A 144,179-nucleotide genomic window follows, 5' to 3' on the forward strand; every position below is an offset into this window, starting at 1 on the left:
GCACAATAAGACGTTTGGAGCCATTATATATGTCACAGCTGCTAACCCCTTTCTTCAGACTACTTTATGTAAAGCAGATGTCTTCAGCTCCTGCAGACCTGTCCCTTATAGCACTAGTCATTTTCAGAAATCTGTGATCAATCTACTCGTACTGTCATAGCTGTGCAATAAACACACTCGCAGGAATTTGAGAAAAAGAAAACTGAAGTTTGTTAAATCCACTATTTAAATAGCCAGGTGGCTTTTATCAGGGTGATTAGGATAAAAGTCATATGCGAATAAAGCACTGGAATTAATAAGCATCAGTCTCGTTATTTTGCCAAACCCTCTAAGTACATTCAATGTTCTTTACTATATTATATAATAAAGTAAGGAACATACATAATTTACCTACTACATAATTTACCCACAGTTCCGGCTCCATCCACATGTCATCAGCCCTATCCTGGGGCAGGTAACTGTGTTTATGGTGCTGTTATCAGGGGGATTTCCTGAGTATGGGACTCAGACTAGCCAGCATGCCCACTGCCTGCTAATGGTCCCAGGCTCGGGCCTCCCATTTAAAAAGCAACTGAATTTGGTGCCAAGTTTCCCATGGGTGGTCCTGTGTGTGTGCGTGTGTGTGTGTGTGCGTGTGTGTGTGTGTATGTATGTATGTATGTATGTATGTATGTATATATATATATATATATATATATATATATATATATATATAGGCATCTTTATATGTGCTTACATTTTGAAAAGTGTACTGTAGAATGTATTACCACTAACAGAGACTGAGTATTTTCTCATCCTATCTGATGTATATACCGCATGCCATCATTTCCTCTAAAGAGCTGTGTCCTCTGATTCATTTCTTGGTGCAAAGAGCTTATCGGCAATTATTCGGCCATCGTATTTTGGTAAGTTTCCTCCAAAGTCTGCTGGCAGTATGTCCGCATCAATTTCCTTGTAGAAACTCTCCAGGTCATCCCCATGTACAAAAACCTAGAGACATGTCACATTACAAAATATTTATGGTTACCGACATTGGAGAATGGGATATAAGACGACCACACACAGACCAATTCTGACTCGCGTCCCATCCATAGCTGATCAGCAACATCAAGTCTGGAGTCACTAGGGCCCGTTAGACCTGTCTGAAGATGCTAAACGTACAACTGACAGCTGTTCTCTTCTGACCACATACATTAATGATACAATTGGTTATGAGGCTCTTATTGCAGTTACACTAATTGGGACAGATGCCATTGCCTTCATCTCATCAAGTTAAACCATTGATAGTTTAACTAGTATTAATATCGACAGCAAACAGGGAAATATATTTACCTTCTGACAAACATAAATGCCCTGTTTTACACCCAAAGCAGCATGTTTAATCTTGTAAGATCTGGAAAAAAACAACTTACCTTTACTAATGGGGGAGAGTTATCAAAGAGTGGATAAACATAAAGTACTAACCAATCAGCTTCTAAACATCATTTTATAGGCTGAATTTGTAAAAGACAGGAGCTGATTGGATGGTACTTTATATCTCTCCAAACTTTGATAAATATCCCCTAATGGGGGGGTATTCAATTATGTGCCCTTTTTTCAGCTAGCCAAAAAACCAGCACTAATTCGACCATGTGTATTCATTTGCGGGCGTTTTCACCCATTTTTGAATCTCTTTTCGCCCATGCCGTTTCATTTTTTTTTTTTGTCAAATCGGCATGGGCGAAAACAAAACACCCGCAAATTCGACATAATGCTTGGATCGGCTGCAAATTTGCCGATCCACGTGGTTTTCGCCAATGCTGTTATTTTTGACCAGTTGAAATGGCATGGGCATTGAATAGATCAAATTTATTTTGCCCTAAGAATGGCCAATAATTGCAGATTTTTCGACTGATCGAAAAATCCACCAATAACTGCATACCACCCAATAACTCTTAGGTGAATTGTAATGCTGCCAAGACTTATATATTATATACACAAATAATTGACTTATACAATCATCTAGTACAAAGAGAATCTATTGAACAGTACATAGCACAACATATGTGAAAAGTCTGCAAATTTCTTCATTTTCTTTTTATTTATTTACACAAACTTTTTAAATACACTGCTGTCACTACTGGCACCACAGGACAAGGCACACCTACCTGGAACCAGAGAGAACAGAGTGAATGTGTTTAACTCACCCTTTCAAGGAGTTTGCTCTTCAGAAAAGGTTTCACAACATTGTAGGTTGTAGTAAAGTACCAGGGTTGATGTATGAAGTGAACAGCTTTAAATCTTGCAGGGAAGGAATCCTGTAAGAGAAAGATTAGAAGTTATCCAAAACCAAATGAATCTGGTCTTATCCAACCAAGAGAATGTAGTCAGGCAAGGGAAGAGAGTGTAGAGTCAGGCAAGGGAAGAGAGTGTAGAGTCAGGCAAGGGAAGAGAGTGTAGAGTCAGGCAAGGGAAGAGAGTGTAGAGTCAGGCAAGGGAAGAGAATGTAGAGTCAGGCAAGGGAATACATTTTCTTTGTAATCTAAAATGATGTGTGCTGTGAGGAATGGCTATGTGTAGTTTATCTGACACAGCTTTTTAAAGGATTACATTACCATTTTTCATTGACAAGACTCAAGAGGCGATGTACTAAGCCTTGGAGAGTGATCAAGTGGAGAGAGATAAAGTACCAGCCAATCAGCTCCTAACTGCCATGTCACAGGCTGTTTTTTAAAAATGACAGATTGGTAGTTTATCTCTCTCCACTTTAGCACTCTTCAAGGCTTAGTACATCTGCCCCTCAGTCAGTACAGCAAGTGTCCATGATTCATTAATCAGGGCACGTTCACACTGGGTGTTGTATACATGACACCATGCTGATATTTTGAAGCTGTTGCACCATTACTTGGAGCGACTTTGTTCCTTTCATGCTTGATATTCTTTCTTTGACATGACGTGACAAAAAAATTTGTGAGACCAGCAACCTGTCATTTATATGTACTAAATGTTTTAAATGCCACTAAGGTGGGATGCGTATCAAACCATCAATGGTCTGCCAAAAGTGTCATATAGTTTTGCCATGGATGGATGTTCATCGATGGCATATAGCATCCATGATTTAAGCATGCACGACTGCAGAACATCGATAATTCCTCCATATGGTTAAAAACCATTGACACTTGATGACTGCACTGCTGGTTGACAACTCTACACTAAGGGCCTTATTCAGGTTAAATCGCAAATCGCGATCCAACTGGAATTTTTTCGTCCACCCAGAGGGTGCATGCGCAGGTCCCATCTTGTGAATGCGCCCACATTTGCTGCAGGTGACCCGCAGTAAATGCGAACCCCTCTGCCTGTCAATCAGCATTTAGCATGCTGGGTGGCCTTGCCCTACTAAAAAGCAGAATTTGTAATCCTTACTGAATAGGGTCCTAAGGCCATAATTACCTACTGTACTTTCAGGGAGGTCCAGGTGGAAAAGGTGGGCACTAATTACCACAACATCACAACACCTAAAGCATAAAGGCATTATGTTATGCAATTATGCGGTTATCGGGGCCAATTGCATAATCATGCCCCCTTTAAGGGAGTAGTAAGCGGTGTCTGGGAAGGTTATTTATTTATTATATACATTTACTTATATAGCGCCAGCATATTGTATTGCACGTTACAATTGAGTTCAAAACAGTGCAAGACAGTGGCTAATAACTGAAAGTCAAAGCTGTAAGGGGTCCTGTTTGCAAGCTTACAATATATAGAATGCGTGTTGACTGCTCTCCCACGAAAAATCGTGAGTCTCCCAGAAACTTTGAGAAGATAGGCACGTATACCTAAAGCATATAGGCCTGTACTTTATTAGTGGAATGGCACCAAATTGGTCAATAAGCACATTTTAAGGTGCACACCCAATACTTATTTTTAGAAACACCATCATAAAATAAATGTGAGCCTACATATACACTACTATGGATAGAATAATTTATCAGAGTGAGGGGACTTTGGGACTGTTTTATGACGTGTTCATTATTATGCAGTTTGATGTTATTATTACATTGGCCAAAGTGCAGCAAGAAATCTGTTCGCTTGTAAATTACCACTGGAAGCTGTAAAATACATCCCATTATAAAGATACAGATGAGGTTGGATTTTAGGCTCCTTTGATCAGCCAAAATAATTTTGAGGGAAGGAAGAGTTTGTGTGCTACTTGTATAATCGGAAGTTCTACCTAAATGTACCCTCTTCCCCCCCCCCTCCCCTGCCAGACCACTGGTTGTGCTGTGTTTACCTGTAGCATGTCCACCATTTTTTTAAGCTCATAAGGTTTAATGCCAGAAGCCTGTTGCATGGTGAATCCTTTGAAGTTCTCTATAATGCAGAAGCCATTTATCTGGGTCTCTTCATTTTCCAACAGGTTCTCCAAAATAATGCAGTATGCACGGAGGATCTAAAATAAAAGCCAACACAGGCTTTGATATATCCACAGGATAAGAAATCATTTAAGTTACACAGCTACCCAATACTGGAGCTAGTCTAACATACTGTAGATTTATATAGGCTGCAATATCAATGGCACCTGCAGGAAGTTAGGAAAGCAAAGGAAAAATGTTTCACCAAAGACGCACGTTACTTATGGGGAGATTTACCAAAGCTTTGGAGATACAGTACCAACCAACCAGCTCCTAACTAGGGGCATGTGAGCGTTCACGGAGGGTCTAGGGAGCTGCACCATAATTGCCCTACAGCCCCTGCTTCCGGCTAGCAAGGTGCCTGGAACGCCACCCTGCAACTAGTATACTGCTGCAATGCCGTCCAGAGCACCCTTTGGATGCTGCAGACACGTATCCTGAGGATGCTCCGGGCAGTGCTGCAATTCCTGGTGTAGGAGGCCCCACCCATCTGCGTGACATGTGCTCAAAGGGCAGGGCTGGCACAGGGAGCACTTTGGCCTGTTTACAGTGTTTTTAATGTTGCATATTTACTGTCACAATCCTGACTGTAGGTTTTATATTTGGTGACTTACCCCTGCCATCTGTCCTGGATCCTGTGTCTTTTCACTCACGGAGTTAAACAGCTTGTCAGCACTATGAGTTTTCCTGAGTTCTCTGCCTGAGAGGTAATGGTTAATTAGCTCCACCTGTGGTGATCTCCTGTGTGAGGCTGAATTCAGTAATCTGAACTTTAGGTCTAAAAGCAAGCATCCTGTGTTTTGCAGAAGTTCAGGCTTCAGTGTTCTCTCGGCCTGCTAGGCCTCATTCTACATCACAGCCTTGGCTAGAGTAGTCACATGACAGTGACTGTTCACCTGACCCAGAGTTGTTCAATCCTCTGCCAGCCTGAGACTCTCTGCATCACCTAATCCTGCTCACCAATCACCAAGGACCAGGAAGTATAAATCAGGAGGCTGAGTTAGAAACTGGGCCAGTTCCTTGTGTCACACACAGCTATGTATGAGCATTCAAGCTGAGCTCCCTAAAGTTGTGATCTCCAGAGCTCCCGTATCCCCGTGCCTCGGCGCCTCCGTGCCTCAGTACCTCCGTGCCTCAGTACCTCCGTGCTTCCAGTACCTCAGTGCTTCCAGTACCTCCGTGCTTCCAGTACCTCCGTGCTTCCAGCACCTCCGTGCCTCAGTACCTCCGTGCTTCTAGTACCTCCGTGCCTCAGTACCTCCGTGCTTCCAGTACTTCCATGCTTCCAGCACCTCCGTGCCTCAGTACCTCCGTGCCTCAGCACCTCCGTGCTTCCAGTACCTCCGTGCTTCCAGCACCTCCGTGCCTCAGTACCTCCGTGCCTCAGTACCTCCGTGCTTCCAGTACCTCCGTGCCTCGGCACCTCCGTGCCTCGGTACCTCCGTGCCTCAGTACCTCCGTGCTTCCAGTACTTCCGTGCTTCCAGCACCTCCGTGCCTCCGTGCCTCAGTACCTCCGTGCTTCCGGTACCTCCGTGCCTCAGTACCTCCGTGCTTCCAGCACCTCCGTGCCTCAGCATCTCCGTGCCTCAGCACCTCCGTGCTTCCAGCACCTCCGTGCCTCAGTACCTCCGTGCTTCCAGCACCTCCGTGCCTCAGCACCCCCGTGCCTCAGCACCTCCGTGCTTCCAGCACCTCCATGCCTCAGTAGCTCCGTGCTTCCAGTACCTCCGTGCCTCAGCACCTCCGTGCCTCAGCATCTCCGTGCTTCCAGCACCTCCGTGCCTCAGCACCCCAGTGCCTCTACGCACCCCAGTGCCTCTACGCACCCCAGTGCCTCTACGCACCCCAGTGCCTCTACGCACCTCAGTGCCTCTACGCACTTCAGTGCCTCTACGCACTTCAGTGTCTCTACGCACTTCAGTGCCTCTACGCACTTCAGTGCCTCTACGCACTTCAGTGCCTCCAAGCACCTCAGTGTCTCCAAGCACCTCAGTGTCTCCAAGCACCTCAGTGTCCCCAAGCATCTCAGTGTCTCCAAGCACCCCGTGCCCTTTAGCACAGTTGTACCTGGTATTCTTCACTGATTCATCAGTGCCTTTCCAGTTCTGTCTTTCAGGAGACCTTCAGCATCCACACGTGCCTCCTGTCTGCCGACCTAATCCTGCATGAGGAGAACCTAGATTCGGCCATCTCTGCTGCGGTTCCTCTTCCCAGTCGCCGGGGGAGGTCCCGAGTCCACAACACTCCCAAACCAGGTCAGTGGTAGTATTCGTATAATCCTCCAGTCGCCCGCACAGACTTCACTAACACCGGGTTCACAAAACCTCAGCCGTGACATTTACGTTTTGGCTATTATTTTACTTTCAATGCGTGTAATACAGTATTATCACAAACCTCATCAAATGTGATCTCCTCATAGTCCCAATTCTCAATATTAAAAAGGAGGATGACTCTGCCATTCTTGTCTCTGCTGGTCAGAATTCCAGGGTAGCCGGCCTCAATGGTGCTGCGCACAGCCTCCGCTGTCAGGTTCTCAAACAGCTCCGGGTATTGTTGTCGAAAATTGACATAGCCTGTTGGAAAAATTAAGAATACATTAAGGAATGTATACTTTGGATAGCAAAGTGTTAATGCTGAAAATGAATCTTTAAAGCAGGCATTCCCAACCTCGGTCCTCAAGGCACACTAACAGTCCTGCTTTTACTGATATCCATGCTTGAGCACAGGTTATTGAATTAGTACATCAGGTATTTTTTTTTAACCATCTTGAAGTTTGGATATAACTGTACCGTCAGTGTGACTTAAGGACTGAGGTTGGGAATGCCTGCTTTAAAGGAAAAATCATGTTGAGAATGGCAAGTTGAGTGGATATTGGGCCTAATTCAGCATGGATCGCTATTCTGAGAAATTGGTTGTCTGCGAGTAGAAAGGAGCCACCCCGACAGGAAGAAAAACATCCCTTGCAAGTTTGCGAATGCATTGCAGATCGCTATCCACTCGCAGATGCATACGCAATTTCCAGAACACTGAAGATTTTTTGCCGTCTGAGCAAATGTAAGTAGGTCTGAGGCTGCAACTAATCTGCGACTGAGACGGTTTGGAAGTGGTCTGCACTGACGTCCGAGACCCTCCCCAAAAACAGCAGCAGCAATGTTATGTACATAGGGGATGTGGTCGGGATCTCGGTGGTGGAAATCTCTTGCGGGCTGGTGGCAACCTGCGGTCGCCACAGGTTCTATTCCCACTCTATGGGTGTCGTGGATAGTCCCTGCTAGTCGGCATGCTGACTGTCTGGATTCTCAGCGGGCGGGGGATGTAGGGGAAGGTGTTGTGACCGGCGGTCACTTAACTACATCCCATCTCAGCATAGTACTCATCCCCATATACAATGCTGCACATTTATCTTGGCAGCAGCAATGCTATGTACATAGGGGATGTAGTCGGGATCCCGGCGCTCAACATCCCGATGCCGGAATCCTGACCGCCAGATTGGCGGCAGCGGCGCCACAGCTATTCCCTCTCCTGGGTGTCCACGACACCCATGGAGGGAAAATAGAACCTGCGGTGAGCGCAGCGAGCCCGTAAGGGTCTTCGTTGCAATCCCAGCTGTCAGCCAGGATTCCGGCATTGGGATTTTGACCGCCAGGATCCCGTACTCAACGCGTGCATACTGTAGGTTTGTACCATGTGACTGGTAACTTGGCTCTGCAATTTAAATACCAATGTAGCGTTTCTACCAATCTCCGTGGCATTATTCAGCGTGTATGGTGCCTAACATGGCTAGGCAACATTTTGTGTAAAACGAAAGTTGGCCATCAATATGGTAACAGTCAGTGGTTTTTAACTACCACGGGGGAAACCATTGGTGGCTAAACCATAAATGGTTTGTATCAGCGCATGCACCAGTTAACACAGCTGGCATGCTTGCTTAGTACTGAAAAGCCATGGTATTTTACCATTGGAACTCCCCCATCGATGACAAAACTATTTACTATCGGGAAGAAACCATCGATGGTTACCTATCAAATGTTGATGTCCATTCCTATATAAAACCGACCCAACCCTCAGTCTAGCTTCAGTTATGCTGCACATATAGCCGGTAATTCAGACCTGAGCGCAGCAGCAAAGTTGTTAGCAGTTGGGCAAAACCATGTGCACTGCACGGGGAGGGGGGGGGGGGGGCAGATATAACATGCTCAGAGATAGTTAGATTTGGGTGGGGTGTGTTCAAAGTGAAATCTAAATTGCAGTGTAAAAATAAAGCAGCCAGTATTTATCCTGCACAGAACCAAAATAACCCACCCAAATCTAACTCTCTCTGCAAATGTTACATTTGCAACATCTACAGTGCACATTGGGGGTAATTCCAAGTTGATCGCAGCAGGAATTCTGTTAGCAATTGGGCAAAACCATGTGCACTGCAGGGGGGGCAGGTATAACATGTGCAGAGAAAGTTAGATTTAGGTGTGGTGTGTTCAATCTGCAATCTAATTTGCAGTGTAAAAATAAAGCAGCCAGTATTTACCCTGCACAGAAACAAAATAACCCACCCAAATCTAACTCTCTCTGCACATGTTGTTTCTGCCTCCCCTGCAGTGCACATGGTTTTGCCCAACTGCTAAAAAATTTCCTGCTGCGATCAACTTGGAATTACCCCCCATGGTTTTGCCCAACTGCTAACAAATTTGCTGCAACGATCAGGTCTGAATTACCCCCATAGTCACCACGCATTCTGCATTACGAAGTCAAGTTATGCTTGTCTCCATAATGTGTTTTACATTTCGAAAGCATCTCTTTTTTGATGGTACAGTAGTCTGACCTGCCTATACCCTGTGTGCTATATTTCCTATGAGTTACAATACAGGTGGGTGGAGGGGTAATAATAAAATAGAAACAGAGAAAATTATTTCTGAATGAGGAAATCCTTGAGAAATCGGTCACAGGATGGTAAATGTCTCCTTTCTGCTGTGTGTTTGGTTAGTAAGGGAAACTTTCAGTTGGCTGGTCTCAGAAGGGGTGAACATACACCTCCCACAGGCACGCTTACTGCGATATGTATAGAGTGACTGTGTCCTGCTACTGCCACTTATATAGTGAGGTCTTTATATTCAGTCCTGCTTCTGTTTTATTATGTCTAGTGAACAATTTCTGCACATAATAATGGCCCCTTTGGGCACCGAACGTTAAGACCTAGTTTTCGGAAAAGTTCAACTTTTGAAAGAGGATCATTCAGAAAATCGTTATTTTTAATGGGACCATTAAACATTTCAAATACTTTGATGACTGAGTTTGATTTTGCAGACTAATTTACTTTTGGGGAATGTTTTCCCATAGGAAGTTTTCCAATGCCAAAGTCTCTGATCTGTTGTATAGACCAGTGCAACATTATGTCATAACTTGTATTATTCACGAATGAAAATGAGCATCAGTAGATGGAAAAGTAGTATCCTTGATACAGAAATGCAGGGCGTTGGGCTTCATGTTATGTGGAAATCAGAAGTAGAGGAACCAGGTGTACTCTTATTAAGATGGAGGAGTTCCAGGGTGGAAAGTTTGCATAATAAGATTAATAGGATATTCCAAAAATATTCAATGGTAATTGTTAATTTGAAAGTTTATGGCGTATTTAATGTAAAGTCAACATTTAGTATTGCATTAAACAACCCTGACTATTTTAGGATAAATGCTAGGAATGTAAGCTCATAGAGTTCTAGCTAATAAATAGTACTTCAAATAAAAACTTTTATTCTCATACAGTATATCCCAGTGATTCTCAAACTGTGTGCCTAGGCACCCTGGGGTGCCGGGTGACCTGGGTTGGTGGTCCAGGACCAATTCGAATTATTTATGGTCAATGTAATAGACAAAACCAGTGCTGGCGGCTACCAAATATAAAATATGTGGACAAACAGAAGTGAATCCTGTCCCTCACCACATGACTGAACGTAAGGTTAACATAGAAAGTCCAATTTAATATAAGTAAGAAACTGTTGGCTTAGGGGTGCCGTAAAAAAAATATTCTGATACTCCAGGGTGCTGTGACTCAAAAAAGTTTGGAAACTACTGATATATCCTAATTTGAAGTGAGTAATGTTTGTGGCGGAACATCACAGAAAAATGCTGTTCCATAGAAATATTACGGCTACTGTAACTGTAAGTTTGCATTTATCTGAACTTGTAGTCTACTAATAAAGATGAGATAGCAACATTCTGCTGTGTGCTGCAGCTGAAGTAAGACTGGAAAGACGCCCAATTTCTGCAGGCGCAATGAGGCGAATATTTAGTGGAACAGTTTTGAAAAGTTTTTGTATCTTTATCCTCCATGGGGGTAATTCCAAGTTGATCGCAGCAGGAATTTTTTTAGCAGTTGTGCAAAACCATGTGCACTGCAGGGGGGGGGGGGGGGGGGGGGGGCACAGATATAACATGTGCAGAGATAGATAGATTTGTGTGTGGTGAGTTCAATCTGCAATCTAAATTGCAGTGTAAAAATAAAGCAACCAGTATTTACCCTGCACAGAAACAAAATAACCCACCCAAATCTAACTCTCTCTGCAAATGTTATATCTGCCCCACCTGCAGAGCACATGGTTTTGCCCAACTGCTAAAAAATTTGCTGCTGCGATCAACTTGGAATTACCCCCCATGTACCTTTGTGCACCTATACTGTGTAACTCAACTGACAGGGACATACAGTAAAGTAAAATAGATTGTAAGCTTGTAAATACATGTTAATAAGGGATGAGGTTAAATTACCAGCTATCGGGATCCCGGCGGTCAGGATACCAACCCCGGAATCCCGACAGCCGGGGAAATGCTGGTGGTCGGAATCACGACCCAAGCCCGGTATTCCCACTTAGGAGAATATAATAGTGTGTCGCCACCGGGCCCGAAATGCGGCGAGCACACACTCTGTGCTGGCTGCCAGGATTCTTGCTGTCAGTTTCCCGGCGTCGGTCTCCTGACTGCCGGGATCCCTTACCCATAATAATGCAAACTTTCACCTAAGTTAACGTAAATACATAAAAAAGCACACAAAAAAATCAAGCCCCCACGTACACAGTAGAATAGTGGTTAGCATTGTTTCTCACAGCTGCGGTCATGCATTTGAATACATCCAGGGCCCTATCAGAGTGGAGCTTCCGCATGTTTGCTTGGACTAACTCCTAGTGCTCCAGTTTCCTCACATAATCCAAAGATATACTCAAAGGTTATTTGACTTCAGACAAAAAAGAATCCTACTGTGTGTATCTGTGTGTGAGCTCTACTGGGCCATGGACTGATGTGAATGAACATAGTCGCCAACTTTTGGTCAGAGGTCTCCGACATTTGTCAAGGGGAAGGTGCAGGTAGGAGGAATAGGGGAATGAACCTAGTATTCACGTCATTGTTGTCCTGCCCTCCACAATGTAATGCCACGGTTCATGGTATATCCAGGCCCACTTCACAGGCTACATAATTGGCCATTATTGGGAGCCAGAACTCTACCCAAATTCAGAAATCTACTGGAAATACCGGATAGCTATGAGTGGATAACTATGGATTAAAATATTCTCCAGAAATTGCTTCCCAATATTTAATCACTATATAAATATCTGTTCATAATCATTTTTTCTCTGACGTCCTAGTGGATGCTGGGAACTCCGTAAGGACCATGGGAGGGGGATAGCGGCTCCGCAGGAGACTGGGCACATCTAAAGAAAGCTTTAGGACTATCTGGTGTGCACTGGCTCCTCCCCCTATGACCCTCCTCCAAGCCTCAGTTAGATTTTTGTGCCCGAACGAGAAGGGTGCACACTAGGGGCTCTCCTGAGCTTCTTAGTGAAAGTTTTAGTTTAGGTTTTTTATTTTCAGTGAGACCTGCTGGCAACAGGCTCACTGCATCGAGGGACTAAGGGGAGAAGAAGCGAACTCACCTGCGCGCAGAGTGGATTGGGCTTCTTAGGCTACTGGACACCATTAGCTCCAGAGGGACCGATCACAGGCCCAGCCTCGGAGCTCGGTCCCAGAGCCGCGCCGCCGGCCCCCTTACAGAGCCAGAAGCGAGAAGAGGTCCGGAAAAATCGGCGGCAGAAGACATCCTGTCTTCACCAAGGTAGCGCACAGCACTGCAGCTGTGCGCCATTGCTCCTCAGCACACTTCACACTCCGGTCACTGAGGGTGCAGGGCGCTAGGGGGGGGCGCCCTGAGCAGCAATATAAACACCTTGGCTGGCGAAAATACATCACATATAGCCCCCAGGGCTATATGGATGAATTTTAACCCCTGCCAGATTCCACAGAAAAACGGGAGAAAAGGCCGCCGAAAAGGGGGCGGAGCCTATCTCCTCAGCACACTGGCGCCATTTTCTCTCACAGCTCCGTTGGAGGGAAGCTCCCTGGCTCTCCCCTGCAGTTACTACACTACAGAAAGGGGTTAAAAAAGAGAGGGGGGCACTAATTAGGCGCAGTATAACAATACAGCAGCTATAAAGGGAAAAACACTTATATAAGGTTATCCCTGTATATATATAGCGCTCTGGTGTGTGCTGGCATACTCTCCCTCTGTCTCCCCAAAGGGCTAGTGGGGTCCTGTCCTCTATCAGAGCATTCCCTGTGTGTGTGCTGTGTGTCGGTACGGCTGTGTCGACATGTTGGATACGTGGAGGCGGAGCGGAGGCCGATAAATGGGATGTCGCCCCCTGTGGGGCCGACACCAGAGTGGATGGATAGGTGGAAGATATTAACCGACAGTGTCAACTCCTTACATAAAAGGCTGGATGACGTAATAGCTGTGGGACAGCCGGCTGCTCAGTCCGCGCCTGCCCAGGCGTCTCAAAGGCCATCAGGGGCTCAAACAACGCCCGTTACCTCAGATGGCAGACACAGATGTCGACACGGAGTCTGACTCCAGTGTCGACGAGGTTGAGACATATACACAATCCACTAGGAACATCCGTTACATGATTTCGGCAATTAAAAATGTGTTACGCATTTTCTGACATGAACCCAAGTACCACATAAAAAGGGTTTTATTTTTGGGGAGAAAAAGCAGCCAGTGTTTTGTTCCCCCATCAGATGAATGAATGAAGTGTGTAAAGAAGCGTGGTTTCCCCCGATAAGAAACTGGTGATTTCTAAAAAGTTACTGATGACGTACCCTTTCCCGCCAGAGGATAGGTCACGTTGGGAGATATCCCTTGGGGTGGATAAGGCGCTCACACGTTTGTCAAAAGGTGGCACTGCCGTCTTAGGATACGGCCACCTTGAAGGAACCTGCTGATAAAAAGCAGGAGGCGATCCTGAAGTCTGTGATTACACACTCAGGTTATACACTGAAGCCTGCTATTACCTCAGCATAAATAGTGCTGCTGCAGCGTGGTCTGATACCCTGTCAGATAATATTAATACGCTAAGACAGGGATAATGTTTTGCTAACATTGAGCATATTTAAGACGTTGTCATATATATAAAGGATGCACAGAGGGATATTTGCCGGCTGGCATCCAGAATTAATGCAATGTCCATTCTGCCAGGAGGGTATTAGAAACCTGGCAGTGGACAGGTGATGCTGCATTTAAAAGGCACATGGAGATTCTGCCTTATAAGGGTGAGGAATTGTTTGGGGATGGTCTCTGGGACCTCGTATCCACAGCAACAGCTGGGACGAAAAATTTTTACCTCAGGTTTCCTCACAAAAACCTAAGAAAGCACCGTATTTTCAGGTACAGTCCTTTCGGCTTCAGAAAAGCAAGCGGGTCAAAGGCGCTTCCTTTCTACACAGAGACAAGGGAAGAAGGAAAAAGCTGCACCAGTCAGCCAGTTCCCAGGATCAAATCTCTTCCCTCGCTTCCTCTGAGTCCACCGCATGACGCTGGGGCTCCACAGGTGGAGACAGGTGCGGTGGGGGCGCGTCTCGGGAACTGCAGGGACCAGTGGGCTTGCCCACAGGTGGATCCCTAGGTTCTGCAAGTAGTATCACAGGGATACAGGCTGGAGTACGAGACGACTCCCCCTCGCCGTTGCCTTCACATCAGCCTTGCCTGCTGCCCTCGGAAAGGTAGTACTGGCGGATATTCACAAGCTGTACTTCCAGCAGGTGAAATCAAGGTACCCCTCCTTCAACAAGGCCGGGGTTACTATTCCAAAATGTTGTGGTACCGAAACCAGACGGTTCGGTGAGACCCATTCTAAAATTGAAATCCTTGAACACTTATATACGAAGGTTCAAGTTCAAAATGGAATCGCTCAGGGCGATTATTGCAAGCCTGGAAAATTTCAGGGTATCACTGGACATCAAGGATACTTACCTGCATGTCCCTATTTACCCTCTTCACCAGGTGTACCTCAAAATTGTGGTACAGGATTGTCATTACCAATTCCAGACGTTGCCGTTGGTCTGTCCCCGGCACTGAGGGTATTTACCAAGGTAATGGCCGAAGTACTTATCCCGTACTTGGACGATCTCCTTATAAAGGCGAGGTCCAGGGAGCAGTTGTTCGTCGGAGTAGCACTATCTCGGGAAGTGCTACAACAGCACGGCTGGATTCTGAATATTCCAAAGTCGCAGCTGGTTCCTACGACGCGTCTACTGTTCCTGGATATGGTTCTGGACACAGAACAGGTTAAAATGGGTTTCTCCCGGAGGAGAAGTCCAAGGAGTTGGCGTCTCTAGACGGAGACCTCCTAATACAAATACAGGTATCGGTGCATCAATGCACGCGAGCCTTGAAAAAGATGGTAGCTTCTTACGAAGAATTTCCATTCGTCAATTCCCATGCAAGGGATCTGTTGGACAAGTGGTCCGGGTCGCATCCTCAGATGCATCGGCGGATAACCCTGTCTCCAAGGGCCAGGGTATCGCTGTGGTGGTGACTGCAGAGTGCTCATAGGCTGGGGGGCAGTCACACAGGGAAGAAACTTCCAAGGCCTATGGAAAAGTCAGGAGACTTCCCTACACATAAATGTTCTGGAACTATGGGCCATTTACAATGCCCTAAGTCAGGCTAGACCCCATGCAAGGATTTTCCAGTGGGATCTGTTGGACAAGTGGTCCGAGTCGCATCTTCAGATGCATCGGTGGATAACCCTGTCTCCAAGGGTCAGGGTGTCGCTGTTGTGGTGGCTGCAGAGTGCTCATCTTCTAGGGGGCCGCAGATTCGGCATACAGGACTGGGTCCTGGTGACCACGGATGCCAGCCTTCGAGGCTGGGGGGCAGTCACACAGGGAAGGAACTTCCAAGGCTATGGAAAAGTCAGGAGACTTCCCTACACATAAATATTCTGGAACTGAGGGCCATTTACAATGCCCTAAGTCAGGCTAGACCCCTGCTTCAACACCGGCCGGTGCTGCTTCAAAACCGGCCGGTGCTGATCCAGTCAGACAACATCACGGCGGTCGCTCATGTAAACCGACAGGGCGGCACAAGAAGCAGGATGGCGATGGCAGAAGCCACAAGGATTCGCCGATGGGCGGAAAATCATGTGTTAGCACTGTCAGCAGTGTTCATTCCTGGAGTGGACAACTGAGAAGCAGACTTTCTCAGCAGATATAACCTCCACCCGGGAGAGTGGGGACTTCATCCAGAAGTTTTCCAAATGATTGTACACCGTGGGGAAAGGCCACAGGTGGACAGGAGGGCGTTCCGCCTCAACAAAAAGCTACAAAGATTGCGCCAGGTCAAGGGACCCTCAGGCGATAGCTGTGGACGCTCTGGTAACACCGTGGGTGTACCAGTCGGTGTATGTGTTCCCTTCTCTGCCTCTCATACCCAGGGTAATGAGAATAATAAGAAGGAGAGGAATAAGAACTATACTCATTGTTTTGGGGGGCCAAGAAGAGCTTGGTACCCAGAACTCCAAGAAATGATCTCAGAGGACCCATGGCCTCTGCAGCTCAGACAGGACCTGCTGCAGCAGGGGTCCTGTCTGTTCCAAGACTTACCGCGGCTGCATTTGACGGCATGGCGGTTGAACGCCGGATCCTGAAGGAAAAAGGCATTCCGGAGGAAGTTATCCCTACGCTATTTAAAGCTGGTAAAGAAGTGAACGCAAACCATTATCACCGCATATGGCGGAAATATGTTGCGTGCTGTGAGGCCAGTACGGCCCCAAAGGAGGAATTTCAGCTAGGTCAATTTCTGCATTTCCTACAAGTCAGAGGTGACTATGGGCCTAAAATTGGGTTCCATTAAGGTCCTGATTTCGGCTCTATCGATTTTCTTCCAAAATAGAACTGGCTTCACTGCCTGAAGTTCAGATTTTTGTTAAGGGAGTGCTGCATAGTCAGCCCCCGTTTGTGCCTCCAGTGGCACCGTGGGATCTCAACGTAGTGTTGGATTTCCTGAAGTCGCATTGAGTTGAGCCACTTAAATCCGTGGAGCTATAATACCTCACGTGGAAAGTGTTCATGCTGTGGGCCTTGGCGTCGGCCAGGCGTGTATCAGAATTGGCGGCTTTGTCAAAAGCTCTTATCTGTATTTTATATGGATAAGGCGGAATTGAGGACTCGTTCCCAATTCCTTCCTAAGGTGGTAGCAGTTTTTCATGTGAACCAACCTATTGTGGTACCTGCGGCTACTAGGGACTTGGAGGACTCCAAGTTGCTGGACGTAGTCAGGGCCCTGAAAATATATGTTTCCAGGACGGCTGGATTCAGAAAATCTGACTCGCTGTTTATCCTGTATGCACCCAACAAGCTGGGTGCTCCTGCTTTTAAGCAGACTATTGCTCGTTGGATTTGTAGTACAATTCAGCTTGCACATTCTGTGGCAGGCCTGCCACAACCAAAATCTGTAAAAGCCCATTCCACAAGGAAGGTGGGCTCATCTCGGGCGGCTGCCCGAGGGGTCTCGGCTTTACAACTTTGCCGAGCAGCTACTTGGTCAGGGGCAAACACGTTTGCTAATTTCTACAAATTTGATACCCTGGCTGAGGAGGACCTGGAGTTCTCTCATTCGGTGCTGCAGAGTCATCCGCACTCTCCCGCCCGTTTGGGAGCTTTGGTATAATCCCCATGGTCCTTACGGAGTTCCCAGCATCCACTAGGACGTCAGAGAAAAATAAGAATTTACTTACCGATAATTCTATTTCTCGTAGTCCGTAGTGGATGCTGGGCGCCCATCCCAAGTGCGGATTGTCTGCAATACTTGTACATAGTTATTGTTAACTAAATCGGGTTATTGTTGTAGTGAGCCATCTTTTCTAGAGGCTCATCTGTTATCATACTGTTAACTGGGTTCAGATCACAAGTTATACGGTGTGATTGGTGTGGCTGGTATGAGTCTTACCCGGGATTCAAAATCCTTCCTTATTGTGTACGCTCGTCCGGGCACAGTATCCTAACTGAGGCTTGGAGGAGGGTCATAGGGGGAGGAGCCAGTGCACACCAGATAGTCCTAAAGCTTTCTTTAGATGTGCCCAGTCTCCTGCGGAGCCGCTATCCCCCTCCCATGGTCCTTACGGAGTTCCCAGCATCCACTACGGACTACGAGAAATAGAATTATCGGTAAGTAAATTCTTATTTATATATTGTTTTCAAACTGTAGACCCCAATTAGTTTGCATTACTCGTTGAGCCGTACTACAACTCTGAGTGTGTGTAGCGCATAAATGACTAAGGGGTCTAATCATGAAGCAACACATGGCAACAAATCACCTGCTATGTATAATTTTATAGAATGCACTTAATAAATGTTACTTAAAAGCTTACTAAGGGGAAGATATATAAAATATCACAAATATTTTTGATTGCTGGTATGGTGAAACAGATTGTTGCCTGCAGGGCCGTAACTACGCGTGTGCCAGGTGTGCCTGGCACACAGCGCAGTTGCCCTGAGGGCGCAACGGCCAGCGGCATGTAATGAGTCAGTTTCGGCATGTAATGAGTCAAACTGACTCATTACATGCTGCCTCTGCTGTGTGCCGTGCGCCGCGCTGGAGAGGACAGAGCAGCAGCCGCGCCGGGCAGCGGAGAAGGAGGAGGAGGGAGGGGGACTGGAGCCGCAGCAGCGCTATGTCATTGGTAATAAGCGCCGCTGCAGCAGTCCTCTCTCCTTCCGTATAGGCTGCCCGGCGCTGCTGTGAATGCTGGGATGCGGTTCCTCCATCCCAGCATTCACAGCGGTGCCGGGCAGCCTATACGGAAGGAGAGGGGACTGCTGCAGCGGCACTTACTACCAATTACATAGCGCTGCTGCGGCTCCAGTCCCCCTCCCTCCTCCTCCTTGTACGATGCCTGCACCGAGGGAGCTGCCAGCACGAGGAGCCTGACTGTCAGCGGGGAGATGGTAAGTATCTCTCTCTCTTTCTCTCTCTCTCTCTTCCTCTCTCAGGGGGTCACCGTCTGCCGTAATGTGTAAAAAGGGGGACTGGCTGCCACAATGTGTAAAAAGGGGGACACCATCTGCCGTAATGTGTAAAAAGGGGGACAGGCTGCCGCAATGTGTAAAAAGGGGGACACCGTCTACTGTAATATGTAAAAAGGGGGACTGGCTGCCGCAATGTGTAAAAAGGGGGATGCTGGCTGCTGCAATGTGTATAAAGGGGGCCACCGTCTGCCGTAATGTGTAAAAAGGGGGGCGCTGGCTGCTGCAATGTGTATAAAGGGGGACACCATCTGCCGTAATGTGTAAAAAGGGGATGCTGTCTGCCGTACTGTGTAAAAACGGGGACGCTGTCTGCTGTAATGTGTAAAAAGGGGAAGCTGTCTGCCGTAATGTGTAAAAAGGGGACGCTGTCTGCTGTAATGTGTAAAAAAAAGGGGACGCTGTCTGCCGTAATGTGTAAAAAAGGGGACGCGGTCTGCCGTAATGTGTTAAAGGGTGACGCTGGCAGCTGCAATGTGTATAAAGGGGGACACCATCTGCCGAAATGTGTAAAAAGGGGGATGCTGGCTGCTGCAATGTGTATAAAGGGGGACACCGTCTGCCGTAATGTGTAAAAAGGGGACGCTGTCTGCGTACTGTGTAAAAAGGGGGACGCTGTCTGCCGTACTGTGTAAAAACGGGGACGCTGTCTGCCGTACTGTGTAAAAACTGGGACGCTGTCTGCCGTACTGTGTAAAAAGGGGGACGCTGTCTGCCGTACTGTGTAAAAACGGGGACGCTGTCCGCCGTAATGTGTAAAAATGGGACGCTGTCTGCCGTAATGTGTAAAAAGGAGACGCTGTCTGCCGTAATGTGTCAAAAAATAATGTGTAAAAAAGGGGTACGCTGTCTGCCGTAATGTGTAAAAAAGGGGACGCTGTCTGCCGTAATGTGTAAAAAAGGGTGACGCTGTCTGCCGTAATGTGTAAAAAAGGGGACGCTGTCTGCCGTGATGTGTAAAAAATGGGGACGCTGTCTGCCGTAATGTGTAAAAAAGGGGACGCTGTTTGCCGTAATGTGTAAAAAGGGGACGCTGTCTGCCGTAATGTGTAAAAAAGGGGGATGCTGTTTGCTGTAATGTGTAAAAAAGGGACGCTGTCTGCCGTAATGTGTAAAAATGGGGACGCTGTCTGCCGTAATGTGTAAAAAAGGGGACGCTGTCTGCCGTAATGTGTAAAAAGGGGCGGTGTCTGCTGTAATGTGTAAAAAGGGGGAAGCTGTCTGCCGTAATGTGTATAAAAGGGGACGCTGTCTGCCGTAATGTGTAAAAAAAAAGGGGACGCTGTCTGCCGTAATGTGTAAAAAGGGGATGCTGTCTGCCGTAATGTGTAAAAAGGGGGACTGTCTGCTGTAATGTATAAAAGGGGCTCTTACCTGTTGTAGTGGCGCTACTGTGCAGCGTAATTTGAATAATGGAGACTACTGTGCACCGTAGTATGAATTGCTATTATTTTGTGGCCACGCCCCTTCCCAATGAAGCCACGCCCCTATATATGTTTAGCCTACGGCGCGCAATGCCCCTAACTTGCATGGGGGGGTGGGGCGCCAATGCCGTTTCTTGCACACAGCGCTAAAATGCCTAGTTACGGCACTGGTTGCCTGGACAGGCCTTCCCATATAGAGCTGTCCTGTGATGTATAGACTTCCAGGTATATGACCTAGGAGTTCAAATGCACATGTGTGACCATTAGTGTAAGCTGCAAGCAACGGATAGGGAGTAGGTGGATTTTTGCATTAATAAGTCCATAAGAGCCGTTCGATAACGCCTTCTAATGATGGCACTAGCTTATGGCCACAAGCTCCAGAAAGTTATCTGGAGCTTGATGCATGCAGCCATATCTCAGAAACATGGCGCTGCTGTGCCATGGGAACGCAGCAGATATTGGACCTTTTTAATGCATATGGGGATTCATATGTATTGTGCTAAACTTTTGGAGGACTTACTGCATTCTTATCTTTCTCTAACGTCCTAAGTGGATGCTGGGGACTCCGTAAGGACCATGGGGAATAGCGGCTCCGCAGGAGACTGGGCACATCTAAAGAAAGCTTTAGGACTATCTGGTGTGCACTGGCTCCTCCCCCTATGACCCTCCTCCAAGCCTCAGTTAGATCTCTGTGCCCGAACGAGAAGGGTGCACACTAGGGGCTCTCCTGAGCTTCTTAGTGAAAGTTTTAGATTAGGTTTTTTATTTTCAGTGAGACCTGCTGGCAACAGGCTCACTGCATCGAGGGACTAAGGGAAGAAGAAGCGAACTCACCTGCGTGCAGAGTGGATTGGGCTTCTTAGGCTACTGGACATTAGCTCCAGAGGGACGATCACAGGCCCAGCTTGGATGGGTCCCAGAGCCGCGCCGCCGGCCCCCTTACAGAGCCAGAAGGCAGAAGAGGTCCGGAAAATCGGCGGCAGAAGACGTCCTGTCTTCAACAAGGTAGCGCACAGCACTGCAGCTGTGCGCCATTGCTCTCAGCACACTTCACACTTCGGTCACTGAGGGTGCAGGGCGCTGGGGGGGGCGCCCTGAGACGCAATAAAAACACCTTGGATGGCAAAAAAAATGCATCACATATAGCTCCTGGGCTATATGGATGCATTTAACCCCTGCCAGAATCCATAAAAAAGCAGGAGAAAAGTCCGCGAAAAAGGGGCGGAGCCTATCTCCTCAGCACACTGGCGCCATTTTCCCTCACAGCTCCGTTGGAGGGAAGCTCCCTGTCTCTCCCCTGCAGTCACTACACTACAGAAAGGGTTAAAAAAAGAGAGGGGGGCACTAATTAGGCGCAGTATTAACTATACAGCAGCTATAAGGGGAAAAACACTTATATAAGGTTATTCCTGTATATATATAGCGCTCTGGTGTGTGCTGGCAAACTCTCCCTCTGTCTCCCCAAAGGGCTAGTGGGGTCCTGTCCTCTATCAGAGCATTCCCTGTGTGTGTGCTGTATGTCGGTACTTTTGTGTCGACATGTATGAGGAGAAAAATTATGTGGAGACGGAGCAGATTGCCTGTAATAGTGATGTCACCCCCTAGGGGGTCGACACCTGAGTGGATGAACTGTTGGAAGGAATTACGTGACAGTGTCAGCTCTGTATAAAAGACAGTGGTTGACATGAGACAGCCGGCTACTCAGCTTGTGCCTGTCCAGACGTCTCATAGGTCGTCAGGGGCTCTAAAGCGCCCGTTACCTCAGATGGCAGATATAGACGCCGACACGGATACTGACTACAGTGTCGACGGTGAAGAGACGAATGTGACTTCCAGTAGGGCCACACGTTACATGATTGAGGCAATGAAAAATGTTTTACACATTTCTGATAATACGAGTACCACCAAAAAAAAAAGGGGTATTATGTTCGGTGAGGAAAAACTACCTGTAGTTTTCCTGAATCTGAGAAATTAAATAAGGTGTGTGATGATGCGTGGGTTTCCCCCGATAACAACGGATAATTTCTAAAATGTTATTGGCATTATATCCTTTCCCGCCAGAGGTTAGGGTGCGTTGGGAAACACCCCCTAGGGGGGATAAAGCGCTCACACGCTTGTAAGGGCTCTACCTTCGCCTGAGATGGCCGCCCTTAAGGATCCTGCTGATAGAAAGCAGGAGGGTATCCTAAAAGGTATTTACACACATACTGGTGTTATACTGCGACCAGCAATCGCCTCAGCCTGGATGTGCAGTGCTGGGTTGGCGTGGTCGGATTCCCTGACTGAAAATATTGATACCCTAGATAAGGACAGTATATTTTTGCCTATAGAGCATTTAAAAGATGCATTTCTATATATGCGTGATGCACAGCGGAATATTTGCCGACTGGCATCAAGTCTAAGCGCGTTGTCCATTTCTACCAGTAGAGGGTTATGGACACGTCAGTGGTCAGGTGATGCGTATTCCAAACGGCATTTGGAAGTATTGCTTTATTAAGGGAGGAGTTATTTGGGGTCGGTCTTTCAGACCTGGTGGCCACGGCAACAGCTGGGAATTCCACGTTTGTACCCCAGGTCGCCTCTCAACATGAGAAGACGCCGTATTATCAGGCGCAGTCTTTTCGTGGACAAGCGGGCAAAAGGTTCCTCATTTCTGCCCCGTGACAGAGGGAGAGGAAAAAGGCTGCAGAAATCAGCCAGTTCCCAGGAACAGAAACCCTCTCCCGCCTCTGCCAAGCCCTCAGTATACGCTGGGGCTTTACAAGCAGAATCAGGCACGGTGGGGGGCCCGTCTCAATGAATTTCAGCGCGCAGTGGGCTCACTCGCAAGTAGACCCCTGGATCCTTCAGGTGATATCTCAGGGGTACAAATTAGAATTCGAGACGTCTCCCCCTCGCCGTTTCCTAAAGTCGGCTTTACCGATGTCTCCTTCTGACAGGGAGACAGTTTTGGAAGCCATTCACAAGCTGTATTCCCAGCAGGTGATAATCAAGATTACCCTCCTGCAACAGGGAACGGGGTATTATTCCACACTGTTGTGGTACCGAAGCCGGACGGCTCGGTGAGACCGATTCTAAATCTAAAATCTTTGAACACTTACGTACAGAGGTTCAAATTCAAGATTGAGTCACTCAGAGTAGTGATTGCGAACCTGGAAGAAGGGGACTACATGATGTCTCGGGACATCAAGGATGCTTACCTTCATGTCAAAATTTACCCTTCTCACCAAGGGAACCTCAGGTTTAGGGTACAGAACTGTCACTATCAGTTCAGACGCTGCCGTATGGATGGTACACGGCACCCCGGGTCTTTACCAAGGTAATGGCCGAAATGATGATATTCCTTCGAAGGAAGTGAATTTTAGTTATCCCTTCCTTGGACAATTCCCTGATAAGGGTAAGATCCAGGGAACAGTTGGAGGTCGGTGTAGCACTATCTCAGGTAGTGTTGCGGCAGCACGATTGGATTCTCAATATTCCAAAATCGCACCTGGTACCGACGACGTGTCTTCTGTTCCTAGGGATGATCCTGGACACAGTCCAGAAAAAGGTGTTTCTCCTGGAGGAGAAAGCCAGGGAGTTATCCGAGCTAGTCAGGAACCTCCTAAAACCGAGCCAAGTCTCAGTGCATCAATGCACAAGGGTTCTGGGTAAAATGGTGGCTTCATACGAAGCAATCCCATTCGGCAGATTCCACGCAAGAACTTTCCAGTGGGACCTGCGGGACAAATGGTCCGGATCGCATCTTCAGATGCATCAGCGGATAACCCTGTCACCAAGGACAAGGGTGTCCCTCCTGTGGTGGTTGCAGAGTGCTCATCTTCTAGAGGGCCGCAGATTAGGCATTCAGGACTGGGTCCTGGTGACCACTGATGCCAGCCTGCGAGGCTGGGGAGCAGTCACACAGGGAAGGAATATCCAGGGCTTATGGTCAAGCCTGGAGACATCACTTCACATAAATATCCTGAAGCTAAGGGACATTTACAATGCTCTAAGCTTAGCAAGACCTCTGCTTCAAGGTCAGCCGGTGTTGATCCAGTCGGACAACATCACGGCAGTCACCCACGTAAACAGACAGGGTGGCACAAGAAGCAGGAGGGCAATGGCAGAAGCTGCAAGGATTCTTCGCTGGGCGGAAAATCATGTGATAGCACTGTCAGCAGTATTCATTCCGGGAGTGGACAACTGGGAAGCAGACTTCCTCAGCACGACCTCCACCCGGGAGAGTGGGGACTTCACCCAGAAGTTTTCCACATGATTAAAAACTCGACAGGTATTGCGCCAGGTCCAGGGACCCTCAGGCAATAAGCTGTAGACGCTCTGGTAACACCGTGGGTGTACCAGTCAGGGTATGTGTTCCCTCCTCTGCCTCTCATACCCAAGGTACTGAGATTGATAAGATGGAGAGGAGTAAGCACTATATTCGTGGTTCCGGATTGGCCAAGAAGGACTTGGTAACCGGAACTTCCAAGAGATGCTCACGGAGGATCCGTGGCCTCTACCTCTAAGAAGGGACCTGCTCCAGCAAGGACCCTGTCTGTTCCAAGACTTACCGCGGCTGCGTTTGACGGCATGGCGGTTAAACGCCGGATCCTGAAGGAAAAAAAGGCATTCCGGATGAAGTCATCCCTATCCTGATCAAAGCCAGGAAATTGATATCCTGGCTGAGGAGGACCTGGAGTTCTCTCATTTGGTGCTGCAGAGTCATCCGCACTCTCCCGCCCGTTTGGGAGCTTTGGTATAATCCCCATGGTCCTTACGGAGTCCCCAGCATCCACTTAGGACGTTAGAGAAAATAAGAATTTACTTACCGATAATTCTATTTCTCATAGTCCGTAGTGGATGCTGGGCGCCCATCCCAAGTGCGGATTGTCTGCAATACTTGTACATAGTTATTGTTACAAAAATTGGGTTATTATTGTTGTGAGCCATCTTTCAGAGGCTCCTCTGTTATCATGCTGTTAACTGGGTTCAGATCACAGGTTATACGGTGTGATTGGTGTGGCTGGTATGAGTCTTACCCGGGATTCAAAATCCTTCCTTATTGTGTACGCTCGTCCGGGCACAGTATCCTAACTGAGGCTTGGAGGAGGGTCATAGGGGGAGGAGCCAGTGCACACCAGATAGTCCTAAAGCTTTCTTTAGATGTGCCCAGTCTCCTGCGGAGCCGCTATTCCCCATGGTCCTTACGGAGTCCCCAGCATCCACTACGGACTATGAGAAATAGAATTATCGGTAAGTAAATTCTTATTTTTATACAGTACATCCCACATTAATATATATGTAAATAAATATCACACAACAGTTCAGTTCTGATAGGTAAATATGGGATGTAGTCATGTGACCGGCGGTCGGGAGACCGCTGGTCACTATACTGACGTCAGAATCCTGAGCGATGGACAGCCTGACAGTCGGCATGTCGACTAACAGGGACTATTCCCACTCGTGGGTGTCCATGAGCCCACAAGGGGCTTCGTTTCGCTTGCCCCCGCCGGCAATCTGGAGATTGGGATCCCGGGGTCGGTATGGTGACCTCTGGGATCCCAAACGCCAGTCTCCCATTACCAACCCGTAAATATCACTGTGCAGATTTGTTCAAATAAATCATATTTAAATGAAGATTAGCAATAAATACTAATACTAACAAAAATATATACAATTTCCATAAAGAAATGCCAATGTTATCTTCCAGCTTATAGCCAGCTCTGTTAAGTGCTACTGTATGTTGTGCAGCAACTGTTGTAACTCGTCATCCAATCCCTGTTGCACAATTACCTAAGCAGCCATCTCATTAATAGTTTAATGTGTTTAAAAACTGATCTGCAGTATCTCACCCCCATGCCAGTCTGGGCTGTGAATGAATGAGGCAGTGCACTGTAGGTGGCCAGAGCAGTAATTGATCGGCAGGTCAAGGGCAAGCAGAGGTCAGGTCAATTGTGAAATCCCAGAAGTAGAAGTCATAACAGTGACTGGCAAATCAATAACAGATCCTTACACATCATGACCAAGCAACACAAACTAATCAGTAACATGTCAGTCATGGGATATGGTTAGGAACTCCCAGGCAAAAATGAATGTCTAAAAATATATAAATGAATATTGTGTATTTATGAAACAACCATTCCCATATTTGTCAGGACAGTCACATATTTCAGAGGTCAAGTGGGTTCACTCTATATTTTAAGTGAGTTCCCTAATGCAGTCCTCAAGGTACCAGGTTTTAGGTATCATAATAATAATAATAAAAATAATTTTATTTGTATAGCGCTCTTTTCCCACAGGACTCAAGGAGCTTTACAGGCATCAAAAACAAGCACATAGGGCCTAAGTCAGACCTGATCACAGCAGCAAAGTCTTTCTCTAATGGACAAAACCATGTGCACTGCAGGTGGGGCAGATGTAACATGTGCAGAGAGAGTTAGATTTGAGTGGATTAGATTGTTTCTGTGCAGGGTAATTACTGGCGGCTTTATTTTTACACTGCAATTTAGATTTCAGGATGAACACACCCCACTCAAATCAAACTCTCTCTGCACATGTTATATCTGCCCCACCTGCAGTGCACATGGTTTTGCCCATTAGAGTAACATTTTGCTGCTGCGATCAGGTCTGAATTAGGCCCGTAATACAAAGATTAATACAGTAATACAGAAGTAAAAAGAAGACCTAGGGGTATAGTTACAAAGTACAGGCTTTTAGAAGTGAAGATGTTGCCCATAGCAACAAATCAGATTATAGCTGTTATCTTCTAGAAGGTGCTAGGTAAATGTTAAGTAGGATCTGATTGGTTGCTATGAGCAATATCTCCACTTTTACAACCCTGCACTTTAGTAAATATAGCCCCTAGGGCAGTGATGGGGAACCTTTGGCACTCCAGCTGTTGTTGAACTACACATCCCAGCATGCCCTGCTAAAGTTTTGCTATTTGGCCATGCTGTGATGTGTAGTTCAACAACAGCTGGAGTGCCAAAGGTTCTCCATCACTGCCATAGAGCGAACAGTAAGCGTAAAGCAGGGTTGGTGCAGACATTTTGGGTAATAAATTCCATGCGTTATATATCCATTCACAAAAGGTACCAGGTGAGGCAGCCATGTTGGGCGCACTACGTATGATTTTCCCTGGGTGGAAAAGTTTATGCCTAGAAGAGATGACACAAAATGGGTGATTGCAGCGACCTAACGCTAGGAGTATGGTTCTAACATAACCGTCAGGTACATGTATTTTTCATCCCATCCATGAGTGTACCAGGTGAGGCAGCTATCTTGGATCCCCTTACGAAGGGGACACTGTGGGGGATAAGCTATACAAGGACCAAAGGCATCATGGGAACAGCTAACACATGCAGAAGTATGATATACCCTGTATGGACAGAGCCACGTGAGGGAAAGCCTGTATTTCCATGCTTAAGCACAAATTACTTCATTAGTAACTCAGTCAATTTGGTTATACCATATGTGCTTAAGAAATTATGTTCCTAAACCCTGGACTGTTGAGGTGACTTGAGGATTGAGTTTGGCAAACAGTGTTTTAAGTCAATGCACACATCAAAAGGGTATATTTCATAAATTATATTTGTATATTGGCTTACATCCTGCCAACTAATAGAAAAGTATTGGTTACTCTGCTATGCTAAACAAAGGGTAAAATAACTTTCTTGAAACTCATTTTCCTAATAATAGAGTGACAGAGATACAACTTCAAAGAGTGATGTCATTCCCAGATATACTATAATCTCCCAGCATCCCTGCCAGGGGAAACTGACAGATTCAGCCAGTTGGATGGAAGCACAGTTCCAGACTCCCATCGTGATGGTCACACCCTTGTGTTGTTCTTCCACTTTTGCAACATCTGTTACTCATCTAATTCTCCAAGTACAATCTCCTCTCATTCTACCTCAGCTTACCTCCTGATCCACTTAAGTCTGTGTTCACACAGAAACCCCTTATTGGCCTTGACCCCATCCAGCTCCATACCTCCGTCAAACCTTTCTTCGCTCCCACCTCACGGTCTTGCCCTAATTGTGATGTCTTTCTGTCCAACGCCTCACTTTCCAAGGTCCTCTTACAGGGAAAACTCCTTTGACCTCCACTACTACCTCTATACAGATGACCATGAAATCTTCTCCTCTACTGGCCTCTCACCTTCCTTTTCATCCTACATGTTTAAATGCCATTTTGAATCTGTAACTGAATTTCCCAACACTACCTCCGACTTAATGCTGCTAATCCTGATTTGCAATGGACACGGATCTTGCAGAATTGAGCATACAGCACATGCGCCTCACAAAAATCAACTTCTGTCCGTGCGCTGGATCAGGTATCCACACACTGACACAGCACGCTAGTGCCTACAGACTGATCCATCAGTTGACATACTACACTATGGGGTTTATTTACTAAGCCTTGGATGAAGATAAAGTGGACAGAGATAAAGTACCAGCCAATCAGCTCCTAACTGCCATGCCACAGGCTGTGTTTGAAAAAATGACAGTTAGAAGCCGATTGGCTGGTACTTTATCTCCAGTGACTTTATCTCCATCCAAGGCTTAGTAAATAGACCCCTATCGGTGAAATGGGTGGTGGTAACCATGCAATCTCACAAAACTCTTCTGTCTTGTTGGGGTCACATGATGGGAGTGTTGTGGGTGTGTCATTCGCACCATACAGACATAAGAACAATGGACAGGATAGGCTAGGCTTCCACATGCAGTGACGTGGATTTTTATGACACAAATGTAGTTTCTCCAATATCTTAATGTAGTAAGCAGACTTTGTTAGGGGGAGTGATAATGAGCTCAGATTTAAACATACTGGGGTTATTTCTGAGTCAGAAACAACCGCAGACCCTTCTCTGTTTCTGTTGGATGGTTGGAAAGATAATCTTTAGTTATATGGCCAGCTTTACTGAGAGATAGAGAAAGCCACTGACGAGTCCCCCTTTTCAGGCCCAGACAGTGGGCTGAACCCAATTTCTCAGCAGGCAATTTCAGGAAATTGGTAAACAAGTATATGAGCTGGGCCCTATAGCGCTGGCTGTCCTTGCACGCATTTTAGCTACACCCTTATCTCTGATCCACCTCTGAAATATGACTCCTCCCCTTATCACTCCCTCCTCCAACACTTCTCCCATGCTGCTCTCAGCTTGCCTCATCTGACCAGTATTCCCCAGCCTACAAGTGTTCCCGCAAAGCCAACCTTTTCACTCTGGCCTAAGACCACTGACGATTACTCCATCTGCACTGTACACCTGCCATGGCCACCCTAGTCTCATTTCTCCTACTGTCTCCACCTGTGCCATCCTTCTAGACTGTAAACCCTCAAGAGCAGGACCCTTTCTACCTTGTGTCTCATGTCTGTCCCCTCCCTTTCTACCCTGTATTATATTTTATGCTGCAAATTTATATAAGTGTGTGTCATACTGCTACATTTATCTTACTCATACAGAATCTATACCTGTTTTGTGATACTTGTAATAGCACCTGCCCAACTCATAGTCATCTTACCATTATGATACATTTGTACTCATGTATGTTCTAGAGATGAGCGCTGGAAATTTTTCGGGTTTTGTGTTTTGGTTTTGGGTTCGGTTCCGCGGCCGTGTTTTGGGTTCGACCGCGTTTTGGCAAAACCTCACCGAATTTTTTTTGTCGGATTCGGGTGTGTTTTGGATTCGGGTGTTTTTTTCAAAAAACCCTAAAAAACAGCTTAAATCATAGAATTTGGGGGTCTTTTTGATCCCAAAGTATTATTAACCTCAAAAACCATAATTTACACTCATTTTCAGTCTATTCTGAATACCTCACACCTCACAATATTATTTTTAGTCCTAAAATTTGCACCGAGGTCGCTGTGTGAGTAAGATAAGCGACCCTAGTGGCCGACACAAACACCGGGCCCATCTAGGAGTGGCACTGCAGTGTCACGCAGGATGTCCCTTCCAAAAAACCCTCCCCAAACAGCACATGACGCAAAGAAAAATTAAAGAAAAAAGAGGTGCAAGATGGAATTGTCCTTGGGCCCTCCCACCCACCCTTATGTTGTATAAACAGGACATGCACACTTTAACCAACCCATCATTTCAGTGACAGGGTCTGCCACACGACTGTGACTGAAATGACGGGTTGGTTTGGACCCCCACCAAAAAAGAAGCAATTAATCTCTCCTTGCACAAACTGGCTCTACAGAGGCAAGATGTCCACCTCATCATCATCCTCCGATATATCACCGTGTACATCCCCCTCCTCACAGATTATCAATTCGTCCCCACTGGAATCCACCATCTCAGCTCCCTGTGTACTTTGTGGAGGCAATTGCTGCTGGTCAATGTCTCCACGGAGGAATTGATTATAATTCATTTTAATGAACATCATCTTCTCCACATTTTCTGGATGTAACCTCGTACGCCGATTGCTGACAAGGTGAGCGGCGGCACTAAACACTCTTTCGGAGTACACACTTGTGGGAGGGCAACTTAGGTAGAATAAAGCCAGTTTGTGCAAGGGCCTCCAAATTGCCTCTTTTTCCTGCCAGTATAAGTACGGACTGTGTGACGTGCCTACTTGGATGCGGTCACTCATATAATCCTCCACCATTCTTTCAATGGTGAGAGAATCATATGCAGTGACAGTAGACGACATGTCCGTAATCGTTGTCAGGTCCTTCAGTCCGGACCAGATGTCAGCATCAGCAGTCGCTCCAGACTGCCCTGCATCACCGCCAGCGGGTGGGCTCGGAATTCTGAGCCTTTTCCTCGCACCCCCAGTTGCGGGAGAATGTGAAGGAGGAGATGTTGACAGGTCGCGTTCCGCTTGACTTGACAATTTTCTCACCAGCAGGTCTTTCAACCCCAGCAGACTTGTGTCTGCCGGAAAGAGAGATCCAAGGTAGGCTTTAAATCTAGGATCGAGCACGGTGGCCAAAAAGTAGTGCTCTGATTTCAACAGATTGACCACCCGTGAATCCTTGTTAAGCGAATTAAGGGCTCCATCCACAAGTCCCACATGCCTAGCGGAATCGCTCCGTGTTAGCTCCTCCTTCAATGTCTCCAGCTTCTTCTGCAAAAGCCTGATGAGGGGAATGACCTGACTCAGGCTGGCAGTGTCTGAACTGACTTCACGTGTGGCAAGTTCAAAGGGCATCAGAACCTTGCACAACGTTGAAATCATTCTCCACTGCGCTTGAGACAGGTGCATTCCACCTCCTATATCGTGCTGAATTGTATAGGCTTGAATGGCCTTTTGCTGCTCCTCCAACCTCTGAAGCATATAGAGGGTTGAATTCCACCTCGTTACCACTTCTTGCTTCAGATGATGGCAGGGCAGGTTCAGTAGTTTTTGGTGGTGCTCCAGTCTTCTGTACGTGGTGCCTGTACGCCAAAAGTGTCCCGCAATTCTTCTGGCCACCGACAGCATCTCTTGCACGCCCCTGTCGTTTTTTAAAAAATTCTGCACCACCAAATTCAAGGTATGTGCAAAACATGGGACGTGCTGGAATTTGCCCATATTTAATGCACACACAATATTGCTGGCGTTGTCCGATGCCACAAATCCACAGGAGAGTCCAATTGGGGTAAGCCATTCCGCGATGATCTTCCTCAGTTGCCGTAAGAGGTTTTCAGCTGTGTGCGTATTCTGGAAAGCGGTGATACAAAGCGTAGCCTGCCTAGGAAAGAGTTGGCGTTTGCGAGATGCTGCTACTGGTGCCGCCGCTGCTGTTCTTGCGGCGGGAGTCCATACATCTACCCAGTGGGCTGTCACAGTCATATAGTCCTGACCCTGCCCTGCTCCACTTGTCCACATGTCCGTGGTTAAGTGGACATTGGGTACAACTGCATTTTTTAGGACACTGGTGAGTCTTTTTCTGACGTCCGTGTACATTCTCGGTATCGCCTGCCTAGAGAAGTGGAACCTAGATGGTATTTGGTAACGGGGGCACACTGCCTCAATAAATTGTCTAGTTCCCTGTGAACTAACGGCGGATACCGGACGCACGTCTAACACCAACATAGTTGTCAAGGCCTCAGTTATCCGCTTTGCAGCAGGATGACTGCTGTGATATTTCATCTTCCTCGCAAAGGACTGTTGGACAGTCAATTGCTTACTGGAAGTAGTACAAGTGGGCTTACGACTTCCCCTCTGGGATGACCATCGACTCCCAGCAGCAACAACAGCAGCGCCAGCAGCAGTAGGCGTTACACGCAAGGATGCATCGGAGGAATCCCAGGCAGGAGAGGACTCGTCAGAATTGCCAGTGACATGGCCTGCAGGACTATTGGCATTCATGGGGAAGGAGGAAATTGACACTGAGGGAGTTGGTGGGGTGGTTTGCGTGAGCTTGGTTACAAGAGGAAGGGATTTACTGGTCAGTGGACTGCTTCCGCTGTCGCCCAAAGTTTTTGAACTTGTCACTGACTTATTATGAATGCGCTGCAGGTGACGTATAAGGGAGGATGTTCCGAGGTGGTTAACGTCCTTACCCCTACTTATTACAGCTTGACAAAGGCAACACACGGCTTGACACCTGTTGTCCGCTTTTCTGTTGAAATACCTCCACACTGAAGAGCTGATTTTTTTGGTATTTTCACCAGGCATGTCAATGGCCATATTCCTCCCACGGACAACAGGTGTCTCCCCGGGTGCCTGACTTAAACAAACCACCTCACCATCAGAATCCTCCTGGTCAATTTCCTCCCCAGCGCCAGCAACACCCATATCCTCCTCATCCTGGTGTACTTCAACATCTTCATCTTCAATCTGACTATCAGGAACTGGACTGCGGGTGCTCCTTCCAGCACTTGCAGGGGGCGTGCAAATGGTGGAAGGCGCATGCTCTTCACGTCCAGTGTTGGGAAGGTCAGGCATCGCAACCGACACAATTGGACTCTCCTTGTGGATTTGGGATTTCGAAGAACGCACAGTTCTTTGCGGTGCTTTTGCCAGCTTGAGTCTTTTCAGTTTTCTAGCGAGAGGCTGAGTGCTTCCATCCTCATGTGAAGCTGAACCACTAGCCATGAACATAGGCCAGGGCCTCAGCCGTTCCTTGCCACTCCGTGTGGTAAATGGCATATTGGCAAGTTTACGCTTCTCCTCCGACAATTTTATTTTAGGTTTTGGAGTCCTTTTTTTACTGATATTTGGTGTTTTGGATTTGACATGCTCTGTACTATGACATTGGGCATCGGCCTTGGCAGACGACGTTGCTGGCATTTCATCGTCTCGGCCATGACTAGTGGCAGCAGCTTCAGCACGAGGTGGAAGTGGATCTTGATCTTTCCCTAATTTTGGAACCTCAACATTTTTGTTCTCCATATTTTAATAGGCACAACTAAAAGGCACCTCAGGTAAACAATGGAGATGGATGGATACTAGTATACAATTATGGATGGACTGCCGAGTGCCGACACAGAGGTAGCTACAGCCGTGGACTACCGTACTGTGTCTGCTGCTAATATAGACTGGTTGATAATGAGATGTAGTATGTATAAAGAAGAAAGAAAAAAAAAACCACGGGTAGGTGGTATACAATTATGGACGGACTGCCGAGTGCCGACACAGAGGTAGCTACAGCCGTGGACTACCGTACTGTACTGTGTCTGCTGCTAATATAGACTGGATGATAATGAGATGTAGTATGTATAAAGAAGAAAGAAAAAAAAACCACGGGTAGGTGATATACAATTATGGATGGACTGCCGAGTGCCGACACAGAGGTAGCTACAGCCGTGGACTACCGTACTGTACTGTGTCTGCTGCTAATATAGACTGGATGATAATGAGATGTAGTATGTATAAAGAAGAAAGAAAAAAAAAACCACGGGTAGGTGGTATACAATTATAGACGGACTGCCGAGTGCCGACACAGAGGTAGCTACAGCCGTGGACTACCGTACTGTACTGTGTCTGCTGCTAATATAGACTGGATGATAATGAGATGTAGTATGTATAAAGAAGAAAGAAAAAAAAACCACGGGTAGGTGGTATACAATTATGGATGGACTGCCGAGTGCCGACACAGAGGTAGCTACAGCCGTGGACTACCGTACTGTACTGTGTCTGCTGCTAATATAGACTGGATGATAATGAGATGTAGTATGTATAAAGAAGAAAGAAAAAAAAACCACGGGTAGGTGGTATACAATTATGGATGGACTGCCGAGTGCCGACACAGAGGTAGCTACAGCCGTGGACTACCGTACTGTACTGTGTCTGCTGCTAATATAGACTGGATGATAATGAGATGTAGTATGTATAAAGAAGAAAGAAAAAAAAAACCACGGGTAGGTGGTATACAATTATGGACGGACTGCCGAGTGCCGACACAGAGGTAGCTACAGCCATGGACTACCGTACTGTACTGTGTCTGCTGCTAATATAGACTGGATGATAATGAGATGTAGTATGTATAAAGAAGAAAGAAAGAAAAACCACGGGTAGGTGGTATACAATTATGGATGGACTGCCGAGTGCCGACACAGAGGTAGCTACAGCCGTGGACTACCGTACTGTGTCTGCTGCTAATATAGACTGGTTGATAATGAGATGTAGTATGTATAAAGAAGAAAGAAAAAAAAACCACGGGTAGGTGGTATACAATTATGGACGGACTGCCGAGTGCCGACACAGAGGTAGCTACAGCCGTGGAGTACCGTACTGTACTGTGTCTGCTGCTAATATAGACTGGATGATAATGAGATGTAGTATGTATAAAGAAGAAAGAAAAAAAAACCACGGGTAGGTGGTATACAATTATGGATGGACTGCCGAGTGCCGACACAGAGGTAGCTACAGCCGTGGACTACCGTACTGTGTCTGCTGCTAATATAGACTGGTTGATAATGAGATGTAGTATGTATAAAGAAGAAAGAAAAAAAAAACCACGGGTAGGTGGTATACAATTATGGACGGACTGCCGAGTGCCGACACAGAGGTAGCTACAGCCGTGGACTACCGTACTGTACTGTGTCTGCTGCTAATATAGACTGGATGATAATGAGATGTAGTATGTATAAAGAAGAAAGAAAAAAAAAACCACGGGTAGGTGGTATACAATTATGGACGGACTGCCGAGTGCCGACACAGAGGTAGCTACAGCCGTGGACTACCGTACTGTGTCTGCTGCTAATATAGACTGGTTGATAATGAGATGTAGTATGTATAAAGAAGAAAGAAAAAAAAAACCACGGGTAGGTGGTATACAATTATGGACGGACTGCCGAGTGCCGACACAGAGGTAGCTACAGCCGTGGACTACCGTACTGTACTGTGTCTGCTGCTAATATAGACTGGATGATAATGAGATGTAGTATGTATAAAGAAGAAAGAAAAAAAAAACCACGGGTAGGTGGTATACAATTCTGGATGGACTACCGAGTGCCGACACAGAGGTAGCTACAGCCGTGAACTACCGTACTGTGTCTGCTGCGACTGGATGATAAATAATGATATAAAAAATATATATATATCACTACTGCAGCCGGACAGGTATATATTATATAATGACGGACCTGCTGGACACTCTGTCAGCAGAATGAGTTTTTTATTTTATAGAATAAAAAAACACCACACAAGTCACACGACGTGTGTTTAACTTTTACAGGCAGACATTCACAATACAATATAGTATACTATATACTGGTGGTCAGGTCACTGGTCAGTCACACTGGCAGTGGCACTCCTGCAGAAAAAAAGTGTGCACTGTTTAATTTTTTAATATGTACTCCTGGCTCCTGCTATAACCTAACTGCTCCCCAGTCTCCCCCACAATTAAGCTGTGTGAGCACAGTCAGATATTATACATAGATGATGCAGCAGCACACTGGGCTGAGCACAGATATGGTATGTGACTGAGTCACTGTGTATCGTTTTTTCAGGCAGAGAACGGATTATATTAAATAATATAAAACTGCACTGGTGGTCACTGGTCAGTCACTAGTATAACTAACTAATACTATCAGCAAAATTCTGCACTCTCTGTCTGAGTACTCCTCCTAAGCTCCAGTAAATGAAGTGTCACTGTCTCACTCTGTCACTAGTATAACTAACTAATACTATCAGCAAAATTCTGCACTCTCTGTCTGAGTACTCCTCCTAAGCTCCAGTAAATGAAGTGTCACTGTCTCACTCTCACTCTCCTATCTATTTCTTCTCTAAACGGAGAGGACGCCAGCCACGTCCTCTCACTATCAATCTCAATGCACGTGTAAAATGGCGGCGACGCGCGGCTCCTTATATAGAATCCGAGTCTCGCGATAGAATCCGAGCCTCGCGAGAATCCGACAGCGTCATGATGACGTTCGGGCGCGCTCGGGTTAACCGAGCAAGGCGGGAAGATCCGAGTCGCTCGGATCCGTGTAAAAAAAGCTGAAGTTCGGGCGGGTTCGGATTCCGAGGAACCGAACCCGCTCATCTCTAGTATGTTCACTGTTCGACTCTGCTTAAATTGTGATGCCTTACAACTTAATGAAGACGTTCATGATAACATTCTTCTGCAAACAAATAAGGAGTTGAAAAGTGCTGGACCTCATATGAAGGAGGTCTTGACAAAGGAAATCCTTTATTTCATTAATAGATATAATGATCTGCTCTGATTTTTGTCACTTGGTTTCTAGCAATAACCTGGGTAGAATTACTTAACTGATATAAAATAGCACTGTAAATATAATCTGTTAAAAAAAAAAAAAAAACAACAACCCTAAATTGCATCAATCAATAACTTACCTACTCCTTAGTGATGTTTCAATATATTTGTATTGGTGACCCTAAGGAAACGTTAGACCTCTGATACAAGCAGTAATCCCCACTGTGTTCCTCCTGTCCAGCACCATGGTGAATACATGTGAATGATGATGTGTGTATTTAGAGCTGGCTCCTGTTCCTTGTATGTACAGTACATACCATCCATGCTGTTCTTTCACTTCAATCATATCCTCATCTGTCCTCCGCTCTCATGTTTATTGTTATAAATAGGAAAGATTCCTCTATGCCGTAGATCATTTAAGTGTGAATGTCTGCCTGGAATTAAAACCACTGTTTACTTAAACCACTGTTTTCTATACTTATACCCAGATGGGGGGTAGGGGAGCAGGTAGAATTTACCTGGGCCCAGGCCTGATGGAGGGGCACAAAGGGGGCCCGAGTCCCCGTCTACCCCCATACCCTCTGTCCCCATTACCTGGAAGCAGCACTTGCAGCTCTTCTCCCCAACCCAGTACACGCTGCTGTGTGCTGGACTGCAATGTGGCCAGGGAGGTACTTAAGGAGAGGTACTTTTTTCTAAGTGTGCAAGGACACGCCTCCTATGATTAGGCCACCCCCCCTGAAAAGTACCTGGGCACGGCCAGGCTCTCTACTGCCCTGCTTATACCCAGGGGCGTAGCCAATACTTTGTGGGCCCTATAGCAACATTTTAAGGGGAACCTACCCCCTTCTAGAGAGATGTGTTTCTCCACAGCAATGATTCATTTATTGCCCCAAAGTAGTGCCCTAGTTCATCTTATGACCTATAGTAGTGTCCTAGTTCATTTTATTCCTCAAAGTAATGCTCTAGTTCATTGCAAGCCCCATAGCAGTGCCCTAGTTAATTTTATGAATGATAGTGGTGTTCTGGTTAATTTTATGCCAGGATCTGCAATCCAAAAGCCATCATTAACAAAGGCAAATTATAATCACATGCCTGGAAATCTGGTCCAGTGCAAAGACTTAACATGCATATCTGTGCACTGACATGGGGAAATTCAATCGGCTCAGAAAAATGTTTGGACAATTTTTTTCTGATGTTTTACAATTTCTTTCATACAATTCCATTAACCCCCGTTTTTTATGTGCCCGAAAATTGCAAAAACACATAGGATCTGTGATAAGTTTACGGACCTATGTGTTTTCATGATTGTGGTCGCAAAAATGAGGCTGATATCAGGGATTTTCTTCGCCTGCCTCGGGCAGTTGAACAAAAATCCCAGAAGAGTGCCGGCTTTCGGGGCTAATTGGAAAGCCCCCGCGGGATCAATTAGCCATGGTAAATTACCGCGGCTGATTGAATTTTCCCCTTAATGTTCCAATGAATGCCATCATCACTTACAGAGATACAGTAAGTTTCTAAGTTACAATAGGTGAAACGATACTGGGGAAACATAATGAACAGTTAGGCTTAACATACTGTCCCAGTTTAAAGGGATAGTAATATATTACACAAGGTTCTGTGGCTGGCTGGCTTCATGCCTGCATTTCACCTGGTTTTAATCAGCTACAGAACCTGTGTAATCCATGAGCATCCTTGCTTAAAGGGGTGCGGATCATAGGGTCGACAGTCATTAGGTCGACACCTGAAATAGGTCGACGTGGTCATCAGGGTGAGATGAACAAGGTCGACATGGAAAAAGGTCGACATGAGGTTTATTTGTTGTTTTGTTTTTTGTTTTATGTCGTTTTCTTCTTAAAGTGACAGGGAACCCCAATTAGTGCACCGTGTCCAATTGCCTGTCTCACTACGCTCGCCATGCTTTGGGCAAGGTGCCACGCTGCGCTTGGCACAGGTTACTATTCCCAATCACAACCCACGTGGATCGTAAAATATGAAAACGTTCAAAATATTAAAAAAATGTGAAGAACTCATGACGACCTTTTTCCATGTCAATCTAGTGACAATGTCGACCTATAGACCATGTTGACCAATAGTGGTCAACCTAATGAGTGTCGACCTAAGTGCAGTCGACCTAAAGACCGGATCCCGTTTAAAGGGATGGTACGGTAAGCCTATGAATTTGTCAAATCAATGACTTCTGACGCTTTTGTCCTGAGATTTAAATTAGTAATTTTGTTAGAGGCAAAAACAGACCTGTTATGTCCATGCCAAAAAAATCTCCCCTCTAAATCCCACAGCAAAATATTGCCATCAATTGCTGCTCATCACATTTCTCCCTACAGCACAATACAATTTTATTTTACAAGTCATTCTTTAAAGAGTGTACACACTAAACTTTCTAGGAAACAGAGGAGAGAACAACTAGAATTATCCTCCAATGCAGTTCCAGAGACACACTGTGAAAAAGCATAACAGAAAAATAAGCACAACTAGAAACAAAGAGTATCAGATGTAATTTGTATGCAACATATAATCTCCTAGCATTTAGCTGCACCACATTACAAAATCCCAGAATAATACATGTTGTATAGTCAGCATGTTGGTTACCCTCTGAAGCACAGTTACAGAGAGGACACTGCATGGCTGCATACTGTGCTGGGTACCCACCCACTATACCCAGCACAGGGAGGACACCAATCACACTACATGTGCTGAGCTGGGAACCAGCTACATTTAGGATGACAGCAGTGACAGCGCATGCTGCAGGCTAGGTGACGACTCTCATGCCCCAGGACGGAGCACATACACTGGTGATTAGCAGGGTGACTGTGGCCGTGAACTCAGGCAGCAGCGCCCTGGGCAGAGCCGGCCCTAACCAATATGATGCCCTAGGCAAGATTTTGGCTGGTGCCCCCTAGCACCGCCGCTAGTTCTGCAGGAGATGCCTGGCATGAGTCAGCTGGCAGCTCTGCTAACGTCGGGCGTCTTTTAGTTCTGAAAATGCATCTTATTTGCATCACTATGTGGCTAGGATGCACAAGCAGCTTCTGCTGATTAAAATGATATGCAGCATGCCTATATTCTGTGTGTGACTATGGCTGTATCTGCATACGAAATGCTACATTACAGTGATATCCAGGAATACACTCCAACGTAGCATTTCGTATGCAGATACAGCCGCAGCCACACACAGAATATAGGCATGCCGCATATCATTTTAATCAGCAGAAGCTGCAGGTGCCCCTAAGCATAGCAAATGCCCTAGGCATTTGCCTAGTTTGCCTATGCCTAAGGCCGGCTCTGGCCCTGGGCAAACACCCTGCTTCCCTACCCCTAGAACTGACAGTGGTTTTAAGATTATACAGGTTTAATTAACCAGTGCCTTCCTAGCTATGGTTGAAGTGCAGCATGTTGCTCTATCCGTCAAATTACATAATATAGGAGAAAGCAGAGGCTTTTCAAATTGCCTCCGCTTTGTTCCAGTGAGCTCTGGAATCTAAAGTAATTGTAAAGTTTATCTTCCTGGGAAATATGTTGATAGAATAAAAATAAATACTCCCCACTTCAGTTTCAACTAAAGCATATGTCTGGTGCACTAGCTCCACCTACTGGTAAAAAAACAAAATAAAACTAGATGGAGCAAAATAAACTTTATTGTTATACTGTAGGTGTCAAAATGTAACGTTAGATTCAGACTTGGACTGGCAATAGATATTTTATGTGAAGCAGGTGACTATGGGGCATGCTATGATCACACTGAGGTTGTTTCACCAGCTCACTTTGTCTACCTCAAACTTCTTTCTTCGGTGCTGTGTGCAGAAATGCAGCTGCAATAGTTGTGCACACTAATGTTGGGGGGCCAGGACCGCTATTTACTTAGAATGCGCTATTTAGTGGGGGATGCAATAAAAATGCCTGCTGTCAGGATCCCAGCGGTAAGGATACTGACGCTGGAATCCCAACAGCTGACATTTTACCGGCAGTTGGAATACTGGCACCCCCCATAACTCCCACTCGGTTGGTGGATCCACACCACAACCTAGTGGGAATAGAACCTGTGGGCGAGCGCAGCGAGTTGCCCAGGGACTCGCTGCCTCGCAGACGGTATTTCGGCAGACGGGATGCCGCTGTTGGGATACTGACAGCTGGCATCCCGTTTGCTGGTATTACATCATCTCCTGCAATATTGTTATCTATCAAATATGATGGAAAAACAGACTGAGCATGCAAATCATGAATTTTACTCTCTGTGTATTTATCAAATAGAAATATTAAGGGATTCATTTTAAAATATTCTTGTTACAAAACTTTACCTGGCTCATATAATGGTGCAAGTAAGCAGGGCTCAAAGTGGTCCAGGAGAGGTGGGGGAACTCATCTCCCCCACCACCCGTGCTGCAAAAAGAGGTGTGGCCTCATAAGGGATGGGCGTGGCCACACAATAGTACCCACAATTCAAAATAATGCCTCACAACAGCACAATCTTATTCACATTGCCCCACATATTAGAGCCCTTTACACATACAATGCCCACAGTAGCAGTGCCGCTTACACACACAATGCCCACAGTAGCAGTGCCGCTTACACATACAATGCCCACAGTAGCAGTGCCGCTTACACATACAATGCCCACAGTAGCAGTGCTGCTTACACACACAATGCCCACAGTAGCAGTGCCGCTTACACATACAATGCCCACAGTAGCAGTGCCGCTTACACATACAATGTCCACAGTAGCAGTGCCGCTTACACATACAATGCCCACAGTAGCAGTGCCGCTTACACACACAATGCCCACAGTAGCAGTGCCGCTTACACATACAATGCCCACAGTAGCAGTGCCGCTTACACATACAATGCCCACAGTAGCAGTGCCGCTTACACATACAATGCCCACAGTAGCAGTGCCGCTTACACACACAATGCCCACAGTAACAGTGCTGCTTACACACACAATGCCCACAGTAGCAGTGCCGCTTATACACACAATGCCCACAGTAGCAGTGCCGCTTACACACACAATGCCCACAGTAGCAGTGCCGCTTACACATACAATGCCCACAGTAGCAGTGCCGCTTACACATACAATGCCCACAGTAGCAGTGCCGCTTACACATACAATGCCCACAGTAACAGTGCTGCTTACACACACAATGCCCACAGTAGCAGTGCCGCTTATACACACAATGCCCACAGTAGCAGTGCCGCTTACACACACAATGCCCACAGTAGCAGTGCCGCTTACACATACAATGCCCACAGTAACAGTGCCGCTTACACACACAATGCCCACAGTAGCAGTGCCGCTTACACATACAATGCCCACAGTAGCAGTGCCGCTTACACATACAATGCCCACAGTAGCAGTGCCGCTTACACATACAATGCCCACAGTAGCAGTGCCGCTTACACATACAATGCCCACAGTAACAGTGCTGCTTACACACACAATGCCCACAGTAGCAGTGCTGCTTATACACACAATGCCCACAGTAGCAGTGCCGCTTACACACACAATGCCCACAGTAGCAGTGCCGCTTATACACACAATGCCCACAGTAGCAGTGCCGCTTACACATACAATGCCCACAGTAGCAGTGCCGCTTACACATACAATGCCCACAGTAGCAGTGCCGCTTACACATACAATGCCCACAGTAACAGTGCTGCTTACACACACAATGCCCACAGTAGCAGTGCTGCTTATACACACAATGCCCACAGTAGCAGTGCCGCTTACACACACAATGCCCACAGTAGCAGTGCCGCTTATACACACAATGCCCACAGTAGCAGTGCCGCTTGCACATACAACACCCACAGTAGCAGTGCTGCTTACACATACAATGCCCACAGTAGCAGTGCCGCTTACACAGTAGCAGTGCCGCTTACACACACAATGCCCACAGTAGCAGTGCCGCTTACACACACAATGCCCACAGTAGCAGTGCCGCTTATACACACAATGCCCACAGTAGCAGTGCCGCTTGCACATACAACACCCACAGTAGCAGTGCTGCTTACACATACAATGCCCACAGTAGCAGTGCCGCTTACACATACAATGCCCACAGTAACAGTGCTGCTTACACACACAATGCCCACAGTAGCAGTGCCGCTTATACACACAATGCCCACAGTAGCAGTGCCGCTTACACACACAATGCCCACAGTAGCAGTGCCGCTTATACACACAATGCCCACAGTAGCAGTGCCGCTTACACACACAATGCCCACAGTAGCAGTGCCGCTTACACATACAATGCCCACAGTAGCAGTGCCGCTTACACATACAATGCCCACAGTAGCAGTGCCGCTTACACATACAATGCCCACAGTAGCAGTGCCGCTTACACATACAATGCCCACAGTAACAGTGCTGCTTACACACACAATGCCCACAGTAGCAGTGCCGCTTATACACACAATGCCCACAGTAGCAGTGCCGCTTACACACACAATGCCCACAGTAGCAGTGCCGCTTATACACACAATGCCCACAGTAGCAGTGCCGCTTGCACATACAACACCCACAGTAGCAGTGCTGCTTACACATACAATGCCCACAGTAGCAGTGCCGCTTACACAGTAGCAGTGCCGCTTACACACACAATGCCCACAGTAGCAGTGCCGCTTACACACACAATGCCCACAGTAGCAGTGCCGCTTATACACACAATGCCCACAGTAGCAGTGCCGCTTGCACATACAACACCCACAGTAGCAGTGCTGCTTACACATACAATGCCCACAGTAGCAGTGCCGCTTACACAGTAGCAGTGCCGCTTACACACACAATGCCCACAGTAGCAGTGCCGCTTACACACACAATGCCCACAGTAGCAGTGCCGCTTACACACACAATGCCCACAGTAGCAGTGCCGCTTATACACACAATGCCCACAGTAGCAGTGCCGCTTATACACACAATGCCCACAGTAGCAGTGCCGCTTATACACACAATGCCCACAGTAGTAGTGCCGCTTTCACATACAACCCCCACAGTAGCAGTGCTGCTTACACATACAATGCCCACAGTAGCAGTACCGCTTACACATTCAATGCCCACAGTAGCAGTGCCGCTTACACACACAACGCCCACAGTAGCAGTGCCGCTTACACATACAATGCCCACAGTAGCAGTGCCGCTTACACATTCAATGCCCACAGTAGCAGTGCCGCTTACACACACAATGCCCACAGTAGCAGTGCCGCTTACACACACACAATGCCCACAGTAGCAGTGCCACTTACAGATACAATGCCCACAGTAGCAGTGCTGCTTACACACACAATACCTACAGCAGCCCCCACCATTTTAGATGTGGTGCGCAATGTAGCAAGATATGTTGAACAACCATTGCTCACCTCTCTTTTGTCTTCCATGTGTCTTTTCTGTTTCCTTTGTTTGTCGCTTTCCTCATGTGTCCAAAGCTTCATATTAGGTAAGCCTCTTACTCCCTAAATACTCTCCTTTGTGTCTGATCACCTGTATCTTTCTCTCCTTTACTTACCCCCTACACCCCTCACTCCCTGCTACCCCTTCAGCCTCTGCTTCTATCTTAACCCCTGCACCCCTCACTCCCTGTGCTCCACTCCCCCATCTCACCCCCTGTACCTCTTACTCCCTGCTACCCCTTTAGCTGCTTTTTCTATCTCACCCCCTCCCCTCTCATTTTCCTATCTTGCCCCCTGTGCCTCGCTCCCCCATTTCACCCCCTGTACCTCATTCCCCTACCTCAGCCCTGTTCCTCTCACTCCCTGATACCCCTTCAGCCTCTGTTTCTATCTCACCCCTTGCACCTCTCATTCCCCTATCTCACCCCCTGTACCTCATTCCCCTATCTCAGCCCTGTTCCTCTCACTCCCTGATACCCCTTCAGCCTCTGTTTCTATCTCACCCCTTGCACCTCTCATTCCTCTATCTCACCCCCTGTACCTCATTCCCCTATCTCAGCCCTGTTCCTCTTACTCCCTGCTACCCCTTCAGCCTCTTTTTCTATTTTACCCCCTACACCTCTCATTTCCCTATCTTGCCCCCTGTGCCTCGCTCCCCCATTTCACCCCCTGTGCCTCATTCCCCTATCTCAGCCCTGTTCCTCTCACTCCCTGATACCCCTTCAGCCTCTGTTTCTATCTCACCCCTTGCACCTCTCATTCCCCTATCTCTCCCCCTGCGCCTCAGTCCCTTATCTCGCCCCCTACACCTCACTCCCCTATCTCACTCCCTGTGCCTCACTCCCGCATTTCACTCCCTGCTACCCCCTCAGCCTCTGCTTCTATCTCACCGCCTGCACCTCTCATTCCCCTATCTCATCCACTGTGCCTCACTCCCCCATCTCACCCCCTGTGCCTCACCCCCTGCTCCTGGCATTTCCCTGAGACATACCTTTGTCTGCGCAGGTAGTGGGACGGAGGAGGAGCAGGGAGCATCGGCTGGGTCCTGGCTGCAGTGCAGTTTTAAGTTGTCAGCTGACGCCTGCTGATCAAAAGAAGAGGCCGCTCTTTGAATCTGGCACCGATTGCGTGCCAATCACGGCTGGCAGTGCACCAGCCAATGAGAAGCTGCTGCTTGGCAGCTTCTCATTGGCTGGTGGTGCGCCAGCCATGATTGGCTCACGCCAGCTTTCTTTTAATTGTCAGGCGATCCGCCCACGAGCCAGGATTGGCTGGCGGCCGCTGCCACCTTTAAAGTGCAGTGCAGCCGTGACCCGATGCTAGTGGCCGGACGTAGGTGGAACTGGTTCCGCCTTCAATTAGAGGCGATGGAACTCAGTTCTGCCCTGTTCCGGCCCACTTTAACCTCTGCAAGTAACTTATTATTTATCTTTTATTTAAAATAATTCCTTTATTCCCTCTCAGCTCCCATGTCAACCTAATTTAGACTGATAATCCCACAAAATAGAATAGATTGATGGAATTTTTTGGTGGCACAATATGAGTAACTGAGGCAGGGACAACTTATTACACAGCAGGCTAAGAGGTAGCAGACTGTAAGCTCCTATATTTGCTCATTGCGTTTCCAAGGGGACAATATGCTATGTAGCATACACCTAACCTTGCGTCATACGTCCCAACATTTGAAATCCTGGAAACGTGTCAATGAGTGGCAAACTCTGACAAGTGGCATGGTCATGTGGCATATCCATACCATGTTGGAGTATTGTACAAGGCCTAGTGCTTCCAGAGCTTTAGGCTGCCGCCAACTCTCCTCTGTTAGAGGAATCCCAACATTGTTGAGTATACACCATACCTCCCAACTGTCCCGATTTTCGCGGGACAGTCCCATTTTTTGGGGACTGTCCCGCTGTCCCACCCGCGGGCCACAGTGTCCCGCGGTGGGGGGGGGGGGGGGGTCAGTTGGGAGGCTCTGTCAATCGCTGCTCTGCTTAGCAGAGAAGCGGTGAATAGACGCTGTGCGCATGTGCACAGCGTCTATTCAGTGGAGTTAGAGGGAGAGGGGGCATGCCAGCTGCTCACAGGGCGCTGGGCATGCCCCCTCAGTGATGAAAACGGGGGCGTGGCTCGCGATCGCGGGTCCTCCCGCGAAGCCACGCCCCTGTCCCGCTCCACAAGAACAGAAAGTTGGGAGGTATGATACACTCATAACAGTAAGTCAGGCTCCCTTCCCTAACAGTCTATTAGTCTGACAAAGGTCCTAGCATTAGGGATGGCGGGAAAGTCACCTGGAACTGTCCATCCTAAATTTCCGAGAGATATGTGGTATGCTGTGATAGGTAGCATAAAAAATAAAAGGTCTGAGGCAGCCGTGGCTTTTCTTTTCCACCCACCTCAATTATAATTTATACATTGGGGGTGATTCAGACCTGATCGTAGCTGTGATAAATTTAGAACAGCTACGATCATACACACTGACATGTGGGGGATGCCCAGCACAGGGCTAGTCCGCCCGCATGTCTGTCCGGCCCCCCCCCCCCGCACAAGTACAAAAGCATCGCACAGCGGCGATGCTTTTGTACTTGAAGAGTAACTCCCAGCCAGCACAGCTCTTGCGTGCTGGCCGAGAGTTACTCGTCGTTGTGATGGTCGCAGCGGCTGCGTGTGATGTCACGCAGCCGCTGCGGCCCGCCCCCCGCACGGTCCGGCCACGCCTGCGTTAGGCAGACCATGCCCCCTCCTGCCTGGCGACCACCTCTGCCTGTCAATCAGGCAGAGGTAATCACTGGGCTACGACAGCTGGCAGCTGTCTGGAATGCGCCGACGCACTGCAGCACCGGCACATGCGCACTTCTGACCTGATCACTGCGCTGCGAAGAACGGCAGCGTGCTATCAGGTCAGAATGACCCCCATTGTCCGCTGGCAACCTGCATTAAGACATTTTATATTATTTAGACGCAATAAGGAATATACAACAAATGGAGAGAAAGAAGACTCTTGTGTGGGCGCACTTTTGTTCTTAAGTAGATATTATAAAGATGTCATATAGATTGGGAATTATATAAAAGGTAAAAATGTATTAATATTTGCTAAATTTCAATAATATCCCACAGACAAAATTAAGAAATTTCTATTAGATAAAGATCATAGAATTCACAATTAAAAATTAGGAGAAGTTCTGGTCCATCTCTTTATGGAAAAGATAAAAAAGATGTAGACACAGTACTACATCTATTTCACATTGACCAATACAGATAAATCTCTATTACTGAGACCCCAATGGGTCATTCAACACTGGGAAAATCTGAACATCTGTTGTATATTCATAAGGACCTCAGTTTGTTGTATGTGTACTTCTGACTCTGGGCGCACCACCCAGTGGATATACTTGGAACCGATATTACGTTCCAATACATCGTCCAGTTTGGGTATTAATATATCTATTTCAAATTATATGACTTGTGCGGAACCATCTCCCTGCCTCTTTGAAGCTCAAGGAATATGCTATGTAAACAATTCAGCGGTATTACATAGTGGACAGATTTGAAATATTAGCATGCCATCTGTAAGGTTCCAGATTCTATTTATGTTATTTATCAAAACCAATTGTCTGCTGTAGTTTGATATGGAACTGCTTTGTTACGATTAAAGTAGCCATTTTAAACAGGTGATGGCATGCATGTAAGCAGGACAGATTTTAGGTATGTTCTTACTCAAAATTAGATTTATCACAGTTTGGCGAGAGATAAAGTAGGGAGAGAGAAAGTGCCAACCGATTAGCTTATGTCAGTTTGCAGGCTGTGTTTGAAAAATATCACTTAGGAGCTGACGAATCGGCCTATAGATGGGAAGTAGACCGGTTGGCCCAGTAGTATAGCCACAACCACCTTGAGCTCAACCCCCTCAAAACTGTCAAGATGATAGTGGACTTCAGGAAGAAGTCAGTTAGTGCACCTCCGCTAACGATTGCTGATAGTGTGGTATTGCTAGTGGACTCCTTCAAGTTCCTAGGGAACACAATCTCCCAGGACCTTAAATGGGAGTCCAACGCTGACGCCACTGTCGGAAAAGTGCAGCAGAGGTTGTTCTTCCTCAGGCAACTAAGGAAGTTCAACATCTCACAGAAGCTTCTGCTCCTCTTCTACTCCGCAATTGTGGAGTCGGTACTGTGCTCCTCGATACTGGTATGGTACGGTTCCACCAGCGCGAGGGACAGATGCAAGCTCCAAAAGGTGGTCAGAACTGCAGAGAAGATCATCGGGGTCGACCTTCCCTCAGTCCAGGACCTGTACCTGTCCAAAGCTAAAAAGCAGGCAGTGAAGATAGTAAAGGACCAGCTACACCCCAGCCACAGTATGTTTAACTTGCTTCCTTCAGGCAGGCATTACAGGGCCATCCCCGCCAGGTCCACCAGAAGCCTCAAAAGTTTCTTTCCCCAAGCGGTCCGCCTGCTGAACTCCTGAACATTGACTGACTAGACGTACATGTAACTCATTTGTGTCCCTACGGTATACCTATCTGTCTGCCTTTACTTGCCCCCGCCCCCTGCTTATCTGTTACCTACTTGGCTGTTGTATAGCAAACCAAAGACATATTCCTACTAGTATATACACGTATACTTGGCCAATAATCCTGATTCTGATTAGTTGGTATGTTATCTCTCCAAGCTTTAATAAATCTACCGCTCAATCACAAACCTATTTCTGACATGCCCTAAAACAGAGACATGCTTAAAGCCTGGCTGAATGAGTCCACAACTAAAAGCCATAGTTCATTATATGGAAAGCATGCTTCAAATAATACTGTAACCGAACTGAAATTCAGAGTTACCAATTATATTTAATATTTAAGGCTACTACCCTGAATTTTGTGGGGTCGTTGAAAATGTGCTTGTTTTTATTTGTTATATATTACGGAAAGGCAGTGTCACATTTCCTCTTATTCTAGATGATGATGGGAATTCTCTGTATATATTCACCAAACAAACTTGGTGGCGGTTGTAATTGTAGTGTCCTAAGATTCTTTAAAATTTACATATGGAAATGTGGAAAATAAACAAGATGAGTAGTGATAATTTCCTAACACTATTTTACGATATCTGTCAACCAGAAGAATGCACAGTGGGCCTGATTCAGATGTGGACGCTAATGCAATTGTAGCTGCAATTCTGTACGCAGTTTAATGTAAAAAAATATGCTAATGATGCTGCCATCTGGAAGTGTATTGAGGCGCCCACCGGCGATCTCGCTAATATCAGTGTGGCACTCTGGAACGTTGTGTGTGTGTGTGTGTGCCCCTTTACAAAGTGAATTACAGTATTATGCTAGTACAGCAGGGGTTAAGGTCGGACCAGCATCCGGTCACATGTTCTAGCTGGTGAGCCCTTAATGGACAAGGGAATCTGGGAGCAGAGAAGCCGGGTGCTCATGCTGGGTGGTGGAGAGCAGCACTGCAAAGCAGGCGTGAGATTTCGGAGTGCATACACAGAGACTGTTGGTGTGGTTACCCCTTGGTTACACACACTGCGCATTATTGTAAGGAGAGAAGGGTTGTCACCAGGCCCTAAAGCAGCAACTTACAAACTAGTCCCTTATTTGAATGCAGTTATCAGGACAGAAACACACTGTCTAAGAAGAGCTTGAGAGACATTTAGCCACTTTAAGGAGTAAAAGGACTGAGTTGTTCATCCAAGAAATATTGAGTTACTTGAGTAGGAAAGACTGAATCAATTTATCCAAGGAACCCTTACTACAGAGTAAGCTGCTTTTGTTAGAGACACTAAGATACCTTTGTTATCTACATCCTTTTTGTATAACTAACAGTGACATTTCTATTAAAAACCAAGGACTAATCTGCCGTTACCACTCCATTGCAAAACTGTGGCACTTCAGGATCAAAAGAGAGTTCCAACGTAATTTGCTGGTGAAGATTGAAACATCATTATTGGGGAAAGTTAGGAATATAGAAACTGTCATTGAGAGTTGTATTTTTCATCACTCTCCTTATCACCCTCATTGTTGTGTTGTTGGACTATGCATATATCTGTGATTAGATTGATTGTCCTATTGAATTACTAAATGTTCCAGCGTATTGTAAGCTATGGTCAACTGTGATTTGCTAAGCTTCTTTAATGCTATCTTATTCTTGTGATTGTCTTATTTTTGCCAAATAATGAATCATCCCCTTTAATCTAGAGTTCATTGCGGCTCAATAAAAAGACATCCTGTTGGAATTGCTGTCTATACATTCCTGTTGCGTATCAATCTATCCTTCCTCTCTGAGCAAGGTACTACGGACAAGGTATGGGGGAGAACACTTTAGGGAAATGGTCTGTCACATAGCCACCGAACATCTGTGATACCTCTTCCAACATCTTAGACATACTGTACCTACCAACCCCGGGGTGTTACATCAGCAACTTAGTACATACACATAGCGGTGGTCACAGATCCTTCCATAATGGACCATCTGAGTGACTCTATGATCATGCAGAACGGTCGCAGGAACTGAGATGTCTGCCCTAAGTTTTCTGTATATTAGATTACAGATGTAGGCAGAGACACGCAGCCGTGGCATGCCTGCATTTTTGCCACCACTCCAACAAAATACCCATCTCCTGTCAATCATTTGCGGTTGATTCCTCACTGCAAGAATTCCTTCAAAAGTACCTTGGTGCGTACACAGTGTGATTGCAACACATGCCCAGTAGGACAATAATCGCTCCACTGCGTTAATATCAGCATTGCGTCCACATCTGTTTCAGGCCCAGTGTGGATTTTATGGTCTGACAAAACTTTATTTTTTTAAATGATACAAATCTTTGGTTAGATGCACGTGCCTAATGGTATCCCTGGAAACTATATGTAAATGATGGCAATTATATGACAACATAACCGAGAATGTCGCTGTCTGGATCGCCTTACCTTTTAGAAGCTCATAAGAACGGTTTACGTCAAATTTCCGGGCCCTTATAAATCGCAGAAAGAAGCAATTTTCCTTCCCGATCACCTTCTCTGCAACAGCTCTGCAGAGGTCGTCTCCATTGTTAGCCTTGTCCTGCACCAGCTCTCGCAGTTCTTTTACAGCTAAATCTCGACTTTCATCAGTCTCGTTTAGTTCATCTTTAGCCTTAACATGGAGAAGAAAAGCAAAATATCATTAATCTTATAAAATATAATCAATAGACATTTTGTTATGAATAGTGTACCTACAAGTCTATGTTTTTATGAATAAACTTAAAATGAACTATGATATTGAGGATTGTTTTTTAAATCTTCTGTTGAATGGTATTGCTCCAAATTAATTTCTAGTGGACAACATTCACATGCAGGTAGTGGACAAAATTTGGAAACACCAGTGAAAAGTCACTCAATGGAATGTTGAGCCACCTTGTGCAGCCAGTATAGTATGTGTGTGTGGTGACATCAAATCTACCAACTTCAGAAACTGCAGGAGGGATTCTTCACCATAATTGTACCATTAAGTCAATCAATGGCGCTTAGTTCATAGTGGCGGAAAATGATGTTTCATAACTGTTTAGTTGGCTCCAGGTATGACATTGACCATAAATTCTTGCACCTGGGCTCAGTAGTCCATTGCCTGTCTTCTTTGCACCACTGAGCTCATAAATGTGCATCTACAGTAGGTGTGATGAGTGATTTATGCAATATTCACCTCTATGGAGTTAGTATAGGAGTGTTTTTTTTGTTTTGTTTTTATAAATGTGGCTGCCGACTCTACAGATGAATCTTGAGAGCTTGTACTTCAAATGAATGGACTTAAATGGCGTTTGCTGTCAATTTTTTTTCCCTCTGGGTTCCACACTGACATCACCTTAGACACTGTACAGTATGCTAATCATTGGCAAGTTGAGCTGTTTTAGTCATTGAGGCTCTTGCAAAACATGCTTTAACAATCACCACTCTTTCAAAGTCACTGAGGTCCCCTCTTGCAGCCAGGATCTGATTCAGGGAGGGGTGATCATCCTGGGGCCCCCACATAGTATGGTGTTAAGCAGAGTAGTCCCCTCTGGCAGCTCAGCTGTTCATTAACATTGGCCGCCAAAGAGCTCCTCCATCTACAGTCAGTCTCGTAGGATAGGAATGTAAAATCCTGTGAAACAGTGACCCTGAGCCGGGCACGTCTATTGCTGGTGCGGTGTCCCTGAAAGCTGCAGCATCTAGGTAAGATGCAGGTCTGTGTGTCCCCCTGTAAGACGCTGCATTGGTGTACGGGGAGGAAAGGGGGGGGTGCTTAGGATCTGACCAGTAATGGCCTCCACAACGTCAATGCCCCTGGGCCTAAAACAGCCTTAATCCAGCCCTGCTTGCAGCCACGCTGTCCATAATTATAAGAACCTTTAGCAGTCCATCATACAGTATTTATACATAACCTGTCCATGCTGAATGTAATTGGCTTCATTAATGAAGGAACCGCACATGTGTTCTTTCAATATGCTTGTCCCTCATTTATCCAAGTGTTTCAATTTTGTATCCATACAGCATCTTCGTCATGGCACTCGGAATTTTTTGATTCAGGTACGGGCCCCTTGGGGTAGCTGTATATACAGGATTGTTAGTGAAGCTGGATGGCCTAATAATGCTATTCCTCATGTAGACCACTAGAAGTACTTTCAGAAGACTGATACTGCTGAGTGGATAAAACAAATATTGTGAACAGGTAGCAGTAAGTAGGATATTAGGACAGACTGCAGGAAACACAGGAATTGGGTGCCAGAAGCACAACTGAAGCAGGCTACAGGAAACACTGGGGATGAGCCCAGGAGCACAATTGAAGCAGACTGCAGGAAACGATGGAACTGGTTGCTGGAGCACTAATGAAACAGGATGCAGTGATATATGATGTGAAGCAATATTGTAGCTGCTTTGCAGGATTACACTGGAGTGAAATGCTGTGAAGAAAATGCTGAAGCAAGTTTGCTGGATTACACTTCAGAAAAATGCCATGAAACAAATACTGAAGCAGGTGTGCTGGGATACACTGAGGCAGAATGTTGTGAAGCAAATACTGAAGCAGGTATGCTAGAACACACAGAGGCAGAATGATATGAGCTAAACCGGAGCAGGTTCTGAACCAGTACCAGTGTACTGATCCTCCGAGATAGAGGTACTGGCAATGTGCTGTCAGGAGTTCCTGATTTAAATAAGTCGTTGTAGTCTCTGTGACTTAATTTTCTAGAAGCTGGTTGGCAGAGTAGTTCATGTGATCCATTCCAAAATGGCAGTGCCCATATTTCAGAATGGTGAAAATGGCTGGGAGGAGAACACCAGCAGCAATGCTTAAACACTTTGGGCGGGCTGCAGATATCCAACTGGCAGGGCTGCCATTAGAAATTGCGGAGCCCAGGACTTACTGAATAGGCAGGCCCCCTCAGGGCAAATTATTTGTCTCCTACCTATTATGATTGTGAATGATGCATTGTTTCCACTATACGCCTATGTACAGTACTTGACATACAGTATTCAATGAATAGTGACTAGCATACTGTATAGTGAGTATTATAGCCGAATAAATGTATTTAAAATAAATAAATTATATACTCTCTCTAATTCTAAGGGTTTATGATATAAAGTGTCATATAAGAAGGCTTATATTCATTGGTAAGTCAGATAAGCAGATGAGCTTGAAGGCTGGTTGCCAGTTACAATTAAATAAACAACATCTCCAAAGTGCAGAGAAAGTTGTGGGCCCACTTTCTGTCTGGGCCTGGGACTGGAGTCCCAACAGTCCGTCCCCCTGCTGATGGTGGTCCTGCCAACTGGGACACAGAGGGACATAAAAATGACAGTATCAATCTGATACGGTAACAAGATCCTGAATTCTGGCATGGGACACTTAGCATTTCTGTCATTGTCTAAGGGGGTGATTCAGACCTGATCGTAAATGTGGTAAATTTAGCACATCTATGATCAGCTCCCCTGACATGCCGGGGGACGCCCAGCACAGGGCTAGTCCGCCCCACATGTCAGTCCCTGCCCCGTCGCACAAGTACAAAAGCATCGCACAGCGGCGATGCTTTTGTTCTGTAGGAGTAGCTCCCAGCCAGCCCAGCTCCTACGCACTGTTTGGGAGCTACAAATCGCTGTGAGGGTTGCATCGGCTGTATGTGATGTCACGCAGCCGATGCGGCCCGCCCCCCCCAACGGTGCGGCCACGCCTGTGTTGCCCTGACCACGCCCCCTAAACGGCGGCCAAAAGCTGGTGGCCCGCCCCCTCCCGCCCAGCGACCGCCTCTGTCTGTCAGTCAGGCAGAGGTGATCGCTAGCCTAAGACAGCCGTCGGCTGTCTGGCATGTGCCTGTGCACTGCAGCGCCGCGAATGCACAGTTCAGACCCGATCGCTGCTGTGCGAAAATGCACAGCAGCGATTGGGTCTGAATGACCACCTAAATAAATACCTCAATAGCTGTGAGCATGCATGGTCACATAATGGGCGGTATTCAATTGTTTGAAAAGTCAGTTGGGTGTCTGTTGTTTCCTATCTAATAGACAGGAAAATACAGACACCCAACCAACTTTTCAAACAATTAAATATCCCCCAATGTGTGTTCTGTGTGGCTTGAGATTTCCAGTTCAGCAGTTTATTTAAGTTAATCAGTTACATCCACTGAGACATAAAATAAATGTCCCATCTAAAAACAGCATAATAACTGGTGGTTATCAGGGAGGAGGCATATCAGAAACCTCATATCTGTTTCTAAGGGGTTCACTACGGCTGGCCGGCGGTCGGGCTCCCGGCGACCAGCATACCGGCGCCGGGAGGCCGACCGCCGGCTTACCGACAGTGTGGCAAGCGCAAATGAGCCCCTTGCGGGCACGGTGGCGCGCTACGCGCGCCACACTATTTTATTCTCCCTCTATGGGGGTCGTGGACCCCCACGAGGGAAAATAAGTGTTGGTATGCCGGCTGCCGGCTCCCGGCGCCGGTATACTGAGCGCCGGGAGCCCGACCGCCGGCATACAGAAGACCACCCGTTTCTGAGCAATAGGCATCATAATACTAAGGGGTCTATTTACTAAGCCTTGGATGGAGATAAAATGGACGGAGATAAATGACCAGCCAATCAGCTCCTAACTGCCATGTCACAGGCTGGGTTTGAAAAATGACAGGAGCTGATTGGCTGGTACTTTATCTCCAGCAACTTTATCTCCATCCAAGGCTTAGTAAATAGACCTCTAAGTCATGTTTATTCAATTAATTGTAAAGTGAACAAAGAACAGAGGCTAAATGATTGTGTAAATAAATGCAGGTATGTATGCAGAGAAACCAACACAAACCTCAGCACTTAAACTCTATTCAGTGGCATCTACACCTACAGAATATATCCTATACAACTGTCCCTTATTTTTCACAACTTACCTTCTGCACAGTATGTTCTGGAAGCTTTTCACATTTGCCAAATACTGGTCCATGGTCTTTGGTAGTCAACCGCTCTAGCTTGGCACGGAGAGACTGCTCTTCCTCAGAGACAATACGATATGTTCCGGTCTGAAAACAAGGAAGACACACTAGTACTGCTTGTAGCCAATGGCAGCACACGCCTCACATGTAAGATTACCATATAGAGATGCCACAGGCCCACACGCATTCTACTACATCCTAACTGTATAGTATTGCACAGTCTGATTCTTTCTTAAAGTTACACCATCATAATTCTATAGTGCATATTATTATTATTATCTTGTTTATAGTATATAGTTTATGATATCATGTTAAATACTTATTGACATCTTGTTGATGTAAACATAGGATAAAAGGAGTTTTTGCACCCAATCTATTATCTTCCACTAAGTTTAATGAAGATATACACTATGGGTAATGCAGTGGCGTAAGTTCGCCCCAGTCGCCCGGAGGCATGATAAATGTTGGTGCCCCCCCTACATATCGCCGGCATAACGACAGCATGGTGAGCGCAAATGAGCCCCTTGCGGGCTCGCTACGCGCGCCACGCTATTTATTCTCCCTCCAGGGGGGGTCGTGGACCCCCACGAAGGAGAAAAACTGTCGGTATGCCGGCTGTCGGGATTCCGGCGACGGTATACTGTGCGCCGGGATCCCGACAGTTGGCAACCTGAAGACCACCTATAATGCCCCTGTACAGTGCCACATACATATAAAAATGTCAAAAAATGGGTGCCTCCACACTGCCAGAAACATATGTCCCCACAGTGCCAGATACATATATGCCTCACAGTGCCAGATACACATGACCCCCAGTGCCAGATATACTTGTCCCCCCAGTGCCAGATATGCCCCCAATGCCAGTGTCCCCACAGTGCCAGCTATGCCCCTAGTGCCAGATATATATGTCCCCAAAGTGCCAGCTATGCCCCCAATGCAGTGTCCCCACAGTGCCAGATATACATGTCCCCACATAGTGCCAGCTCTGCACCCAGTGTCAGATATACGTGTCCCCCCAGTGCCAGCTATGCTCCTGTGCCAGATATGCCTCCGGTGCCAGCTATGCCCCTAGTACCAGATATATATGTCCCCAAAGTGCCAGCTATGCCCCCAATGCAGTGTCCCCACAGTGCCATATATGCCCCCCAGTGCCAGATATACATGTCCCCACACAGTGCCAGCTCTGCCCCAGTGCCAGATATATATGTCCCCACAGTGCAAGCTATGCCCCTAATGCCAGTGTCCCCACAGTGCCAGATATGCCCCAGTGCCAGATATACATGTCCCCACACAGTGCCAGCTTTGCCCCCAGTGCCAGATATACGTGTCCCCCCAGTGCCAGCTATGCCCCTGTGCCAGATATATATGTCCCCAAAGTGCCAGCCATGCCCCCAGTGCCAGATATGCCCCCAGTGCCAGATATATATGTACCCAGAGTGCCAGCTATGCCCCCAATGTCAGTGTTCCCAGTGTCAGATATGCCCCCCTGTGCCAGATATATATGTCCCCACAGTGCAAGCTATGCCCCTATTGCCAGTGTCCCCACCGTGCCAGATATGACCCCAGTGCCAGATATATATGTCCCCACAGTGCCAGCTATGCCCCCAATGCCAGTGTCCCCACAGTGCCAGATATGATCCCCAGTGCCAAGTATACAGGTCCCCACAGTGCCAGCTATGCCCCCAATGCCAGTGTCCCCACAGTGCCAGATATGACCCCCAGTGCCAGGTATACAGGTCCCCACAGTGTCAGCTATGCCCCCAATGCCAGTGTCCCCACAGTGCCAGATATGACCCCCAGTGCCAGGTATACAGGTCCCCACAGTGCCAGCTATGCCCCCAATGCCAGTGTCCCCACAGTGCCAGATATGACCCCCAGTGCCAGGTATACAGGTCCCCACAGTGCCAGCTATGCCCCCAATGCCAGTGTCCCCACAGTGCCAGATATGACCCCCAGTGCCAGGTATACAGGTCCCCACAGTGTCAGCTATGCCCCCAATGCCAGTGTCCCCACAGTGCCAGATATGACCCCCAGTGCCAGGTATACAGGTCCCCACAGTGCCAGCTATGCCCCCAATGCCAGTGTCCCCACAGTGCCAGATATGACCCCCAGTGCCAGGTATACAGGTCCCCACAGTGCCAGCTATGCCCCCAATGCCAGTGTCCCCACAGTGCCAGATATGACCCCCAGTGCCAGGTATACAGGTCCCCACAGTGCCAGCTATGCCCCCAATGCCAGTGTCCCCACAGTGCCAGATATGACCCCCAGTGCCAGGTATACAGGTCCCCACAGTGCCAGCAATGCCCCCAGTGCCACATATAGATGACCCTCCCCCCCATCCCTTGTGCTGCTCACCGCGCTGCTGCTGCTGTCTGTGAGGGGAGGAGAGTGCAGCGTGCGCCTCTCCTGCCCCTCACTCTCCGGCGGCTGTGTCCCTCTTCAATTATGCACCGGTCCATGAGCCAATCAAAGCTCGTGGACCGGCAGCCTTAGCTGCCGGTCCGCGAGCTCTGATTGGCTCACGGACCGGCGCTGAATTGAAGCGCGCCGCCGCCGGAGAGTGAGGGGCAGGGGAGGCGCACGCTGCGATCCCCTCCCCTCACAGACAGCAGCAGCAGCGCGGTGAGCGGCACTGGGGACAGTGGAGGAGATGCGCCCCCTTGAGGCCAGGAGCCCGGCGGCAGCCGACTCCACTGCCTCCCAGAGTTCCGCCCCTGGGGTAATGCCATGTCAGGTGTGTGAGGATAATACTCTGTTGCTGTTTCCTTCTACATGTTATGCTTAGAACATTCCACAGCTTGGATTAAGAAAATTTTTCCAGTCTTCAGAACAGGGACGTACCTCTCTGTATCGTTATTCACAGCTTGTATAGCCTCCAGCCTTTTTCTCTTACTGTATATCATTTTCTATATTGATGACCCCTAAATCTGCCTCTTTTCCCCTTATCTCTTCTGTTTTATCCTGATCTCTTAAAACGCACGATGGGCAAATTGCCTCTTTTCAACCTTAATTACTATGTTACTATATTACTTTTTTGTTTTAGTTTCCTCTTTCTATCAACTCTGTAAAGTTGTGAAATGATTTGTATCAGTCTTTTATTTTGTAACTTGTTTGTTGTCTTTCCTTGTACTGTGCTATGGAATACTTGTAGCGCCTTAAAAAAAAAAGGAAAGAAAAAATAATCCTGTGTGTCCAACTGTCTCTCCACCATCCACACCTGGATGTCCCAATGCTACCTAAAGCTCCCTCACCATTGACAGCATCACATACTTGCAAGTCCGCATAGCCACTGCTTGATTTAATATGCTGCCCTCAAGTTCCCTCCATACATCCGGGTGTGGTATAACAGATAGACAGTAAATAGATAGACACCACATGTTAGACAGTCAACAGGTCGACAGGGTCAAAAGGTCGACATGGTCATTATCTCACTCCTTACCTACTGTAACCTTTTCTTATCCAGACTTTCCCTCACCCATCTACCGCCACTACTAACCATCCTAACTCCAGTACAAGACTGATCTTCTTCCCATGAAAAAATACACAGTACAAAAGGTCAACAGTCAAAAGGTCAACATGAAAATGGTCGACATAAAAAAGTAGACACCATTTTTTTAAATTTGTGGGGTATGTGTGTATAGTTTTGTCATATGGGACCCACAATTGTAAAAATACATCCCCTCGCGGGGCTCGCTTCACTCGCCACGCTTCGGGCCCGGTGGCTCGCTACTCTCGCCACAGGTTTATAACCACATGGATAAAGAAGGTATGAAAAAGTCCAAAAACATGTAAAAAAAACCAACTATCTACCTTTTCTATGTCAACCACTTTTATGGCGACCTTTTGACCCTGTCTACCTTTTGACCCTGTCGACTTTTTGTATGGTCTATCCTTTTCATGTCGACCTTTTGACCATGTCGACCTAATGTCTGTCTAATATATGGGGGGAATTCAAATGTTTGAAAAGTCGGTTGGGTGTCTGTTTGTTCCTGTCTATTAGATAGGAAAAAAACAGACACCCAACTGACTTTTCAAACAATTGAATATCCCCCATGGTGTCTATCTATTGACTGTCTTAGTAGACACTGTCTGTCTGTCTGTCCATCTATCTATCGTCCGGATACCCATACATCCAGCCCCTCACACTGTCATGTTGCCTCCTCCACTTTTATAACACAGTGCTAGCCTAGAATATGTCCATTCTTAATCTGGATGTGTGGCCAAAATCATTATCCATACTCTCATTATCTCACTCCTTACCTACTGTAACCTTTTCTTATCCAGACTTTCCCTCACCCATCTACCGCCACTACTAACCATCCTAACTCCAGTACAAGACTGATCTTCTTCCCATGCTGCATCACTCTGCGCTCTATACTGGCTCCATATAAAGTAGCTCCAGACACTTTTTAATGTTACTAACCTTGTGAATTGTTGCAAAACTATCTAAAGACATTATCGTTTATGTAACAGTAAATTAGAGACATACAAAATAATATGATTCATACTGGAATAATAACTGCAACGCTAGTTTATTAGTTGACAGATCACAGAGACATTCTTGTCTTATTTTATACTGAATGTTTTGGGGGCTGAGGCTTTTGTCAGGACACTTAACTCTTCTGTTTGTACAACACAACCCCCTTACTGCAGCACCATTCTATACCTAGCAGGGAAATGCATTTACCATATGAGCTCATGGCTACAAAGAGCAGCTTCCTTCGAGACTTGGAAAGGTATTGGTGCCACATAGTGAATATGTGTTTAGAAAACAAATAAAAAGTTACCGATGAGAAAAGCACAGCACCAACTGAGCGTTTACAGAGATGCTCAGCACAGTAAAATACTTACAATGTCTGACATTTCGCTTCTTCTTTGTCCACGCAAGATGCTGTGGAAATAATTAAAGCAGAGGAAATACCATAAAACTAGTTAAATAGTAACAATTTTTTTTATGACAAATAAATCAGTCAATCTCAACTTGCTATAATATTAAAAGCAAAATAAATATTTCTACTAACCAATTCCCAGCTGCTCACATCACCATATATTACGGTAACCAAACATTGCAATTTTTCTGGTATACCACTAGTGGGTGTAAGTATATAAATGATGTTATTAGTTGTGAAGCGCCTTCATCTACCAATTCAGCGGGCAGAGGTTGGAAAACTGTGTCGGTAACTATTTTGGGGCTACAGGTCACAACTTTAAGTTGTGTATCTTTTTGTGCACAGACAGGGGCCCCATTACAACATATTGAAGGGGCCCTGTCCCAATGCTTCTAGAGAGAGACACCTCTCTGCAGCAGTTATTCATTTTATGCCCCATAATTCGCCCTAGTTCATTTTCTGAGCCACAGTAGTGCCTTAGGTCACATTATGTCACATTGTAGGGCTGCCAGTATATATTATGCACCACACTACCCCCAATTCACATTATCACATACAGTGCCCTAGTTCATATTATGCCACATTACAGTGCCCCCATTTTTACTGTGCCCTTCAATTCAAATTATGCCACGTTATAGTGCCTCCACTTCATATTATAACACACTATAGTGCCTCCATTTCATATTGTGCCACATTAAAGTGCCCCAGTTCTTATTGTGTAATATTATAATGCCCTACACATTACACTGAGCAGATCATATTATGACAGATTACAGTGCCCTCCAGTTCAAATTATGCCACATTACAGTGGCCCCTTACATCCACTACACACTCTCACTGAAAATGTAATGTTACACAATTCAGGCTGGGCAATAGGTTAGACCCCAGCCAGGCCCCCCTTAGCCTCTGGGCCCCATACCAGTGGCACTACTGCACCCACTATAGTTACACCCAAGTGTACAGGTACACTGCAGCAGTGTAGCAAAGGGGCATCAAAGGTGACACCTGTTCTTCCAGTGAGACCCATAGGTAACTGTAAATATACAGTCTGGCAGGCAGGGGTGTAACTTTGTGGGTCCCATAGCAAAACTTTAAGGGGCCTCCCATCTCAGGTCTTCACCAGAGTGGCTATGGCTAGTGCCACACAAGAAGCTGCATCGAAGTGACAAGTGGCAGGGAAACTTTGCTGAGCAGACTGCCAGTGAAAGCGTGGGGTGAACACATATATACCCATCACCCCCCACAACACTGTGAAACTGCAAAAAAAAAAAAAAAATCTGCACAGTATAGTGGGTTGATTGTGGCCCCCTAAGACCCATAGAATTGTACCTCTAGCACCCACTATAGGTCCGCATCTGCTGGCATGGTATTCTGATATTTGTAGTTCCACAGCATGTACTGTAGACAGTCACAAATTTGCAGCTCTGTCTAGCTAACCAACTAGGTGTCGGGATAAGGATGTCTGTATTCTGACTGCCGGCATCCCAAGCACTGGGATCTGATACTGTCCCCTTGTGTTTAATAGCAATAAATATGGGTAGAAAGAATGCTTGCTTGGCACGATATGCTGAAACTTGTAGTTCCATAGTAGCTGAAGTAAAATGGGTTGCCTAGGCCTCATATCAACTATAATGGGCCAAAATCCGAGTTGAAATGAAAGTCTGACATACTGGTTCTTGCATTGGGTGCATAAACCTAAATACATATATTTGCCCATCTTTGCAACCGCACCACCCCTTACCATCTCCAAGATGTCACAGTACGGTGGCGCCACCTACCATTACTTTTACATGCTGCTATCCCATGACTTTGGCACTTCAGTGTATATACAGTAAGTATATGTAGAATGTGTCATGGCAGCTTTAACACTGTATGCTTGACCTAGAGCAGTGATGGGGAACCTTTGGCACTGCAGCTGTTGTTGAACTACACATACCAGCATACCCTGCTACAGTTTTGCTCCTTGGCTATGCTAAAACTGTTGAAGGGCATGCTGGGATGTGTAGTTCAGCAACAGCTTGAGTGCCAAAGGTTCCCCATCACTGACCTAGAGTATTCTTTAAGTTTGCGATCCAACCTCACACAACTAGTTAAAAGACATTAATCAGCAACTATCTTTTGCAGTCTTTAAATGGAAACATAGGGCCTAATTCAAAGTTGATCGCAGCAGCAAATTTGTTAGCAGTTGGGTAAAACCATGTGCACTGCAGGGGGGGCAGATACAGTGGCGGAACTAGCGCAGGTGCAACCAGTGCATTGCATCGGGGCCCGACGTAGTGAAGGGGCCAATATCTGCAAGCATAACATTGAGTCACACTGACACATATGCTGCCACCAGCGCTGAGCCGCCGCCCACCTGCCTCCTGTCTCCTCCCAATAATATACCACCGAACTTGCTCTGCGTCTGAGCCCGGCTGGAGGGAAAGGGAGGTGCCACCCTCCCCTCCCCACACCTCCCCCTTCCCCTTCCTCTGCCTATGCTCACTGCATTGCTTGGGCGCCGGGGATCATATGATCCAAACTTGCTCTGCGGTGCAGTCTGCGCCGGGCCGGAGGGAGGAGGAGGTGCCTCTCCGCTCCTCCACCCTTCCCTTCCTCTGCCTATGCTCACTGCCTGGGTGCCAGGGATCCAGGCCTGGCGACATGGGGGGGGGGGGGGTCAAAAGGGACATCCCTCCCGGGCCCTGAGCTTCAACTGGGCCCCATCATTTGCTATTGTCCGGTTGGTCTCTGCTTTGTTGTCGTCATTACGCATGCGGCGCACACCACCCTGCCATCCCGTTACTGTCTGACCCATCTGCTGCTGCCGGGCAGCAGAGCAGCAAATACCGGCTACACTGACTGTGTGAGTCAGGGCTCATTATAGCAGCTGCCTGCAGCACTACTTCTGTCCATCCCTACTCTCTATGTGCCTGGATGACACCCTCACAGCCTCACTGTCATATACTATGTCAAGGTACTGACATATCTTCCTATATAAATGTGTGTGTGGTGAGCTCTATGTGTGTGTGTGTGTGTGTGTATATATATATATATATATATATATATATATAGTAGCGTAGGGCCGGCACTCCTCGGTAAGGTAATTGCTGCGCTGGTGCCCTCACATGTACAGCTGTACAATCATATAGAGTCCAACGTGCAACACTCAGCTATCAAGAAAAAACACTGGAAACCAGTAGCGTATAACAACGTTTCAGTGCCCGTAAGCACTATCGTCAGGTTTATAAAGCATAAACAAACCAGTTACATACCTTTTATACATAACCACCCGTGAACACTGCCATGCCGGGAGTCCCAACGGCTCCTCCTCCTTTCCGGCTGCGGCTGATGACATCATCAAAAAGTGACTCCCATCACCATAGAAACACATAAACAAGTAGCAGCCGTTCTAAAAGGTATAATAGTTGTAATAGTACACATCACCGGTCTTTTATAGCCATAGTTACTACAAATGCCTTATAATTAAACATAATAATCATACCATCAAAAACAGCTATAGCTCAAATATTCATTTAATCCCCGTGGAGATAGTACATCTAGCCGATGTATCCACTCAACCTCCCTCTGAATCAATAACCGATTACGATCTCCCCCTCTCATAGGTTTTTTGACCCAGTCAATCATACGATATCTGAGGCTAGACACGCTATGCTTGAATTCTGCAAAATGACGAGCAACTGGTTGCTCTGATTTTTTATCACTATTTAATGCGGCCCTAATCGCCGACCGATGCATCGCCATACGGTCCTTAAATCTCCCCTGGGTCTTACCTATATAGGAAAGCCCACAAGGGCAGATTATTTGATAAACAACATAGCTGGAATTACATGTTAGATGATGATGAATTAGGAATTTTTTTCCGGTATGAGGATGGTAAAAAGAATCCCCTGAAATTAAAAAGCTGCAGGTGGTACACCCACATCTGAAGCAATCCAAACCTTTCTTCGAAAGAAAGTGTGAGGGTCCTGCGTTTTCACACTTGCTGATGTCTGCACGTACTAGAAGGTCCCTAAGGTTTTGTCCCCGTGTATAACACGGCATAGGATTTACATTCTGAAATGGCAGTTGTTGGTCTGATTTTATTACATGCCAATGTTTTTTAATTACTGTGCTTACCTCACTAGATTGTGTATTAAACTGAGTAATTATGGGCATGCGTTCACTCTCTGCCTTCACCTCAACTTTTTTTAACAGTGTGTTGCGATTTATTTGCAACACTCGCTCTTTAGTATGAGCAAGTAGATTCTTGGAATATCCTCTAGCACATAACTTCTCAATTAACAAATCAATCTGTTTAATAGCCATACCTCTATCAGAATTGATCCTCCAAATTCGTAGCATTTTCAGTAAACCCTATTCCTGAACAACTAAGAAAAATTATCCCAAAGTCGACATTTGATCCAAATACTAACAACCCCAGTCTTAAGACATTTATACGTCTAGTAGATAAAGAAATTCAAAGTGTGACAGTACGGCCAAAAGAGATACACCCTAATTTTACTCCGGATGAAAGGAGAGCCATACAAACTCTCTCTAAGAACTCTAATTTAATTATACGACCGGCAGACAAAGGCGGGGCGATCGTCCTACAGGACCTTCAAGATTACCGCAAGGAAATTTTACTTCAGCTAAATGATGGGGAGACCTATAAAGAATTACCTGGAGACCCAGTTGATATGTTCCAAAAAGAATTGGGGTTAATTTTGTCAACAGCGGTACAAGAGGGCGTTATAGAGCAAAAATTGGATGATGCGCTATTACCAAAGTACCCCATAGCCCCACTTTTATACACACTCCCCAAGATACACAAGGGGATAACCCCTCCACCGGGACGCCCTATTGTCTCGGCAAGAGGATCTTTGTCACAGTCGATATCCACTTATTTGGATTCGATTCTTCAGCCGTTGGTGCAACAGCATAAGAATTTCCTTCTGGACACAACTATGTTTCTGAACAAACTGACCACACTGCACGAGATTCCGTAGGGTTTGTGGATGATTAGTGCAGATGTGGTCAGCTTGTACACAGTTATACCTCATAATATCTGTTTACAGGCTGTAAAATGTTTCTTAATAGATAGTGGGATTTATAATCTGTCATTTGTGGAATTTTATTTGACTCTTTTAGAGTTTACTCTCAAAAATAATTATTTTTTGTTTGACAAGAAATATTATATACAATTGAGCGGTTGCTCTATGGGCTCTGCCGTACCCCGGCAATAGCGAACATTTTTATGTTCAGTGTTGAACAAAAATTATTCTTTTCTGATGAAGATGTGTCGTCAAAGATTGTCTTATATACTCGTTTTATAGACGATTTATTTATTGTTTGGTCAGGATCTAAGGATAGCTTCTGCAATTTAATTGAAGGTAATAATGTAGGTGAAGGTCCAATTAAATTCACTTTTCGCATGAGCTAGGAATTTATAGATTATCTTGATGTAGATATCAAATTGATCGGCAATCAATTTGAAACCTCGGTACATGTGAAGATGACAGATAGGAATACATTATTACAATATAATAGCTGTCACCCGGTAAAATTAAAAAATTCCCTTCCGTACTCACAAATGCTACGAATTTGGAGGATCAATTCTGATAGAGGTATGGCTATTAAACAGATTGATTTGTTAATTGAGAAGTTATGTGCTAGAGGATATTCCAAGAATTTACTTGCTATTACTAAAGAGCGAGTGTTGCAAATAAATCGCAACACACTGTTAAAAAAAGTTGAGGTGAAGGCAGAGAGTGAACGCATGCCCATAATTACTCAGTTTAATACACAATCTAGTGAGGTAAGCACAGTAATTAAAAAACATTGGCATGTAATAAAATCAGACCAACAACTGCCATTTCAGAATGTAAATCCTATGCCGTGTTATACACAGGGACAAAACCTTAGGGACCTTCTAGTACGTGCAGACATCAGCAAGTGTGAAAACGCAGGACCCTCACACTTTCTTTCGAAGAAAGGTTTGGGGTGCTTCAGATGTGGGTGTACCACCTGCAGCTTTTTAATTTCAGGGGATTCTTTTTACCATCCTCATACCGGAAAAAAATTCCTAATTCATCATCATCTAACATGTAATTCCAGCTATGTTGTTTATCAAATAATCTGCCCTTGTGGGCTTTCCTATATAGGTAAGACCCAGGGGAGATTTAAGGACCGTATGGCGATGCATCGGTCGGCGATTAGGGCCGCATTAAATAGTGATAAAAAATCAGAGCAACCAGTTGCTCGTCATTTTGCAGAATTCAAGCATAGTGTGTCTAGCCTCAGATATCGTATGATTGACTGGGTCAAAAAACCTATGAGAGGGGGAGATCGTAATCGGTTATTAATTCAGAGGGAGGTTGAGTGGATACATCGGCTAGATGTACTATCTCCACGGGGATTAAATGAATATTTGAGCTATAGCTGTTTTTGATGGTATGATTATTATGTTTAATTATAAGGCATTAGTAGTAACTATGGCTATAAAAGACCGGTGATGTGTACTATTACAACTATTATACCTTTTAGAACGGCTGCTACTTGTTTATGTGTTTCTATGGTGATGGGAGTCACTTTTTGATGATGTCATCAGCCGCAGCCGGAAAGGAGAGGAGCCGTTGGGACTCCCGGCGTGGCAGTGTTCACGGGTGGTTATGTATAAAAGGTATGTAACTGGTTTGTTTATGCTTTATAAACCTGACGATAGTGCTTACGGGCACTGAAACGTTGTTATACGCTACTGGTTTCCAGTGTTTTTTCTTGATAGCTGAGTGCCGCACGTTGGACTCTATATATATATATATATATATATATATATATATATATAGTTTATACTGTATGTATAGTATATATATATATATATATATAGTATGTGTGTGTATATATATATCTACACACACACTATTTGTGTGTGTGTATATATATATATATATATATATACACACACACAATTTTTTTTAAAGCCACTCTATACTTTATTAGGAGTGGTCAAGGCAGGGTGGGGGCCCCCGGAGATATTGGTGTACCGGGCCCCAAGATTTCTCTTGCCGGCCATGCAGGGGTCATCTGATGTTATGCCACGGTCTAGTGACCATACAAAATATCTATGGGAGGGAGGTGAGGACGAGCAGAGGCACACACAGCCGTTTCCCTAAGCTGCAGAAGCAGCCCCTGAATAGCCATGCATACCACTGAGGCAAGTAATTTCCTGCAGCCCATGTGTGGATATAAAACGTGTAAGGGGCGCTGTTACTGTGTGGGCATGCAATATGTCAATGGCGCTGTTACTGTGTGAATTAACCTGATCGCAGCGCTGTAAAGAGTTGCTAGCAAGCGATCAACTCGGAATGACCCCCATGGTTTTGCCCAACTGCTAACAAATTTTCTGCTCTGATCAGGTCTGAATTAGGCCCACAATACAGCCATCCACTGCTTCTACTGTATATGCAGGTCTAAACAGGTTACTTATAAATGAAGCCCACAAACAATCATTGCTATTTGTATAATCCCTTTCTAGTTAAAAAAAAAAAAAGCAAAAGCTGAACATGTGGAAAGACAGTGAAATATAGCAACAGAAATGGCATTTGTCACTTGGGGTTCTTTCTCCGCTATCTGCCTAACATGTCAGCAGGAAAGGGCATAGCTGCACACAATCCTGTAACACATAATATAAATTGTACAAGGATGTTAGGAAGGATTTGTACATGTATAAGTAGCATTCATTTCTTCCACACACTCCAGAGATATTTAAAGCACTGTTGGCATTTAAGGAAATTAAAATGATGTCCTGTAAATCTATCAGTGTTCTGCATATATGCCAATGTCAACTGAAACAGATCTACGCATATTAAATATAACCAGATGACCACAGGAAAGCAAGATAATACAATTATATAATAATACACATGACACTTACCCATGGCTACTAGACATAAGCATAGTACAAATCAATTACACTGTATGTTTTATACAGATGCAGGGCACTACACTTACCCAATATCACATGTCTACTGGACACACTGTATAAAGAAGCATGGCACTACACTTACAGAATGTAACATGGCAACTGGACATGATCATAATTCAGTTTTCTTACATTCTACACAAAAATACTGTACAACAGTGTGGTAACCGGCATGACCAGACCTGATCATGTAATGCTGCTGCACCCTATACAGGCACCTGCCAACACAGCCTGCGCACTAGATATAATCATAATACAACCAACATGACTACTCCACTTTTGGCTGAAAAGTTTTCCATGTTTCACCAGCAGAATTTGGACTTCTAGTTTTCCAGTCCTATCCCTCCCTCAGCATACTGCAGAAAGAATTGTCCATTGTACCAGCTCATAGACCATAAATTCATGCAATGCAAATTTACATATGCATAAATACCACGTCATGGCAAAACCAAAGCATAACCGGAAGATTGTATTGCTAGGAATTTGCACAAGGCCCTTTCTGCCTAGAATTTCCATTTGCGGGGAATTTGGTTGTGACCAGGGTTATTGGGTTATTAGTAATTGCTAAATACAGGAACTTTGGTTTATGCAAATATTCAAATCTTATGTATAGCTCTATACGGAATATATAGTATTTACCGGTGGACAGGATGCCGGCTGTCAATATCCTGACAGCGGCATCCTGTCCGTCAGAATGCCGGCAGCAGGGTGAGTGCTAAGAGTCCCCTTGCGGGCTTGCTGCACTCGCCATGCTGCGGGCTCGGTGGCTCGTTGCGCTCGCCACAGGATCTGTTCCCACTCTGTGGGTATCGTGGACACCCACGAGCATACTTGCCTACTTTTGAAAATGCATTTCAGGGAGATTGTGAAAGTGACACCTAACAGCGCGGACGTGTACTGCTACATCTGAGAGGCGTGTCATGAAAATGACTTACATCCAAATGTAAATGAGCCCCAAAGTTAGTAAGATCTATGTGTTGAAGAAAAGACACAGATATTTTGCAGGATTTGTTTGTGTATTGTGTTTTACAAGAGGTTCCATATACTGTAAGTGGACAGGAAAAACCTTATTTAAAATGCATGTAGCCATAGGTATCAATGTGCCTTATAACCAAAGCATGGAAATGGCACTGATGAGTGCATTTTAATGTATGTATTTCTGATTTCTTCCCCCCCCCCCCCCCCCCCCCAAGAATGTAACAGCTGCATAATGGGGATAAGGTGCAATCAGGGAGATTGCTGGTCCATTCAGGGAGTCAGGGAGATTGCTACTATTTCAGGGAGTCTCCTGCAGAATGAGGGAGGGTAGGCAACTATGCGCCACGAGTGTGAATAGCCCTGTTGTAGCGGGATTCCGGCTGTTGGTATTGTAGGCTGTTGGGATTTCTGCATCGGTATCCTAAACGCCGGGATCTCGACAGACGCCATTTTAAATGCGACCCCTCTATACAAGAATAGTTGGAGGCTATAGATTCTCCTTGAGGTTATTCCCATGCTATTAAATGCAGAGATTTACTTGAAGAACAAAAGGTTTTGATAAGCAATGTGAAACAATGACTACATAGATTGGAGCAAAAAAAAATAACAGTTCATTGTCTGCTTAACAGAACGTGTGTTCCTCTATATAGCCTTGACTGATAAATGAGCTCTCTCTTCAGACAGAAAAATGCATCTGTTTCCTGTTCTGCTATGTATCATTATTATAGCTGATAATATACAAGGTCACAGGAAACTGATAACCAAATACTGGATCTTAAAAAAATAATCACACATTTCACACAATGAACTTTCAGTTTAACCATGAAAAGTAATTGAAATAAATCATACTTACCGATGAACAGCAGTGAGCAAAACAGCAATGAAAGTCAGTGTTGGGATATGATGAACTTGAAAAAGTTAATAAATAAGAAAAGTATAGCTGCGATGGATGGATTGTAGTCACGATGTGTATGCTTGGAGGACGCCAGCCCAAAGCTTCTATAGTCATCAGGTTGGGATTAGGCGTCACAAGGCATTACTCAGTCAGGCTTATTAATTAAATCAGCACAGAACATTCAAGAGATGCCATTAGATGTTGCAGAAAGGGAGGAGACAACAAGTTGAGTGGGATTTGGAACAATAACCCTTTGCCTGGTCCCCTGGTCTCCTGAGAACCATTCATTAATACACCTAAATGCTGTGCGTTGCTAAAACTGTTAAGTAATGTCTATCTCTGAACTTTGTCTTGTAAGTATAAATCAGAGCATAGGTTTAACCCCTTTACACTGCTTCTAATCCAGGGAAAAAAGGAAGAATTAACACACTCTTCATTAATGCACGCCTTCCAGGAATACACAATCTCACAAAGGGGCATGGGTACAGGGGAAGCCCCCGGCGGGCCCCATTGCCCAAGGGCAATCCTCTAGGGATTTGGTTCCAGACTGTGCACTGGAATTATACATTATACATATGTTACATTATATTGCACAAGGCTATGGTGTACTTTCTACAGTGCATTGCTCCTATTAATCTGGTGCAGAAGGCTGGTTACACCCCTAATTATGGGCCCCTATCACTGCATTCCCCCAGTAGGCCCTTCGTGCTACAGTCCGACACTGGCTCCTGTCATTTTACCTGTAACATGGTAGATAGAAGCCTATTGGCTGGTACTTTATCTCTCTCCAAGCTTTGATACATATCAGGGATCTGCGGTGAGCTAAATGGGTCAGGAGGCACTGGCTTTCACCAGAGCCAGATTTACATGAAATATATGAGCTAAAGGGTAAATGTGGGCATTACACACAGGTGCAGCAGTACAAGCCCATCAGGGGGGTACTGCGGGCACAGTTGTCCCAAGCCCTGCCTCTCTAACAGGGAGGAGAGGGCCTGGCTGGTCATGCCGCCGTCCGCCTGCCCGCCGTGATGCTCCGCCCACTTTTCATTACCGAGTTCTGGCACTGTCACAGGAGGGGGAGAGGATGCAGCAAGCTTCTATTGTAAACATCCCTCCAAAAATGGCCGCCGCCTTAGAGGAGACAGTTATTAAAGATACTAGAGGAGGCACCTCTAGTAACTTTAATAACTGTCTCCTCTGAGACGGCGGCCATTTTGGTAGGGACTTTTCAATAGAAGCTTGTAGCGTACTCTCCCCCTCCTGTGACAGTGCCAGATCTCTGTCATGAAAAGGGAGCAGAACTACATGAAATGGAGGGGGCGGAGCTATATGGTACTAGGCTGCTACCATATCTGCTACAGCTCCGGACAACCTATGATAGGTAAATTGAGGGTAGGGATGACCATCGGTGGGGTGTCCATCAATGGTTGCTATCGATGATCCATCGACGATAACCATCGATGGTACACAAACCATCTATGGTGACTCATTGATGCTTTGCACCACTCCATGGCCACCACTGAAAGGTGCTGACTGGTCTGCGGAACAAGGAAAAACAGGGGTGGGGCTTAGTGGGTGTCGGGGGTGGAGCTATGCTCCGTGTACCGGCCCCACATTTAAAAAAAAAGTATTTGGTTATACCTTTCCATCTGGTTCTCCTCCATCGATGGCAAAAGTACATCGGCCATAAACCATCAATGATTTTGAATCATCGATGGTCAATGGACATCCCTAATTGAGGGAGAGTGAGTGGGAGAAAAAAAGTGTATGTGTGTGTGTGTGTGTGTGTATGTGTATGTGTAAGTGTGTGTGTGCGTGTGTGTGTGTATATCTGTGTTGGACATTTTCTGAGTTTTGATCAGAAATGTGCCTCACCTGTCATACACTTTTTACTCCAGAGTTTTGGCTATAAAAATTATTAGAATAACGCAAAGAAGATATTTCAAACATATTCTTTGTATTTGTCATATACTCTGGCACAAACGTTAGTATGACAGGAAAGGCTCTGCCTCACCCCACCGCACGTCACTGATACATATGTCCCACAGTAAGAATTGCAGGTTAAAGATCTCCAGTGATAAAATGTAGTAAGACATGTGAGCATAGCTCCCAACTGTCCCGATTTCTGGGGGACAGTCCTGTTTTTATGGGACTTGCTGCTCTGCTTGCTGCTCTCTTTAGCAGAACAGTGGTGAATAGATGCTGTGCGCGTATACATGGGAGACAGAGGGGCTGGGGGCATGGCCAGCAGTCCACAATGTGCTGGGCATGCCCCCACAATGGTGAAAATGATAGGAGTGGCTCATGAACCTGGCATTCCCACAAAGCCACACCCTACTTAAACTGAGGCCACACCCCTTTTGGGATGTCTCATCCTGGACATTCTCAATGTTGGGAGGTATGATGTGAGACTGCTGAGCACACCCACCTGTGTATAAGAATTATAGGCCTTATTCAAAGCTAGACACAAAAAAATAGCAAAATGCATTTTGCTACCTATTTATTTATTTATTGATTAACACTTATTAACATTTACTTATATGGCGCCAGCATATTGTGTTGAGCTTTACAATTGGCTGCAGTTGCGAAATGCAACACTCTGAATAGGTAGCAAATACAGCTTCCTCTCCATGCAAATAATAGGAGCAGATGGACAGCCTTCCTCTGCCCAAACACAGTAATACCCCTTTCACAGAGACCAAAATTTCCTGGGTTATTGCACATGAACGCGCATCAACTCGGGAAATTTCTCAGTGTGAAAGGGTACAGGGACAAAATCACGGGATTCCTGCTCTGGCATCTCAACCCTGCAATCGACCAGGGTTGGTCCCGGGATCTTCCCGGGAACCTGGTCAGTGTGAACGGTGCAGGGACATGTCCCGCCTTCCCAGGTTGCCTCTGCTGATGCTGATTGGCTATTCAGGGCACTTCCTGGTCTTGTGATTTTTTTCTGAGACGCGCAGAGGAAGCACAGCAGTGTGGAGGCAGGTAAATGCAGGGCCATCCCGGGTTCAGTATGAAAGGTGCTGACCCGGGATGTCCCAGCTCCAAATGCTGGTATAAACGTGGGCCAACCCGGGAATGTCCTTGCATGATCCCGGGACCGAATTCCCGGGTTAAGTCCTTGCATTTTTGGTGTGAAAGGGGTATAAGAAACACACTGTATTTAGCAAAACAATAACAATGTAATCTTGCTGTTAAATCACAGTTGCTCTTCTCAGTGGCGTAACTAGAATTTTTTCTCCCCAAGCTAAAAAATTCTCTGGCGCCCCCCCCCCCCCCCCTTCCCAACTAGTAAAGTGATGAATCTGTGCGTGCCAAAGGCGCGCGTTGTGAAAAGGGGCGTGGCCTTGCATAAAGGGGTGTGGTTTTGCAGGAAAATACTAACTTATACCCCAGTTTTGCAACCTGCACGCCCAGACGTTGGCCACCACAGGAAAAAAAAAAAAATCCTGATTCATGCCCCTTACATTATTTGTCATTTTTCCTCTGTATAGTAATGCCCAGTATACATTATGCCACATACTGCAATGGCCCTTAGACATTATGCCACACACAATAATGCCCATGACACAATATGCCACACACCATAATGCCCCCGACACATTATGCCACACCGTAATGCCTGTTACACATTATGACAGGCATCGCAATGCCCGTTATTCATTATGCTACACACTACAATTCCCCTGATACATTATAGCACATACAATGCCTGTGACACATTATGACACACACCGCTATGTCCATGATACATTATGCCACACACTGCAATGTCCGTGATACATTATGCCCCACACTGCAATGACCCTGAGACATTATACCACATACCACAATGCCCATGATATAGTATACCACACACCGTAATGCCTGTGACACATACCGCAATGCCCGTTATACCCTATGCCACACATCGCAATGCCCGTTATACATTATGCCACACACTGCAATACCCCTGAGACATTATACCACATACCACAATGCCCGTGATATAGTATACCACACACCGTAATGCCTGTGACACATTATGACACACACCGCAATGTCTGTGATACATTATGCCACACACCGCAATGCCCATTACACATTAAGTCCTACAGTAAGGCTTCTAATTACTTTTAAATTACCTGCTTGTTGCCAGGGGTTTCATGCGGTAGGTGTTATGCTTGTTGCCAGAGGTATCATGTGCTGGGTTTCAAGCTTGTTGCCAGGTGGTAATATTCGTTGCCAGGGGTTTCATGCACTGGGTGTCATGCTCGTTGCTAAGGGGTAATGCTTGTTGCCAGGGATTTCATGAGCTGGGTGTTGTGCTTGTAACCAGGGGGTAATGCTTGTTGCTAGGTCTGTGCTCCCAGTGCCACATATGTCCTCAGTGCCAAATATGCCCCCCCCCCCCCCGTGTCAAATATGCTCCCCCAGTGCCAAACATGACTCCCAAGTGCCAAATATGTTCCCCCAGTGCCAAATATGCCCCCCAAGTGCCAAACCTGCTCCCCCAGTGCCAAATATGCCCCCCGTGCCAAGTATGCTCCCCTAGTGCCAAACATGCCCCCCATGCCAAATATGCTCCCCTAGTGCCAAATATGCCCCTCCAAGTGCCAAATATGTTCCCGCAGTGCCAAATGTGCCCCCCCCCCCCCCCCCCCCCCGGGCTCCCCCGCTGCTGTGCTGCATTGGGAAGGAGGGACACGGAGGGCACAGCGCGCGCCTCTCCTTTGTCTCCTTCCTACGTCTCCGGTGGCAGCGGCGTGTCTATCAAATGAAGTGCTGGTTCGTGAGTCAATCAGAGCTTACGACCGGGCACTTCATTAAACAGACACGCCGCTGCCGCCGGAGCCCCAAGACGCTCACAACATGCACCAGGGTTTCAGCAACAACAAGTTACAGCCCTACAGAAAGGCATTCATGTGATTTCTCTCAGGTGATGTTCATTGCAATTTCCATCAAAACATTCATAGCATGGTTTTATGGTATTTTTACCGGGTCTACAAGTGTCTGAGCATCCCCTCTATAAAAAGACGTACATGCACACTAACAGAAGAGCAAGATGAGACAGAGCAATGGCACTACTTTCATTTACGTACAGATATGTATGGACCCCGAAGCAACAGCAGAACTTATAAAGTGATGGGAAGTCTTCTTTACAATGTCCCACCTCTTAGTAAGATTCTGTCATTCACATTTGCAGTAGTCAGAACTAAACTGGCAGCTGTGTAGCCCTTATGCTGGGCCCAGGGCTGGAATGCACAGTGTAACTGAAGTAAGGTCCACAAGACCAGGGCTCTCTTAACAGCAGTGTAGGCCCCTTGGCAAAGCAGTGCACTGTGGTCCCTACCCATCCTCCAGCAGAAGGTGTGGGGGGTGCTATCAGCAGCAGTTTTACTGTCCCGCGGGCGGTAGGGGGTGTTCTATTTTGCGCTCAGCACATAGGACCTGGAGCAGTAATTTCGCTAATTACTCTTCTACTGCACAGATGGTGGGAGACGGGGCGGGAGGGAGAATACTAAACTGTAGAAGGGGCATTGGGCTGAATGAAGGGGCCCGGTATATAACTTCCAGGGTGGTAGGTGGTGTTTAATATGCAGGGGAGGGGTGGATAGTGTAGTGGGATTAACACTCAACATTTTCCAGTGGGAGGGCAGCTTGCTTGACTGCAGATTATCTCTAGTTCCGGGAAGTAGATTTATTAGCTTACAATGGGGTAAAAAAAAAACCCCCACCTTTTAGGAGGTACTGGGTACTTGGGGATCAGAGTTCAGGATCCAGAGAAATCCAGGAATGAAAATATAAAACTGCAAACCTGGCATGTGGAGCTGGAGCAGGGACTACCTGCTCGAAGGCTGATATCTCTGGTACTGGTCATCGTAGAGACAAGCTGCCAGTGTCCACTGAAAAGGGAGAGTCCCAACTTTTGGAGTCTAGCCTCAGAAAAACTAGAGATGAGCGAGTTTGGTTCTCAGAGAACCAAATCCCGTTCCCCGAACATCCCATTCCTAGCCAGTGTCCGAGTCTGGCTTGGGACTTCCCGCCAGACTCAGAAACCAGAACGAGGCAAAATGTCATCATCCCGCTGTTGGATTCTCTAGGGTTTTGGATTCCATATAAACAGCTGCGTGTCACCGCCATTTTCACTCCGGACTTGGAGAGTGAGGGAGACAGACCTCTGTCTCTCTCTGTGGGTGGTGTTGTTGGGTGGGGTCAGCGTGTACTCTCTAGGGGTGCTGATAGGGGTGCTGTCCTGTCACTGTGATGTTAGGGGTGGCTGTCATGGTGTTTCATGTGCTGTTAGGGGTGCTGCTGCTGTACATGGGTGTTGTTGCTGTCCTGGCTGTCACTGTGTTGTACAGGGGGAAGGAGCCCTGTCTTGTATGCTGTAATAATTCAGGGATGCAGTAAAATAATTGTACACTGGTCCTGTCTTGTATGCTGCAAAAATTCTGGGGTGCAGTAAAATAAATGTACACTGGCCCTGTCTTGTATGCTGTAATAATTCAGGGGTGCAGTAAAATAAATGTACACCGACCCTGTCTTGTATGCTGTAAAAATTCCGTGGTACAATAAAATAAATAAACTCTGGCCCAGTCTTGTATGCTGTAAAAATTCAGAGGTGCACTGGCCCTGTATGTTGTAAAAATGCAGGAGTGCTGCTGTTAATATTAAAGTACACTGGTCCTGTGTGCTGTAAAAATACAAGGGTGCTGCTATTAAAATAAAAGTACAATTGTCCTGTATGCTGTAAAAAGACTGGCGTGCTGCTGTTAAAATAAAAGTACACTGGTCCTGTATGCTGTAAACATACAGGGGTGCTGCTGTTAAAATAAAGTACAATTGTCCCGTATGCTGTAAAAAGTCTGGGGTGCATTGAAAAAAAATGTACACTGGTCCTCTCTTGTATGCTGTAAAATTACAGGGATGTTGTGAAAATACAGGGGTGCTGGCACTGTCCGCGGTTACGATGTCTAGGCCTGACCTTCACAATACTGTATGGGAAGAGGAGGCTCCTACCACCATTTTCACGCCCTCTGCAAGTGCTGGGAGGAGCACCGCCAGTCCAGTTGCTGATATTGAGATTGAGGATGTCACTGTAGAAGTACACCAGGATGAGGAGGTTATGGGTGTAGCTGACGCTGCAGAGGAAGTTGACGATGAGGATTCTGATGGTGATGTGGTTTGTTTGAATAAGGCACCAGTAGAGACAGTTGTTGGCCATGGGATGAAAAAGCTCTTTCTCATGCCTGGGCAAAATACCAAAAAATCCACCTCTTCGGTGTGGAATTATTTCTCCACAAATCTGGACAACAGGTGTCAAGCCATCTGTTGCCTTTGTCAATCCATAATAAGTAGGGGTAAAGACGGTAACCACCTAGGAACATCCTCTCTTATACCTCACCTGCAGTGAATTCATCATAAGTCATTGTCAAGTTCAGAAACTTTGGGTAAAAGCGTAAGCAGTCCACTGATGGGTTCACTATGATATGCCGGCGGTTGGGCTCCCGGCGACCAGCATACCGGTGCCGGGAGCCTGACCGCCGGCCTAACGACAGTGTGGCGTGCGCAAATGAGCCCCTTGCGGGCTCGCTGCACTTGCCACGCTACGGGCACGGGGGCTATTTTATTCTCCCTCCAGGGGGGTCATGGACCTCCACGAGGGAGAATAAGTGTCGGTATGCTGGCTGTCAGGATCCCGGCGCCGGTATACTGTGCGCCGGGATCCCATCAGTCGGCATACTGAAGACCACCCCCACTGACACCTAAATGATGTGGTTTTTTTGAATATTGGGGGTAATTCCAAGTTGATCGCAGCAGGATTTTTTTAGCAATTGGGCAAAACCATGTGCACTGCAGAGGAGGCAGATATAACATGTGCAGAAAGAGTTAGATTTGGGTGGGTTATTTTATTTCTGTGCAGGGTAAATACTGGCTGCTTTAATTTTACACTGCAAATTAGATTGCAGATTGAACACACCCCACCCAAATCTAACTCTCTCTGCACATGTTATATCTGCCTCCCCTGCAGTGCACATGGTTTTGCCCAATTGCTATCAAAAATCCTGCTGCGATCAACTTGGAATGACCACCATTATTTCTCTGTGAGGATGAGGATTTAAACACTGAGGGAGGGGGGATCTGAGGATGAGGGCAACATCTTGCCAATGTAAAGCCAGTTTGTGAAAGGAGAGATTAATTGCTTTTTTTGGGGTGGGGGCCCAAACAAACCAATCATTTCAGCCACAGTCATGTGGCAGACCCTGTCACTGAAATGATTGGTTCTTTAAAGTGTGCATGTCCTGTTTATACAACAGTAGTATGGGTAGTGGGGCCCAAGGACAATTCCATCTTGCATGTCTTTTCTTTGCCACATCATTCCAGGGGTGCTGCCATATATGGGGTGCTGCCCCTCTGACCTTTCAGTCCAGGGGTGCTGCCACACTACCATTTAAGTCCAGGGGTGTTTTTGCCTGTCTGCTGTGCTGTGTAATTCTCCAGGGGTGCTGCATATGCCGTTTAAATACAGGGGTGCTGCAAGTACTAGATCCTAGGTTTGAATGAAAGCCTAGAGCAGATATGAAACAAGCTTCAATATCACAAACAGATTTGTGAAAACATAGCAGCAAAGGTGGAAATGGAAATTGCTATTTTGACGAAGTGTTTTTAAATAAACTGGTTAGAGACCACATTTGAGGCCAAAGTCAGTGTGACTCAAAAGAGACTGAATCATAACCCAGCACAGCTGCCACAGAGGTAAAAGTGATATTTTCTGCTGGAGCATTAGAGAGAGGGTCTTCTCAATTTTTTCATGTTAGGGACTCACTCAAATGAATTGCTCCAACTAGCCAACCTTAATTTTGATTTATTATTGATGTTCCACATTTTGGGATTATTTATTTAGAAGATGCGCATTTGTTGTACAGGAATATTCTTTTCCTAAGGGCTGAGTAGGGTTATCACAAGATCTTGCGGTGAACAGGAGAACAGAGTTTCAGTGATCTTGCATTGCATCATCTTTCCATTGCAGTGCAGCACTAGATGGGCCAGGAGCTCCTGTGAGGCACAAACAGTTACTGAATAAGGCCCAGTATGGAGTCTCATGGTGGCTTACAGCCAGGAAGATGTCTGGCTTGCCAGTCTGAGGCATGCTGTGGGCACAGAGGTTAGCATTGCTTCCTCCCACAGTCCTACTTATAGTATGAAATGAGCTTGCAGTGTAGAGTGGTAAACTCCACTAGGTCAGGGGCTCAATAACCAAAAAATTCACTGCACAGTCATGCTTAGCACTTTACCGAACCCACCTGAACTCAGATTGCCCCATCCGGGGGAACTGTGGGGGCTCAGGAAGGGCTGCTAAAATGGGTCTACTACAATATGCCGGTACTCGGGATCCCAGCGCCCAGCATACTGGTGCCGGGATCCCGACCACCAGCATGCTGGCAGCGAAGTGAACGCAAAAGAGTCCCTTGCAGGCTCGCTGCACTCGCCACACTGCGGGCACGATGGCGCACTACGTATGCCACACTATCTATTCTCCCTCCAGGGGTGTCGTGGACCTCCCCAAGAGGGAGAATAGTTGTCAGTATGCTAGCTGTCGGGATCCTAGCTCAATTATGCTGAGAGCAGGGATCTCAACAGCCAGCATATAAAATTCCTCCCTGCTAAAACATCTAAGGGGCTGCTTTATTTCAAAATAAAATATGAATAAAATAAGCAAGACACGCAGGTATGCTCACATGTGTGTAACTGGGACACACAGGTATGCTCACATGCGTGTAACTGGAAGCAGTGAAAATCAAAATTAAGGCATCTGCCACAAAATATGTAAATAAAAATGCAATAAAAAATTGGAAAAAAAAGAAACCCATGAGATTTTCACAAAATAAGTCTCCAGACTCTGTGGAGGGGAAAATATCCAATCTTGATCCTGTGGTATACACCAGTTTATTTGCATCCCAGCATTAAATCTGAGATTATCTTAATCCCTGAACATGGAGAAGGGGGTACAGTTTTGGAGGCTTTGGCCCCTAGTTTTTCAGTTTGTCCAGTAATGTGGTCATTAATAGTTATATATTTGCTTGGTTGAAGTCCTTTCTGGAGGTGAAAGCCTGTGTGTTGTTCCTGATTGCGTATGCCTCTCTAATTTTTAATCACCTTCTTGACACTGTCCTCTTCCTCTTGCCTCTTCTCAAAATGTTAAAAGTAATCAATTAAGGAAGTGGCAAGTTTGTAGCTAGCTATGATTTAGAGAACTTGGCAAGCTTTTTCCAGGGGGACCACCTGTCGCTGAAATGATGGGTTTATTAAACTGTGCATGTCCTGTTTAAACAACATATGGGTGGATGGGAGGGCCATCTTGCACCTCTTTTTTTTATTTGCATTATGTGCTCTCTGGGGCCTAGTTTTTAAAACTGCCATCCTGTCTGCCACTGCAGTGCCACTCCTAGATGGGCCAGGTGTTTATGCAGGCCACTTGTGTCGCTCAGCTTAGTCATACAGCGACCTCGGAGCAACCTTTTGGCCTAAAACAATATTGTGAGGTGTTCAGAATAGACTGGAAATGAGTGGAAATTAATGTTATTGAGGTTAATAATACTGTAGGATCAAAATTCCCCCCAAATTCTGTGATTGTAGCTGTTTTTATATTGTTGTTGTTTTTTTTCAAAAATCATCCAGCTCCAAAACCAAAACCCAAAAGGGTGGTTTTGGCAAAACCAATCCAGATCCAAAATGCGAGCGGAGATCCAGATCAAAAACCAAAACACAAAACTCGAAAAGTGTCTGCCGCACATCTCTAAGTCGGACACATTCTGAGTAGAGATGAGCGGGTTCGGCTCTCAGAGAACCGAACCCTACCGGACTTCACGTCACGAGCCCGGATCCAAGTCAGGCTCAGGTTTTCCAGCCTGACTCGGAAACCAGAACGAGGCAAAATATCATCCCGCGAATTACAGCACAGCTTATAATAAGGGCTTTAACACGATCATGGGTGAGATATAATTAAATTAGAGATGAGCAGGTTCGGTTCTCTGAGAACCCAACCCGCCCAAACGTCACCACCCAAGCCTGGATCCGAGTCAGGCTCGGATTTTCTTACCTGACTCAGAAACCAGAACGAGGCAAAACATCATCATCCCGCTGTCGGATTCTCGCAGGTTTTGGATTCCATATAAGGAGCCGTGCGTCACCGCCATTTTCACTTCGGCATTGGAGAGTGTAGCGAGAGGACTTGTCTCCGTCCTCAGTGTCTGTGCGGGAGGGAAAGTGGTGTGGCAATTCCAGTGCTGTCGTGTGCTGCTCAGTCCAGTGTAGTGTCTTATGCTGCATCAGTCCAGTCACAGTGGTGGTGTCCTCTGCTGCCATATGTCCTGTGCAGCTGTTTAAGTCCAATGCAGTGGTGCTGTGTTGTCCTGCATCAGTACAATGGTAGTGTCTTGTGTCTTGTGTCCAGTCACAGTGGCAGGGCTGTTTCTAGCCAATTTGGCTCCCAGTGCGAGATTTAAAAATGCCCCCCCCATTGACATAAAAATAATGCCCCCCCCCCATAGACATAAAGCTAACTAATTTGCGCACGCCGCTGGCGCGCGCTCCCGGTAAGGGTGTGTGGCCTCGTTAAAATGGGTGTGGCCTCGCTGCAATGGGCATAGCCCCGACTGAAAAGACTACCTTACGGCAGGCAAGAGTCCCCATTTTACACATTACGGCAGGCAAGAGTCCCCATTTTACACATTACGGTAGGCAAGAGACCCCATTTTACACATTACGGCAGGCAAGAGACCCCATTTTACACATTACAGCAGGAAAAAGTCCCCATTTTACACATTATAGCAGGCAGAGTCCCCAATTTACACATTATAGCAGGCAAGAGTCCCCATTTTACACATTATAGCAGGCAGAGTCCCCTTCTACAAAGAGAGAGAGAGAGAGAGAGAGAAAAAAAAGAGAGAGGGTGTTACACTTACGTTAGCAGCGGCATCCGCCGGCCAGAGGTCCTTTTCCATCCCGCTTCCCGCTCTTCGGCATGCCTCTCCCTCCTCTTGGCTTGCCCGCCTTGTCCTGGCTCCCCTTCCTCCCCGTCATCAGTACTCTGCTCGGGGGCGGAGTTTCGTGTAATGACGCGTTTGCGTCGTGACGTCACAACGCAAGTGCATCATTTCATGAAACGCCGCCCCCCAAGCGGAGTAGTAATGATGGGGAGGAGGGGGAGCACAAACTGAGCCACCAAGAGCCGCGGTGGGCGCCCCGTGCGAATGCACATCTCTCCCGCCACAAGAAACGGCTCTTTTACACACACACACACACACACACACACACACACACACACACACACACACACACACACACACAAGAGCGACAGATGGAGAGAGAGAGCCATGAGGAGAGAGATGGGGGGAGAGAGAGGGTCATGGGGAGAGAGAGGGGTGCGTGGAGAGAGAGGGAGAGAGGCATCAACCAGTTCGTAGTGCAGAAGCCAGCACTGTCTCCCTGGACTACATTTCCCATGATGCACACACAGGAGGAATCAAGGGCAAAGCATTATGGGAAATGTAGTCCACAAACCACACAGTGGAATACAGTGAGTGCTCGCCTCACTGGAAGGCACTGCTCACCCGACCCCCTGCATGCGTGACACATATGCCGAGCACTCCGCTCACGGGGGCGGAGTTTCACGCAATGACGCGGTTGCGTCATGATGTCACGACGCAACCGCGTCATTGCGCGAAACTCCGCCCCCCCGAGCGGAGTACTTGGGAGGAGGGGAAAGCAGGGAGCCAGAGAGCCAGAGAAGTACCACGGCGAGTGCCCCGTGCGATTGCACGGCTCGCACGCCGCAAGAAACGGCACTGCACAGTGGTAGTGTTCTCTGCTGCCATATGTCCAGTGCTGCTGTATAAGTCCAGTCCAGTGGTGCTGTGTTGTGCTGCATCAGTCCAGTGGTGGTGTCTTGTGCTGCATCAGTTCAGTCACAGTGGTGGTGTCCTCTGCTGCCATATGTCCAGTGCTGCTGTATATGTTCGGTCCATTGCAGTGGTGCTGTGTTGTCCTGCATCAGTCCAGTGGTGGTGTCCCTGTGCTTCTGTATAAGTCTTGTGGTACTGCCGTATATGTCCAGTGATACTGCCATATATGTCCAGTGATACTGCTGTATAAGTCCAGTGGTACTGCCGTATATGTCCAGTGGTACTGCCGTATAAGTCCAGTCCAGTGGTGCTGCCATTTAAATCCAGTACAATGGTACTGCCGTATAAATCCAGTCCAGTGGTACTGCCTTATATGTCCAGTGATGCTGCCTTATATGTCCAGTGATACTGTCATATATGTCCAGCAGTACCGCCGTATAAATCCAGTGGTACTGCCGTATAAATCCAGTCCAGTGATACTGCCGTATTAGTACAGTGATGCTGTCGTACATGTCCAGTGGTACTGCCATATAATTCCAGTGAACTGCCGTATATGTCCAGTGGTACTGCCGTATAAATCCAGTCCAGTGGTACTGCCGTATAAATCCAGGACAGTGGTGCTGCCATATAAGTTCAGTGGTGCTGTCCTGTGCTGTGTATTATTTACTCCAAATAAAGGGGTTATTCATATTTTATCCAAATCATTTTTACAAGGTTTGCCCTGTGTGGTGTAGAGGCACGCTCTCATTTGCTGCATTTTGTTATATAACTCCAGAAAAATAATGGAGAACAAAATATTTGTAGGATAAAATAGGGAAAGATCAAGAACCACTTCCTCCTACTACTGCTGCTGCTGTTGTTTCTGCTGGGAGTCGATCGTCATCCCAGAGGGGAAGTCGGAAGACCACTTATACTACTTCAAGCAAATGACTGTCCAACAGTCTTTTGCAAGAAAGATGAAATATGAGAGCAGTCATCCTGTTGCCAAGCGGATAACTGAGGCCTTGACAGCTATGTTGGGGTTAGATGTGCATCCGGTATCCGCCATTAGTGCAGTGGGACTGCAGTGCCACTCTTAGATGGGCCAGGTGTTTGTTCTGCACACTTGTGTCGCTTAGCTTAGTCATACAGCTACCTCATTGCACCTCTCTTACTTCATTGCATGATGTGTTGTTTGGGGACTATTTTTTTTTAAGTGCCATCCTGTCTGCCACTGCAGTGCCTCTCCTAGATGGGCCAGGTGTTTGTGCCGCACACTTGTGTCGCTTAGCTTAGTCATACAGCTACCTCATTGCACCTCTTTTACTTCTTTGCATGATGTTCTGTATGGCAGGGGCGGATCCAGAAGAAAATGATAGGGGGGCACCATGGAAGGGGCAAGTACATTTGTGTGCGGCTTCGGTGCATGTGAGGTGGCGCTTCTTATACAATGCCCACAGTTGTAGCACTCATTATGCAATGTCCACTGTACTGGTAGTGCCCCTTATATAGACCCCATAGTAGTGGTGCCCCTTTTGCAATGCCCATATTGCCCCCAGTAGTAATGTTGCCTGTAGTAATGCCCCCAGTCATTATGCCCCCAGTGGTAATTCCCCTGCAGTTATGACCCCAGTAGTTTACCCCCCCCTTTAGTTTAGCCTCCCAGTGGTAATGCCCCCAGTAGTTTAGCCACCAGTAGTAATGCCCCCCTGTAGTTTGCCCCATTGTAGTTTAGCCCCTGTAGTTATGCCCCCTTGTAGCTTAGCCTTCAGTAGTAATGCCCCCAGTAGTTTGGCCCCTGTAGTTATCCCCCAGTAGTTTGGCCCCAGTAGTTAAGCCCCCAGTAGTTTGGCCCCCCTGTAGTTTAGCCCCCAAGTAGTAATGCCCCTGTAGTTAAGCCGTCAGTAGTAATGCCCCTGTAGTTACGCCACCAGTAGTTAGCACCTTTGTAGTTGGCCCCCAGTAATAGTCCCCCAGTAGTTTGCCCCCAGTAGATGCCACCCAGTAATAATGTCCCCCAGCAGTTTGCCCCCCAGTAGATGCCCCCCAGTAATAATGTCCCCCAGTAGTTTGCCCCCAGTAGATGCCCCCAGTAATAATGTCCCCCAGCAGTTTGCCCCTAGTAGATGACCCCCAGTAATAATGTCCCCCAGCAGTTTGCCCCCAGTAGATGCCCCCCAGTAATAATGTCCTCCAGTAGTTTGCCCCCAGTAGTAATGCCCCCTAGGAGTTTGCCCCCAAAAGATGACCCCCCAGTAGTAATGCCCCCAGTAGATGCCCCCCAGTAATAATGCCCCCAGTAGATGGCCCCCAGTAAAAATGTCCCCCAGTAGCTGCTCCCAATAGATGACCCCCCAGTAGTAATGCCCCCAGTAGATGCCCCCCAGTAATAATGCCCCCAGTAGATGGCCCCCAGTAAAAATGTCCCCCAGTAGCTGCCCCCAATAGATGACCCCGCAGTAGTAATGCCCCCAGTAGACGCCCCCCAGTAATAATGCCCCCAGTAGCTGCCCCCAATAGATGACCCCCCAGTAATAATGCCCCCTACGAGTTTGCCCCAATAGATGACCCCCCTGTAGTAATGCCCCCAGTAGATGGCCCCCAGTAAAAATGTCCCCCAGTAGCTGCCCCCAATAGATGACCCCTCAGTAGTGATGCCCCCAGTAGATGCCCCCCCAGTTATAATGCCCCCAGTAGTTTGCCCCCCCAGTAGTAATGCCCCTTGTTGATGCCCCCCCAGTAGTAATGTCCCCCGTAGTTTGCCCCCAGTAGATGCCCCCGCTGCATTAAGGAAGAAAAAAACATACTTACCGAGCCCCGTTCCCGCTTCCAGGCCGCTGCAGTCCTCCTCCTCCCTGGGCGTCAGCTATGAGAGAGACGTCATGACTGACGTCTCTCCCATAGCGCATGGCGCACAGTGACAGCGCCAGAAGCCGGAGCTCAGTACTGAGCTCCTGCCTCCAGCTGCCGCTGTGCAGGGAGATGGGCGCCCGCTGGTAACACAATCTCAGCGGGCGCCCGTCATCTCGCTGTGCGGCGCCGGGTGGGGGGGACGGGGACAGAAGGCCACAAATGACAGGGGGGGCACGGGCCCGAGTGCCCCCCCCCTGGATCCGCCACTACTGTATGGGGACTATTTTTTTTAAGTGCCATCTTGTCTGCCACTGCAGTGCCACTCCTAGATGGGCCAGGTGTTTGTGCCGCACACTTGTGTCGCTTAGCTTAGTCATACAGCTACCTCATTGCACCTCTCTTACTTCTTTGCATGATGTGCTGTTTGGGGACTATTTTTTTTAAGTGCCATCCTGTCTGCCACTGCAGTGCCTCTCCTAGATGGGCCAGGTGTTTGTGCCGCACACTTGTGTCGCTTAGCTTAGTCATACAGCTACCTCATTGCACCTCTTTTACTTCTTTGCATGATGTTCTGTATGGGGACTATTTTTTTTAAGTGCCATCCTGTCTGCCACTGCAGTGCCTCTCCTAGATGGGCAAGGTGTTTGTGCCGCACACTTGTGTCGCTTAGCTTAATCATACATACCTTGGTGCAACCTTTTGGTCTAAAAACTATATTGTGAGGTGTTCAGAATAGACCGGAAATGAGTGGAAATGAATGTTATTGAGGTTAATAATACCGTAGGATCAAAATTACCCCCAAATTCTGTGATTTTAGCTGTTTTATGATTGTTTTTTTTTTAAATCATCCAGCTCCAAAACCAAAACCAAAACACGTAAGGGTGGTTTTAGCAAAACTAATCCAGATCCAAAACACGAGCATGGAACCAGAACCAAAACCAAAACACGAAAAGTGCCCGCCGCACATCTCTAGCTTAAATGTAACATATTTCATTTAAAGAGTATTTTTATTTTATTCTTTGAACACTTGTCCAAAGGCTGTTGTCAGAGTTATGAAAACCACTCAAGTGATTAAAGTGCTTATATGGCACTGCTTACCCCATCCCTGTATATCAGTCTAGTGCATTTCTATGAGCACTTCAATTACTTCATGTATGCATCATATACTGTATATTTGTGTACTTTCAAACCATCCCGTCAATAAATCTGGTAGGGAAAGTAGGAGTGAGAGCTGAGGGTGGTGCAGCGAGTCACATCATTAGGGCCTCGCCCCCCCTTCCCAGGAAAAGTTGGTGGGATCTAGGAGATTGGTATAATACTCTCCTAAGAGTGTGGCAGTGTTCACAAAACATGAATCTCCCAGACATTTTGGGATAGAAGGAAAGTATGTATTTATTATATGCATGAAGTGGCTATCCTTTTACCTTTTTTAATCGTTGTACTGTAGGTCATACTTCCAGGGTTGTGGAAAAGAGAGATAGTGTGTACTAATTACCGGTGCCCAGGTTTGGCCCATCAGTATCTTGGGCCAGCTGTGGAGGAAAAATCCCCGACCTACAAAGAAGGGTGGTCCCATTATGAATAGATTCTCATAGAAATGTGTCATATTAGCCCATCCGCTCTGTCTGGACTCACAATTTCTGGTATTATGCTCCCCATCCAACCCATTTCTCTAGGAAGGGGCCGATGAGGGAGGACCACCTACTTTTCCAGGGGTCCAGGGTGGTACCCATCAAAATTTGCGAGTCTCCTGGAGGTTCCGAGAGAGTAGGTAAGTATGAGTAGAGATGAGTGGAACTGAAGTGAAATTGAATGTAAATGTTATAGTAGAGCAGTGCAGGACAATTTGCAGGGGTATGACATTTCAGCAATAACTTCTGAGTCCTGCTTTGCATTCTGAATGTCTACAATGTGAACATCAAACAGAGTTGGATGTAACTGCTTAAATATCTTTATTAGTATACATGAGCATTTTTTGCAATGCATGTCTTTTCTCCAGGCAATACATTTCTTGGTGTTAACGTAAAAACAATTATATATATATATATATATATATATATATTTTTTTTTTTTTTTTCACCTTGTTTGATTAGAATTTCACATACTCCAACAGACTTAATCAATGCATTCTAGCCATATACTATAACGGGTATGCATTGTGTCCTGTGATTCTTTGAATTTTATGTATGCGCAATGATGTTGGAAATGATGTGTGTGCAGGTGTTCATATTGCGGAGTTATATAGAGACACATCACATACTTACTGACATTCTTTGTCTCCCCTCAAGGAAAAGCTGTTGGACAATCAAGGCAGAAAAGGAGGGGGCGACATAAAGTGCTGAGATTCACCGGTCCGCGGGGAGAGGGTTTGGCTAAAATGTGTCATTGTCAGCCCTGCCCCCTTCAAATTACACTGCGACCTGCCCGCTTCACTACAATCCTTCCCGCTTCACTAGGAAGCGGGCATGATAAGGGAGACCTGCCTACTCAGGGGACTACCCAGAAAATCTGTAGTCTCCCGCAACTTCCGGGAGAGTAGGCAATTATGACACGTCAGCAGATGACTCAAACTATGAACATTTTACATTTTGTAACTAATGGTGCTGGTTTAGTGATAGATAGCAGGTACAGCCGTACTCACTGTTACATGTACACTGGTGATGGAGTGGAGCTTGAGCAGAGTTTGATGCAGCTCACCAGCCGGTGAGTGTATGCTGCATATGGGCAGCCATATAGAAACACCGGAAAACGTTGTGGATTGCAGGTACTCACAGGTCTCTCTGGACTTTTTTCTCCCACCATGTCACTATTCACAGTAAAGAATAAAATGTCCCCTGCACATGCTCAATAGTGATCTCGGTGGCCATTTTATTGACATTATAAACTATGATTATAGCTGAGGTGATCAATTAATCCTGCTTTGTGGTGTGGCAAGGCTGGGAACAAGGAATATGAATTACTTAAGAAAACAATGCAGAATTTCACAGACGTATGAGGTGAACATTATGCAGAGCAGGTTTGATTCATCCATCTCAACTCTACTCAATGACACACATATGATACACTAAAATTAGTGTTAATTATATCTGAAGCTTAATCACATGGTCACAGTGTGGCATCACATGGTACCTCCCATAATGGAGATATGGCTTCAGGTGCAGAAACTGGTATTTTTTTCTTGTCTTCCAGTCCCAGTTATCACAGCTAACAATTATATAGCACATGCCTATACTGTATCCTAACTAACAAACTCAGGCACCATCAGTCCCCAAAACTATAAACATCTCACTGTCATTTACAATGAGGAACTAATTTAGCGTAGTTAGTGCTCTATCCAGTCAGTGGCTGTCTCACACAAAGCAATGATAACATTGCATATAGAGATAAGAAAATCTAATATTGTGACTGGGGTGTGTTATGCGCTTTCTAGACATTCACAATGTTGACATTCATTGACGGTAATGTCGTTATTAAACATACCGACATGGGGAAATGTTGACATAGACTTTTTAATGTGATTCTGTACCTAACAATCCTCCCACAATCCAAAAATATACTGGTAGGTTAATTGGCTCCCAACAAAAATGAACCCTAGTGTGAATGTGTCTGTGTGTACATGTGGTAGGGAATATAGATTGTAAGCTCCACTGGGGCAGGGACTGATGTGAATGGGCAAATATTATCTGTAAAGCGCTGCGGAATATGTGTGCGCTATATAAATAACTGGTAATAAATAAATAAATAACCCTAATCCTAGCCCTAATGGAAATATCAACATTATGACAATGTCGATATCTCCAGTATATACATTCAGACAACTTTTGATTTTGATCATGTCAACATCGTCAATGTAGCTAAAACAACCATCCCCCTGCGCTATAATAAAAATACGATATGGCTGAAAGTCCAATAATTTCAACTCCAATACTTTACTTAATATACAGTTTAATAAAAAGTTTTCTTATTTAAACTTGACAGGTTTTAAATAATAAAAAATTACATACAATATATTTAATACCACTATGGAGGTGGATTCAAACTTAATATGTGCACAAAGTAATATACTAATAATAAAAGTCAGTCTGTGGACTATAATTCACTTGTATAATCCATATAATTAATAATGGTTTAGCTTGTCACCATAAGCAATTTCAATTCCAACACTGATACTTTATATCATAGTTCCTGGATGACTTGCCACCCAGAAATAACAATGTTGCAGTATAACAAACTGCTCCACATTAGAGCCTTACGTGTGGCTTCCACCACCAGTGTCAGCACGGGAGAGTCCTGGTAACATACGAGGCGGTCTCTGGCTACGGGATCTGGCACTTTGCTAGCGCCTATTGTTTAGGTTGTTCTCAACCTCTGAGCACTGTGAGTCCTGTCCTCCGTGTGCTGCATGCATGCTCCAATGTACGGTCTCTCTCCTATCAGCTCCTATTCGGCTGGTGGTCAGCAAGATGATAATAGCGGTGACAAGGCAGGGGTCCAATACTTCTGCCGCGTTTCGCTCCTATTACAGGTGCTTTATCAAAGAATCATCGTCAATGTAGACCTTCTGCTGTCGATATTGTGAACATGAAATTCTTGTGGCAGCACAGGGAGAGTTATGAAGCTCCAGTGATGTTTGGGTTTCACCATGCACATTTTGTTGGGGAAAGGTGTAAAATTTACAACCCAAATTGTTGTATTTATGAGCATATAAAATGATTCCACATTAATTCGTTATTTGCCTAACATACATTAGTATAATTTGCTGGTATTTCACAACTAAAGAATAACAACAATAATAATAATAATAATAATAATAATAATAATAATAATAATAATTTAAGCAATACAATGACATGAGAAATGTCTGAGATTGGACTTGCTGGTGTAATGTGAAAGACACACAAATCATACATGTTAGTCTTTGTTTTAGTGGAGATTGCTTTATATAACTAAGAGGTTGTGTCACAAAAGCAGTGTCAGCAGGTTCGTTCCCACATAAATCAGGGAGCCATGGCTCCTTTGTAGAGCAACGGAACAGATATTCACAATACAAATCCCATATACACTTGTCTCATCTGTAGTGTTAGATTATTATTTAGCACATTGAGCAGTACATACAATCTGGAATTTTGTCATGAATACTCAACAACAATTGAGGGAAGATGCTGCAATATAGAACTAGGTTTAGCAAATACGTCTTTAAATGTGTGAAGTAATATGGTTTGTGGCAAATTTTTGTCCTTTGTGTATTCACAAACAGAAGCTGTTTTCTATTCAATTTCAATACACAACTTTTCTTCATTAGGAGGTTTATTCAGAGGGAACAAAAGCTGCCTCTTTGTCAGGACTGCCAGGCTCCTCATCTGTATCTGTTCTCACAGTGCGGGTAATGGTTGGGAGGATGTCAACTAATTGGGCAAATGTTTCCCTTCATGACTCTAATGTAAATAGCAAAATGTTCAATGTTCAACTACTTTAATCGTTGACGTTTTGGGAACATTATTAGTATTTATGCAGATTATGCCCCACATTTCCATATTATAGTACCAACTAGCCAGCTCCTGTTATTCTTCAAACACAGACTCTTAAATGTAAGGCAGAAATTGATTGGCTGCTACTTTATTTCTCACAATTTTATCTCCCTTCGAGCCTTGATACCCCCTCCCCACCTAAAAATTTTAATTTAACAATTAGTGCACTTCCTTAAAACAACTTATGATCTCCCTTCTTTCATCATATACAGTGTTGCTTGAAAGTTTGTGAACCCTTCAGAATTTTCTATATTTCTGCTGAAATTTGCCCTTGAGCAGTACGGATGGTATAATGGTTAGCATTACTGCCTCACAGCACTGAGGTCATGGGTTTGATTCCCACCATGGCCCTAACTGTGCGGAGTTTGTATATTCTCCCCGTACTTGTGTGGGTTTCCTCCGGGTACTCCGGTTTCCTCCCACAATCCAAAAATATACTGGTAGGTTAATTGGCTCCCAACAAAAATTACTATGTGTGTGCTATATAAATAACTGGTAGTAATAATAATATTAATAATAATAAAACTACCTCAGATTTTTACATAAGTCCTAAAAGTAGACAAAGAGAACCAAATCAAACAAATGAGATGAAAAAATTAGACGAGGTCATTTATTTATTGAGTAAAATGATCCAATATCACATATCTGTGAGCAGCAAAAGTATGTGAACCTTTGCTTTCAGTATCTGGTATGACCCCTTTGTGCAGCAATAACTGCATGTAAATGCTTCTGGTAATTGTTGATTAGTCATTCCTCTGTACAAAACAGCTTCAACTCTGTTATGTTGGTGGGCTTCCTCCCACGAATTTCTCACTTCAGGTCATTCCATAACATTTCGATTGGATTAAGGTCAGGACTTTGACTTGTCCATTCCAAAACTTTACATGTATTCTGTTTTAACAATCCTTTAGTTGAATGACTCGTGTGCTTTGGGTCATTGTCTTGCTGCATGACCATGTTCTCTTGAGATGCCGCTCATGGACAGATGTCCTGAGATTTGTCCTTTAGAATATTCTGGTATAATTCAGAATTCATTGCCCCATCAATGAAGGCAAGTCGTCCTGGACCAGATGCAGCAAAACTATGATACCTCCACCACCACCACCACCACCACCACCACCACCACCACCACCACCACCACTGTGTTTTACAAATGGTATGAGGTATGCTGGAATGCAGTGTTCTCTTTTCTCCAAACATAACACTTCTCATTAAAACCAAAAAGCTCTATGTTGGACTTATATGTAGAGATGAGCGGGTTCGGTTTCTCTGAATCCGAACCCACACGAACTTCATGTTTTTTTTCACGGGTCCGAGCGACTCGGATCTTCCCGCCTTGCTCGGTTAACCCGAGCGCGCCCGAACGTCATCATGACGCTGTCGGATTCTCGCGAGGCTCGGATTCTATCGCGAGACTCGGATTCTATATAAGGAGCCGCGCGTCGCCGCCATTTTCACACGTGCATTGAGATTGATAGGGAGAGGACGTGGCTGGCGTCCTCTCCATTTAGATTAGGAGAGAGAGAGAGAGATTGACCTGAGGCTGATACTGTAGAAGAGAGTGCAGAGTTTAGTGACTGACCACAGTGACCACCAGCAGTGCAGTTGTTTTATTTAATATATCCGTTCTCTGCCTGAAAAAAACGGTACACACAGTGACTCAGTCACATACCATATCTGTGTGCACTGCTCAGCCCAGTGTGCTGCATGCCTGCATCATCTATGTATATATTATATATCTGACTGTGCTCAGCTCACACAGCTTATAATTGTGGGGGAGACTGGGGAGCACTGCAGTGCCAGTTATAGGTTATAGCAGGAGCCAGGAGTACAAGACAGTCACATACCATATCTGTGTGCACTGCTCAGCCCAGTGTGCTGCATCATCTATGTATATATTATATATCTGACTGTGCTCAGCTCACACAGCTTATAATTGTGGGGGAGACTGGGGAGCACTGCAGTGCCAGTTATAGGTTATAGCAGGAGCCAGGAGTACATATTATATTAAAATTAAACAGTGCACACTTTTGCTGCAGGAGTGCCACTGCCAGTGTGACTGACCAGTGACCTGACCACACTGACCACCAGTATAGTTAGTAGTATACTATATTGTGATTGCCTGAAAAAGTTAAACACTCGTCGTGTGACTTCACTTGTGTGGTGTTTTTTTTTTATTCTATAAAAAACTCATTCTGCTGACAGACAGTGTCCAGCAGGTCCGTCATTATATAATATATATACCTGTCCGGCTGCAGTAGTGATATATATATATTTTTTATATCATTATTTATCATCCAGTCGCAGCAGACACAGTACGGTAGTTCACGGCTGTAGCTACCTCTGTGTCGGCACTCGGCAGTCCATCCATAATTGTATACCACCTACCCGTGGTTTTTTTTTCTTTCTTCTTTATACATACATACTACTACATCTCTTTATCAACCAGTCTATATTAGCAGCAGACACAGTACAGTACGGTAGTTCACGGCTGTGGCTACCTCTGTGTCGGCACTCGGCAGTCCGTCCATAATTGTATACCACCTAACCGTGGTTTTTTTTTCTTTCTTCTTTATACATACATACTACGACATCTCTTTATCAACCAGTCTATATTAGCAGCAGACACAGTACAGTACGGTAGTTCACGGCTGTGGCTACCTCTGTGTCGGCACTCGGCAGTCCGTCCATAATTGTATACCACCTAACCGTGGTTTTTTTTTCTTTCTTCTTCATACATACATACTACGACATCTCTTTATCAACCAGTCTATATTAGCAGCAGACACAGTACAGTACGGTAGTTCACGGCTGTGGCTACCTCTGTGTCGGCACTCGGCAGTCCGTCCATAATTGTATACCACCTAACCGTGGTTTTTTTTTCTTTCTTCTTCATACATACATACTACGACATCTCTTTATCAACCAGTCTATATTAGCAGCAGACACAGTACAGTACGGTAGTTCACGGCTGTGGCTACCTCTGTGTCGGCACTCGGCAGTCCGTCCATAATTGTATACCACCTAACCGTGGTTTTTTTTTCTTTCTTCTTTATACATACATACTACGACATCTCTTTATCAACCAGTCTATATTAGCAGCAGACACAGTACAGTACGGTAGTTCACGGCTGTGGCTACCTCTGTGTCGGCACTCGGCAGTCCGTCCATAATTGTATACTAGTATCCATCCATCTCCATTGTTTACCTGAGGTGCCTTTTAGTTGTGCCTATTAAAATATGGAGAACAAAAATGTTGAGGTTCCAAAATTAGGGAAAGATCAAGATCCACTTCCACCTCGTGCTGAAGCTGCTGCCACTAGTCATGGCCGAGACGATGAAATGCCAGCAACGTCGTCTGCCAAGGCCGATGCCCAATGTCATAGTACAGAGCATGTCAAATCCAAAACACCAAATATCAGTAAAAAAAGGACTCCAAAACCTAAAATAAAATTGTCGGAGGAGAAGCGTAAACTTGCCAATATGCCATTTACCACACGGAGTGGCAAGGAACGGCTGAGGCCCTGGCCTATGTTCATGGCTAGTGGTTCAGCTTCACATGAGGATGGAGGCACTCAGCCTCTCGCTAGAAAAATGAAAAGACTCAAGCTGGCAAAAGCAGTAGCACCGCAAAGAACTGTGCGTTCTTCGAAATCCCAAATCCACAAGGAGAGTCCAATTGTGTCGGTTGCGATGCCTGACCTTCCCAACACTGGACGTGAAGAGCATGCGCCTTCCACCATTTGCACGCCCCCTGCAAGTGCTGGAAGGAGCACCCGCAGTCCAGTTCCTGATAGTCAGATTGAAGATGTCAGTGTTGAAGTACACCAGGATGAGGAGGATATGGGTGTTGCTGGCGCTGGGGAGGAAATTGACCAGGAGGATTCTGATGGTGAGGTGGTTTGTTTAAGTCAGGCACCCGGGGAGACACCTGTTGTCCGTGGGAGGAATATGGCCGTTGACATGCCTGGTGAAAATACCAAAAAAATCAGCTCTTCGGTGTGGAACTATTTCAACAGAAATGCGGACAACAGGTGTCAAGCCGTGTGTTCCCTTTGTCAAGCTGTAATAAGTAGGGGTAAGGACGTTAACCACCTCGGAACATCCTCCCTTATACGTCACCTGCAGCGCATTCATAATAAGTCAGTGACAAGTTCAAAAACTTTGGGTGACAGCGGAAGCAGTCCACTGACCAGTAAATCCCTTCCTCTTGTAACCAAGCTCACGCAAACCACCCCACCAACTCCCTCAGTGTCAATTTCCTCCTTCCCCAGGAATGCCAATAGTCCTGCAGGCAATGTCACTGGCAATTCTGACGAGTCCTCTCCTGCCTTGCATTCCTCCGATGCATCCTTGCGTGTAACGCCTACTGCTGCTGGCGCTGCTGTTGTTGCTGCTGGGAGTCGATGGTCATCCCAGAGGGGAAGTCGTAAGCCCACTTGTACTACTTCCAGTAAGCAATTGACTGTTCAACAGTCCTTTGCGAGGAAGATGAAATATCACAGCAGTCATCCTGCTGCAAAGCGGATAACTGAGGCCTTGACAACTATGTTGGTGTTAGACGTGCGTCCGGTATCCGCCGTTAGTTCACAGGGAACTAGACAATTTATTGAGGCAGTGTGCCCCCGTTACCAAATACCATCTAGGTTCCACTTCTCTAGGCAGGCGATACCGAGAATGTACACGGACGTCAGAAAAAGACTCACCAGTGTCCTAAAAAATGCAGCTGTACCCAATGTCCACTTAACCACGGACATGTGGACAAGTGGAGCAGGGCAGGGTCAGGACTATATGACTGTGACAGCCCACTGGGTAGATGTATGGACTCCCGCCGCAAGAACAGCAGCGGCGGCACCAGTAGCAGCATCTCGCAAACGCCAACTCTTTCCTAGGCAGGCTACGCTTTGTATCACCGCTTTCCAGAATACGCACACAGCTGAAAACCTCTTACGGCAACTGAGGAAGATCATCGCGGAATGGCTTACCCCAATTGGACTCTCCTGTGGATTTGTGGCATCGGACAACGCCAGCAATATTGTGTGTGCATTAAATATGGGCAAATTCCAGCACGTCCCATGTTTTGCACATACCTTGAATTTGGTGGTGCAGAATTATTTAAAAAACGACAGGGGCGTGCAAGAGATGCTGTCGGTGGCCAGAAAAATTGCGGGACACTTTCGGCGTACAGGCACCACGTACAGAAGACTGGAGCACCACCAAAAACTACTGAACCTGCCCTGCCATCATCTGAAGCAAGAAGTGGTAACGAGGTGGAATTCAACCCTCTATATGCTTCAGAGGTTGGAGGAGCAGCAAAAGGCCATTCAAGCCTATACAATTGAGCACGATATAGGAGGTGGAATGCACCTGTCTCAAGCGCAGTGGAGAATGATTTCAACGTTGTGCAAGGTTCTGATGCCCTTTGAACTTGCCACACGTGAAGTCAGTTCAGACACTGCCAGCCTGAGTCAGGTCATTCCCCTCATCAGGCTTTTGCAGAAGAAGCTGGAGACATTGAAGGAGGAGCTAACACGGAGCGATTCCGCTAGGCATGTGGGACTTGTGGATGGAGCCCTTAATTCGCTTAACAAGGATTCACGGGTGGTCAATCTGTTGAAATCAGAGCACTACATTTTGGCCACCGTGCTCGATCCTAGATTTAAAGCCAACCTTGGATCTCTCTTTCCGGCAGACACAAGTCTGCTGGGGTTGAAAGACCTGCTGGTGAGAAAATTGTCAAGTCAAGCGGAACGCGACCTGTCAACATCTCCTCCTTCACATTCTCCCGCAACTGGGGGTGCGAGGAAAAGGCTCAGAATTCCGAGCCCACCCGCTGGCGGTGATGCAGGGCAGTCTGGAGCGACTGCTGATGCTGACATCTGGTCCGGACTGAAGGACCTGACAACGATTACGGACATGTCGTCTACTGTCACTGCATATGATTCTCTCACCATTGAAAGAATGGAGGAGGATTATATGAGTGACCGCATCCAAGTAGGCACGTCACACAGTCCATACTTATACTGGCAGGAAAAAGAGGCAATTTGGAGGCCATTGCACAAACTGGCTTTATTCTACCTAAGTTGCCCTCCCACAAGTGTGTACTCCGAAAGAGTGTTTAGTGCCGCCGCTCACCTTGTCAGCAATCGGCGTACGAGGTTACATCCAGAAAATGTGGAGAAGATGATGTTCATTAAAATGAATTATAATCAATTCCTCCGCGGAGACATTGACCAGCAGCAATTGCCTCCACAAAGTACACAGGGAGCTGAGATGGTGGATTCCAGTGGGGACGAATTGATAATCTGTGAGGAGGGGGATGTACACGGTGATATATCGGAGGGTGATGATGAGGTGGACATCTTGCCTCTGTAGAGCCAGTTTGTGCAAGGAGAGATTAATTGCTTCTTTTTTGGGGGGGGTCCAAACCAACCCGTCATATCAGTCACAGTCGTGTGGCAGACCCTGTCACTGAAATGATGGGTTGGTTAAAGTGTGCATGTCCTGTTTTGTTTATACAACATAAGGGTGGGTGGGAGGGCCCAAGGACAATTCCATCTTGCACCTCTTTTTTCTTTTATTTTTCTTTGCGTCATGTGCTGTTTGGGGAGGGTTTTTTGGAAGGGACATCCTGCGTGACACTGCAGTGCCACTCCTAAATGGGCCCGGTGTTTGTGTCGGCCACTAGGGTCGCTAATCTTACTCACACAGTCAGCTACCTCATTGCGCCTCTTTTTTTCTTTGCGTCATGTGCTGATTGGGGAGGGTTTTTTGGAAGGGACATCCTGCGTGACACTGCAGTGCCACTCCTAAATGGGCCCGGTGTTTGTGTCGGCCACTAGGGTCGCTAATCTTACTCACACAGTCAGCTACCTCATTGCGCCTCTTTTTTTCTTTGCGTCATGTGCTGATTGGGGAGGGTTTTTTGGAAGGGACATCCTGCGTGACACTGCAGTGCCACTCCTAAATGGGCCCGGTGTTTGTGTCGGCCACTAGGGTCGCTAATCTTACTCACACAGTCAGCTACCTCATTGCGCCTCTTTTTTTCTTTGCGTCATGTGCTGATTGGGGAGGGTTTTTTGGAAGGGACATCCTGCGTGACACTGCAGTGCCACTCCTAAATGGGCCCGGTGTTTGTGTCGGCCACTAGGGTCGCTAATCTTACTCACACAGTCAGCTACCTCATTGCGCCTCTTTTTTTCTTTGCGTCATGTGCTGATTGGGGAGGGTTTTTTGGAAGGGACATCCTGCGTGACACTGCAGTGCCACTCCTAGATGGGCCAGGTGTTTGTGTCGGCCACTAGTGTCGCTTAGCTTAGTCATCCAGCGACCTTGGTGCAAATTTTAGGACTAAAAATAATATTGTGAGGTGTGAGGTATTCAGAATAGACTGAAAATGAGTGGAAATTATGGTTTTTGAGGTTAATAATAATATGGGATCAAAATGACCCCCAAATTCTATGATTTAAGCTGTTTTTTTAGTGTTTTTTTAAAAAAACACCCGAATCCAAAACACACCCGAATCCGACAAAAAAAATTCGGTGAGGTTTTGCCAAAACGCGGTCGAACCCAAAACACGGCCGCGGAACCGAACCCAAAACCAAAACACAAAACCCGAAAAATTTCAGGCGCTCATCTCTACTTATATGTCCACAAAACATTGTTCCAATAGCCTTCTGGTCTGTCCAGGTGATCTTTACCAAACTGCAGATGGGCAGCAATGCTCTTTTTGGAGAGCAGCGGCTTTCTCCTTGCAATCCTGCCATGCCCACCATTGTTGTTCAGTGTCCTCCTCATGTTGGACTCATGAACATTAACATTAGCTAATGTGAGAAGGCCTTTAGTTGCTTAGAGGTTACCTTGGGTTCCTTTGTGATCTTTCAAACTATTAGACGCCTTGCTCTTGTCGTGGATTTTGTTTGTTGACCACTCCTGGGGAGGGTAATAATGGTCTGGAATGTCCTCCATTTGTACACAGTCTGTATGACTGTTGATTGGTGGAGTCCAAACTCTTTAGAGATTTTTTTTCAACCTTTTCCAGCCTGATGAGCATCAACAATTCTTCTTCTGAGGTCCTCCGAACTCTCCTTTGTTCGTGTCATGATACACTTCCACAAACATATGTTGTGAACATCAGACTTTGATATATCACTGTTCTTTTAAAAAGACAGATTGTCCACCCACACCTGATTGTCATCCCATAGTTTGCCTCTCACACATATGTGATATTGGATCATATTTCTCAGTAATAACAAAAGCACGTCTAATTTGTCTCATTTGTTTGATTTGGTTCTCTTTATCTACTTTTAGGACTTGTGTGAAAATCTGAGGTAGTTTTAGGGCAAATTTCAGCAGAAATATAGAAAATTCTGAAGGGTTCACAAACTTTCAAGCACCACTTTAAGACATAACAGCAGAGCTGTAGCTCACTATATACACACTTTGATGTTCCCCACTCAGCTGCTGCTATCACGCACATTCCAGCAATTTCAGCTCAAGGAGGCTACAAAGGGGGCTTATCATTTGCAGCCAGCACCTGAAAGTAAAGATTCCTTATCGCTGCAAATAGCTGAAATGAGGAATCTTTATTCTTCCAGATGTACCACTGGCTAATCGCCAGGACAGGGGCTTCAATAGGAGCCAATCCCGGGTATCACTATGTCATAGGTTAAATCTGACTATGGCCCTAACTGTGTGGAGTTTGTATATTTTTCCTATGCTTGCGTGGGTTTCCTCTGGGTACTCTGGTTTCTCCCACAATCCAGAAATACACTGGTAGGTTAACTGGCTCCAAACAAAATGAACCCTAGCATGAATGTGTGAGCGTGTACATGTGGTAGGGAATATTGGACCTCATTCAGCTTGTATCACTATTGAGACAGAAATTATGACTTTCTCAATCATGCTTCTGCTAAAAATCGCATGTGAAGAGCTGCCCATAAAGGAAAAAGACGCCACCGGTTCAATTGCAAAATTGCATATGCAATCGCAAAACTGCGATGCATACACAGAAATCGAGCACCATCGAAAGTTGCAGATGACCCAGGGCTACTCAGAATAATGAGAATGCAGTTGCACCGAAAGCCATTTTTTTAATTGTAGGAATCACAGCTGACATCAGATGCACGAGCCAAAAACAGCCATGACACACCTGCATTTCCTCAACCACTCCCGGCAAACGCCATGTGTACGCCCAGAAACGCCCGCTGCCTCTCAATCAAACAGACTTTTTATGGATACCACTGTTCTCATTTGGATCTGTACAGTATGAAACTGTCTGTGAGAGCCACACATCAGGAATAATAAAACTTGCACAGCTGTGGTATACTCCCACCCCACTCACACTCATCTGAGATGGGTACTTTCAGGAGGACTTTTTAAGCATGCAACTATTAAAGAAAACCAGAGGCCCAAAGTGTTAGAAAACATACTTGCCTAATTTTTAATTCTCCTGTCCAGGAGAAACACGGAGATGAGATGCAAAATACCTCTTCAGGGGCAGGGTTGGATTCCCACGTCATTAGGCCCCACCCTCGTTTTGGCAAAATATACTAAGCAATTTGTGTCATTTAAGTCCCACCTCTCAATTTTTGTGATTCCCCTTTTTATCACACCTGTCCACTTCACTCCTATCCACTCCACTCTTCTAGAGGTGCAGAAGACCAACCAAAAAATCGTAAGTCTCCCGCAACTTCCAAGAGAGTAGGTTAGTATGATATAGTGATGAGCGGGTTCGGTTTTCTCCAATGGCAGGCTGAATAAGCCTGAGCTTACTCAGATTACCTGTCGCAGGGCGGCTAGTGAGGCCAAGGAAACTGCGTCTCTTGACGCAGTCCTTGGCCTCGCCACTCCCGGAAAATGCTCCTGTCCCTCCCTGGGAATGCCTCTATCTGTCACTCAGGCAGAGGTGATCGCATTACTACAATGCAATTGCAGAACATGTCCTGGGTCCTGTGCACGTGCAGTTTCTGACTATCGGGAAACTGCGCTGGGGATCACAATAGTGATACTTAGTGAATTTGGCCCAAAAACCCTATATGTATGCTCATTGTGCCAGGGCCCCAAGACTAACGGACAGCACTGGCTGGACTGCAGCAACCAATGGCAGATTTAGGGGCAAGGACGCCCCTGGGCACAACAGTAACGGCCGCCCCCTGCCTGCCTCATTATTTTTATTGATTGGTTATAAGTCCTCATTTGATGATAGACAATTTAATATAATAAACAAAAGCCACTATGACATTTTAATTATATATACATATTTACTAAGTAGAACAGCTTACAGCGGCAGTCTGTGCATGTCCTACCCATTTACAATCCATTACAGATGGAATATGGTACAGTACAGTGGAAATATTTTGCAGTTACCTGTACTTTTTTGCCTGACAGTACCAACACAAGCCCCCAAACAAGTGCAACCCCTAGACACGTGCCTCATGGGAAATTTGCCACTGTCAGCAAACACATCCCCATTTATATAATTATGTGCAGGCTGTACCCTGAGGAAGGAAGAAGGTGCGGTGGGGGAGGGGGGGGGGGGAGAGAGGGCAGTGTAGAGTGGTAATAGAGGAGGCTGGGACACATTTTGAAAAGCCAGTCTCCAAATGTCAGCATGCACATGAGATCCAATGTACAGCGGATGTCCAGAGGAGTCCATCGATGTGGCCAAAGGCAGTCCGGTGCCTAGACTGATTATACTTCTGAGCATCTGATCTTGTGGAAAAAAGCAGCAACCATATTGTCAGGGACTACAGTCAGGATTAGGAGTGACCAAGTTTAATTGTCCCCTGGACTAGAGAATTGGCTGAAAAACACCATTACTGTGCGAGTAACTTGCAAAACCAATTTCCACTACTACTCACTGGGTTACTAATAGTGATGGATGCCTGTCTTAGCTGGGGATCTACGTTTATTCAATACTTAAACTTAAAAGGGGCAACAATACCCCAACCATCCTCAATGTAAAACTATCCAGAGACTACTCTGTATGTCTGCCATACCAGATTTATGGGACAGGCCTGCACATAATGCAGTGGATGTTTTATCTTAGAGGCTGCTTCTCTGCTATGTCCCAGAGACTGTAGTTTGCCAAGTCAGTAGGAACCATTGCCTATGAATGTTGGCCATGAGATGCACTGCGCTGCCACACATTCCCGCAGAACAGACCTACAGCCTGGAAATTAGACATGTACATTGAAGTGCACTGGACGCATCGTCTACACTCACTCATTACTGTCATAGTAAATACATTTTCACTGCACATTCAGTCTGTGCACCCTTTATTCATGTAACAGAAATGAGTGTATTACCTTGTTCTGATTTGTGCCATTAGATTGCAAAGTACAGTGCACATTATTCTTTATATAAACATAACTTATAATGTTAACACTATGCTTATTACTATTCTTATTTGATACTAGTGACCCGCCCCGCCTTCACAAAAGAGCAATTTTGAATTTACGGCAAAAGGTTTTTTTTAACTGAGGTCCTATAAGATTTCTTTATAGACAACATAAGTCGTTTTTCCTCCTGATATCAACACGAAAAGATTTCTATTCGACATGACTTGCGAAAGATCTACGTAAAGTTCTCAATGAGAATTTTTTTTTCGAATATAGGTCTGTCTACCTATGTTAGCTTTCCATCTAGGCATTAAGGTAATACAGGTTGAGTATCCCATATCCAAAATGCTTGGGACCAGAAGTATTTTGGATATCGGATTTTTCCGTATTTTGGAATAATTGCATACCATAATGAGAATGAAATATCATGGCGATGGGACCCAAGTCTAAGCACAGAATGCAATTATGTTTCATATACACCTTATACATGGGATACGGTCGTTAGGTCGACATAGATTAGGTCGACAGTCATTAGGTTGACCACTGAAGGTCAACATGGGCATTAGGTTGACATGTACTAGGTCGACAGGTCAAAAGGTCGACATGAGTTTTTCATATTTATTTTTAATTTTTTTTGACTTTTTCATACTTTACGATCCACGTGGACTACAATTGGGAACGGTAACCTTGCCCGAAACATGGCGAGCGAAGCGAGCCACTGTGCACTAATTGGGGTTCCCCGTGACTTTATGAAGAAAACGACACCAAAAAAAGTCCAAAAGCTCATGTTGACCTTTTCACCTGTTGACCTAGTACATGTCGACCTAATGCCCATGTTGACCTAGTGCATGTCAACCTAATGCCCACGTCGACCTTCAGTGGTTGACCTAATGACTGTCAACCAAAGTTGTGTCGACCCAACGACCCATACCCTTATACACACAGCCTGAAGGTAATTTTAGCCAATATTTTTAATAACTTTGTGCGTTAAACAAAGTGTGTATACATTCACACAATTCATTTATGTTTCTTATACACCTTATACACACAGCCTGAAGGTCATTTAATACAATATTTTTAATAACTTTATGTATTAAACAAAGTTTGTGTACATTGAGCCATCAGAAAACAAAGGTTTCACTATGTCACTGTCACTCAAAAAATTCCATATTTCGGAATATTCCATATTTCGGAATATTTGGATATGGGATACTCAACCTGTACAATATTTATATTTAAATTAAAGAGCTCCTCAAACAGACGTGTAGAGGCCACAACAGACGCATTTACTATGGGCGAGCACTGTGTATACTCTCACACTGGCCAGTCGCGCATGTGCTTAAGATTGTCCCCTCCCCCGTCCTCTGCTGATCTGGCCTTCACCTTTTGACTTCTGTTCCTAGCTGAAACGTACAGAAAAATGTAGAAAAAAACATATAGAAAAACAAACATTTGACATTAATGTTAGTTTGAGGAAAAAGAATAGTTTTTCACATAAATAAAATAGGAAGGAAAAAAAGGGGAAAAACTGAAATTTTGTATGAGTAAACTTGGCTTACATACATTTTTCTGGAGAAACCGGATAATACATTTCACTCTCTACATAGTATGAAATAAAATCCATCGTTCTGATATATCTGTAATGGGTTAGGCAGCATAAGCCAAGAAAGCACTCGGTTGGACATTGTTTCTTTGACTTGCTTCACTAAAATTGTCACCGGTAGGCTCCATTTTGTTATAGATTAATGTTTTTATACACTTAAATCTGCCACAACAAATGCTCTATAGAATTGTGAAAATTGCATCAAAATCCATCCAGTGCGTCTTGAGATTATCCCGAACAAACAGACAGATGGCTACCGGGGACATTATTTTATACTATGTAGAGAATGAGATCAGTACTTCCTGTAACAGGGATAGTCAGTACATAATTTAGCCGAAAGGGCAAAGCACTAGCATGAGATCATTGTAACTATTGTCTACATAGCACAGTACATAAATTACAGAAACCATTAACAAATCCATGAACATGACAGTTATTAGGTTGCTCTGTGCAGTGGTTGCAAGCAAATGAGTAAAGGGTCTATGGGGGTTATTCAGGTTACATCGCTAATCGATGCAACTGCAATAACCCCAGCGTGGCACTGTGCTCTTGCGTAAACTAGGAATTTGTCTTCGGTTTGCTATACAACAGCCAAGTAGGTAACAGATAAGCAGGTGGGGGGGGGGGAAGTAAAGTCATACAGATAGGTATACCGTAGGGACACAAGTTAGTTACATGTACATCTAGTCAGTCAATGTTCAGGAGTTCAGCAGGCGAACCACTTGGGCAAAGAAACTTTTGAGGCTTCTGGTGGACCCGCCGGGGATGGCCCTGTAACGCCTGCCTGAATGAAGCAAGTTAAACGTGCTGTGGCCGTGGTGTAGCTGGTCTTTTACTATCTTCGTTGCCCGTTTTTTAGCTATGGACAGGTACAGGTCCTGGACTGAGGGAAGGTCGGCCCTGATGATCTTCTGTGCGGTTCTGACCACCTTTTGGAGCCTGCATCTGTCCCTCGCGCTGGTGGAGCCGTACCATACCAGTATCGAGGAGCACAGTACCGACTCCACAATCGCGGAGTAGAAGAGGAGCAGAAGCTTCTGTGGGATGTTGAACTTCCTTAGTTGCCTGAGGAAGAACAACCTCTGCTGCGCTTTCCCAACAGTGGCGTCAGCGTTGGACCCAATGTAATTGGGTCGTATGAACTGCGAACGCCTCTGCTTGATTGACAAGCAGAGGCGTTCACGGGGCTGGCGGGGGTGGTGACTGAGCATTTTCTGGTGGCGTCGGGGAAACAGGGGTGTTGGCTGCATCTTTGGGGTGGCTGCATGTCGTCACACGCAGCCGCTCCAATCAAAAAAAATGTCGGTGGGACTCCTGCCTTCACAGCTAGGCTGCGCCGGCAGAAGGCGTCCACAGTTTCTGCGACCATGCTATAATTGCGGCGCAATCACAATTACAGCATGATCGCAGTGGGTGGGCAATGTGGCCCCCAGCATGCGGAAAAAAGGATTCCGGATTCTGCTAAAAAGCGGAATCTGCAATCCTTACTGAATAGGGTCCTATGATTTGTAGAGAGATAAAGTGGACAGAGCTAAAGTACCAATCAACCAGCTCCTACATTTTCCTATAGCCTATAGCACATACCTGAGGGACATTCCACCCTCTGCGAGATCTGCACACACTATGCTACTCACAAAGATATTCAGCAAAGTTCCACATTGCTCAGCACTCCAACCTGCAGTGACCCGATACAGGGTTAGCAGCAATATGGATGCAAATTACTTGAAGAAGGACTGCGCAGATAGGTGTGCATGTTTCCAGATATATTCAGAGCTATACACATCACATGATGTGTCTGAATATGTATAGGCAGCATATGTGTCTAGTTATGTGACAAATCGTCAGAGTATATTTTTACCTGTCCTAGCAAATGCAAAAGATACGCCTCCTAACAGCATGCAGATAATTGTCTGTCTGACTAAGATGCATTTCATGAGCTTTGCTTATATGAGAAAATCCTGGTTCTATCTCTCTGGTCTTAAAGCTGAATGGATCCATAATGGGCCTGATTCAGAGATGGGCGCAATGCCGATATATGCGCAGTTACGCAGACGTTGCACCACGCATGCACGATTGTCTGCGCATTGAGAGGCAGCTCAGAATCGGACGCAGGGGCTGAGAAATTTAGTGACTGTTACTGAGAGGTGGCAAAGCCATTGCGGGCATGTAGCTTGAAGCAGCTGTGGTTAAAGAAGCACAGCCGCTGGCTGACACAGGAGGCCGTAATCAGACTGAGCAACTGCGTCTGCCATGAGGCTGGTGCAAGCTTTCATAATACGACTGATGGTGCTTCTAGAGATGCTGCGCGGAGGCGGCATTATCATAGAGATGCAGTTGCGACAAAAGACATACGCCTCAGAGTTAGGGCCTATGTGTGAAAATACGTCAACTGGCACAGTGCTCCCTCTACTTCAGCCTCATTATGGGGCAGATGTACTAATTCTTGGAGAGAGATAAAGTGGACGGAGAAAAAAGTACCAACCAACCAGCTCCTGTCATTTTACAAATACGGCAGTTTAAAGCTGATTGGCTGGTACTTTGGTCGGAAGGAGGACATAACTCTCTTGAGTCACATTCCCCACATGCCAACATAATTGGCAACAAGGGGGGTCATTCCGAGTTGTTCGCTCCTTGCCGATTTCCGCTATATTGCGATTAGTCGCTTACTGCGCATGCGCAAGGTTCGCAGAGCGCATGCGCTTAGTTATTTTACACAAAAGTTAGGTATTTTACTCACGGCATAACGAGGATTTTTCCATCGTTCTGGTGATCGGAGTGTGATTGACAGGAAGTGGGTGTTTCTGGGCAGAAACTGGCCGTTTTCTGGGCGTGTGCGAAAAAACGGTGGCGTTTCAGGGAAAAACGCGGGAGTGTCTGAAGAAACGGGGGAGTGTCTGGGTGAACGCTGGGTGTGTTTGTGACATCAAACCAGGAACAAAACTGACTGAACTGATCGCAATGGCTGAGTAAGTCTCGAGCTACTCAGAAACTGCTAAGAAATTTCTATTCGCAATTCTGCTAATCTTTCGTTCGCAATTCTGCTAAGCTAAGATACACTCCCAGTAGGCGGCGGCTTAGCGTGTGCAATGCTGCTAAAAGCAGCTAGCGAGCGAACAACTCGGAATGAGGGCCAATATTACATATTATGCAATAAAACCAAATGTGTAGCATAAAAACAACACTGCAGTGATAAGTTGGGAAATAAATAATGTTTTCATTATCTGTAGGAATTAATAACAATGAAACAGAATATTTAGTTGTCACCTGCTACCACAAGACTATAATATGCTGTAGTAGACACACACACTGCACCCAACGACAATGAATAGTACTGAGTACTACAGCATGCACTATTCTATACTTTCCTAACATCAATAACGCAGCGTCTACTCTGTGCCTCCTATGGGGAACAAAGCTTGCACTGTGCCCACTGGATGCCCTGTTTATAAAGTAGGGTAGTCAGGCCCTAAATAGAGCTTTTGTTTTTGAGCTCAGGCTGGTGAATCATTCATAAACAAGCCTAGAAATTATGATGTATCAGAGCTCCATTGTTCTGGCTCATGTGCCAGCACAATTAGGAAAGGGAAAGTGACAATGCCACCTCTGAGAAAGGAAGTAATTGGGCTGTTGTATCCATGTGTCCCGCAGGATGCAGTCAAGATGGCACATTTATTAAATGTTATTGTTTGCAAAATGAGGACACTATTTTGTCTCAGTGCATGATGATTACCTTCACAGACTTGAGACACCATTTCACAGCAGCTTCCCACTTTCAAGACCAGTAAAGATGTTTAGTTTGTTCTGCGACAGCGACATTTCTGTGCATCAAGAGTAAATGACCCAGTTCTGTTCCTGCACGACCAGGCTTATCCTGGGGCTGATGCAGAGAGAAAGTATGTTTGGTGTTTTCGCTCTGCGCGGTCTGGAGGCGACTGTGCATAGTTATATAAGCAATTTAGGGGGACATTTACTAAGCAGTGATAAGAGCGGAGAAGTGAGCCAGTGGAGAAGTTGCCCATGGCAACCAATCAGCATTGATGTAACATTTATAATTTGCATACTATAAACATATACAGAGTAGCTGATTGGTTGCCATCAGTGCCGTAACTAGGTGTGTGCTGAGTGGGCCTGGCACACAGTGCACTTGCGGTGGGAGCGCATTGTGCGCTGTGTGCTCCCGATTGGCCGCCCTGCCCTGGTAGCTGCAGAGCTGTTCAACAGTGCGGGCACCGTGGTACATGGCTGTCTTTTTATTATTCTCCCAGGTGACGGTTGTGCTTTACGTACGCGGGTACACTGATTCATACACACACGCACATCCCAGTAACGGCCGGGATACAGAAACCAGAAACTACTGGTTAAGCAGGCCTGGACGTGGCTTGTGCGACACACAGCCACAGGCTTCACTGTAAAGTGTTATAACCCCGCCTCCAGGCGGCAGCAAATATCCGTTCCATCCCCTCCTCGGTCTGCACCCAGGCCGCCCGTGCTCAGAGGCAGCCAGCCAGACAGGCAGCACCACAGCAGCGGAGCTTGGGAACAGAGCCCGCTGGTGCTGGTCAGCAGATCCTGACTCCAATACCTACTCATCTCCCGACCCGAGACAGATCAGCCTCCGCCTCCAGCCCAGGTGCCCCTGCTGCATGCTAGTGTTTTGTTTTTATGAAAGGGACGTGGCCACGGAGGTCCATTGTTAGGCCCTGCCTCCGACTTTGCCTGGGCCTCTGTGGTTGTTTGTGTGTGGCCCAGCCCTGCCTGCTACCTATGTGGGACCTGGAGGTACGTGTGTGTGTGTGTGTGTGTGTGTGTGTTGACTATAGAGGACAGGCTGTGTGTGTGTGTGTGTGTGTGTGTGTGTGTGTGTGTGTGTGTGTGTGTGTGTGTGTGTGTGTGTGGTAACAGGCTGTGTGTGTGTAGTGACTGGGGGGGTAACAGGCTGTTCGTGTGTGTGTATGGTGACTGGGGGTAACAAGCTGTGTGTGTGTGTGGTGACTGTAGGGGACAGGCTGCGTGTGTGTGGTGACTGGGGAGGGGGGTAACAGGCTGTGTGTGTGTGTGGTGACTGTAGGGGACAGGCTGTTTGTGTAGTGACTGGGGAGGTAACAGGCTGTGGGTGTGTGGTGACTGGGGGTAACAGGTTATGTGTGTGGTGACTGTAAGGGACAGGCTGTGTGTGTGTGTGGTGACTGGGGGAGTAACAGGCTGTGCATATGTGTGGTGACTGGGGGGTAACAGGCTGTGTGTGTGTGGTGACTGTAAGGGAAAGGCTGTGTGTGTGTGTGTGTGTGTGTGTGTGTGTGTGTGTGTGTGTGTGTGTGTGTGTGTGTGTGTGTGTGTGTGGTGACTGGGGGGGCTAACAGGCTGTGTCTGTGTGGTGACTGAGGGTTAACAGGCTGTATGTGTGTGTATGTTTTTAATTGGGGGAAAATGGTGTGTGTGTGTGTGTGTGTGTGTGTGTGTGTGTGTGTGTGTGTGTGTGTGGTGATTGGAGGCACATGGGAACGTCGTTTCTACCACTTTTTTTTCTTTAAACGGGGACCTGTGGCAGTGTTGTGCAATGAAGGGGCATGCAGCACCACTGTCTGCGCAGCACTAGCAGGAGGAGGCGGTCCAGCCAATCCAGCCCCTTCTTCTCACCTTTTCTTCCTCTCTCTACAGCTGTTGCCCAACGTCACGATCCCACAAAAACAAGAAGAGCGGGCTTGCTTCCGCCGGCGCTGAAAGGAGGACCCGTTGCTACCGACACTGATGAGAAGGGGGACCCGCCGCTGCCTGAGGTACACAGTGCCGCTTGTACTTAAGGGGACGACGGCACACAATGACACTTGTATTGGGGGTATGGAGACAGAGCGAGGTACACCGTGCCACATGTATCTCCCTTCTCACTCTACCCCGACCCTCTCTTTCACTCCTCTTTTTCACCTCTCTCCACCTTTCCCCTGGTCTCTCTCTCCCCTCAGCCCCCTTTCTCTCTCACCCCCACAGTCTCCCCTCTCTCTTTTCTCTTGCCCCCCTTTCCCTCTTTCAACCCTCTCTCTCACCCCCTCTTACTGAACCTTATCTCTCATTCTACCTCTTTCTTCTCACCTCTCTTTTTCTCTCTCTCTCTCAACTCTCTCACTCTGTCTCACTTCTCTTTCTTTATTTCTCTCTCTCGAACCCTTTCTCCCTGTCTCTCTCTTTCTTTTGCACTCACTTCTTCGTTCTCTTTCCCTCTATCATCTCCCTCACTCTATCAACCCTCTCTTTCACTACCCCTCTGTTTCTTTTTTTCTCTCTCCTCCTCTCTATCTTTCTCTCCGTCCCTCGTGCCTTTCTCTCTCCTCTCTCACACTGCTTTCTCTTCCCTGTCTATCTCACTCTCTCCTCTTTCACTCTCACCCCCACTCTGTCTCACCTCTTTCTTTTTTGCCCCTCCCTCTCTGTCACCCCCTGCCCACCGCATCTCTCTCTTAACCCTCTCACCCCTTCTTTCTCTTTCTTTCTTTCTTTCTTTCTTTCTTTCTTTCTTTCTTTCTTTCTTTCTTTCTTTCTTTCTTTCTTTCTTTCTTTCCTCTCTCTCTCTGTCTCCCCCGCCTATCTCCCCTGCCCGCTCTCCCACAGCTCCCTCTCTCACCCCCTCTCACCTCTTTCTTCCTCTCTTTCTTTCATGCTTTCTCTTTCTCTCACGCCTTATCTCTCTCTCTCTGCCCTGCTCTCTCTCTTCCCCCACCCCCTCTCCCTCTTTCAACCCTTTCTATCGCTTGTCTCACCTATTTCTCTCTCTTTCCCTCTTCTCTCTCTTACACCCTGCTCCCCCTCTCTCACTCCCCCTCTTTCGCTCTCTCTCTCCCTCTTTCCTCTCTCTCACCCTGTTTTCTCTACTCTGCTGTCTGTCTCTCTTTCTACCCCCTCTCTTTCTCTCCCCCCACTCTCTTTCTCACTCTTTCACCCTGCTCTCTCTCTATCACTCTCTCCCCCTTTCCGAGAGGTAATGGGTGTTGCTGGCTGCTGCTGTGATCTGTATTGCTGGGTGAAGGGTGCCCGGTCAGATGCAGAACTAGCGTCGATGCTGGGGGGCACCAGCCAAAATCTTGCCTAGGGCATCAAACTGGTTAGTGCCGGTTCTGCTTGGGTGAGAGCAGCCGTCTTCGCTCTGCGGTAATGGCACACTGACAGTAGTAGATATTGGTGCTTTTCCATCACACACACACACACACACACACACACACACACACACACACACACACACACACACTCATACTGTGTCTAAGGCTACACCACACACACACTCTCACACTGTGTCTAAGGCTACACCACACACACACACACACACACACACTGTGTCTAAGACTGTACCAAACCAGGGCCATAACTACGTTTGTGCGAAGTGTGCTTTGCACACAGCGCACTTTAGCGGAGGGTGCATCGTGCACTGTGACCCCGATTGGCAGCCCTATTTGTGTTGCAGTGCTGTTTGCTGAAGACAGCGCTGCCGAGTTCGTAGGTAAAAGAAGAAGTGGTGCCAGGACCGTGCGAAGGTCGTGCTCACCTCAAGAGGATCAGAGCATCCATGGAGCTATCATCCCCAACCGCCACCCAAGCAGAAAGGAACCACCGGCATTAGGAGTTTGGGAGCCAGTGAGTGGAGTCTGCACTTTCCAGATTACAGCCGGCGTGTTGGAGTGGCAGCAGTGCTGAGGACCCAGGAGCCAACTGCATTTAAGCCAGAGAAGACCCCTATCTGCTGCCGGAGTGTCCTCGGGAGTGCCTGCGTGGGAGAAAGTCATACAGGAGGAGACCGCGGGAAGGATCAAGCCGCTCAGGAGCCGTGGCAGAGGGGAACAAAATGGTGGAGGAGTCCCCCTTTTTCTTGTGGCCACAGAAGACATGGCAGTGGAGACCAAGGGCGTGCAGGCACCACAGAAGACAACACCCACTGGCTTCAACCCGTCAGGACCCGCGGAAGAACCCCAACAGTGAGGACTCGGCCTGAAGAACCCCTTACAGAGGACCCTGTAGAGAGGGCGACACGAGCACTCCGGTGGGAGTGGGAACCGGAGGAGTTGAGCCAGCTGGCAGGTAGGATCTGCAAGGACCCTCTGCAAGGCAGGATCAGCGCGGTGCAGTGTTATACATCCCAAGCCTACTCAGGAATTCGGAGGTGGCAGAAGAGCCGCAACGCAGAGTGGCGAGAAACATTTTTTTTGTTTTCTGATGCCCTTCCATTGCATACTCTGTCCTGTAAGGCTAGGCCAACCTGGGGGGGTGGGGCGTCGATGTGGGGGGGGGGGGGGGGGGTAGGGGAGCCGCCGATGCTGTTGCTTGCACACATCGCTGAAATGTCTAGTTACGGCACTGATTGCCATGGGCAATTTCTTCACTGGCTCACTTCTCCACTTTTATCACTGCTTAGTACAAGTCCCCCTCAATCACATCTCCACTTGCAGCTAAAGGGGTGCAGCGGAGTGTTAATGGAGAGTCTGTATGTGGGTAAAGCTTAGTATGGGTGTATTGATGGAATTGTGAGCATGCAGAGCCTCAGCTGTTATCAGATGGCTCTCTTGCACCAAGGACAGGTCTAGTGCAAGTGCACACCGATAACAGTGACGGCTATGGCACCAAGCATACGTACAGGAGCGGTGTGAGTGCATAGGGGCGGATATCTGCATTTTTCTCTATACTCACAATATGACTGCCATTATGGCCAACTTGCATTCTGCACCGGCCCCTCAATGTTCATTCCAACCAACCAACTACCTGCATTTTTCAAACACAGCCTGTAGCATGGGAGTTAGGTGTTGATTGGTTGGGACTTTACCTCTCTCCACTTTATCTCTCAACGGGCATTTGACATATGCCCCCTTAAGTTCTGCTGTTTAAATGCCATTAATAGTTCAATAATTAAAAGAAAAACACTACAGATGTATGGAAAATCAGATCAGATGTATTGTGGAATCATGCACACTGTATGAAATAAAGCAATTTTAATATTTGACATTTTTTACCAAGAAAATGTATACATTCATTTTTTTCATTATTTGTAACATATGCTAAAATCAACAAAGCTTATACAGCGCTAAAGTAGCTATACATATTAGTTATATATGATTAAAAAAAGAATAAGCAAAATATACATGGGCAGAGAATTTCATTAGTGAATTACACGGCTTAATGTGGATACTACCATCATGGATATATTCAATATATAAATATATAAATTGTTTAATCATCTGACAAGAGACTCTTTTTACGGAAATACATGCCTGTAGGTTTATAATGATGTATTTTCTTTTCGTGGTGAATTATATTTAATAACGATATGACTGGTTGTTATGATGGGTTTTTAATGTTTATATGTTATGTTTTGAGACCATACATCTCATATGCTAATGCAGCAGGAGGCGTCTGGTGTAAATAGACGCCCCCTGACTGCTTCTGTGATCCACTGCTGGGTCTCAAGACACACCATCGGATCACTCTGCATGACCATCAGTCATTTCAGTAACCGTCAGGTTACTCAGATTTCCATTTCAGGTTGCAGCCAGAGAGTCCCACAAAATGGACCAGTTGTCGCTCCTTCCGCGCCCCCAAATGCAATTAGGCTGGGGCTTAGGGGGCACCATGTCACAGGCCCCGTTCTGCACATATGCAATGTTCCCACCATCGGACTTGTCTTGTACACTAACCATCAGGTTAGCATACAAGTCCGAATCAGGCCCATAGAGCCTGATACAGAGATGTACGCAAATCCATAGCTGCAAATGTGTACATGGCGGCTGTGCGAAAATCTGCAAATGACGCTGCCATCTGGAACTGTATTGCGATGCCCACCGGCTGCTTTGCAAATCCTGGAGGTTGGGTACAAGGACGCAGCATCCATTGCAGATCAGTCGATCTTCAATGTTCTGAGAAGCCCCTTGGTGGTGGAGCATGGCCACAGGAAGTAAGACGCTGTAAGCAATGCTTTTGTGTACGGGATCGCAGTCACATGCCCCTGAAACACTCCTGCAGTTTTGTTGCCACTCTGCATTGACGCCCACAAATGCTCACTGGTTGTCACTTACTATGCAAATAAATCCTCTCTGCAAATTATGTTGCAATACAATCACATCACATGCGCAGTGCGCCGTAGTAGAATGGCCAGACAACGGATATTCGCTCCACTACTAAAAATATCTGAATCAGGCCCTGAATTCATTAAAAGGAGCTGTTAGTTAGCGGACAAAAAAGACACATAAAGTTGGTAATCTGTTACTTATGCAGTTGCATAGAGATAACTACACTAGCGATTGACTATCCCTTTACTTTGCAACATTTCAAGTGTGCCAGATGTGCTGCATCTGTGTTGTATTGTGCAATAAACTGCTCCCACTGACTTTAATGGCAGATGAGATTTGTGTTAAGACATAGGGGGTCATTCCGAGTTGATCGCACGTAGCAATTTTTGCTGCTCGTGCGATCAACTAGACGCCGCCTATGGGGGAGTGTATTTTAGCATAGCAAGGCTGTGATCACTTGTGCAGCCCTGCTATGCTAAAAAAGTTTTGTGTAAAACAAGACCAGGGTAAGACTTACTTACCTTGTGCGATGAATCCAGCGTTGCAGGTCCCGGAATTGACGTCAGACATCCGCCCTCCAAACGCCTCGACACGCCTGCGTTCGGATCTCCACGCCTGGAAAAAATGAGTATACGCCCCGATCCGCCTCCCGCCTGTCAATCTTCTTGCGGTCCGCGCTGCAACCATTTTCTTCATTCCCGGCATCATTGGCCAGCGACTACCGTCACTGAGCAACAACACACCTGCGCATTGTGTCCGCCGCACATGCGCAGAACCGACCCATTCGCACTGCTGCGATGAACCGCAGCGTGCAAACAGGTCGGAATGACCCCCATAACCCCCAACACTGGACATTTCAGACCTGATCGTAGCACAACTTCGTGTTCGCACAGCAGCGATCAGGTCTGAAGTGCGCATGCGCCGGCACCGCAGTGCACTGGCGCATGGCAGACAGCCGACGGGCGGAAGGGGAGGGTCGGCTGCATTTGCCCACCATTTAGGGGGTGCAGTCCGGGGAATGCAGGCGTGCCCGGACTGTTGGGGTTCGGATCGCACTGGCTGGGAGCTACTCCTACAGTACAAAAGCATCACCACTGTGTGATGTTTTTGTACTTGTACGACGGGGTAGGGCCTGACATGTGGGGCAGACTAGCCCTGTGCTGCGCTAAATTTAAAAAATCAAAACAAACCAATCAGAGAGATAGCAAAAACATTATGTGTGGCCAAATCAACTGTTTGGAACATTCTTAAAAAGAAAGAACGCACCGGAGAGCTCAGCAACACCAAAAAACCCGGAAGACCACGGAAAACAACTGTGATGGATTACAGAAGAATTATTTCCCTGGTGAAGAAAAACCCCTTCACAACAGTTGCCCAGATCAAGAACACTCTCCAGGAGGTAGGTGTATATGTGTCAAAGTCAACAATCAAGAGAAGACTTCACAAGAGTGAATATTAGTGATGAGCGGGTTCGGTTCCTCGGAATCCGAACCCCCCCGAACTTCAGCCTTTTTACACGGGTCCGAGGCAGACTCGGATCTTCCCGCCTTGCTCGGTTAACCCGAGCGCGTCCGAACGTCATCATCCCGCTGTCGGATTCTCGCGAGGCTCGGATTCTATCGCGAGACTCGGATTCTATATAAGGAGCCGCGCGTCGCCGCCATTTTCACACGTGCATTGAGATTGATAGGGAGAGGACGTGGCTGGCGTCCTCTCCGTTTATAGAGAAGAGAGTAGAGAGTTAGAGACACTATTTACTAATTTTGGGGAGCATATTAGGACTGGAGTACTACTACTTGCTGATAGTGTGACCAGTGACCATTGACCACCAGTTTAATTAATCCGTTCTCTGCCTGAAAAAAAACGATACACAGTGTGACACAGTCACATACCATATCTGTGCTCAGCCTCAGTGTGCTGCATCATCATATGTAATACTGTATATCTGACTGTGCTGAGTGCTCACTGCTCACACAGCTTAATTGTGGGGGAGACTGGGGAGCAGTTAGAGCAGGAGTACATAAATAATATATTTTAAGTACAGTGCACACTTTTGCTGCCAGAGTGCCACACTGCCAGTGTGACTGACCAGTGACCACACTGACCACCAGTATATTATGATTGTCTGCTTAGGACAGAGTACTACTTGCTGATAGTGTGACCAGTGACCAGTGACCACCACCAGTTTAATTAATCCGTTCTCTGCCTGAAAAAAAACGATACACAGTGTGACACAGTCACATACCATATCTGTGCTCAGCCCAGTGTGCTGCATCATATGTAATACTGTATATCATTATCTGACTGTGCTGAGTGCTCACCGCTCACACAGCTTAATTGTGGGGGAGACTGGGGAGCAGTTATAGCAGGAGTACATATTTTAAGTACAGTGCACACTTTTGCTGCCAGAGTGCCACTGCCAGTGTGACTGACCAGTGACCACTGACCACCAGTATATTGTGATTGTCTGCTGACCACCAGTATATTGTGATTGTCTGCCTGAAAAAGTTAAACACTCGTCGTGTGGTGTTTTTATAAACGCATTCTGCAGACAGTGTCCAGCAGGTCCGTCATTACATAATATATACCTGTCCGGCTGCAGTACTAGTGTGATATATATATATTTTAATTTTATCTCATTATCATCCAGTCTATATTAGCAGCAGACACAGTACGGTAGTCCACGGCTGTAGCTACCTCTGTGTCGGCAGTCGCTCGTCCATCCATAATTGTATACCACCTACCCGTGTTTTTTTTTTTTTCTATCTTCTTGATACTAGTAGCTTACTTTAGGAGTCTGCAGTGCTGACAGACAGTGTCCAGCAGGTCCGTCATTACATAATATATACCTGTCCGGCTGCAGTACTAGTGTGATATATATATATATATTTTAATTTTATCTCATTATCATCCAGTCTATATTAGCAGCAGACACAGTACGGTAGTCCACGGCTGTAGCTACCTCTGTGTCGGCAGTCGCTCGTCCATCCATAATTGTATACCACCTACCCGTGGTTTTTTTTTTCTATCTTCTTGATACTAGTAGCTTACTTTAGGAGTCTGCAGTGCTGACAGACAGTGTCCAGCAGGTCCGTCATTACATAATATATACCTGTCCGGCTGCAGTACTAGTGTGATATATATATATATATATTTTAATTTTATCTCATTATCATCCAGTCTATATTAGCAGCAGACACAGTACGGTAGTCCACGGCTGTAGCTACCTCTGTGTCGGCAGTCACTCGTCCATCCATAATTGTATACCACCTACCCGTGGTTTTTTTTTTTTCTATCTTCTTGATACTAGTAGCTTACTTTAGGAGTCTGCAGTGCTGACAGACAGTGTCCAGCAGGTCCGTCATTACATAATATATACCTGTCCGGCTGCAGTACTAGTGTGATATATATATATATTTTAATTTTATCTCATTATCATCCAGTCTATATTAGCAGCAGACACAGTACGGTAGTCCACGGCTGTAGCTACCTCTGTGTCGGCAGTCTCTCATCCATCCATAATTGTATACCACCTACCCGTGTTTTTTTTTTTTTCTATCTTCTTGATACTAGTAGCTTACTTTAGGAGTCTGCAGTGCTGAGCTGACATTGTCCAGCAGGTCCGTCATTATATAATATATACCTGTCCGGCTGCAGTAGTGATATATATATATTTTATATCTCATTATCATCCAGTCTATATTAGCAGCAGACGCAGTACGATAGTCCACGGCTGTAGCTACCTCTGTGTCGGCAGTCGCTCGTCCATCCATAATTGTATACCACCTACCCGTGGTGTTTTTTTTTTTTTCTATCTTCTTGATACTAGTAGCTTACTTTAGGAGTCTGCAGTGCTGAGCTGACAGTGTCCAGCAGGTCCGTCATTATATAATATATACCTGTCCGGCTGCAGTAGTGATATATATATATATATATATATTTTATATCATTATCATCCAGTCTATATTAGCAGCAGACGCAGTACGGTAGTCCACGGCTGTAGCTACCTCTGTGTCGGCAGTCGCTCGTCCATCCATAATTGTATACCACCTACCTGTGGTGTTTTTTTTTTTCTATCTTCTTGATACTAGTAGCTTACTTTAGGAGTCTGCAGTGCTGACAGTGTCCAGCAGGTCCGTCATTATATAATATATACCTGTCCGGCTGCAGTAGTGATATATATATATTTTTTATATCATTATCATCCAGTCTATATTAGCAGCAGACGCAGTACGGTAGTCCACGGCTGTAGCTACCTCTGTGTCGGCAGTCGCTCGTCCATCCATAAGTATACTAGTATCCATCCATCTCCATTGTTTACCTGAGGTGCCTTTTAGTTGTGCCTATTAAAATATGGAGAACAAAAATGTTGAGGTTCCAAAAATAGGGAAAGATCAAGATCCACTTCCACCTCGTGCTGAAGCTGCTGCCACTAGTCATGGCCGAGACGATGAAATGCCAGCAACGTCGTCTGCCAAGGCCAATGCCCAATGTCATAGTACAGAGCATGAAAAATCCAAAACACCAAATATCAGTAAAAAAAGGACTCAAAAATCTAAAATAAAATTGTCGGAGGAGAAGCGTAAACTTGCCAATATGCCATTTACCACACGGAGTGGCAAGGAACGGCTGAGGCCCTGGCCTATGTTCATGGCTAGTGGTTCAGCTTCACATGAGGATGGAAGCACTCAGCCTCTCGCTAGAAAAATGAAAAGACTCAAGCTGGAAAAAGCACAGCAAAGAACTGTGCGTTCTTCGAAATCACATATCCACAAGGAGAGTCCAATTGTGTCGTTTGCGATGCCTGACCTTCCCAACACTGGACGTGAAGAGCATGCGCCTTCCACCATTTGCACGCCCCCTGCAAGTGCTGGAAGGAGCACCCGCAGTCCAGTTCCTGATAGTCAGATTGAAGATGTCAGTGTTGAAGTACACCAGGATGAGGAGGATATGGGTGTTGCTGGCGCTGGGGAGGAAATTGACCAGGAGGATTCTGATGGTGAGGTGGTTTGTTTAAGTCAGGCACCCGGGGAGACACCTGTTGTCCGTGGGAGGAATAGGGCCATTGACATGCCTGGTGAAAATACCAAAAAAATCAGCTCTTCGGTGTGGAAGTATTTCAACAGAAATGCGGACAACATTTGTCAAGCCGTGTGTTGCCTTTGTCAAGCTGTAATAAGTAGGGGTAAGGACGTTAACCACCTCGGAACATCCTCCCTTATACGTCACCTGCAGCGCATTCATCATAAGTCAGTGACAAGTTCAAAAACTTTGGGCGACAGCGGAAGCAGTCCACTGACCAGTAAATCCCTTCCTCTTGTAACCAAGCTCACGCAAACCACCGCACCAACTCCCTCAGTGTCAATTTCCTCCTTCCCCAGGAATGCCAATAGTCCTGCAGGCCATGTCACTGGCAATTCTGACGAGTCCTCTCCTGCCTGGGATTCCTCCGATGCATCCTTGCGTGTAACGCCTACTGCTGCTGGCGCTGCTGTTGTTGCTGCTGGGAGTCGATGGTCATCCCAGAGGGGAAGTCGTACTCGTAAGACCACTTTTACTACTTCCACCAAGCAATTGACTGTCCAACAGTCCTTTGCGAGGAAGATGAAATATCACAGCAGTCATCCTGCTGCAAAGCGGATAACTGAGGCCTTGGCATCCTGGGCGGTGAGAAACGTGGTTCCGGTATCCATCATTACTGCAGAGGCAACTAGAGACTTGTTGGAGGTACTGTGTCCCCGGTACCAAATACCATCTAAGTTCCATTTCTCTAGGCAGGCGATACCGAAAATGTACACAGACCTCAGAAAAAGACTCACCAGTGTCCTAAAAAATGCAGTTGTACCCAATGTCCACTTAACCACGGACATGTGGACAAGTGGAGCAGGGCAGGCTCAGGACTATATGACTGTGACAGCCCACTGGGTAGATGTATGGACTCCCGCCGCAAGAACAGCAGCGGCGGCACCAGTAGCAGCATCTCGCAAACGCCAACTCTTTCCTAGGCAGGCTACGCTTTGTATCACCGCTTTCCAGAATACGCACACAGCTAAAAACCTCTTACGGCAACTGAGGAAGATCATCGCAGAATGGCTTACCCCAATTGGACTCTCCTGTGGATTTGTGGCATCGGACAACGCCAGCAATATTGTGTGTGCATTAAATCTGGGCAAATTCCAGCACGTCCCATGTTTTGCACATACCTTGAATTTGGTGGTGCAGAATTATTTAAAAAACGACAGGGGCGTGCAAGAGATGCTGTCAGTGGCCAGAAGAATTGCGGGACACTTTCGGCGTACAGGCACCACGTACAGAAGACTGGAGCACCACCAAAAACGCCTGAACCTGCCCTGCCATCATCTAAAGCAAGAAGTGGTAACGAGGTGGAATTCAACCCTCTATATGCTTCAGAGGTTGGAGGAGCAGCAAAAGGCCATTCAAGCCTATACAACTGAGCACGATATAGGAGGTGGAATGCACCTGTCTCAAGCGCAGTGGAGAATGATTTCAACGTTGTGCAAGGTTCTGCAACCTTTTGAACTTGCCACACGTGAAGTCAGTTCAGACACTGCCAGCCTGAGTCAGGTCATTCCCCTCATCAGGCTTTTGCAGAAGAAGCTGGAGACATTGAAGGAGGAGCTAACACAGAGCGATTCCGCTAGGCATGTGGGACTTGTGGATGGAGCCCTTAATTCGCTTAACAAGGATTCACGGGTGGTCAATCTGTTGAAATCAGAGCACTACATTTTGGCCACCGTGCTCGATCCTAGATTTAAAACCTACCTTGGATCTCTCTTTCCGGCAGACACAAGTCTGCTGGGGTTCAAAGAACTGCTGGTGACAAAATTGTCAAGTCAAGCGGAACGCGACCTGTCAACATCTCCTCCTTCACATTCTCTCGCAACTGGGGGTGCGAGGAAAAGGCTCAGAATTCCGAGCCCACCTGCTGGCGGTGATGCAGGGCAGTCTGGAGCGACTGCTGATGCAGGGCAGTCTGGAGCGACTGCTGATGCTGACATCTGGTCCGGACTGAAGGACCTGACAACGATTACGGACATGTCGTCTACTGTCACTGCATATGATTCTCTCCCCATTGAAAGAATGGTGGAGGATTATATGAGTGACCGCATCCAAGTAGGCACGTCAGACAGTCCGTACTTATACTGGCAGGAAAAAGAGGCAATTTGGAGGCCCTTGCACAAACTGGCTTTATTCTACCTAAGTTGCCCTCCCACAAGTGTGTACTCCGAAAGAGTGTTTAGTGCCGCCGCTCACCTTGTCAGCAATCGGCGTACGAGGTTACATCCAGAAAATGTGGAGAAGATGATGTTCATTAAAATTAATTATAATCAATTCCTCCGTGGAGACATTGACCAGCAGCAATTGCCTCCACAAAGTACACAGGGATCTGAGATGGTGGATTCCAGTGGGGACGAATTGATAATCTGTGAGGAGGGGGATGTACACGGTGATATATCGGAGGATGATGATGAGGTGGACATCTTGCCTCTGTAGAGCCAGTTTGTGCAAGGAGAGATTAATTGCTTCTTTTTTGGTGGGGGTCCAAACCAACCCGTCATTTCAGTCACAGTCGTGTGGCAGACCCTCCAAAGACACAATATGTCAAATGAAAAAATGGCGCTCCTTTCTGTTCGTATTGTTCCTCAAAAAGAAAGAAATAAATATATCATAGTGTAGTATGTTAATAACACTTCCACTTTTTGTGTCAAAAAAAGGGGAATTTTATTTGAAGTCGGGGGTGAGTGATAGCAAATCCGTTATACCCGTGTGGATCACCTTATGGCAGTGATTCCCAAACTGTGTGCCGTGGCACCCTGGGGTGCCGCGGGACACTTGCAGGGGTGCCTCGGGTTGATGGTCCAGAACCAATTAAAAATATTTATTATCCATGTAATAGTAAAAACTAGTACTTGTGGCTGCCAGTCATAAAATATGTGTACAAACAGAAGCAAATCTTGTCCCTCACCACATAACTGAACCTAAGTAGGACATATAAACATAATTTACTTAATTTCATATTTTTTATAAATTTCCCAATTAGAAACTTTTGGACTAGGGGTGCCGTGATAAAAATTATGATACTCTAGGGCGCCGTTATTCAAAAAAGTTTGGGAACCACTGCCTTATGGTAATACAATTACTTTTATATACACCTCAAACCAATGAGGTATATACGTATAGGTATTATACCCGGCAGAGTCGGGAACACTTCAGTTTCTTAAAAACAGATTACTCAAGGATAAATAGGTATGTAGATCCCCTTTAGGTAGTCTAATTACCTTTATATACCCCTCAAAATAATGAGGTGTATACGTGTCACTTATTGGCCCAGCAGAAACAGATCATACAGGTTATTTGAAGTCGGGGGTGAGTGATAGCAAATCCGTTATACCCGTGTGGATCACCTTATGGTAATACAATTACCTTTATATACACCTCAAACCAATGAGGTATATACGTGTAGGTTTTATACCCGGCAGAGTCAGGAACACTTCAGTTTCTTAAAAGCAGATTCTTTTATTACAATCCTCCAAAATGAACTTGTAAAAAAAGAGGATACTCACATAGCATAATACTGTTTGTATGGAAGTATCCGTAATACAAGACAGACAATTAAAATGAATTAAAAAAAGGGGGGGTGTCTGATGAGTCAAAGCGCCTACCAGATGGTAAATGTACAGTGCAAGGGAGAGAAAGCAGAAAGTCCTCTTGGAGTCCCGGTTACCCCTTGTGGAGATTCAGTCCTTCTCTTCCGATAGTAGGTCCAGCTGAGTCCCAAGACAATCCCCGCCGTCAGCAACGCGTTTCGGTTTCCCTTCCTCAGGCTTCCGGTGTCTGTCCTCTTTTAAAGTTATCCTATTTATAGGGCTCCTTAATTGTAAAAGATCCAGGTAATCCGATGCAGGCGGCCGTGGAACGCACACCGCGCGGCCCGGACTTCCGGACAAGATCTTATTTCGTCACTTCCGCAAAGGTTCGTGGAACGCACCATGCGTTCCACGCGTCCGCCAGCTCCGACCATTCCCTGCATCTCTCTCTTATTTTTAAACAGAGTGAATATCTAAACTCACAGAAAGAACAAAATGTGTCAATTTTCTATGATAAACAAAGAGTGTGTTAAATACTTTAATAACAGTTATAAAAGACATTGTTCTATCCGTCATTATATTTAGAAACAAATACTACTCTTCCAGGAAGCATTTTAATTCGAAGTCCGCATTCAATCCTTTTGGGATTAAAGTTCCCAGATTGAATACCCACTTCATTTCTGTTTTAGATAAAACATTTTCTAAATCCCTGGACCTCCAATTTGGAGTAATTTGTTCTATTGCCCAAAAAGATAGGATGTTTTGTTCATTACATCCATGCTTCTCTTTAAAGTGACTCGAAAGGGAATGGGTTAAAAGACCCTTTCTTATGTTGTAGATGTGTTCAGATATACGCTTTTTTAGGGGTCTTGAGGTCTTTCCTATATATAGGAGACCACAGGTACATTTAATAACATAAATGACGTTTTTTGAGTCACACGTCAAAAATTGTTTTATTTTATATTTCTTTTCATTGTGCTCAAAATCAGTCATTTTTCTACTATTTTTATTTTTATATGTTGCTCTACAGGGTAAGCAATTCCCACATCTGTGGAACCCCATATTTCTAGCACTACCCCTTTTGTCTTCGTATATGGCACTTTTAACAACTTTGTCCCTTAGAGAGGGTGCCTTTCTATAAATGAAGGATGGATGGTCGGGAAGATATTTCCCTAAAATTTTATCTTCCTTCAGGGGATGCCAATTATTCTTAAATGCCTTCTCTATTCTACCATGAAAATGCCCATATCTGGTTATAAAGGCCCATTTGTGTCTATCGTCCACATTTGGCCTCTTCCCTTTTTCTTTTAAAAGGTCCTCCCTCTCTATATTTTTAATTTTATCTATAGCTGTATTAATTGAAATTTCCTTATATCCCTTTCTTTTGAACCTCTTTTTCATTTCACATATTTGGGTATCCAAAACTTCTGGTTGTGAGCCATTGCGCTTTAATCGCTTAAATTGACCCAAAGGCACATTATTGAGCCAACTTCTGTGATGCTCACTTTGTATCCCTATATATGAATTTGAGTCAGTGTTTTTGCGATAGGTCTTTGTTTCTAATTTTCCATCTTTTTTATAGATACATAAATCCAAAAAATATATTTCTTGCTGGCTTATGGAAAAGACCAACTTGATATTTAAGTTATTTGTGTTCAACTTATTACAAAAAAGGGCTAAATTGTCTTGATTTCCCTTCCAAAGAAATAATATGTCGTCGATAAAGCGATACCAACAGACCAGGTCCGCCTCCAGCCTACCATCCCGCCACACCTCCTTGCCCTCCCAATAGGCCATAAAGAGGTTGGCATAGCTGGGGGCGAACCTGGTCCCCATCGCCGTACCGACTAATTGTACATAGTAACAACCATCAAAATAGAAATAGTTGTTAACAAGAATGAATTTGATACCATCCAACAAAAATGCTTTTAGGTTTGGTTCAACCGCATTTTTATCTAGAAAAAAGGATATAGCTTCCAAACCCTTATCATGTTGTATAATAGTATATAATGTGCTGACGTCTGCACTGACTAAAAAGCAATCTTTGATATCTTCCAAATGGGACAATTTTCTTAAAATGTCACCCGTATCTTTCAAATATGATTCTGTATTTTTTACCATTGGTTGTAAGTGGTAATCAATTACTGCTGACAAATTCGATGTAATTGACTTTACCCCTGAAATTATGGGCCTCCCTGGGGGGTTCACGGGATCTTTGTGAACCTTCGGGAGGACATAGATGGTCGGCGTATTCGGATTGGTGATATTAATGAACTCAAATTGTTCCTTTGTAATGGATCCATTATCAAGAGCTTTTTTCGTAAGCTCTTTAAGTTCTTCCTGGATCCTTACTGTTGGATCACTTTTGATTTTTTTGTATGTATTTTCTTGTGTTAACTGTTTATGTATCTCTCCCATATAGTCGTTTTTATTTAGTATTACTACCCCACCCCCCTTATCTGCCGGTTTTATTATGATAGAGGGGTCTTTTTGTAGGGAGCTCAATGCTTTACGTTCATTTCTTGTTAGATTAAACTTCTTTTTACTTTTCCCTTCTAATTTATCAATTTTATTCAACTCACTACTCAATACTTGACTACCCTTTATGTGCGTTGGGTAAAAGGTGGACTTCTTTTTAAACAGTCCTTTACTTTGATCATTGTTCTCTAATTCACCTTCATTCTTATCAATGAAAAACTTCTTTATGGTTATTTTTCTAATAAATTTTTGCAGATCAATATAGACCTCAAAGGGATTTATTAAATTTGTTGGGGCAAATTTTAGGCCCTTACATAAAACAGATGTTTCTTCCCTAGTCAAAGTTCTATCACTCAGGTTGAAGATTTTACTATCTTCCTGATCTATTGGCTGTTTTATATTTGTATTATCATCCTCTGACCTAAAATATTCCTGGATATTAGTTTCACTTTCATTACTAACCTTATTCTTTTTCTTTTTACCTGCCCTTTTTCCCCTTCTAAATTTCCTTGTTTTTGTTCTTATTTTCTTCTGGTGAATGGGTGATTTCGTTGAAAAAAAGTTTTTGGACGCATAACTGGGGTTATTGGCTGATCATAATTTCTATTTAGAGCTTCATATCTATTTGTTAAAGGTAACAAAGATGGATGTGTGTAATTATTTTCAAAATATGAGTTATTTGAGTCATCTATTTCTTGATCCTCAAACCTTCCATCCCAGTAATTTCTTCCCCTCCAATTTCTCTGTTTATTTTTATAGTGGCCCCTATTTCTAGGTAATTGCCAATTACCTTCTTGTTCTAATGGATTTTCTTTATATCTCATTCTATATTTTTCTCCTGTTGTTACTAAATCATTTTTTGTTGATTCCTTATCCCTTTCACCACTATTTTTGAATTCTTTATCTCGAATGAATTTTTTCTGTTTTTTTATTCTTAGATCTTTAGTTATTTTCTGTATTTTTCCTGTAATGATCTTTTCCCTTTGTTTATAATCTTCCAGTTCCTTAAAAGGTTCAGTAAGATTATTCAAACTATCAATCTCATCATTTAGTTTTCTCAAATCCTTTCTTCTCTCTCTTATTATTAATTCCATTAAGGAGAAGGAGCAAGTTTTTGTAATGCCTTCCCACTCCTTCATGAAATCATCATTCGCCGTAGTGAATGAGGGAGATTTTTCAATCTGTAACCCTTTTGGAATAATTTGATCTTTTAAATATCTTTCTAAAGTCATAATCTCCCACCAGATTTTGTTTTCTCTGATGAGAGAATTTTCCAATTTATCCAAAACAGAATCTAGATCTTCATCTTTTACATCAATATTAGTGTTATCATTTAAAAAGATGGATCTAAATAAATCATTTCTACTTTCTTTATGAGAAAACATGGTGCAGCTAGAATTATACTGGTGATACACAGAATAGTCTAAGAGAAAATAGGGTGACAATTCTTAGCGCTCTTTACAAACAGAAGTAAGGTGACAGCCTTCAAATGACAAATAAAGAATACCACCGTTCTTTCAATACAAACTTTCCAAAGACACAATATGTCAAATGAAAAAATGGCGCTCCTTTCTGTTCGTATTGTTCCTCAAAAAGAAAGAAATAAATATATCATAGTGTAGTATGTTAATAACACTTCCACTTTTTGTGTCAAAAAAAGGGGAATTTTATTTGAAGTCGGGGGTGAGTGATAGCAAATCCGTTATACCCGTGTGGATCACCTTATGGTAATACAATTACCTTTATATACACCTCAAACCAATGAGGTATATACGTATAGGTATTATACCCGGCAGAGTCGGGAACACTTCAGTTTCTTAAAAACAGATTACTCAAGGATAAATAGGTATGTAGATCCCCTTTAGGTAGTCTAATTACCTTTATATACCCCTCAAAATAATGAGGTGTATACGTGTCACTTATTGGCCCAGCAGAAACAGATCATACAGGTTATTTGAAGTCGGGGGTGAGTGATAGCAAATCCGTTATACCCGTGTGGATCACCTTATGGTAATACAATTACCTTTATATACACCTCAAACCAATGAGGTATATACGTGTAGGTTTTATACCCGGCAGAGTCAGGAACACTTCAGTTTCTTAAAAGCAGATTCTTTTATTACAATCCTCCAAAATGAACTTGTAAAAAAAGAGGATACTCACATAGCATAATACTGTTTGTATGGAAGTATCCGTAATACAAGACAGACAATTAAAATGAATTAAAAAAGGGGGGGTGTCTGATGAGTCAAAGCGCCTACCAGATGCATTTCTGCATCTTCTCCCACTGCCAGCTGCACACCGCACTCACCCTGCACACTAGCTGCAGAAGGCGCCATGGGCTGTTAACAACTATTTCTATTTTGATGGTTGTTACTATGTACAATTAGTCGGTACGGCGATGGGGACCAGGTTCGCCCCCAGCTATGCCAACCTCTTTATGGCCTATTGGGAGGGCAAGGAGGTGTGGCGGGATGGTAGGCTGGAGGCGGACCAGGTCTGTTGGTATCGCTTTATCGACGACATATTATTTCTTTGGAAGGGAAATCAAGACAATTTAGCCCTTTTTTGTAATAAGTTGAACACAAAAGTGATCCAACAGTAAGGATCCAGGAAGAACTTAAAGAGCTTACGAAAAAAGCTCTTGATAATGGATCCATTACAAAGGAACAATTTGAGTTCATTAATATCACCAATCCGAATACGCCGACCATCTATGTCCTCCCGAAGGTTCACAAAGATCCCGTGAACCCCCCAGGGAGGCCCATAATTTCAGGGGTAAAGTCAATTACATCGAATTTGTCAGCAGTAATTGATTACCACTTACAACCAATGGTAAAAAATACAGAATCATATTTGAAAGATACGGGTGACATTTTAAGAAAATTGTCCCATTTGGAAGATATCAAAGATTGCTTTTTAGTCAGTGCAGACGTCAGCACATTATATACTATTATACAACATGATAAGGGTTTGGAAGCTATATCCTTTTTTCTAGATAAAAATGCGGTTGAACCAAACCTAAAAGCATTTTTGTTGGATGGTATCAAATTCATTCTTGTTAACAACTATTTCTATTTTGATGGTTGTTACTATGTACAATTAGTCGGTACGGCGATGGGGACCAGGTTCGCCCCCAGCTATGCCAACCTCTTTATGGCCTATTGGGAGGGCAAGGAGGTGTGGCGGGATGGTAGGCTGGAGGCGGACCTGGTCTGTTGGTATCGCTTTATCGACGACATATTATTTCTTTGGAAGGGAAATCAAGACAATTTAGCCCTTTTTTGTAATAAGTTGAACACAAATAACTTAAATATCAAGTTGGTCTTTTCCATAAGCCAGCAAGAAATATATTTTTTGGATTTATGTATCTATAAAAAAGATGGAAAATTAGAAACAAAGACCTATCGCAAAAACACTGACTCAAATTCATATATAGGGATACAAAGTGAGCATCACAGAAGTTGGCTCAATAATGTGCCTTTGGGTCAATTTAAGCGATTAAAGCGCAATTGCTCACAACCAGAAGTTTTGGATACCCAAATATGTGAAATGAAAAAGAGGTTCAAAAGAAAGGGATATAAGGAAATTTCAATTAATACAGCTATAGATAAAATTAAAAATATAGAGAGGGAGGACCTTTTAAAAGAAAAAGGGAAGAGGCCAAATGTGGACGATAGACACAAATGGGCCTTTATAACCAGATATGGGCATTTTCATGGTAGAATAGAGAAGGCATTTAAGAATAATTGGCATCTCCTGAAGGAAGATAAAATTTTAGGGAAATATCTTCCCGACCATCCATCCTTCATTTATAGAAAGGCACCCTCTCTAAGGGACAAAGTTGTTAAAAGTGCCATATACGAAGACAAAAGGGGTAGTGCTAGAAATATGGGGTTCCACAGATGTGGGAATTGCTTACCCTGTAGAGCAACATATAAAAATAAAAATAGTAGAAAAATGACTGATTTTGAGCACAATGAAAAGAAATATAAAATAAAACAATTTTTGACGTGTGACTCAAAAAACGTCATTTATGTTATTAAATGTACCTGTGGTCTCCTATATATAGGAAAGACCTCAAGACCCCTAAAAAAGCGTATATCTGAACACATCTACAACATAAGAAAGGGTCTTTTAACCCATTCCCTTTCGAGTCACTTTAAAGAGAAGCATGGATGTAATGAACAAAACATCCTATCTTTTTGGGCAATAGAACAAATTACTCCAAATTGGAGGTCCAGGGATTTAGAAAATGTTTTATCTAAAACAGAAATGAAGTGGGTATTCAATCTGGGAACTTTAATCCCAAAAGAATTGAATGCGGACTTCGAATTAAAATGCTTCCTGGAAGAGTAGTATTTGTTTCTAAATATAATGACGGATAGAACAATGTCTTTTATAACTGTTATTAAAGTATTTAACACACTCTTTGTTTATCATAGAAAATTGACACATTTTGTTCTTTCTGTGAGTTTAGATATTCACTCTGTTTAAAAATAAGAGAGAGATGCAGGGAATGGTCGGAGCTGGCGGACGCGTGGAACGCATGGTGCGTTCCACGAACCTTTGCGGAAGTGACGAAATAAGATCTTGTCCGGAAGTCCGGGCCGCGCGGTGTGCGTTCCACGGCCGCCTGCATCGGATTACCTGGATCTTTTACAATTAAGGAGCCCTATAAATAGGATAACTTTAAAAGAGGACAGACACCGGAAGCCTGAGGAAGGGAAACCGAAACGCGTTGCTGACGGCGGGGATTGTCTTGGGACTCAGCTGGACCTACTATCGGAAGAGAAGGACTGAATCTCCACAAGGGGTAACCGGGACTCCAAGAGGACTTTCTGCTTTCTCTCCCTTGCACTGTACATTTACCATCTGGTAGGCGCTTTGACTCATCAGACACCCCCCCTTTTTTTAATTCATTTTAATTGTCTGTCTTGTATTACGGATACTTCCATACAAACAGTATTATGCTATGTGAGTATCCTCTTTTTTTACAAGTTCATTTTGGAGGATTGTAATAAAAGAATCTGCTTTTAAGAAACTGAAGTGTTCCTGACTCTGCCGGGTATAAAACCTACACGTATATACCTCATTGGTTTGAGGTGTATATAAAGGTAATTGTATTACCATAAGGTGATCCACACGGGTATAACGGATTTGCTATCACTCACCCCCGACTTCAAATAACCTGTATGATCTGTTTCTGCTGGGCCAATAAGTGACACGTATACACCTCATTATTTTGAGGGGTATATAAAGGTAATTAGACTACCTAAAGGGGATCTACATACCTATTTATCCTTGAGTAATCTGTTTTTAAGAAACTGAAGTGTTCCCGACTCTGCCGGGTATAATACCTATACGTATATACCTCATTGGTTTGAGGTGTATATAAAGGTAATTGTATTACCATAAGGTGATCCACACGGGTATAACGGATTTGCTATCACTCACCCCCGACTTCAAATAAAATTCCCCTTTTTTTGACACAAAAAGTGGAAGTGTTATTAACATACTACACTATGATATATTTATTTCTTTCTTTTTGAGGAACAATACGAACAGAAAGGAGCGCCATTTTTTCATTTGACATATTGTGTCTTTGGAAAGTTTGTATTGAAAGAACGGTGGTATTCTTTATTTGTCATTTGAAGGCTGTCACCTTACTTCTGTTTGTAAAGAGCGCTAAGAATTGTCACCCTATTTTCTCTTAGACTATTCTGTGTATCACCAGTATAATTCTAGCTGCACCATGTTTTCTCATAAAGAAAGTAGAAATGATTTATTTAGATCCATCTTTTTAAATGATAACACTAATATTGATGTAAAAGATGAAGATCTAGATTCTGTTTTGGATAAATTGGAAAATTCTCTCATCAGAGAAAACAAAATCTGGTGGGAGATTATGACTTTAGAAAGATATTTAAAAGATCAAATTATTCCAAAAGGGTTACAGATTGAAAAATCTCCCTCATTCACTACGGCGAATGATGATTTCATGAAGGAGTGGGAAGGCATTACAAAAACTTGCTCCTTCTCCTTAATGGAATTAATAATAAGAGAGAGAAGAAAGGATTTGAGAAAACTAAATGATGAGATTGATAGTTTGAATAATCTTACTGAACCTTTTAAGGAACTGGAAGATTATAAATAAAGGGAAAAGATCATTACAGGAAAAATACAGAAAATAACTAAAGATCTAAGAATAAAAAAACAGAAAAAATTCATTCGAGATAAAGAATTCAAAAATAGTGGTGAAAGGGATAAGGAATCAACAAAAAATGATTTAGTAACAACAGGAGAAAAATATAGAATGAGATATAAAGAAAATCCATTAGAACAAGAAGGTAATTGGCAATTACCTAGAAATAGGGGCCACTATAAAAATAAACAGAGAAATTGGAGGGGAAGAAATTACTGGGATGGAAGGTTTGAGGATCAAGAAATAGATGACTCAAATAACTCATATTTTGAAAATAATTACACACATCCATCTTTGTTACCTTTAACAAATAGATATGAAGCTCTAAATAGAAATTATGATCAGCCAATAACCCCAGTTATGCGTCCAAAAACTTTTTTTCAACGAAATAACCCATTCACCAGAAGAAAATAAGAACAAAAACAAGGAAATTTAGAAGGGGAAAAAGGGCAGGTAAAAAGAAAAAGAATAAGGTTAGTAATGAAAGTGAAACTAATATCCAGGAATATTTTAGGTCAGAGGATGATAATACAAATATAAAACAGCCAATAGATCAGGAAGATAGTAAAATCTTCAACCTGAGTGATAGAACTTTGACTAGGGAAGAAACATCTGTTTTATGTAAGGGCCTAAAATTTGCCCCAACAAATTTAATAAATCCCTTTGAGGTCTATATTGATCTGCAAAAATTTATTAGAAAAATAACCATAAAGAAGTTTTTCATTGATAAGAATGAAGGTGAATTAGAGAACAATGATCAAAGTAAAGGACTGTTTAAAAAGAAGTCCACCTTTTACCCAACGCACATAAAGGGTAGTTGTATAGATTGTTTTAGTCAAGTATTGAGTAGTGAGTTGAATAAAATTGATAAATTAGAAGGGAAAAGTAAAAAGAAGTTTAATCTAACAAGAAATGAACGTAAAGCATTGAGCTCCCTACAAAAAGACCCCTCTATCATAATAAAACCGGCAGATAAGGGGGGTGGGGTAGTAATACTAAATAAAAACGACTATATGGGAGAGATACATAAACAGTTAACACAAGAAAATACATACAAAAAAATCAAAAGTGATCCAACAGTAAGGATCCAGGAAGAACTTAAAGAGCTTACGAAAAAAGCTCTTGATAATGGATCCATTACAAAGGAACAATTTGAGTTCATTAATATCACCAATCCGAATACGCCGACCATCTATGTCCTCCCGAAGGTTCACAAAGATCCCGTGAACCCCCCAGGGAGGCCCATAATTTCAGGGGTAAAGTCAATTACATCGAATTTGTCAGCAGTAATTGATTACCACTTACAACCAATGGTAAAAAATACAGAATCATATTTGAAAGATACGGGTGACATTTTAAGAAAATTGTCCCATTTGGAAGATATCAAAGATTGCTTTTTAGTCAGTGCAGACGTCAGCACATTATATACTATTATACAACATGATAAGGGTTTGGAAGCTATATCCTTTTTTCTAGATAAAAATGCGGTTGAACCAAACCTAAAAGCATTTTTGTTGGATGGTATCAAATTCATTCTTGTTAACAACTATTTCTATTTTGATGGTTGTTACTATGTACAATTAGTCGGTACGGCGATGGGGACCAGGTTCGCCCCCAGCTATGCCAACCTCTTTATGGCCTATTGGGAGGGCAAGGAGGTGTGGCGGGATGGTAGGCTGGAGGCGGACCTGGTCTGTTGGTATCGCTTTATCGACGACATATTATTTCTTTGGAAGGGAAATCAAGACAATTTAGCCCTTTTTTGTAATAAGTTGAACACAAATAACTTAAATATCAAGTTGGTCTTTTCCATAAGCCAGCAAGAAATATATTTTTTGGATTTATGTATCTATAAAAAAGATGGAAAATTAGAAACAAAGACCTATCGCAAAAACACTGACTCAAATTCATATATAGGGATACAAAGTGAGCATCACAGAAGTTGGCTCAATAATGTGCCTTTGGGTCAATTTAAGCGATTAAAGCGCAATTGCTCACAACCAGAAGTTTTGGATACCCAAATATGTGAAATGAAAAAGAGGTTCAAAAGAAAGGGATATAAGGAAATTTCAATTAATACAGCTATAGATAAAATTAAAAATATAGAGAGGGAGGACCTTTTAAAAGAAAAAGGGAAGAGGCCAAATGTGGACGATAGACACAAATGGGCCTTTATAACCAGATATGGGCATTTTCATGGTAGAATAGAGAAGGCATTTAAGAATAATTGGCATCTCCTGAAGGAAGATAAAATTTTAGGGAAATATCTTCCCGACCATCCATCCTTCATTTATAGAAAGGCACCCTCTCTAAGGGACAAAGTTGTTAAAAGTGCCATATACGAAGGCAAAAGGGGTAGTGCTAGAAATATGGGGTTCCACAGATGTGGGAATTGCTTACCCTGTAGAGCAACATATAAAAATAAAAATAGTAGAAAAATGACTGATTTTGAGCACAATGAAAAGAAATATAAAATAAAACAATTTTTGACGTGTGACTCAAAAAACGTCATTTATGTTATTAAATGTACCTGTGGTCTCCTATATATAGGAAAGACCTCAAGACCCCTAAAAAAGCGTATATCTGAACACATCTACAACATAAGAAAGGGTCTTTTAACCCATTCCCTTTCGAGTCACTTTAAAGAGAAGCATGGATGTAATGAACAAAACATCCTATCTTTTTGGGCAATAGAACAAATTACTCCAAATTGGAGGTCCAGGGATTTAGAAAATGTTTTATCTAAAACAGAAATGAAGTGGGTATTCAATCTGGGAACTTTAATCCCAAAAGAATTGAATGCGGACTTCGAATTAAAATGCTTCCTGGAAGAGTAGTATTTGTTTCTAAATATAATGACGGATAGAACAATGTCTTTTATAACTGTTATTAAAGTATTTAACACACTCTTTGTTTATCATAGAAAATTGACACATTTTGTTCTTTCTGTGAGTTTAGATATTCACTCTGTTTAAAAATAAGAGAGAGATGCAGGGAATGGTCGGAGCTGGCGGACGCGTGGAACGCATGGTGCGTTCCACGAACCTTTGCGGAAGTGACGAAATAAGATCTTGTCCGGAAGTCCGGGCCGCGCGGTGTGCGTTCCACGGCCGCCTGCATCGGATTACCTGGATCTTTTACAATTAAGGAGCCCTATAAATAGGATAACTTTAAAAGAGGACAGACACCGGAAGCCTGAGGAAGGGAAACCGAAACGCGTTGCTGACGGCGGGGATTGTCTTGGGACTCAGCTGGACCTACTATCGGAAGAGAAGGACTGAATCTCCACAAGGGGTAACCGGGACTCCAAGAGGACTTTCTGCTTTCTCTCCCTTGCACTGTACATTTACCATCTGGTAGGCGCTTTGACTCATCAGACACCCCCCCTTTTTTTAATTCATTTTAATTGTCTGTCTTGTATTACGGATACTTCCATACAAACAGTATTATGCTATGTGAGTATCCTCTTTTTTTACAAGTTCATTTTGGAGGATTGTAATAAAAGAATCTGCTTTTAAGAAACTGAAGTGTTCCTGACTCTGCCGGGTATAAAACCTACACGTATATACCTCATTGGTTTGAGGTGTATATAAAGGTAATTGTATTACCATAAGGTGATCCACACGGGTATAACGGATTTGCTATCACTCACCCCCGACTTCAAATAACCTGTATGATCTGTTTCTGCTGGGCCAATAAGTGACACGTATACACCTCATTATTTTGAGGGGTATATAAAGGTAATTAGACTACCTAAAGGGGATCTACATACCTATTTATCCTTGAGTAATCTGTTTTTAAGAAACTGAAGTGTTCCCGACTCTGCCGGGTATAATACCTATACGTATATACCTCATTGGTTTGAGGTGTATATAAAGGTAATTGTATTACCATAAGGTGATCCACACGGGTATAACGGATTTGCTATCACTCACCCCCGACTTCAAATAAAATTCCCCTTTTTTTGACACAAAAAGTGGAAGTGTTATTAACATACTACACTATGATATATTTATTTCTTTCTTTTTGAGGAACAATACGAACAGAAAGGAGCGCCATTTTTTCATTTGACATATTGTGTCTTTGGAAAGTTTGTATTGAAAGAACGGTGGTATTCTTTATTTGTCATTTGAAGGCTGTCACCTTACTTCTGTTTGTAAAGAGCGCTAAGAATTGTCACCCTATTTTCTCTTAGACTATTCTGTGTATCACCAGTATAATTCTAGCTGCACCATGTTTTCTCATAAAGAAAGTAGAAATGATTTATTTAGATCCATCTTTTTAAATGATAACACTAATATTGATGTAAAAGATGAAGATCTAGATTCTGTTTTGGATAAATTGGAAAATTCTCTCATCAGAGAAAACAAAATCTGGTGGGAGATTATGACTTTAGAAAGATATTTAAAAGATCAAATTATTCCAAAAGGGTTACAGATTGAAAAATCTCCCTCATTCACTACGGCGAATGATGATTTCATGAAGGAGTGGGAAGGCATTACAAAAACTTGCTCCTTCTCCTTAATGGAATTAATAATAAGAGAGAGAAGAAAGGATTTGAGAAAACTAAATGATGAGATTGATAGTTTGAATAATCTTACTGAACCTTTTAAGGAACTGGAAGATTATAAACAAAGGGAAAAGATCATTACAGGAAAAATACAGAAAATAACTAAAGATCTAAGAATAAAAAAACAGAAAAAATTCATTCGAGATAAAGAATTCAAAAATAGTGGTGAAAGGGATAAGGAATCAACAAAAAATGATTTAGTAACAACAGGAGAAAAATATAGAATGAGATATAAAGAAAATCCATTAGAACAAGAAGGTAATTGGCAATTACCTAGAAATAGGGGCCACTATAAAAATAAACAGAGAAATTGGAGGGGAAGAAATTACTGGGATGGAAGGTTTGAGGATCAAGAAATAGATGACTCAAATAACTCATATTTTGAAAATAATTACACACATCCATCTTTGTTACCTTTAACAAATAGATATGAAGCTCTAAATAGAAATTATGATCAGCCAATAACCCCAGTTATGCGTCCAAAAACTTTTTTTCAACGAAATCACCCATTCACCAGAAGAAAATAAGAACAAAAACAAGGAAATTTAGAAGGGGAAAAAGGGCAGGTAAAAAGAAAAAGAATAAGGTTAGTAATGAAAGTGAAACTAATATCCAGGAATATTTTAGGTCAGAGGATGATAATACAAATATAAAACAGCCAATAGATCAGGAAGATAGTAAAATCTACAACCTGAGTGATAGAACTTTGACTAGGGAAGAAACATCTGTTTTATGTAAGGGCCTAAAATTTGCCCCAACAAATTTAATAAATCCCTTTGAGGTCTATATTGATCTGCAAAAATTTATTAGAAAAATAACCATAAAGAAGTTTTTCATTGATAAGAATGAAGGTGAATTAGAGAACAATGATCAAAGTAAAGGACTGTTTAAAAAGAAGTCCACCTTTTACCCAACGCACATAAAGGGTAGTTGTATAGATTGTTTTAGTCAAGTATTGAGTAGTGAGTTGAATAAAATTGATAAATTAGAAGGGAAAAGTAAAAAGAAGTTTAATCTAACAAGAAATGAACGTAAAGCATTGAGCTCCCTACAAAAAGACCCCTCTATCATAATAAAACCGGCAGATAAGGGGGGTGGGGTAGTAATACTAAATAAAAACGACTATATGGGAGAGATACATAAACAGTTAACACAAGAAAATACATACAAAAAAATCAAAAGTGATCCAACAGTAAGGATCCAGGAAGAACTTAAAGAGCTTACGAAAAAAGCTCTTGATAATGGATCCATTACAAAGGAACAATTTGAGTTCATTAATATCACCAATCCAAATACGCCGACCATCTATGTCCTCCCGAAGGTTCACAAAGATCCCGTGAACCCCCCAGGGAGGCCCATAATTTCAGGGGTAAAGTCAATTACATCGAATTTGTCAGCAGTAATTGATTACCACTTACAACCAATGGTAAAAAATACAGAATCATATTTGAAAGATACGGGTGACATTTTAAGAAAATTGTCCCATTTGGAAGATATCAAAGATTGCTTTTTAGTCAGTGCAGACGTCAGCACATTATACACTATTATACAACATGATAAGGGTTTGGAAGCTATATCCTTTTTTCTAGATAAAAATGCGGTTGAACCAAACCTAAAAGCATTTTTGTTGGATGGTATCAAATTCATTCTTGTTAACAACTATTTCTATTTTGATGGTTGTTACTATGTACAATTAGTCGGTACGGCGATGGGGACCAGGTTCGCCCCCAGCTATGCCAACCTCTTTATGGCCTATTGGGAGGGCAAGGAGGTGTGGCGGGATGGTAGGCTGGAGGCGGACCTGGTCTGTTGGTATCGCTTTATCGACGACATATTATTTCTTTGGAAGGGAAATCAAGACAATTTAGCCCTTTTTTGTAATAAGTTGAACACAAATAACTTAAATATCAAGTTGGTCTTTTCCATAAGCCAGCAAGAAATATATTTTTTGTATTTATGTATCTATAAAAAAGATGGAAAATTAGAAACAAAGACCTATCGCAAAAACACTGACTCAAATTCATATATAGGGATACAAAGTGAGCATCACAGAAGTTGGCTCAATAATGTGCCTTTGGGTCAATTTAAGCGATTAAAGCGCAATTGCTCACAACCAGAAGTTTTGGATACCCAAATATGTGAAATGAAAAAGAGGTTCAAAAGAAAGGGATATAAGGAAATTTCAATTAATACAGCTATAGATAAAATTAAAAATATAGAGAGGGAGGACCTTTTAAAAGAAAAAGGGAAGAGGCCAAATGTGGACGATAGACACAAATGGGCCTTTATAACCAGATATGGGCATTTTCATGGTAGAATAGAGAAGGCATTTAAGAATAATTGGCATCTCCTGAAGGAAGATAAAATTTTAGGGAAATATCTTCCCGACCATCCATCCTTCATTTATAGAAAGGCACCCTCTCTAAGGGACAAAGTTGTTAAAAGTGCCATATACGAAGACAAAAGGGGTAGTGCTAGAAACATGGGGTTCCACAGATGTGGGAATTGCTTACCCTGTAGAGCAACATATAAAAATAAAAATAGTAGAAAAATGACTGATTTTCAGCACAATGAAAAGAAATATAAAATAAAACAATTTTTGACGTGTGACTCAAAAAACGTCATTTATGTTATTAAATGTACCTGTGGTCTCCTATATATAGGAAAGACCTCAAGACCCCTAAAAAAGCGTATATCTGAACACATCTACAACATAAGAAAGGGTCTTTTAACCCATTCCCTTTCGAGTCACTTTAAAGAGAAGCATGGATGTAATGAACAAAACATCCTATCTTTTTGGGCAATAGAACAAATTACTCCAAATTGGAGGTCCAGGGATTTAGAAAATGTTTTATCTAAAACAGAAATGAAGTGGGTATTCAATCTGGGAACTTTAATCCCAAAAGGATTGAATGCGGACTTCGAATTAAAATGCTTCCTGGAAGAGTAGTATTTGTTTCTAAATATAATGACGGATAGAACAATGTCTTTTATAACTGTTATTAAAGTATTTAACACACTCTTTGTTTATCATAGAAAATTGACACATTTTGTTCTTTCTGTGAGTTTAGATATTCACTCTGTTTAAAAATAAGAGAGAGATGCAGGGAATGGTCGGAGCTGGCGGACGCGTGGAACGCATGGTGCGTTCCACGAACCTTTGCGGAAGTGACGAAATAAGATCTTGTCCGGAAGTCCGGGCCGCGCGGTGTGCGTTCCACGGCCGCCTGCATCGGATTACCTGGATCTTTTACAATTAAGGAGCCCTATAAATAGGATAACTTTAAAAGAGGACAGACACCGGAAGCCTGAGGAAGGGAAACCGAAACGCGTTGCTGACGGCGGGGATTGTCTTGGGACTCAGCTGGACCTACTATCGGAAGAGAAGGACTGAATCTCCACAAGGGGTAACCGGGACTCCAAGAGGACTTTCTGCTTTCTCTCCCTTGCACTGTACATTTACCATCTGGTAGGCGCTTTGACTCATCAGACACCCCCCCTTTTTTTAATTCATTTTAATTGTCTGTCTTGTATTACGGATACTTTCATACAAACAGTATTATGCTATGTGAGTATCCTCTTTTTTTACAAGTTCATTTTGGAGGATTGTAATAAAAGAATCTGCTTTTAAGAAACTGAAGTGTTCCTGACTCTGCCGGGTATAAAACCTACACGTATATACCTCATTGGTTTGAGGTGTATATAAAGGTAATTGTATTACCATAAGGTGATCCACACGGGTATAACGGATTTGCTATCACTCACCCCCGACTTCAAATAACCTGTATGATCTGTTTCTGCTGGGCCAATAAGTGACACGTATACACCTCATTATTTTGAGGGGTATATAAAGGTAATTAGACTACCTAAAGGGGATCTACATACCTATTTATCCTTGAGTAATCTGTTTTTAAGAAACTGAAGTGTTCCCGACTCTGCCGGGTATAATACCTATACGTATATACCTCATTGGTTTGAGGTGTATATAAAGGTAATTGTATTACCATAAGGTGATCCACACGGGTATAACGGATTTGCTATCACTCACCCCCGACTTCAAATAAAATTCCCCTTTTTTTGACACAAAAAGTGGAAGTGTTATTAACATACTACACTATGATATATTTATTTCTTTCTTTTTGAGGAACAATACGAACAGAAAGGAGCGCCATTTTTTCATTTGACATATTGTGTCTTTGGAAAGTTTGTATTGAAAGAACGGTGGTATTCTTTATTTGTCATTTGAAGGCTGTCACCTTACTTCTGTTTGTAAAGAGCGCTAAGAATTGTCACCCTATTTTCTCTTAGACTATTCTGTGTATCACCAGTATAATTCTAGCTGCACCATGTTTTCTCATAAAGAAAGTAGAAATGATTTATTTAGATCCATCTTTTTAAATGATAACACTAATATTGATGTAAAAGATGAAGATCTAGATTCTGTTTTGGATAAATTGGAAAATTCTCTCATCAGAGAAAACAAAATCTGGTGGGAGATTATGACTTTAGAAAGATATTTAAAAGATCAAATTATTCCAAAAGGGTTACAGATTGAAAAATCTCCCTCATTCACTACGGCGAATGATGATTTCATGAAGGAGTGGGAAGGCATTACAAAAACTTGCTCCTTCTCCTTAATGGAATTAATAATAAGAGAGAGAAGAAAGGATTTGAGAAAACTAAATGATGAGATTGATAGTTTGAATAATCTTACTGAACCTTTTAAGGAACTGGAAGATTATAAACAAAGGGAAAAGATCATTACAGGAAAAATACAGAAAATAACTAAAGATCTAAGAATAAAAAAACAGAAAAAATTCATTCGAGATAAAGAATTCAAAAATAGTGGTGAAAGGGATAAGGAATCAACAAAAAATGATTTAGTAACAACAGGAGAAAAATATAGAATGAGATATAAAGAAAATCCATTAGAACAAGAAGGTAATTGGCAATTACCTAGAAATAGGGGCCACTATAAAAATAAACAGAGAAATTGGAGGGGAAGAAATTACTGGGATGGAAGGTTTGAGGATCAAGAAATAGATGACTCAAATAACTCATATTTTGAAAATAATTACACACATCCATCTTTGTTACCTTTAACAAATAGATATGAAGCTCTAAATAGAAATTATGATCAGCCAATAACCCCAGTTATGCGTCCAAAAACTTTTTTTCAACGAAATCACCCATTCACCAGAAGAAAATAAGAACAAAAACAAGGAAATTTAGAAGGGGAAAAAGGGCAGGTAAAAAGAAAAAGAATAAGGTTAGTAATGAAAGTGAAACTAATATCCAGGAATATTTTAGGTCAGAGGATGATAATACAAATATAAAACAGCCAATAGATCAGGAAGATAGTAAAATCTTCAACCTGAGTGATAGAACTTTGACTAGGGAAGAAACATCTGTTTTATGTAAGGGCCTAAAATTTGCCCCAACAAATTTAATAAATCCCTTTGAGGTCTATATTGATCTGCAAAAATTTATTAGAAAAATAACCATAAAGAAGTTTTTCATTGATAAGAATGAAGGTGAATTAGAGAACAATGATCAAAGTAAAGGACTGTTTAAAAAGAAGTCCACCTTTTACCCAACGCACATAAAGGGTAGTTGTATAGATTGTTTTAGTCAAGTATTGAGTAGTGAGTTGAATAAAATTGATAAATTAGAAGGGAAAAGTAAAAAGAAGTTTAATCTAACAAGAAATGAACGTAAAGCATTGAGCTCCCTACAAAAAGACCCCTCTATCATAATAAAACCGGCAGATAAGGGGGGTGGGGTAGTAATACTAAATAAAAACGACTATATGGGAGAGATACATAAACAGTTAACACAAGAAAATACATACAAAAAAATCAAAAGTGATCCAACAGTAAGGATCCAGGAAGAACTTAAAGAGCTTACGAAAAAAGCTCTTGATAATGGATCCATTACAAAGGAACAATTTGAGTTCATTAATATCACCAATCCGAATACGCCGACCATCTATGTCCTCCCGAAGGTTCACAAAGATCCCGTGAACCCCCCAGGGAGGCCCATAATTTCAGGGGTAAAGTCAATTACATCGAATTTGTCAGCAGTAATTGATTACCACTTACAACCAATGGTAAAAAATACAGAATCATATTTGAAAGATACGGGTGACATTTTAAGAAAATTGTCCCATTTGGAAGATATCAAAGATTGCTTTTTAGTCAGTGCAGACGTCAGCACATTATATACTATTATACAACATGATAAGGGTTTGGAAGCTATATCCTTTTTTCTAGATAAAAATGCGGTTGAACCAAACCTAAAAGCATTTTTGTTGGATGGTATCAAATTCATTCTTGTTAACAACTATTTCTATTTTGATGGTTGTTACTATGTACAATTAGTCGGTACGGCGATGGGGACCAGGTTCGCCCCCAGCTATGCCAACCTCTTTATGGCCTATTGGGAGGGCAAGGAGGTGTGGCGGGATGGTAGGCTGGAGGCGGACCTGGTCTGTTGGTATCGCTTTATCGACGACATATTATTTCTTTGGAAGGGAAATCAAGACAATTTAGCCCTTTTTTGTAATAAGTTGAACACAAATAACTTAAATATCAAGTTGGTCTTTTCCATAAGCCAGCAAGAAATATATTTTTTGGATTTATGTATCTATAAAAAAGATGGAAAATTAGAAACAAAGACCTATCGCAAAAACACTGACTCAAATTCATATATAGGGATACAAAGTGAGCATCACAGAAGTTGGCTCAATAATGTGCCTTTGGGTCAATTTAAGCGATTAAAGCGCAATTGCTCACAACCAGAAGTTTTGGATACCCAAATATGTGAAATGAAAAAGAGGTTCAAAAGAAAGGGATATAAGGAAATTTCAATTAATACAGCTATAGATAAAATTAAAAATATAGAGAGGGAGGACCTTTTAAAAGAAAAAGGGAAGAGGCCAAATGTGGACGATAGACACAAATGGGCCTTTATAACCAGATATGGGCATTTTCATGGTAGAATAGAGAAGGCATTTAAGAATAATTGGCATCTCCTGAAGGAAGATAAAATTTTAGGGAAATATCTTCCCGACCATCCATCCTTCATTTATAGAAAGGCACCCTCTCTAAGGGACAAAGTTGTTAAAAGTGCCATATACGAAGACAAAAGGGGTAGTGCTAGAAATATGGGGTTCCACAGATGTGGGAATTGCTTACCCTGTAGAGCAACATATAAAAATAAAAATAGTAGAAAAATGACTGATTTTGAGCACAATGAAAAGAAATATAAAATAAAACAATTTTTGACGTGTGACTCAAAAAACGTCATTTATGTTATTAAATGTACCTGTGGTCTCCTATATATAGGAAAGACCTCAAGACCCCTAAAAAAGCGTATATCTGAACACATCTACAACATAAGAAAGGGTCTTTTAACCCATTCCCTTTCGAGTCACTTTAAAGAGAAGCATGGATGTAATGAACAAAACATCCTATCTTTTTGGGCAATAGAACAAATTACTCCAAATTGGAGGTCCAGGGATTTAGAAAATGTTTTATCTAAAACAGAAATGAAGTGGGTATTCAATCTGGGAACTTTAATCCCAAAAGAATTGAATGCGGACTTCGAATTAAAATGCTTCCTGGAAGAGTAGTATTTGTTTCTAAATATAATGACGGATAGAACAATGTCTTTTATAACTGTTATTAAAGCATTTAACACACTCTTTGTTTATCATAGAAAATTGACACATTTTGTTCTTTCTGTGAGTTTAGATATTCACTCTGTTTAGAAATAAGAGAGAGATGCAGGGAATGGTCGGAGCT

The 144,179-nt window shown here is 44.7% G+C and overlaps 1 protein-coding gene across 1 annotated transcript; it reads right to left on the reverse strand.

The window, feature by feature from the left end:
• Positions 1-669: 669 nt before the first annotated feature.
• Positions 670-70,657, reverse strand: RLBP1 (retinaldehyde binding protein 1). The gene is made up of 8 exons (XM_063925782.1): positions 70,236-70,657; positions 60,407-60,446; positions 55,514-55,642; positions 51,058-51,262; positions 6,785-6,963; positions 4,268-4,426; positions 2,187-2,297; positions 670-990 (listed from the first exon to the last, which is right to left on the reverse strand). The coding sequence occupies exons 2-8, from the start codon at positions 60,416-60,418 to the stop codon at positions 832-834; spliced, it is 954 nt and encodes a 317-aa protein (XP_063781852.1). The 5' UTR covers positions 60,419-60,446; positions 70,236-70,657; the 3' UTR covers positions 670-831.
• Between the last annotated feature and the right edge of the window lie 73,522 nt (positions 70,658-144,179).

This window comes from Pseudophryne corroboree, chromosome 6, assembly GCF_028390025.1.
Source record: "Pseudophryne corroboree isolate aPseCor3 chromosome 6, aPseCor3.hap2, whole genome shotgun sequence".
NCBI lineage: Eukaryota > Metazoa > Chordata > Amphibia > Anura > Myobatrachidae > Pseudophryne > Pseudophryne corroboree.

Excerpts from the sequence above, each read along its gene's own strand:
- RLBP1 (XM_063925782.1), bottom strand. Across the intron at positions 51,263-55,513 it reads CAGAACATACTGTGCAGAAG|GCTAAAGATGAACTAAACGA; the intron begins GTAAGTTGTGAA and ends CTCCATGTTAAG. Across the intron at positions 2,298-4,267 it reads AAATGGTGGACATGCTACAG|GATTCCTTCCCTGCAAGATT; the intron begins GTAAACACAGCA and ends TTTCTCTTACAG.